This window comes from Lissotriton vulgaris, chromosome 12, assembly GCF_964263255.1.
Source record: "Lissotriton vulgaris chromosome 12, aLisVul1.2, whole genome shotgun sequence".
NCBI lineage: Eukaryota > Metazoa > Chordata > Amphibia > Caudata > Salamandridae > Lissotriton > Lissotriton vulgaris.
In genome coordinates, this window is record NC_141700.1 from 703,576,711 (window position 1) to 703,709,378 (window position 132,668).

A 132,668-nucleotide genomic window follows, 5' to 3' on the forward strand; every position below is an offset into this window, starting at 1 on the left:
CTTAATTGGAATAAAGTGGTAACACTTAATACATTTAATTTGAAAAGGAACAAAATGAGGGGTTTCATTTTGCCATAGAAATTTTATATATATATATATATATATATATATATATATATATATATATATATATATATATATATATATATATATATATATATATCAGAAACACAGTGCAGGAACCCTTTTGGAGAGAGACCACACACAAAATGGATTCAATGCCTTTTTATTTTCGTTAGCTTGCCAGCAGGTTTCCAGCATCAGTGTCAGCCAAACAAAATTTGCCAGACGCGTTTCGAGAGCGAAGCTCTCTTCCTCAATGGCACGGTTGCAGTCACACGGCCGTCCCGGTCGTGGAGAAAAGACCTGCTGCGTTTGCAGAACCAGCGCTGATACCTACCTAGGATCAACATGGACACGAACCGACCAGGGGCCCTGCAGGGGGGCCTCCGTGTCACCTTATCGTCAGCTGCAAAGCGGAGCAGGAATCTCGCATTTGTGTGTCCTCCTTTCCATTTGGATTTTATTGGGGTTTTATTGAACAGAGAATGCATCCACTGGGAAAATACCGGCACTACAGATCCCATAAAACGCTGCTGTGATGAAACACGCCCAGTGGGCGGGGACTGTTTAAAATTGTGCGTTATTCACAGCATTCTCGTGTGACTGCAACCGTGCCATTGAGGAAGAGAGCTTCGCTCTCGAAACGCGTCTGGCAAATTTTGTTTGGCTGACACTGATGCTGGAAACCTGCTGGCAAGCTAACGAAAATAAAAAGGCATTGAATCCATTTCGTGTGTGGTCTCTCTCCAAAGGGGTTCCTGCACTGTGTTTCTGATATATATATATATATATATATGAGACACAACTCGTCCCGGCACAAGCCTGCGCCACCAATTATTGTAATCAATCGGTCAAAAGAACGAAGAGCTGAACCCAACTTCAGTGCTAAACAACAGGGTGCTTTATTGATGTATGTTGCTGAGCCTGTCCGCCATATATATATTCACTGAAAAAACCATAGGTTTCACACCAGTTATAGTTAGGAATTAGCATTTAAAAAACCTATTAAATTCACTGAAAAAACCATAGGTTTCACACCAGTTATAGTTAGGTGGAAATTTTACTCGCATAAAACCATTGAAATTCCCACGTTATAGTTAGTTGGACTCACTATAACTTGTGCATGCAATGCACTGCTGATGACGTCACATATTACATCACTCATGACATGGTCAGTGACATCACATGACATCACTGATGACATCTCAAATGACATCACTGATGACATCATCCAGTGAATGTGTATCTTTCTGAAAAATAAATATTTTTATATATGTATATCTAAAAGTTGATGGAAGAATAAATGGGTAAATAAATGTCTAAATGGATGTTTTTTTAGTGTAAAATTGATTGGTTAACTGACTTATTAAATGTATCTTAGTGAATACATATATTAGCGAGTAATGTTTAAATATTTAAATATCTGTATCTGTGTCTCACTTTGTGTATAAGTGGCTGCATGGGTTGGTGAGTAGCTACATGAGTGTGTATATGGGTTATTAGTTGTTTTTTTGAGTATCAGTATCAGTGTCTGTATGGTTCGGTGGGGGATATTACTTAGAGCACAGATGCATGAATGAGTGACTCACTATTTGTATGTATTTTGAAGACAGCATGTGTGCAAGACTGTATGGGTGGATGATTGTGTGTATGGGTGGGTTAGTGAATATGTGTTTTTATAATTGATTGTTTAAGAGAGTGAATATGTTTCCGTTTCTGTAGAAGTATGTGTAGTGGTGTGCATATAGCAGTATAATCAAGTAAATGGTTTTTTGATAGTTTATTTGCATGTGTGAATTTGTGTGTGAGTAACTATATGGATGAGTATTAGTGTGTAACAGGATGTATAGGTGTATGAGTACATATGATGAGTAAGTACATGCATGAGTGACTATATAGAACTGTTGGTGAATGAGTGGATGTGTATGTAGATGTTGGAATTACCTAATAAGTTGTTGTAATTGGTATTGGTTTCTCCTTTTTTAAGAAAATGTTAGTTTCTATTTTTGAATGTGTGTGTCAAAGGTTATTTTATGCTGATAGGAGGTCTGCCACTTTGTCACAAGGATGTTGTCATCAGTGATGTCATTTGAGATGTCATCAGTGATGTCATGAGTGATGTCACTGATCATGTCATGAGTGATGTAATATGTGACGTCATCAGCAGTGCATTGCACGCGCAAGTTATAGTGAGTCCAACTAACTATAACGTGGGAATTTCAATGGTGTTATGTGAGTAAAATTTCCACCTAACTATAACTGGTGTGAAACCTATGGTTTTTTCAGGGTATATATATATATATATATATATATATATATATATATATATATATATATATATATATATATATATATATATATATATATATATATATATATATATATATATATATTTTTTTTTTTTTTTTTACACTGTGATTCCCCTATGCTGCCCACCTTTTACCATTTGCCTAAAATCCATAAAAATGCCAAAAGACCACCAGGGAGGCCGATTGTTTCGGCAATCGGCAGTCTCCTGGAAAATACATCACGCTTCATAGACATTTTTCTAGCACCTATTGTCAAGGACCTGCCCTCTTATGTAAGAGATACACAGGACTTTCTTTGCATCATGGACAATGTCTCCTGGGAGAAAGACATGCTATTAATAACTATGGATGTCGTTAATCTATATACATGCATAGATCACGAACAGGGACTGTGCGCTACAAAGTGGTTTTTGGAGAAAAAACAGCCGAAATACCGAGCACACAGTGAGATGATTCTATGCATGATGAGATTTTGTTTGTTTAACAACTACTTCCTGTTTGCAGGCCAACTGTACAGGCAGATCAGAGGGACCTCAATGGGTTCGTGTGAAGAACCAAATATTTACAATACTCCTTCTCAGGGGTCTTACCAATAAGTAGTCCATTCAAGAGTGGCAAAGAAATCAACACAGAATCTGAAATATGAAAAGACATCTTTATTATCATTAATTGTGAGGCTCCGTCGCCCAGCCACGCTTAAAGCAACTGGATGAGAGAGTCTGCCTGCATGGCCTTCGCACAGGCCTTTTATACAGAAAATTGTGCTCTAGGCACACACATTCCTTATTATTATTAGTCACTCCCAGGACGTGCACACAAAGCACCACTTTCAGGATAAGTCCATTGCTAAGAAAAGAATTGCACACATGCTTGGTTTCCTGTTCCATCAGGCCGGACAAACCCACCATAAAACCTTCAACCAGATCGATGAACATGTCTTAAAGGAAAGGCAGCAACAGATGGGACGGAGATATTTTTGGTGGGAATGGTGCCATAAAAGATCGGACATGTCCTGCTCTTTGAACTTTATTGCGCCAGCTGCTGAACAAGGAACTGGCTTGGGAGGTTAGCCTCGAGCAACAGGGTCAGCTGTCGTCAGGTCATGCAGAAGTCAGCACAAACCCATGCTAAGGTTATATCCTTTAAATGCTTGTTCTGCCATGGGGAAAGCCTACTGTAAGCCTACTGTAAGGGCAACGAATAACATGGCTGCTATTTACAAGATGAAACCCAAGTGTTCAATGCAAAACCTTCAAATGCACAGTGAATCCATTGGTGTAACATGACGAAAATACTCATGAATAACGCATTCGCCATTTGCGGTTCACTGATACCAAATTCATAACAGAATTATGATTTTTAAAACACAGGTTCAGAATGCCAAGAACCACAGAGCATCCTTTTGCCCTTACATAGGCAATAACCTATACATGGCTATATTCATCACTAGCTGGTGTTGATGTAAATACTGTACCAAAAGGAATTATCAGTAAACTCTGACCTAACCAGTTCATGTTCAGGTAAAATATGAAACTCATGTGAAGAAAAAGAAAGAGTATGTTGGGAAGTTGGTGCAGACGTCAATAGTGTAGGGGGAAACATACCAAAATATAGTAGCCAATAAAATACATTAAAGTATTAAAATAGATAGAGCTATACTGCACTTAAAGAACAATATTCTGTAATGTCTGTTTTTCATCTCCTGCTTTTTATCGTCATTCCTCAATACAATCTCCATTTTCTAATGTCGCTCACGCAATCTTGGTAGAGTACATCAGCTGTGATTATTAGCAGGTCATAGGGACACTGCAAGTCCTGCAGGCCTACTGCCACTACTCAGGTCACAAACTGAACCGTTTGTACTCCTACGTGACCCTGCAACTGGCAAATGGTAACCAATCAAAAATTTAACAAAATACCATAATACAATTCAGCAAGGGAAAAAGAACAACAAAAGGTCAAATGCGTAATACTTGCACAGTCCTAAGCAGACAGCAAATCCTAGAATTATCTAATAACGTTTTATATAGCTTCCTATGCATTTCAGTAATTCATTAGATGTTTAAGTGAAACAATGGTGTTCCTGATCAATGCTCTCAGATGAAAAAGGGATACTCTTCCACAGAGAGTGGACTTTATTCTGCTCTTACTAAACAGAAATACTTTAAAACAATTCCAGCAAAGCAGCAAAAATTATTTTCCAAACTTCAAGTCTATATAAGCTCACAAAAAATACCCAAAGTCCATCAGATCCGCTTCCAGTTTTTTCTTCGCGTTGGGCCTCTTCAAGTCAGGCCTTTCATGAGGAGACAATACTGTTTAGTTGGAGTGCCGTCCGGGGAAAACACTCACAGCTCACTCGAAAGTTTCAATGTTTCAAAACAATGCACCAGTGTCTCTTCTTGGTGGCAGGCACTACAAATGATGTGCTGTTCATTGATCAAGGGCACAAAGCATCTCGTGCAGATCCAAGCACTATTTAGCAAAATCAGCAGCACTTTCAGGCTCCAACACTCATCATTTAGTGTCAGAGGATGCTCAAGCTGCTCTCTCCTGGGCACCAGAATGTAGTGCCTTTTTCCAAACGTGGATCCTTGGGTGCACTGCCTTTCCACTGGTGCAAAGCAAAAGTGTGAAGGTGGCCAAAACTCGGGCCAATGGCTCAAGGGAATGTACACTGACAGAGGTTTACCAGCACATAACAGGTACAGAGCCCAAACAACAAATAAACGAATCAGCTCCTCCTTTCTTCTGCAACGCCTTTCGCAAATCAACTGCCTTGCTTTGGAGGTACCACTGATGTTGCGCTGATGATCGTTGTCCCGCTTCGCGACTTCCTTGTTTGCAAGAACTGTAGAGCCAGGACATCTGTTCATCTTAGAGCGGTCACTGATGGGGTGTGAGCTTAGTGTTGATCACAGGTCTGCAGGGAATCACTCTTCCTTTAACTCTGGAAGATCTTAGCAGGTCCCTAGTGATGCAGGATATGTAACACAATTGTTAGTTTCCTTCAAATCAAGCACAAAAAGCAGTTCATGTGTTTTAACAAAAGGACTGGCAAGCAGGTGACCTACAATCTGCATGGGAGTGACAATGTGCTATGAGCATAAAATACAAGAGCAAAGGCAAAAGGGCCAATCAGTATCTTTAGAATCTTCAGGTATGTTCTTTTCATTATTCTCTGTCATCTATAGCTACACAGGAATTCTATCAAAATGAATTTTCCTCACATAGTGGCATTGTCTAATGGGGTAAATACATGTGTTCCCTCAATGACTAAGCCTAGGTGTTCCTAAATTCCTTGTCTAGAACATCTCGAATAGAAAGATAACATCATTCACATTATCAAAGACATGAAGAAAAGTCCCTTTAAAAATGTGCATTAAATGCACTATGCAATATAAAAGGCTAATGATCAAATGTGAAGACAAAGAACAAACACTAGAAAGTCCTGGTATTTGCATGTTTAGAACACATCTAATCCCACCAAAAATTAAAGCAGCAAGAAAGCTGAAAAATTAAAAATAGACATTGGAACCAGCCTATCACTACCTTGACAGTCAGTCTGAAAAAAACATTTTACATAACATGGGGGGAAAAAAACATAACTACGGTCTAGAAGTGTACACATAAACAATACACCCATAATGATAAATGGGCTGACTGGTGAAAGGAATATGGAAAAAGGGGAAATGGAATTAGGACACAACTAAAATGCCTAATAACTAAGCATAATGCGACATTGGTCAGGGGCATTGGTCAGGGGCGGAACAACAAAAGAAAAATCTATAGGAAGAACAAGAGTGTGCTTGGGTGCCTCAGGCATGTAACACAGCACCAAGAGAATGGGGAATACACAAAAGACCAAAGTTACACAAATTCTAATTCTATGTTCCTGTTCTCTCTTCAGGGAGAGGAAAAAAATTAAACCTGGCTTCCTTTCAAGGGGACAAAGCCATATGCTATTTGGGAAACAAAACATAATCAAATAACGCAATATAAAAATTAGATCACCGTGAGTCACAGATCTATAATTCTATCCTTAGGTCCAATCAAGGATACATAACAATTTAGGGCTGCCTATTCCTTTAAGGGAATGTGCAGTACGTAACATCAGGTGATACACTTTGAACCTGTTATATTTGTTTAGTTATTTATTTTCAATACAGCCAAATGTATAGCCAAAGGTAGGCATGCACTGGTAAAAGTGCTGCCATCCTTCCTCACAGTATGCAAACCATATCTGTGAAATTTATCATTATACCAAATTCATCCAATACAGGAGAACTTGTGATGGTAACAACATGAACAAACATACAAAAATGCAGCACCATGGCATGTGTATTTTATGCACTTTAAACCTGCAGCCAAAAACCCAATATTTGGGCCTGTCTAAATTGTCAGGTCCAAACTCCATACAAACTCTACACCCAGCGTTTGACATTTGAGCACAACGCAGTTGTAGAACAATTGTCAAAATATAATATGTCATGACAGCTGTAAATACCTCAAACAGAAACATGTACATTTTTTTCTTGTTAAAGAAATGACGCAAAAACACATCTTTTGTCAATTAGCCAAACTCACGTGTCTTCCCTTCTTAAGAACAATCCATGAAAAATCTGTTGGCAAAAACAGAAAAATACACAACACAAAAACATTGTACCATACACAAAAAATAACTGTTTATTACTTAACTGTTAATGAGCAAATCTGTATTGAACGTAAGCCTGTAACCTATAACCTTCAAAATTGTGTGAAAAAGGCTGCATGTTATTTTTATCTAACACTGGATGCATCATTTCGTTTTCTGTAAAATAAAACACAGCTAGCAAACATTGTAGCAGTCCTGCCAAGCATTTAACACGATGTTTAAAGAAACCCCTTTTCATCTCCCCGTTTAAATCAAGGTCTTTCATGTTACCACGGTGAAACCAGAAACCAGAAACCTCACCCTTAGCAGCCCGTGCAGAGAGGTCATTCTGCATTCCTCGGAAACAAAGGCCTAATTAAAAGGCTGTAAATGGCAACACTTGAGGGGCCTTCTCCATAATTTATGGGGAAACACTTAAAAGAGAACATCTCAGCGAGCGCGCTGAGCCAGCTGTTGCAAATTCTCCCAGCCCCCAGCTTCTGCCACAGTGGAGCTGACAAAGCCAGTAGGCTGGGTCTAATCAACAATAATTCAAGCTATTTTAAAAAAATAATTTCTCTTTTTAGGCGCTAAAATGATCACTATTCCCATATTATTAGACTACATTCACTGTCAATTTGTCTCAAAAGCTAAAGACACACAGACCAGTTTTTTTAGAGTAATTACTTGTTGCAATCCTATGGCACACACTTCATCAGCGTTAAATAAGCAAACTGTCCGTAGGCCTAGCTTGAAAGTAGAACCTCCAATCCTGATATTAAAACAAGCCTGTGTACTGGCACATTAACCCACTGAATCACAAGAAAGCACAACCTTATATCAAAACCTAAATGCATGCATTTGCTTAAGACTGAGACACTTTAAGGAAAGCAAAAATGCAGTTTAAACAGTGAATTTACTCAAAATCGACTTTCTGATTTTGGGCATTACAAAATGAATTTTCTACAATTTTCTTGCAGAATATGAATTACTAGAAAGTCTATTACATAATCCAAGAGTCAGGTATCCGAAAATAATAATTTATATGTTATAAAAATGAGCTTGCTTGCGCCTATGGCAAGCGAATTTATACACATGGATTCTTGTCATTTAAGTGATGCAATATAGCGCAAATCACATTTTAATGCTAAGAGGTCATAGCATGAGTGTTACGCTTTATGAATATTAAAAAACGATTTTGGTAGCACTAATTTTTATGAATTATTTTTTCATAATTAATAATTTTTGTCTTCTAATAAAACCCAATTATTTCTGTTTGTGATTGTTTTTACATATAAGAGCCCGCTACATCCCTTGCCTCTTATTGAGATGCATTAACTCACAAACCTGAGCGCATATGCCTAATTTAAAAAGCGTCATATTCTGCGTCAAGTTTTGGGGCCTCTGTCATGTAAAAGGGCCGTCATGCAAAATCCCACCCGTGTTTAACTAAAAAAATGCTGGCTGAAAAAACATTCCTATCAAATATATTGCAGCTAAAAACGTTTTGCCTGTGAACATTTAATACAGTGCATTTAAGTGAAAAACGCTGTAAATGTATTTATTTCTGCAAAAACATGTAATTTCGTTCTTGGCTGGGGCCTTATCTAAATCCATTAAATGTGAACCACACACATTGAGCACATTTCAGACATAAACAGAAAGTGTTGAAAACATTTAGGACACACAATGCAGCGCTCTCCAACCATTTCTTGTAAATCGCGTCGTCGCAATGTACAACAAAACTCACAAACAAAATAGACATGTAAACACACATTTTAACCACGCATTCAAACATACATTAAACCCACAAATCAACACTCAGGACAAAAACAGGACAGTCCGGACTATACGTAGCTGTAAGACATATTTACAAGAAACACTGCTCAACAGTGTGAAAACCAAAAAGACACTCATTTCACTAGCTGCAGCTGGCAGAACACCAAAAATCGTTCTGCATATCCATTCAGAGTAAAGCATCCTTATTATGTATTATTACATATTTTAATTCCCTGCGAATACAAAATCACCAAGGAAGAAATATGTTTGTAAATCTAACCTATTTAGATAAACCGGCTAATTCAAGCGCATACAAAGTTGGCCAATACAAAGCTTCAAATTCGCTAAGATCAGGCATCTTATAGCTCACTAATCCAGCATCAAACTTCAAGGGTTACGGGATTTACCAAGTCCCTGCAAAGAACAAATACCCTCGGTTTTTGGCGTCTGCAGGCGTCAAATAACACAACAAAGAATCAAGTACTAAGAACCACAAATGCAATGGAACCATGCAACAACAAAAACGCTAGCAAAGTGTCACCGACAAAAACACTAGCAAAGCGTCAACAACAAAAACACTCGCAAAGGTGCATACGACAAAAGCACCAGCAAAGTGTCAACTACTAAGGACTCTGGGAGCGACCCACTTAAATACTTATCACAGCTGTACCAAAGAAATAGATGTCCAAATTCTAACTGCCAATTTCTAACTGCACTAACAGTCTCTTTAAAAAAAAACTTGCGCCAAAAAGGGTTGCTCAGTCAGGAGTGACATCTTTTGGAGAGTTTTAAATCAGAAAAATCAAAAATATGCCAGGCCGCAAAGACAGAGAATCCCCCAGAACCTCCGTGCACAGAGTACCTCTTTTAGTAGATTCCTGTCTTGCCTTCCCCAGCATAGTTCTTTTCTCTGAAAAACTCTCTCCTCCAGGTATTCACTTCCATGATGAGCCCCTGTTGGTTGCGCCAACTGAAGAACCAAATATTTACAATACTCCTTCTCAGGGGTCTTACCAATAAGTAGTCCATTCAAGAGTGGCAAAGAAATCAACACAGAATCTGAAATATGAAAAGACATCTTTATTATCATTAATTGTGAGGCTCCGTCGCCCAGCCACGCTTAAAGCAACTGGATGAGAGAGTCTGCCTGCATGGCCTTCGCACAGGCCTTTTATACAGAAAATTGTGCTCTAGGCACACACATTCCTTATTATTATTAGTCACTCCCAGGACGTGCACACAAAGCACCACTTTCAGGATAAGTCCATTGCTAAGAAAAGAATTGCACACATGCTTGGTTTCCTGTTCCATCAGGCCGGACAAACCCACCATAAAACCTTCAACCAGATCGATGAACATGTCTTAAAGGAAAGGCAGCAACAGATGGGACGGAGATATTTTTGGTGGGAATGGTGCCATAAAAGATCGGACATGTCCTGCTCTTTGAACTTTATTGCGCCAGCTGCTGAACAAGGAACTGGCTTGGGAGGTTAGCCTCGAGCAACAGGGTCAGCTGTCGTCAGGTCATGCAGAAGTCAGCACAAACCCATGCTAAGGTTATATCCTTTAAATGCTTGTTCTGCCATGGGGAAAGCCTACTGTAAGCCTACTGTAAGGGCAACGAATAACATGGCTGCTATTTACAAGATGAAACCCAAGTGTTCAATGCAAAACCTTCAAATGCACAGTGAATCCATTGGTGTAACATGACGAAAATACTCATGAATAACGCATTCGCCATTTGCGGTTCACTGATACCAAATTCATAACAGAATTATGATTTTTAAAACACAGGTTCAGAATGCCAAGAACCACACGTGCTTCTCCCCCAGCTACGCGAATCTCTTCGTGGGCTGGTGGGAGAAGCACGAGGCATGGGGAGGCAGGAATGAAAGATGGAGTGAAAGAATATTGATGTGGACCAGATACATCGATGATCTGTTTATTGTCCGGAGGGAGACAGAGCCTCGGCTGAGGAATACGTCTCAACTCTAAACAATAATGACCTGAATCTAAAGTTCACCAGCACCATAAGTGATAAAAGTGTATGTTACCTTGACCTAGAGGTTTTTGTGGAAAATGACCATCTCCACACCAGACTTTATAGAAGCCCAACGGCTGGCAATGCCGTATTGCATGCGGCCAGCCACCACCCTAGGAGTCTGGTAAGGAATGTACCTTATGGTGAATACCTTAGACTTAAAAGAAACTGCTCTGGAACTGAGGATTTTAAAAAAACTCAGGAAGAAGCTAGCGATAGGTTCCAAGCGAGGGGTTACTCCCGGAACATCTTAGAACAAGCTAATTCTAAAGCAGAAACTGTTGACAGAAGGGATCTTCTGTTAGTTAAAGAGTCAAGGAAAGACAATGGTCAGGTCAGAATGATTACGACATTTAACAACAAATCTGGAGAACTGGTCCAGTCTTTTAAGAGAAACTGGCACATACTACATACTGACAACATCCTGAAAAAATTGTTACCAGATAGACCTATGGTGACATATAGGAGATGCCAGTCTCTTTCGGACCATTTGGTCCACAGCTATTACCCCCCTGAAAAAGCCAACCAGACGTCCAACAAGATAGTTGGCTTTTTTCCTTGCTTACGCTGCAAGGCTTGTAAATTCAGTAAGAAGGTCAAGGAGCATCCATGCAGATCAGGTGAGGACAGACCCAGCAGAAAGATCACAAAACATCTGAACTGTAATTCAGAGTATACAGTCTATTGTCTGGTCTGCCCCTCTAACAAACGATACATAGGAAGTACCATAAAACCAGCAAAAATGAGAATCTTAGAGCATATGAGGGCTATCGTGAACAATGATAGAACTTATCCGATAGCCCGTCATTTTGCAGAACAACACCAAAGCAACAGAGATTTACTCACTTACTACTGTATTGATCAGGTTCCAAAAACAGATCGAGGGGGGAATAGAGAAAGAGCCCTCCGTATATTGGAATCGCGGTACATCCTGGACCTCAAAACGATGACACCATGGGGTCTTAACAACAATGCTGAAATGTGGGTACACCTATAATAATTTCCTGATCTGCTAAAAACACCCAATCTGTCAGAACATCAAGACATCACTCCTTGTCCAAATGTAAATAGAAACTGACTGTAGGCCTGTAAATACGTATTCCCTTCCTCTACGCCATGTTGATTAGACAGAAAATGACAATAGTGATACCAGGAAATCTTGTTGGCGAAACGTGGCAAATCATAAGCCCATACAGGGCTTAATGTCAACTAATCAGCCTAGCCTAAAAATGGGCCCTACCATATGTAAATACATAGTGTATATTTGTACATAGCGGGCATTGGGTTGAATAACTCACCATCTGTATATATATACGATCTGCACACAACAATGCCATGTACATATTAGGGGATACACCCCTACATAACATCAGAGACGTCTGTAAATGTGTAAAAAGCAATGCTTGGCATTGGGTTGAATAACTCACCATCTGTACATATATATGATTTGCACACAACAATGCCATGTACATATTAGGGGATACACCCCTACATAACATCAGAGACGTCTGTAAATGTGTAAAAAGCAATGCTTGGTATCACAAATGTAATTATTGTAAATATGTGCTAGTCATGCTAAACATTTGGTCAAATGTCAAACTTGGTTTTATATTTTTGCACTGAGCACTTTTATTTGTCGCTATCTTTGAACCGTAGTAGAAACCTTGTATGAACACACTACGAGATGGCCGCCACAAAATTGATTTTGTACGATCGTTTATGTCTATGATTCAAAAAGGGCGGACTGTTTAAAATGGCGAATTTTGTTTTTACACTGACGACACTGACGAAGCCTTGAGCGAAACGCGTCTGTCAGGGGTGCTGGGGGTTTGGAAATAAAATAATAATCAACAAGATCACGACACCGGAGTGCTGGCCGTTTTCTTTCCTGACATCAATTCTTGGGAACGTGTGACGATATATATATATATATATATATATATATATATACATATATATAGTATTCAAGCAGTGCATAGATATATTTACATGGTGTTGCATGGGGAATAGGTGAGCGTACATAGGGCCAAATAAGAATAATGGGCTTTGGCGTGCAGTCTAGTGGATGGGTGAGATAACTCAGGGGAAGCAAGGGGTGAGCCCCATTGTAGGCATGGGGGATAGTGGGTGTAGGACTTGGCCTTTTTGGATAAAGTTCCCTAAACTTTTTGCTTCCCCCCCGAGACCATTTTCCTGACATGGAGTTGCCAATTTAGATGCTTTGGGTACTTTGCCACTGCTGATCAGTATCAAAGTAGAAGCGTTCCCTATGTAAAGTGTAATGGTAATTGGTTGGCCATGATTGGTATGTTTGCCTTACTAGTAAATTCCCTAGTGATGGGCACTGTGTGTGCCAGGGCTTGCAATGCCAAGGCACGCGGAGAAGGGAACTCAGGCCTGCAGTGTAGGGCTTGTGCGCAGTTTGCTAAGTTAGCATGTTGTCCTGACAAGTGCAACCACTTGTCAGGCCTTACTTTCCCTTTTGCATACACATTGGACACCCCTGTGGTAGGTCCTGGGTAGCCCCTGGGCAGGGTGCAGTGTAAGTAAAAGGCTGGACATATACTAAGGTGTGTGTTATATCCGGACAGTGAAAAACACTCCATTTCGTTTTTCACTACTGAAAGGCCATCCTGCCCACAGGACAGAATGGGGGAGGTTAGGTATTGTGTTTTGGTAGCCTAGTGTGCTGTAAGTTTATAATGGAGAGGTGAAGTTTAGTATGTATGAACTCACAGTGTCATAACACATCTTTCTGTGAAAGTGGTTTTGTCACTGTGTGTTCAGAAACATCTCTTTTAGAAAGTGGCTGAGTTTTGTGCTTTAAGCATTTCTGTGTGTCTCTACTGAATGTGATTTAACTGTCTTTATCTGAGAGGTGATAGGAGCTGGGAGCGGACTTGACCTAGGGAGGGGTTGAGATGGAACCAGGCTGCCCTGCATCTGGAGAGTAGGGGGAGAAGCTCCGGAGGTGAAAAGGCCTGGGCTGGTGCTATAAACCAATTGACCCATCTCCTGCTGAGTGATCAAGGATCCAGACCCCCAGTATCAAAGGGAGAAATGTGACACTGGGTGGGAGACACCCAGAACTGATTTAGGGAGGGGCCAGGTACCCCTGTGCACAACAAACTTTAAAGATATTAAGGGGTATAACTATGAGAGCTGAAACCCCTGAACGTTGGAATTAAACAAAAATGGATTGAGACTGAAAACGCTTGGACCCATTTTGTGGTCAAGAGTAACTTCTGCTAAGGAAGTAGCAACTGAAGAGACTGCTGGGGAAAGACACATCCTTGCTTCGTGATCTGGGGCTGGTCTGCAGTTTGCTTTTCTAACCAAGGGAGAGGCTGTTGGGACTGTGCTTGGAGGCGCTGGGTCCCCCTGCTTGAAAACACAGGAACATAAAAGTTTCCGGACAAGTCCCAAGCAATGCGGTGTGCACATGCTGTTGCAGCTTGAGGCCCTCGGAAGTTTTGCCTTGTGATCGTGGGCACACAGGAAGTAAATGGAGTCTCGGACGTGCAGGGTGTGTATCGTGGTGCAAGCCAAGGTGTTGGTGAGGAGCACCTGGTCGTTGTGTGCACCGAGAAAAAGAGGAGGCTCGGACGCGCATGGTGCGTGTCGTGGTGCAAGCCAAGGCGTCAGAGAGGAACGCCTGGTCGTTGTGTGCACCGGGAGAAGGAAGAGGCCTGGACGCGCATGGTGCGTGTTGTGGTGCAACCCAGGCGTTGAGGAAGAGAGCCTGGTCGTGGTGTGCACCGAGTGAAGAAGTGAGACTCGGTCGCGCATGGTCCGTGTCGTGGTGCAAGCCAAGATGTTGGTGAGGAGCACCTGGTCGTGGTGTGTACCGAGCAAAGAAGTGAGTCTTGGATGCGCAGGGTGCGTGTCGAGGTGCAAACCGGGGCATTGGGGAAGAGCACCTGGTCATTGTGTGCACCAGAGAAGAGGCGACTCTTGGACATGCAGAGTGTGTGTTGAGGTGCAACCAGAGCGCTGGTGAGGAGTGCCTGGGTGGTGTGTGCACCGAAATCGAAGTACGTCTCCACAGTGCTACCGGGAGGAGGGCCAGGTCATCGTGCCCTCCGAGTTAAACAGTTGCGGCCCGGACCAGCAGCCCCGGAGGAGCTGAGCCGCCTGCCCGAGCTCGCCTTGCCTTGCCCATTGACGAGCACTTACATAACTCATTCTCACACAAATGAACAAGCCCTTACAAAACTCATTCACACACCAGATCGAGCACTTACATAACTCAATCATAACCAGAACGAGCACTTACATAACTCATTCGTACACCAGAATGAGCACTTACATAACCCATTCCTACACCAGAACGAGCACTTACATAACTCATTCTCACACAAATGAACAAGCTCTTACAGAACTCATTCATACACCACATACTACATAACCACTACCAACATGAGTTAATGTGTCGCCTAATATCTAAGCACGACACACACACAACACTAGTTGTGTAACAACCCCTAGTGAAACGATCACAAACACCAACAAAGCCCTCTAACAACCAAGTGACGACACCCAATGTGAAACAACCAGTACTCACACAGAAAACAAAATATGAAACTTTCCCTAGATCTCCACTCATTCACAGCAGTAAACTACACCCATCCTCAAGAACACCCTTAACATTGCACTGCACATTAAATTCAGCGACAACTGTCTCATGAAGGTGTCCGCAGCGGCATAATTCTCCATTGCAGGTACAGATTTCGTTGTCTTCTACAGTGGTAAACCTCAGGTTCTAACAAAGTTATTGTCTCTTGTTCGCACACTCGCAGTTTATCTCTTAAATGCAGACCCTTGAGTATTCTCCTCGTGTAAGGTACTTCCACTCTTCCAATTAAAAACAAACAGAAGTCTTGCACCCAGTTCATGTATATACTGCTTGTTGTTATTAAATCGTGCTCCTTCTTGTACATACAACTTGTTGCCACTAGATGGTGCTCCTTCACTGTAACACGATGTCTCCACCAAACTGCTCACTTCAGCGTTCGTTACCACACAACTCACCCGGTTTCGATAAAATAATGTGTCCAAATATCTCCCCCAGACGCACTGCTCCACCAGAAACGGGTTGCCCAGTAACCAACAACATAACAGAGTCTCAAGATGGCCACCACGTAACGTCATTACGTAATTTCCACATCTTGTAATGACGCTCGTTTCTTTGCTGACACTCGTTTCTTGACACTTCCTGCAGTGACGCCGCTTCTTCCTCTTGCCTCCCGGTTAGCAACAATGGCCCCATGACGAAGATTCCAACAGTGAGTAGGCTCGTGTTTCTGTGCTCGAGCCACAGATTGTCATACTTTCAAAGGATGCTTTTGGTTGATCTAACCGTTTTTACCACTTAAGCTACGTTTTAATTTAACTACCAAAAAGGCTTTTCCTCACCGTTTCAATCAGTTTCAGTCTATTCTCTGCTTGGAGCACAATTTCCATTAAACTTCCACAGCGCTAATTTCTTCAGCCTTGCTACAGTTTTATTTTAATTGCGTTTTAACAGTCACAGAGCACACTTTCCGTTTAGCAGTAACAGGGCTAATCTCTTCAGCATGCCACAGTTTTATTTAATTTTCTTTTTAGCAGTAGCAGCGCTAATCTCTTCAGCCTTGGCATAGTTTTATATTATTTTCCTTTTAACAGGGCCAGAGCACTTCACAATCACAGCGCTAGTTCTGCCTCTGTCTTGTCAAAGTTTTTTTTTTTTTTTTACTGTCCTAGCGCCAATCTCTTCTGCCTTGACAAAATTTTCTTTTAACATAAACAGTGTTAATTTCACAGCGCTAATCTCTTCGTTTTTTGACAGTTACAGCTGATCTCTTGTGCCTTGTCAAAGTTTTAATTTCTTTTCCAACAGTCACACAGGTAATGTCATTTGCCTTATCAAGATGACAAATACTGATCTTCAGGCAGACTACAGTGATACTCCACACTGTCGCTGGTAAATCAAACAAATCCAATCTGGCAAACCTTGATTTCAGGGCGACCGATGTCTGGGTCACTGATGGGGTTTGTTTGCCAGCCAGGATTATACACGCATTTTTTCATCCAAACATAAATTATCTTTTTTTTTACCTTTGATCTTCTTTCTTCCTCTTCACCAGTACCTTATCTCTTCTTTCCTTGGTCAGAATGAATTTTTCAAATAGTCTTTTTTCTTTGCACGCGTTGATTCTTTTCAGTAAAGTCCCCAAATGTCGCCAAAATGTTGTACTCAAAGAGATGCTGGAACTGTAGGTTCTTAAGTTACTTTATTAAGATATTAAGTTATAATGTTAACCCCATCAGGAGCAGCTGTCCTGCTGCTCAGCCCTCACTCAACTGACATTCATAACATACTAACATTCCACTCATCCAACATTCTACAACACATGCATTCTAGCTGAGCAGCAGGGAGACTCAAGATACAACACAGTCATTCTTGAAGCCTGACTGGAAAGTGTGAAATAAGTTGTGTTTTTCAATGTGGGTGTTGTGTTGAGTGAATACACATATTTTTATGGATTTGGAGAGGAGAGGGAGGTTAGTTATAGGTCTGCAGTTGTTCAGGTCATTTGAATGAGTGTCCATTTTTTAGATGACAGGGTTTACTTGGCTGAGTTGATGGGAGCCGGCATGTAGCCGCTCGATAGGGAGGAATTGATGATTTTGATCTATACAGGGGAGATGATGTGACTGATCTTTTTACAACAGTCGCCGGGAGCGAATCTGAGATGTAAGATGTTGACTTCAACTTCTCAAGTATTTCTGGACTTCTTCTTCACAGACAGGGTTGAATTCAGACCAGGTTGCATTGTTTTTTAGTTGCAGGGAATTGGGGTTGGAGAGCTGTATTGGAGCGGGGGCTATGTTGATGGGGGGCAGCTAGTCTTGGGCGGAGAGTCATTTTCACATGAGGCGTCATTGATGCAAGCTAGAGAGGTGAGAGGCTCTAGAAAGAGTTCAATACTAGTAACTTTTTCAGAGAAGAATGATGCAAATTCTTGTTATGTTATGTTATGTTAGGGTGAGTTTTATATAGCGCTCAGCTACTCCGAGGAGTGTCCCGGTGCTTCAAACCCAAAACGGAACAGAGGCAGGCGGCAGATGACAGGCACTACTGAACAAACAACCAGGACTTAAGATCCTCCCTGAAGGCTAACGGGTTGACATTCCTTCTCAGAGACACTGGCAAGGCATTCCACAATTGTGGCACCAGGCGTCTAAAAGAACGGCCACCAATGCGTGCTCGCCTAATAACAGGAACAGACGCCAAGGCCAGCGAAGCTGACCTAAGCAATCTGGATGGCTGGTAAAAAGCCAGCCGATTCCGGATGTATTTGGCGCCGGTGTCATGAAGGGCTTTGAAAGCAAGCGTGAGTGCCTTGAAAGGGATTTCCAATCGGAAGCCAGTGGAAGGCTTTCAAAAGATCTGAGGCCCTGGCTCTCTGATGAAGGCCAAAAATGGCTCACGCGGCCGAATTTTGGACTATTTGCAAGCGTGAAAGAAGATACTCCGGAAGTCCGAGATAAAGCACGTTCGCATAATCCAAACAAGAGCCTATGCGAGCCTGCACCGTAATTTTTCTGTGAGCCTGTGAGAGCAGAGGGAGAAATTTCCTGATCATTTTGAGAAGACCGAAGCATTTTCCAACCAGTCCAAGAATCTGGGGCTTCAGGGTGAGGCCATTGTCGATCTTCACTCCAAGATTCTTGGCCGTGGATGAAGCAGCTGAAGGAGGGAACATGGCCGAAGGCCACCAAGAGTGCCACCTAGGGTCAGACGGGCAGCCAAAAAAGAGCACCTCGGATTTATCAGAGTTGCACTTGAGGCTGTTAAGCTGGAACCATTCAAACACAGCCCCAAGGCAACTTCGGATACTCTCACCATTGAAGTCGGAACCCTTCTCGCAGGTGAAGAGGATCTGGGTGTCAGCAGCATACAAAACGATCTGGGCACCATACGACTCCGCCAGTGCCGCCAAGGCGGCCATGTAGATGTTAAATAGGGTAGGGCTCAAAATTGAGCCCTGAGGGACCCCTACCTCCAATGGCGGCACCACTGCTGAGAACGGAGGAGCCCAGATCGTTTGACGGCGGCCTGCTAGAAAGGACTCAAACCAGCTGAACACCGCCCCCCGCAGACCAATCTCACTGAGTCTTGAAAGGAGACCGCAGTGGGGGACGGTGTCAAAGGCCGCCGATAAATCCAGCATCACCAACATCGCTTTGCCACCCTGATCCAGGACCTCCTTAATTGCCTCTGTAACTTCTTCACATTTTTGTCGCATTGCAGTCCCCATTTGCCCCGCCCATGAGAAATATTTCCAATTTCAGTGGAAAGAGCTATGGTTCGGTTATCTGTTCCTCCCTTTCAGCCGTTCCTCAGCACCATGGGTTTTTAGCTGAAGCCAGTGTCCACTCGCCTTCGAGAGATGGGTGTCCGCATGATCATTTATCTCAATGACATGCTTCTCCTGGCACAAGAACTCACACAGTTGTGCACTCACAATGGAGGATCTCTCTGTTACATCAGTTGGGTTTTGTGATCCACACCAAGAAATCCATGACTACCTCGTCCTAAAATGTAAAATTTCTAGGTTTTCAAATCACCTCTGTGAATGCCCAGCTGCTTCTCCCGGCGCGGAAGATAAAATCCATAAAAAGGGAAATTCGAACGACTCTGTCAAAGCAGATGGTCTCTTTAAGGTCCCTGGTGAGGATTGTGGGTCTTCTGGCATCCTCGATTCAGACTATCTTCCCAGGACCTCTCCATTAAAGGGCGCTACAACGCCTCAAGATCCATTACCTTCAGAAAAGATTCTCTTACGATCATCTGATTACTCTGTCTCTAGACGCGCAAGAGGAACTGCAATGATGGCAACTCACATGGAAGCCTGAAATGGCATGGCCATTTTCGGAGCCACTCCAGATGTAATTTTCGAGTCAGATGCCAGTCGATAGGGCTGGGGCGCAAGATGCAGGGATTATGCCACTGGAGGTCGGTGGTCCCCAAAAGAGTTAAAATTAGACATCAGCTGTCTAGAGTTGTTAGCTGGATAGTTTGCCATCAGATCAATCTCCCCACTGAAGAGCAATTGTTGTATCCTCCTGCGGATAGACAATGTCTCGGCTGTAGGCTACATAAATCGCCTAGGAAGAACAAAATCTCATCCTTTTGGCCAATATCGCAAGGGAGTTTTAGCACTTCTGCCTGGCACAAAAGATCAGGATTGTGGCAGAATACATTCCCGGCAAGAGCAATCAGATGGCAGATTGGAACTCCAGGTTTCTGAGGGACTTCAGCGGCAGGAGACTCCACCCTTCAGTGTTTCTTGAGATCATGGGTATTCGAGGCTCATGCTTGATAGACCTTTTTGCTTCTTGTCTCAATACTCAGCTTCCCCGCTTCTACAGCTGGAGACCGGATCCGATGGCGCTGGGAACTGACGCATTCCTCCATCACTGGGGTTCCCAGAGGAATTATGCCTTTCCCCCTTCGCATTGATTACGAGAGTAGCAGCTCAGGTCCAGCGACAGGCAACATCATTAGTATTAGTTACAACGTTATGGAAGACACAATTGTGGTTTCCGACTCTATTGGAATTGTCAGTAGACCTGCCATTCCAACTGCCGGTATTCCCGATGCTGCTCCAGAACACAGAGGGCTCCCCACATCCTCTGGTCCTCCAGAATCCGTTAATCCTCATGGTTTGGAAGCTCTCAGCAGACATAAACGAATTGAGGGCCTTTCATCAGCGGCTGCCGAGTTTATACAACAGGCTTGCGCTCCATCCACCCGCAAGCGATATTTTGCATCCTGGAAGTGATGGATGGGTTGGTGCCTTCAACGACAGGTGGATCCAGTGTGATCTGATTTGAAGGAAATGCTATATTTTTTGCCCGAATCTGCTGAATCAGGTCTGTCTTATAGGTCTGTAAATAAGGTCAGGCCGGGCATAATCACATTGATGGAAAACCGGTGGGAATGCACCCGTTGATGTGTAAGTTGCTGAAAGGCATCAGAGTCGCCCATCCACCATGACCCAGATACACCACATTATGGGATGTTTCGAAAGTTCTTTCTTTGCTAGAATCATGGCCAGACTATAAAGACTTATCTTTAAAGCAATTATCTGCTAAACTCACTATGTTGTGTCTTATTTCCTGTCAAAGAGTATCTGAAGTTCAAGCTTTAGACTTGGCAGGAGGGTATTTTCTCCCCAAGGTGTTTCTTTCAACATCTCAAGGAGAACTAGGACAATGTCTCTTTCGGTTGAGTATCCCGGTTTCCCTCATAATGAGAAATTATGTGTTTTGAAATACTTAAAAATGTATGAAGAACATACTTTAGCTCACAGATCGGGCCCTCTGGGTGAATGAATTGTGAATTGATACTTGTATAGCGCACTACTCACCCGCAAGGGTCTCAAGGGTCAGTTACTCTTGGCAATCCAGAAATCTTTCCGCCCCGTCTCAGCGGCCACTCTGGCACGTTGGGTTAGGTGGGTGATGGCTGAATCTGGTATTGATATTTCTGTGTATTGTGCACACTCCATTAGAGGTGCTATGGCCTTGAAGGCTTTTGTTATGGGTTCTCGTTTAGAAGATTTTTTTAAAGCTGCAGATTGGTCTTCAGACTCAATGTTTAAAATATTTTACTACAAACCTATTGTTCATGTTTCTTCTGTTGTTGTTGGTCAGCTTTGAACGAGCACAATCTGAGCCTACGGTCCTGCCATAGAATACAAAGTTTTCCAGCTATCTCAACAAGAATTTTAGATTCTATTAAGGACACAGAGGCAAGGATTTTCCCGCCCTTTGGGACAGGTAAGATTTACAACTGTCATGTTGTTTATGACATTAAATGTTTGATGTTTTTTGCCCTACCCTGATATCATATTGATGGTTCCATGTTTTCAAACGTGTTTCTATTCTCAGGAACGGATTCCAAACAGAGTTGAATCTGCTTTTCCACGTGACAAGGATGCTGGCATCCCTGGTGGATAGTTGTCTCGTCCGAGACAAGTTTGAAGTTGCTCTTTGTTAAAGGTCAGAACTGTTGCTTATTTTGTTTACTGAACTTTTGAGACTGCTTATTGTAAAGAAAGAGGCAGTCAAGATGGTGCCTCGCTATGTTGTGTATTCAGGACACGTTTGATTGGTTGATTATGGAGGCGTGGTTCAAAGCCTCATGGGATATGTAGTGTTTTACATATTTACTGTGTTTTATTGGCTGCTGGTTCATAGCTGCCAATGTTTCAAATTGCTATGTGTGGTATTTTCATAATCTTACTGTATTTAGGAGTGACATTTCAAAGATTATGAGTGACACTTGCTCATGACCAAAATCGAAGGCGAGAGAATATCTGAAATTACACCCATTTGGGCAATAAGAAACTCGAAGATCTTAAAACTGCAGAAAGGTACCAGAAAGGGAAGGACACTAACCTGGTGCCCTTGTAACCTGATTGTACTGTTAAACACATGTGTAACTATGATAATAATCAAGTCTTTCAGAGGCAGTACTTTATTAAAGTTCTGTGCACATATGCAGACACGTACTAACTGGATGCAACAGATAGTTATCTGCCTTATAAAATAGACACTATGCTTTTAAAGTCCATATGTTTGGGGGAGAGGGTTGGGGACTGGTGGTAGCCACACATGCCTAAAAATCTCCCCAGACGCCTAAATGTCCCCAGATGCTTCTCTGCAACTATGAGAAATTACTAAACAGCTCACTGGCCTTAGTTTCCATAAGCCGCAAAAAAAATCACACTTTCTTCCGTGATTTTAGTGAGAAACTCATAAGTATAGAAGAAATTGTAAAATATATTTTTTCAATTTATTTCTACTTCACCCAGAGAAATAGTCTCTGTCTCCTACAATGTACAGATAGGGTGTCCACAGCAAGAAAGCTCAGAGGGTTGAGCACTTGCTGGAGTGGTGTGCATGCCATGAACTGGCCTTCTGGGCTACTTCCCACAGCCTGGCCTGCTAACGAAGACAGGTGTTGGTGGCTGCACTTAAGTAACGTGGCTTCAGAAGTAGCGTTATACTCTGGGGGTATGTGGCTTGTGTGTCATCAGTCACAGAACAGGACATTCAAACAAACAACACAGGCATTTAACACCTTAGCTGCGTGTAAACATTTCTCCCCAGTGCTGCGCTGTCCATTAGAACTAGTGCTGAATGGACGTTCAATGGTCGTGCGCAGCACTGGGGAGGTAGCGCTGCTGACGACCATTGGCCGTCAGCAGCACTTAAGGGGTTAAAATCCAAACTGAGTTAAGACACAAAAAAGCAATGCTTGTTCATTCTTCCAGAGCATCTTACTGATCTGCAGATTATCAAGCAACGGAATGAAAGGTAGCTGAATTGTAAACCAAAAATCTATAATTACTGCACACACGGGTCACATCCAGGGATACTGTTTTATAGCTACAAGTGTGACATAGGTTACATTTTTGGAGATTATTAATACACCCGAAGGAGTGGGGCTGAGGTGACATTTATCTTTTTGTGACCCTTTTACTGCACACATGGACCACCTGGTGGTGTAGGTTAGGTAAGTACTGTGTGTTTGACTGCACACAGGACACTTACAGGAGGAGAAGGGGTCTTGTCTGGTTTCTAACTCCGTTATCACACACATGGGTTAGAGTCTGTAAGTGCCTTGTGTGCTGGATGTTTTACAATTACGAAATAGTAAAATAAATAAATCTATTTTTTACGTCCAACGTAATTTAGTCAACTCTGCCAAATAATTTGAGCCTTCATTACCTTAGGGTTCCTGGCACTAGTGCAGCATGTGCATGGTGACCTTGTTTTTCTGTTTATATTGAGTCGATCAGAGAGGCACACTGCTTGCAATATTAAAACAAAAGCATCTGTTCTGTACCTATTATCTTTAAACGTGCGAAAACCTACACTTGTCATGATAGCTTGTGGGATGTCACGCTAGCTCCCCTTATTGGATGACCAGGAGAGGAACCCAGTAGTGCAGATGCCTGGAAGAACGAGCTAATCAACGAACCTCGAATAATTCTCACATCAGGGCTCTGCAGTGTGACGCCAATTTTAAAACATGAGGGTTGCTTTTAAATGAGTTTTTTGTGAGGTGCATTTGTAAACACCCGCTGATTATGAAATAAACACACGAGGAGGTTGACTGAATGCGTGTGACTGCAGATCTTCAGCTGTAACACACCACCCAGACAACTGAAGATAGATGACCGTGGCGCACGCGTATCGGAAGACCTATGATAATTGATAAAAACACATTGAAGCAGACTGAGATACCTCACTCTTGGCACGTCTGACACACTTACTTTTGAGGCGAGCAGCAATTCTGGGCCGTCTCGTGGCCGCAAAAATTTCCGCGGATCCGAACTGAATGCTGCAGCGGCCTTGATTATATTGGCCTACAGCAGAGTGCGCGGGCCATCACGTGCAAGCAAGCGCTGCCCCATAATTATTTGCAGCCGCTTTGGCGCCTTCCTGAAGAATAGACTCCCCAGTTTCGGAGCCAGCTGTATGTGACATACCACCATGGAGCCCTAGCTTGGGCAACGGACGTGACGTCAAGCAGGCTGATACAGAGCTGCGAGGCACCCCTGCGGCTGGTACTACATTGTAGCAGAGAGCCTGCGACTGGCAGGCGCTTAGCTGGGATGCCTCAAGAAGACCACGGAAGCAGCGTGCCGCCGCAGGCAGACCACAGGCACCACCACCACTTTCGCGCATCTACACACTTCCCACTAGGCCATCATACCCACATGCACCAACTGGCAGGGACAAAAGATCTCCGATAAAGAGCCCCATCATGTGCCCGTCAGACATTGCACCGCCAGTTTGACGAGGAGCAAAACCCAGATGATGAAGTATGACACCTAGCTTGCTGGGTGTGTGAGGGTTTTAGTCCCGAAAGGGAGGATCCCCCTCCCCCTTTCCCTTCTTATGTCTATACCTGGCCGCTGTAGCTTCACTCCTTGGGTACACTTTACTTAGGGAACTGTGTACCTCTCTTTGTTGCCATATTCCCGGGCCTGTACGCTGGACCCTTTACAAAATAGCCCTACCTGTCCCTCCAATTGTAATTTTAGACCACAGGCAGTGCCTGCAGCCCGCTGTAACATTCACGTTTGCAGCCATAAGTAAATCTACATGAGACTGCCACTATGCATTATGCGTGACAATGCATTTCAGTGAGGTAATGCGGAGCACCACACTGAAATGTAGTAATGTCACATCTGATGTGTGATACTTGGCAGGACTGCCGGTTGAGTAGTAAAGAAATTGAGAAGCATAATCCTCGCCCCGTGTCCTTAACCTTTTCGACGCGTCAGAAGGCCAGCGACCGTCCGACATCACGGTGGGCGTGTGTGGAGGACAGCCACTGGCCGTCCAAACTGCGCACAAGTCATTTTTTTATGCGGCGGAAGCAGTTAATAGAATCTAAAATTCTTGTTGTGATAGCTGGAAAATTTTGTAGTGTCTATAAAGTTGTTGAAGTATTAAAACAAGGCCTTTGAAGAAACTTAAAATCAACAAATAGCCAGTATTTTTCTCTGGTAAAGGCGGCAACTATACATGCGTTGTTGGTTCACTACAACACATTAACTTGCTCTCTGACCATCACCGGCAAACTAAAAATACCAGAGGAGCTGCTTTATTTCATCGCTTTCCTGTTTAAAAGGTCAAAACAAGTTATTCATTTGTCCCGATTTTTATCTAAATTTCTCTCTACTCGCTAGCATCACAAAAAGGTAGAAAATCGGCATTCTATAAACCAGCCTAAAGGAACAACTGAACGTCATCAAACAACGACTTCCTTTACCCACAATTCAATTCCTATACATCTTATTGGGAGCGACACGGCAGATTCGGTGGAGTGGGGTGATAGTCATCTTAGGGTCAGGCTAAACGCAACTTGTTTACAGACATCGCGACCTTTAGAAAGACCTAATTGAATGGTCTGCCTGATCTTAATGTGGATGTCGCTAGCTCACGGAGTTCGTAAGCTAAACGCCGCTGAACCCCTGTGACGCACATCGCTGACACTGCGCATGCTGGGCTTTCAGAGCGGCTCCGGTCCTCTGCGGGGAGAGGTGGCCATCTTGGAATGGAGACGTCTAGCGGGACAGTTAAGCAGGAAGAGCAGGGGGGAGGCCGGGTGGGCGTGAGGCCTCAGAGGACCCTTAGCGACTGGGAGAGGCAGGTTAGTGAAAGGGAGAGGGTGGTCACGGCAAATGAGAGGTTTGTTATCAATCGAGAGAAGGGGGTCAGCAAGACGGATATGAGAGTTACACTGAGGGAAGGATGGGTCTCCGAGATGGAGAGACTAGTCGGGGAGAGGGAGCGATGGGTCAACGCAGGAGGGCATGTTGGAGTCTGGGCACCACTGGGACCACTCTGTGGTGGCCCAGGTGTAGGACCCTTCGGGAGCCGGGGAGGACCAGGGGGTCCCTGGAGGGGAAACAATGACCGGGACAGGAGAGACGCAAGAGACGGTTGGGAGGTTAGTGAGAGAGAGAGGTGGCTCAGAGTGGGACCTAAGGAAGATAAAGGTGTCCCTGAGAAAGGCTGGGGTGTCGCTGAGAGGGAGAGGTGGCTCAGTGACATTGGAGTGGGAGTCTCCGGCGATGTGAGGTGGGAGAAGAGGAGCTGGGAAAAATGGGTGGGTGAAAGTGGGGGGTCAGACGTGACTCACAGGCGGGAAGATGGCCCCTCTGGCCAAGCGAACGAAGTCCCTGATGCAGAGAGTCTTTTTATGGAAAGAGAAAGAGTGATCAGTGACCGCGAGAGAGTAATTGGTGACAGGGAGCGAGTGGTCTCCGATAGGGAATGGCTGGCGAGAAACAGGGAAAAGACGGTCACTGACAGAGAGAAGCTAGTTTCTGCGAGAGAAAGGGTGCTTCCAGAGAAACGACGAGTTGTCAGTGGGAGGGAGAGGTCAGATGCCGAAAGGAAGCGGGGACTTGATGAAAGAAAAAAAGTGGCTGCCAAGAGAGAGCTTGTCATTGTTAACAGAAAGACAGCAGTCAGCAAGAGGGAACTGGTAGTCACTCAGAGGAGTAGGGTGGTCACTCTGAGAGAAAGGTTGGTCACTGACAGGGAAAGGCTAATTGACAAAGGAAGGATGGTATCTGGGACAGATGGAGTCGGTGTAGAGAGAGAACAGTGGTTGGGCGTACGAGAGAGCGCAGTTAGTGAGAGGGAATGGGCTGTCAACGAGAGAGAGAGGGAGGTCAGCGAGAAAGAACATTGGCTCAACGAGAGGGAGTGGTTTGTTTGTGGTGGAGAGTGCAGAGTCACTGACATAGAAATGAGAATAGCTGGCAGTATTGGGGGTCATTGACAGGGGTCAAAAGGGGGGCGGGAGGGTAAATGCCTTATGAATTGAACTTTTTGATTGTAGCTGCAGCTACGGACAAAGCATTCGGTTCATAGTGCAACTGTACAGTCTGGTTTTGCCTTATATGAGTAGCTATAAGCTGAGTCTTCAGCTCGTAAGCTCAGCTAAGAGATATATTGTTTATATCTTGTGATCACTGCTATAACTGCGCCTTTAGCTTGTACGTGCAGTTATGAGCTGGGCCATCAGCTTGTAAATAGGCAGCTCTGAAAAAAGCCTTTCACTTGTTAGATCAGCTCTGAGCAGAGCCTTCATACCTTGAGCTTTATAGTGTTGCTCAAAGCTGTGCTTTCTGGGTTGAGATGTAGCTACACCAAGTTTCTAGCTCGAAGATAATGCAGAGCTTCCCCCATGGAAGGTGCAGGTGAAAGCAAATCACTGGCCTAGGACTTGCAGGTAAGAGCCGCTCCTTCGTTTTGAAGGTGCAGCTCAGAGTTGAGCGTTCGGAATTTATATAGCCAACTACCGAACCTCACTGCTGCACTCACTCCTACTACAAATTGTCAGACGTTGATTTTCGTTAAATGTGTGCTCTTCAATTTCTGCATTCTATCTGTAATATATTTTACACAATCACTTGTCCTGCCACTCTATGTTCTTATGTGGCAATCAAATTGCTCCTCATCCTGTATTGTCACTGGCCTAGCACTGCCTCTGTTGCATACCCTTTGCTTTTTGCATGTTCACATTTTCCTCCCACACAACACATGTTGCTTTTTCACAATTAGTGTTTCTCTTGCTGTCCCTTCTACAGACTCCTTTCTCTTCCATTTACTCCTGACATCCCACAAAGTCACGAGTCCCTGCTACGTTCAGGCCCTTGTTAGACTCCCCGTTCGTATTGTTTTCCTAAAATTATCCTGCTGCTTGTGAGCTGATCGATGTGGTTTGTAGCCATGCTCCTTTCCAAGATGGCCGCCGTCCTCAGTAAGAAGTCTCAGCTGTTTCGCTGACTCGTTTCCGTCGCTAGTGAGCGTGCGCGGCGCACCTTTGGTTCCTGATGCGGAGGGTCCGTCCGCTTCACGCCTGCGCAGTCCATCTCGATCTCCAAGCGTTCCTGGATCCGGAAACACGAGCGGCCGCTGAACCATGGTAAGGGGGTACCGTATGTACTGCGCGTTGACGTCATCCTAAAACTCTGGGGGAGAGCTTGCCTATCGACATTTTTACCTGTGTCCTTTCTTGTTTCCACCAGTTGTCTTTACATTTCCTTCCCCAGGTGCGTTTACCCGTTTTCTTTCAGAGCTGCATACCCGTTCGCCCTCCAGGTGCGAAACTGCTGCCAGTGTTACCTTCCAGCTCCCGAGGCTGGGACACTTGTCCTCCCTATACGTAGTTCGACACAGCTGACATGGAAGTGTCCTGGAATTAAGATGATGATGTCCGTTTGCATCTTTCATGGGAATATATCTGCCTGTGAATGATTCGGATTATTACTTTGTAGATTAAGTTATGGGGACAGTAGTTGGTCCCTTTAAATGGGATCTTATTGTGAGCTATGCAAAACGTGTTTACCTGTTACTGTATCATGCCTGTTTTACTTAATGTCGCCTGTTTTTACCCCAGGTATGTTAACCCGGTCCCTTCGCATTTCCCTTAATGTCATTAACTGCCTCTGTCAGATATGGTTACTCATATTTTACCAGTGACGCCATCCAAATGTACTATCCTGTGCCCTTATGAAGTATTGACCTGTGTTGAACCCCAACTCCCAAGAATGGTGACCCATATTTCCTAGAACACTTGTGTGGTGATTTGCGGACAGCTGCCCTTGTTATCCGATTACCTACTCCCCTGCTGGTTTGGTGCGTGGCACTCCCACAGTGGCTCACTTTCCCAGCTCATTGCTTTCACCTCTTCCTAATGGTGACTTCTTGGTTCCCAGTACCCTCCCTAGTTTTCTGATATTTGGCTACCAACCTTTGGTAGCTGCCTGCACTTGTTATCCTAACCAACTTTGTCGTGTGCTCGATTGCAAACGTTTACTGGGAGCAGAGATACGGACAAAGGTACAGACAATGACAGGCGCACACTAGGCATTGGCAATCCTACGGTTTAGTGCAAAAAGGAGCATTTTAGCCACCGGGCTTGTCTGGCATACAGGTGTAATGAATTAGTGAGTGAAACTGTACCATAGATAACCCATTTCAGTTGAACATCAATATTTATTTAGGTTTTATATCCTAGTTTGACAGTGTATTTCACTTCTAATTTCTTTCACAGTGATTAAATCATGCCCATGAATTATTTATTTTCTAGAATGCAGGCCATACACTTTCTGGGAAAAACAGATTTAAACTAACCCTGGGCAAAGCCCTACACTATGTTTGCTCTACTTCGCAAACATTTTTTGCTTGCTCACAGTCCTCAACGTCAAGTTGGTGACTGCGAGCAAGCAAAATGACATCCCGGCGAGACTTTTTCCTCGTTCGTGATCAGCAACACCAAGTTGCCGATCGCGAGCGTGAAAAATATACCTCCCGTCGAGATTCCCAACGCGGGGAGGTCAGGTTTCTCATTGTGAGTGGTCGCGTATGCTCCAGACAGCTCGTGATGAGAAACTACCAGTCTGCGTTTAAACCAGTGCAAAGCCTAGAAAGTAGTGTGTAGTACTCCTTTCTTTACGAATAGTCTCATTTAAACTAGTAAAAAAAAAATCATTAAATACACATGTAACTTTATAGGGTTTTGGTGACACAATCCAGTCTTGTTTAGAGTTGACCAGAACCTTACATTGACGTTTTTAGGTCTCGCCTGTCGATGCGCATGCGCATCGAGCAAGGCGAGAGTATTGCGAGTTATCCACACTTTATCTGCACTGCAAGGAATCGTGGCGATTCCTTGCAGTGCCCGTGACTTTTAAGGTCAATGCGCATGCGCATTAAGCTTATGCGCATGCGCATTGACCTTAAAAGTCACGGGCGCGTGCATGTCCCCTCTCCGCCCCCTCCCCCGTTCCGCCCCCTCCCCTGTTCCGCCCCCTCCCCTTCCCGCCGTGTCGCATTTCTCCTCCCCCCTCCCCTCTCTTCCCTCCGGCTTGTTTGTTGATTTGACCCGCTCCGCCCCCTCCCCTTCCCGCCGTGTCGCATTTCTCCTCCCCCCTCCCCTCTCTTCCCTCCGGCTTGTTGGAGCTGTGTACACACTCATTTCCTTCTGTCCACGTTTGATTCCATTTCGAAACAGCACATACATTTACACATACAAAGCATCTTATTTAAGCAGTCCCCTGGCACACATTTCCATATCTTCTGCTTGTGAGCAACGTTCTTGTTTGTTTATTTTACCCTTTTCCCATCTCTACCCGGTCGGAATCTCTTCCTCCTCTTCTCTCCTTCTGGAAGGGCCTCTCTCCGATGCCTTTCTCTTCTCTCTGTCTCGCCTCTTACCTACCCCGCTCGTCTCTACCGTTCTCGCCTGTGTCTCACACTCTCTCTCTCACACACACACACACGCACACACACACAGACTCTCCCTCTCTCTCGCTGCCTGTTTGCATGAACAATCCTTATTCCCCGAGCATGCTCCGTCTATTTATAGCGGGCTCCTCCCCCGGTTCTATTTCAGTCTTGCTGGGCCTTGCAGGCTGGTTGTTTGGCAGTAGCAGGGAGAGCCCTGGATGCCGGCCTCTACGTGCTTGTCTGGCGGTGAAGCCCCTGTTCGGTGGGGGCCCTCGCAGTGCCGCCTAAGGATGGCTCTTTGATATCCCCCCCCCCCCTCCCGCCCCGCCATCATGCCACACACACATCCCAGGCCTTCGCCAGTGGGAGGGACGATGCCCATCTAGATCCACCCACGGTGTCGCAGGATCTTGCCGTGGCAGTGACTTAGTGTCTGTCTGCACACAGCTGGACTACGCACCAGGGCAGCGCAGTCATGTCCCACCTTGTCTCTATCTCTTACTCGTGCTTCATGTGTCTTCCCCTCTTTTCTGTGTCTCCTACCTTTTCCTTTCCATTGTCTTTCTCTGTTTGCCGCCTTCTTAGCCTCTTTCTCGTCATTGTTCTCTTTGTCCTTTATTCCTGTTCTCTGTGTCGTGGTGCGTGCAGACGTGATCCCCGAGTGGATAGGAAGGTAAGACGAAACACACCCCCTGACTGATACAACGTGCAGGCATTGCGTGAAATACACTGACATCCTGATGTTTCGTTCTAACTTTGTATTGTGGCCTGCAAGACGCGCTCGTGTGGGATCCTTTGCTGTGACTACACTGAAGCGCGTGTCCTTTTCATCTCTCATCCTCCTATGCTCACCTCACATGCCCCCCTCTGCTGCCCTCTGTGGTTCACTCTTGTGTCCTTCTCCCCATGCTTACTGTTCTGTCATGAGCTTTTCTCCCCTACACCGTGCTGCTATCACTCCTCACACTCTGCCTTCTTCCTTTCATCATGTGCTTCTCTTGCCGCCCCTGTGTTGCCCCCCACCCCTGTGTTAGTCTACCTTGTGCACTGATTTCATCACCAGCTCTCCCCTCTCGGCCCCCTCCCCTGCCCGCCGTGTCGCAATTCTCCTCCCCCTCCCCGCTGCTTGGGCCTCCACCTCGGTTGGGAGCTTGACATCCCCCACTCCCAGCACGTCGTGCTTGTACTTGCTCACAAACTGCTCCATTTGCTTCACCTCGCCGGGGGACAACTCGTGGCATTTCGAGGGGTCCTAGTCGTGAGCTGGCAGCTGCTTCGCCAACTGTTTCTTCCTGTACTGCACGCCACCCGAGCAGGCCACCGGCAAGAGGGTGAAGGTGGAAAGTGCTCACAAGCCAGCGATGTTAAATGAATTACGTCAATTGTATTACATTACTGCAGTATAGTGCTTTCCAATCCTTTGAACGGCCAAAGTGTGTAATAAGCCAGCAGACTGCAACAAAGTGTGTTCTAGTACAAAATAACAAACAGCCACTGAAATTCAAGAGGTCTACGACTTGAGCGTGTTTCTATTAACGGAAATACAGAAATGTCATTCCCACACTCCAAATGCAGAAAGAGTACAGCAGAGTGACCTAACCGCACCTCAACATTAAAAACACAAATTCATTCATTCTCGCTCTCTCTCTCTCTCATATATTCACTCTCATTCTCTCTCTCCCTCCCTCTCTCCTTAAAGCTCTAGCCCGACCTAATACTTCGGGGACAACACTGTTATCCTGGGCTATCAGTTTAACTCCAGAAGGTTAAATTTGCTCGGTAGACCTGCAAAAAAACTGTGTGCTTACAAACAGGACACATCTCAGTATTTAGAAGGCTGCTGATTTTATTTTAAGCCAGCATTTAAGGTGTATTCAGAGCATGGGGAAAAATTCAAAGCCAAATCCACGCAACGCCACTCACTCACCCACGCAACGCCACTCACCCACGCAACGCCACTCACCCACGCAACGCCACTCACCCACGCAACGCCACTCATCCACGCAACGCCACTCACCCACGCAACGCCACTCACCCACGCAACGCCACTCACCCACGCAACGCCACTCACCCACGCAACCCCACTCATCCACGCAACCCCACTCATCCACGCAACCCCACTCATCCACGCAACCCCACTCATCCACGCAACGCCACTCATCCACGCAACGCCACTCATCCACGCAACCCCACTCATCCACGCAACGCCACTCATCCACGCAACGCCACTCATCCACGCAAGCCGCCACTCACCCACGCAAGCCGCCACTCACCCACGCAAGCCGCCACTCACTCACCCACGCAAGCCGCCACTCACTCACCCACGCAAGCCGCCACTCACTCACCCACGCAAGCCGCCACTCACCCACGCAAGCCGCCACTCACCCACACTGTGCAGTGCACAATAGGTCTCAACACCTCACCATCACTAACACTCAACACCTCACCCTCACTAACTCTCAATACCACAATCACCCTTCCCCTCACTCACCCTCAATACCTCGCCCACACTAACACTAAAACACTCAATCGCCCTCACTCTTACTCTCACTCACACTCTACACCTCAGCCTCACGCTCAATAACGCACCCTCAACACCTCACCCTAACACCCTCAACACATCACCCCCTCAACATCACTCGCCATCACCCTTAAACACTCACCCTCAACACCTCACACCCTCACCCTCAAATCCTCACCCTCAACACCTCAACTTCACTCACTCAACACCTCACCCTCACTCACTCACCCTCAACACCTCACCCTCACTCACTCACACTCAATCACCCTCAACACCTCACCCTCAACACCTCACCCTCAACACCTCACCCTCAACACCTCACCCTCAACACCTCACCCTCAACACCTCACCCTCAACACCTCACCCTCAACACCTCACCCTCAACACCTCATCCACCCTCACCCTCAGTTACCCTAAACATCAATCACCCTCAACTCCTCACTCACCCTCAGCACCTCACTCACCCTCAACACCTGACTCACCCTCAACACCTGACTCACCCTCACTCACCCTCACTCACCCTCACTCACCCTCAACCCCTCACTCACACTCACTCATCCTCACTCATCCTCAACACCTCACCCTCATCCACCCTCAACACCTCACCCTAACTCACAATAACACTCTCTCACCCTCACTCTCACTCACTCTCACTCAAACTCACCCTCAACACCTCACTCACCCTCAACACCTCACTCACACTCAACTTCTCACTCACCCCCACCCTCACTCACCCTCAACACCTCACCCTCACACAGTGCAATAGGTCTCGCAGGATTTTTAGTTAAAGCTTTTACATTTGCTTTTTGCTTTTTTGATTTGTAAATCTTTTGCATTGCCTACAAAAAAATAAAATGCTAAAGATTTACAACAAAAAATATATAAACAATTCTAAAAGCACTAACTCTAATGCTGCGAGACCTATTGCATTTCTAATGCTTGTTGTACATAGTTGCACTTTATTAATCTGGTCTGTAAGAAAACACAGGTTCTTGTGTTGAATTCAAGTAAAATTACACTTTTCTTAAGGAATTTTAAATCAATTTTTGCTTATAACTTTTGAAATCATTAGCTAATGTTCACCGCATTTCAGGTATTGTCCCTCAAAATGTTTTCAAAAGTTTTGTATCACATTGATCAGTTGTTTTGGCACCATTCTTACTGTAGGCCCCCTTAAAGCCCACATTTCTCAACCCCTCCCTTTCGTCTCATTGGTACCGGTTTATTAACCAAATAGAGCAATAAGCTACTGAAAGATGACCAATCAACCTTTGCATAGGGCCATCCTCTGTGAGGGAATACTTCGCCATGTTTTTAGTAACTTTTGATGTGTTTGAGGTAAAATAGATCTTTTTGTTAAAATCTGCTGATTATACAGTTTATAATAGAATGTGTGGCAAATCCATAATTGTGTGGAAAACACAGCTCCAGCAGAATCACATAATTCCAATGGCCCTAGCTTTGTAAAGTTTTTGGCCAGACCGTGTGGCAAACACTGGAGGTGTCATTCCCTTGCAGTTTACCTGTGCCCATATTGTATGAGCATGTTAAGGGCGTCTTTGAGAACGCTTTTAATTTTATGTGCGTACATTTATATCTGTGCAGCTGCGAACAGGTTGGTTTTCTCTTGAAAAGCACTTTTCTAAGTAAAAGCCAAAGTTCCATGTTAAGACTCCTCCTTTTCTTTTTCCATTTCGTTAATTCAGGGATGGTTCTGCTGTGGTTTGTTTCTATTTAAACTGTTTACCCGATGTGTTCCAGTACATTTGAGACTGGTCTACTATTATGCCTCCGCACCAGACTGCTTTAGCTATCTGTAGAAGGAGTTGTCTCTGTGCAAACCTACCGTTTTGGTCGCCCCACCCCCATGATTGGATGGCTTTGTCACCTGACTCAGTTGTTCAATGACATTCCTCCCTAATTTTGTGTTTCTCATGTCCAGGAGCACTTCTGACTGTGTGAGTTGTAGCATGTCACTTCAAAATATGTTTTTTTTTTTATGTACAATTTACTACTCCATGGGAGTTGTTTCTTTGCTCTCCTCTAGTGCCGATGTTTGCTCCCCTGCCCTCCGCATACGTTGTTTTTGCTTTCGTGCTCTGATCCCTATTTTCGATTTTTCACTATTTATTATTCTACAATAGCTCACTAGCTGTAAAGGCCTGCCACAAAGTTTGTTTCCTTTTTTTGTGCTAAGGCACACTTTATCTTTCACTTGAAATTTTTTTAATCTACCATTCTAGCATGGCTGCCTGTGCATCAAGATTGCATTGGCGGCCAACTTGAAATGGGTATTATTTTTGGCCATAGAACCCTGTATGATTTACTCATGCTAACCAGTAATAAAGTGCTTACGGGGAGTGTTGAGCATGTTAAAAGTGGTACACAACTGATTGGGATACTTAACTTGACTAGAAGTCCCTAGCTTATGATATGGAATGAGCCCAGGGCCTGTATTTTGAATGTCGTTCGTGGGCTGCAGCAAACATTGTGCCGCCCTCTGCAGTGACACAGCAAACCGGTCTCCATGCCTGTCATTCTAGCCTGGCTGTACAGTTTTAAACTGCCAATCTGGCATGTCAAAATAAATCCACTTTGAAAGGTAAAAATCTTACTTTTAAATATTAAGTTGTCCGCATGGTAATTAATAGCAGAACAAGCTATTTTCACTGTGGCAAGGCTGGCTGCTCCATGGGAAATTACCGGGTTAGGTTATTATATCTAATAATGCTTATTTCAGCTTGGAAACAGCTTGAATAATGATTCAAGGACCTTTTTAATAGCGATTCAAAATCCAATTTATGGTAAAATCACATTTTGTATAATTATTAACAAAAGGGTACTTTTACGAACTTACCTTTTCCCTACCTGAAGTCACTGGAAGCTAAGCTGCATTTTTCTTTCCCACCTTTGCCAGCCAGTAATTGGCATTTGAATAGGTGTAAACTCACTCCCAGTAGATGGACAACAGGACTTGGGTTTGGGAAGGAAGATCAATCAATATCTTTTTTTGATCACTTTTAGAGCTGATTATAAAAGCCGCAAAAAACATATAAAAATCCATAAGTAAAAAAACTCTAACAAAATCCATGGAAGGAATTACAATAAAGGCTAAAAATAAGCATTAAACATTAGTGAATTATACAAAGAAAGTGAATTTTTCAGAAAAAAGCAATCAGGAGAACCTAGTTGCAACAAATATAACAGTGCCTCTCTATACTTGTTAAAAGTGTACTTCCTTAAAATAGGCAAAACCAAAGAGGATGATGGACATTGCAAGTACTCGCCCCAAGTCAACTGATCTGGGTATAATCCATCATCATTCTTTAGCTCACTCCGGCAGTCCAAGTTTAGACATGTCCATATACAAATCAGTCTGACCCTGTGCCTCATGAGAACAGTCCTGGCCGAACTGCACTGGGGTGAATGTATGACATTGTTCAGCATTCTGTCCATCAATTGTTGTTTTTGCATTTGTCCTTAAAATAGGCCGCAAATAACACTTAAAACAGTGATACTCAAAGTAAGGCCCGGGCGCCGCATGTGGTCCTCCTGACCTTTGCATGCGGCTGTCTGGCAGCATCAGCCCTGGGCAGCTGTTTACTCGACTCAGCACTAACGTGGAAAAAAAATGTTAAATATACAGCAAGCACTTATTTAAATGTTAATTGCAGTTATGGAAAGGAAGTAACTAGGCCCATAACTTTAGGAACACATTTATTTTAAAGAGAGCCACTAGCTATACATGCTTTGCTTCCCCTACATCCTCTTTACAACCCGCTGACATCAGTGTGGCCCTCCGTTACACCATAGACCAAACTGTGCGCCCCCGTGAAAATGTTTGTGAGTACCCATGACTTAAAGGAAGATAAAATCTACAAAAATGACAACTTGGAGAAAGATAAAATCCACAAAAAAATGACAATATGTAACAAGGTTTGTGGTGACATCTCATTACACGAGCATGTGCAAATATCAAAAGCAGCAAAGTTTCCTGGTGGGTAACAAAGTAGCCACCTAATTGAGCCTAGCCAACAGGACAACAGTGAAAGTTCCCAAGTACCCGAAACCATACGTAAGTAGGCTGGCTCCCCCAGCGTGGTTTGTATGAAACAATATTCCCTGACTGAGGGTTTGAATAATTCTCTACCCTCTCTCTGGGCCCTTCTGTTTGAGAGAAAACACTCCTTCACCCACCTACTGTCCTTTTTAGGTCTCGCCTGTCGATGCGCATGCGCATCGAGCTTGCGAGACTATGGGGGCTTAAACAGTCTTTAACCAACTTGCAAGGAATCGTGGCGATTCCTTGCAGTGCCTGTGAAACTTAAGCTCCATGCGCATTGAGCTTAAAAGCGCGTGCACATGCCCCCAGCCTTGCATGTATTTTCCCTCAGGCGCACTCCTCCCACACCCCCGCTCCGCCCCCTCCCCTGCCTGCCGTGTCGCATTTCTTAAGTTCCCTCAGCCGCACTCCAGGCCCCTGCTGCTTTCACACCCTCTCTCGCTCCGCCACCTCCCCTGCCCGCCGTGTCGTATTTCTCCTCCCCCCTCCCCTTCTCTCCGTCTTTTTTTTTTTTTACCCGCCTCCTCCCCTGCCCGCCGTGCCGCATTTCTCCTCCCCCCCTCCCCTTCTCTCTCTTCCCTTTTAAACTTGTTTGATGAAGTTGGCAGGTCTTCTTTTACACTTCTTGCACTTCTGCACGGTCAGCTCAGCTCTGCTCTTTTAGTAGCCACAGTCCACGACAGTTCATGCTCACCTCAAGTGGGCTGCTCCTCCTATCGGCTACCACCCGTCCACTTGCTCGCCTGCCTGCCTCCCGGCAACAGCTCTAGCGCCTCTGCTTTGACTCTGTTTTGGGATCAGGGATCACACCAAGAGCTAACGGATTGGGCTTCTTAGGCGCTTTCTTTGCCGTTCTCGGCGGTCCTCTTGATGAGGCACAGCGCGGATCAACTAATCTCAAGGAGCAGGTCGCTTGCCTATCCGTTGCTTCTACCTCCAATCCCAGCGTACTCGCAATATGTCACTTTTACAATTCGACAAGAATGTTTCTTGATTACATGAAAAACAAAGGAGGCACGATTGGAGACGGTTTTCAAAATAAAATGTACCCAAACAAAATGTGTACCTTGAAAAAAAGAAGTAAGAAAATTACAGGATGTTTTCTCGTAATTATTGCGAAAGGGTGCATTCACAATGCTTTTAATATGCTTCCCTTTAGGCCTAACACCATCTCCACTGATAGTATGACCTAGGTACTCAACTTCCTTCGCCTTGATGTTACATTTATCTAACCTGAGAGTGAGACCCTTTTTGGCTAACGCAGCAATAACACAGTATAAATTGCGATCATGATCCTCATCACATTTCCCATATACCAAGATGTCATCTTGGAAAGCGACAGCCCCATCCAAACCGTCTAAGGTATCCTTCATTACTCTCTGAAATACAGAGGCTGCACTCGCAAGACCAAAAGGCATGCAGCAATACCTGTAAAGACCCTCAGGAGTAATGGAAGCAGTCATATTTTTAGATTCTTCCGACAGTTCCACTTGGTGGTACGCACTAGTTAAGTCAATGCACGAAAAAACTTTCGCGTCCGCTAAAGTGGAAACCATCTCATGTAAATTAGGTAAAGGATGGGCATCCACTCAAATAGAGCGATTCACACTGCGTAAATCGACACACAATCTGAGCTCACCAGAAGGTTTGACCGAAATCACAATCAAGAGAAACCCACGGTGAGGATTCAATATGTTCTATTATTCCATCATTACATAGATTTTTCAACAAATCCTTTAATTTACCACGAAAAGAAATTGGGACATTTCTTACTCTGTCGTATGTGAACAGAATTCTCGTGTAGCTCGATAGTGTGCTCAAACCCAAGATACTTCCCCAATTTCCCACTAAATACTTCAGGAAATTCTCCTCTTAGCTTCTCAACCAAAACAACACTATTTTGCGTAGATGGTTCAACAGCAAATACAGGCAGATTTGCCCTAGGGTCAAGCTTAACTCCTGAATCAAATTGTTGTGGCCATCCAAGTAGTGACTTCTCACTTTTTTTCACATAAACTTTGCTTGATGCATGGTTTTTGCTAAACTCCAACTCAGCTGAGAAATATCCCACTAAATCAATGTTATGGCCCGTATACCCACCAGGAGATACATCCGGTGATATTAAACACCTCCGAGGCCAATTGTCCTCAAAGATCTTGCAGGAAATAATAGTCTTCGGGGTCCGGTCGTGAGGCTAAGCTAGGTGCTGATGCGGGTAGTGAACGCTGAGGGCGATGTGCCAGGGACGCTCCTACCCCCCTCCCGAGACCCATGGTGCATTTAGCGCCACATTTTAAAGTGCAGATACATCCTAAATCAGGATTTTTAGGGATGTGACAATTGTCCTCCCTTCCTTTTTGCACTTTTTCACAATTTTTTCTTTTTTCACTTTCACGTCCTCAGGTTAGGGTGGATGATTAGAGAATCCACACCGCCGGGGTTACACTAGTCCTGACGAATGCCGTGGTAAATTTAAACCATCTGAAGGCTGAAACATGTTGACTGACTGTAGTATTCAGAATTAAACCAATCCATTACCTTTGGCTTTAAATTCAGACACATAAGACCAATTTTAACTGTGCTATAGGGATCTACCAATAAAGTATTTTTTGAGATACCCTTTAGACACTTTTACTTTATCTTTTTCACTGCACGCCTTATCACACAACCTGCTCCGCAGTCTCCTGGCGTCGTAGCACACCGAGGAGGTACTCGGCCTCCGAGGTGGGGCTCTATGATGAAGCATGACACTGACTAGGTCTGTGTGTGAGGGCCTTCCTATCCTCCCAAATTGGGTTGGCTATTGTTTTCTTTACATGGCTCCGTCTCTGTGGCTTCTGAGACACACGTAACCTCTCTTCTATTGTTGTATAGGAAATAATAGAAAACCAAGCACAGGAATCAACAAAGAAGTCTAACTCGATACCATCTACTTTGACGATACAAGATGGGAATTTGGAAACACCATCAACACAACATACATTAATAACATTGTTGATGTCTTTCTCGTCATTACCCATACTGAAATCATCGTCACTTGAATTATGCATGTAATTAACTTTCTTCGGTGGTGATTTACAGAATTTAGTAAAATGCCCTTTTCTATTACATTTAGCACAAACGTTATCAATGCCAGGACAATTCTTGTAATTGGCTAAGTGTGAATTTCTACTGCATCTAAAACACAACAGTGTATGACTCCGTTTTTCACCATACTGATTCGTACTTTTATGATTAGTATAATTTTTGTTAGAGGTGTAACTCCTTTGACTGGAAGTCAATCTTGGCTTATTCTGTGCTTTCAGTTCCTTATTTACATTAAAACATCACTATTGTCCTTACCCCTAATCTCTTTAACAAACTTTTCTGAATGCTCAATTGACTTAGCAAGATCAATCGCGGCATTCAAGGATAAGTCAGGAGTAGACCATAGTTTCTCTTGAATTTATTTACTATTCGTACGCATCAAGATCTGGTCTCTTAACACCTGGTCATAAGAGATATGTTCAAATGCGCAAGAAGCTGCGAGTGATCTTAGAGAAGATACATAATCTTCAATAGATTCCTCATCACGCTGTTTGCGAGAATAGAAAATAAACCTTTCTATCACAACATTTTTCTTTTTTCCAAAACGAATGTTAAGTTGGGTAGATGCATACTGATACACATTAATTCTACCCGGGTTAATTAAAGCAGGAAGTTTTAAATTCTTTAAGTCCAAAACCACCCAAACAGTGTTTAAAAAATGAAAGCTTCCTCTCTGCTTCACAATCCTCGCCTTCCATGACTTCTACATATGCTAAAAACATGGGTTCCCAAACTTCCCAAGACATGGGAGGTTCACCTGAAACTGTCAAGAATGAAGGAGGTGGTAATATACCAGACATTTTACCAAGAAAGAAAAAAGAAAAAAAAATAGTAATATAAAAAAATAACTTAACTCATTGACTGTGTGTAAATTCGAATCACCAGTATTATAGTTGCAAATGTGGCAAAAAACAATGCTAAAACCCCTTTCATGTTACCATAGAACGAGCATAACAGTAACTTAACATGTAAACAATTGACGCGTTACCAAGGAAACCATGAACAAAAAAACAAAAAAACGACGTGCTGAACGTGATGATGTGGGACCACAATTCATCGCCTTCCCACAATCCTTAGCGTGTCAATCCAGGACACAGAGAAGACTCAGCTAAGCAACTACGTGAATGTTCGTAAAGAAGAATCTCAAAGAATCAGTTGATCCGTGTCTGCCATGCTCCAAAATGTAAGTTCAATTATACACAACAGCATTCAGAGGATGTTGTGAAGAAAAAAAAACCAAACAAACAAATCAATCCTTAGATTCACGAAATCAGCCGCAGGTGCTATCAAATGCACAACTATAAAGCGCAACTGTAGACTGCCACAGGAGCGATCAGAGCTCAAGTAAAATAAGTTGTAATCCCACTCCGGAAATAAAATACGATGTGCAGTAGAACAACATGGTTGAACTAAAGGAAAGCAATACGCCACCGCTCGATTTACGCGGTCGCATAAATTCCCAACAGTGTAGCACCACCGCTCGATAACTGCAGTCGAGAGTAAAATTGAATAAATAGTCTCACGTGAATATACTCCTTATGCAGGATTCCTACCCCTCGTCGCCAGTGTAGGGAAGTCAAGATCCGTAAATAACACAATAACAAGGAATGTGTTTGTAGGAGAGAAGGTTTAATGCAGCTTCTCAAATCGGAGCCAAACAGTTAATGACAACATTCTCCCTGTGATCCAACTCCCCCATGCAAAACATAACCATTCTTAAAGAGAACACTATCTTCCACGAGCACAGTGTGCACGTGGAAGATAGATGCATAACAGTATATATGCAACACCCGGGCCAAAGCATCTGCCGAATTTGGAATTCGCATCTTTTCCTGCCGTCAGGAAGGCTGCTAAGATGAAGCACGGCAGCTGAAGCAAAACAAAACAAGCAGTGACAGGCACAAAAGCAACAATTTAAAAATAAATTTTCCCAAACCACAACATAAAGGGGCTAGGCAAAGACGGTGTAAGGACAAGGAGGAGAGGAAAAGAAATAGCAGCCGCATCAAAGAGGACATCCACTAATTAAGGGAAATTAATATATAGTTCAGTAGTGTTCCTGAGCTCCAAATGGAAGTGATTTATCAGGAGCACGAACCAATTAGGAGGCAGCAAAGAATAGCTATGCTGGAGTAAGCAGCAGGAAGGATTACACTCAGTATCGTGAACGCAGCAGGTCTTGCAGACAGCGCATGCGTGCTGCCTAGGCTTGACCTAAACATGAATGTGTTTACAAAACTTGCTTAAGTGTTTCTGGAAATGTCAAATGATAAAATATAGAATCATGGCTGACCATGTGAAAGTCAGGAGAGAACCGAGGGTAGAATGTAGCAGACTTGCATGGTTCAGGATTTTTAAGGGACTTCAGATATCCTTTTCCATCACTATCTGTTCCTTCCAAAATTCATATTTTTTGATGCCCTCACAGAACATATCTAATATTTGGAACAACTCTTTCTCCATGTAGAGACAGCAGCACAATACACTTCCGGAAGTTATCTCTGCACCCACCAGTAACTGGGCAAGGAGATGTATCTTTGCGCATCTCGGTTCCGTACCAAATAGATTGATGTCAAATCGGTAAGCGTTGTCCCCAAAGGGCACCTTGAATGGGTGGGAACCCAGGCTCAGGAAATTTGGCTCATCTGGGCTGTCGGCCATCCAGCTGACAACATTGGCTAGTAAATAGTCCACGTTGGATGTGATCAGGAGAACCGGCAGCCAGCCTTGGATTAGCATCTTCGCTGGCAGAAGCTTCTCTATCACCTTCTCGTTAGTGTAAATCCTCCTCACATCCTCGAGCTCCAAAGTCACAGGTGGTTGGAAGAGTTGTCCCTCCTCCAGTTTTGTGATGAAATGATAGACAGTAAAGTATAATTTTAATAACCATTTCTCTAAGAACATTCCCTCCGTCTTTTTTTTTTTTTTACCCGCTCCGCCCCCTCCCCTGCCCGCTGTGTCGCATTTCTCCTCCCCTTCTCTCTCTTCCCTTTTAAACTTGTTTGATGAAGTTGGCAGGTCTTCTTTTACACTTCTTGCACTTCTGCACGGTCAGCTCAGCTCTGCTCTTTTAGTAGCCACAGTCCACGACAGTTCATGCTCACCACAAGTGGGCTCCTCCTCCTATCGGCTACCACCCGCCCACATGCTCGCCTGCCTGCCTCCTGGCAACAGCTCTAGCGCCTCTGCTTTGACTCTGTTTTGAGACCGGGGATCACACCAAGAGTTAACGGATTGGGCTTCTTAGGCGCTTTCTTTGCCGTTCTCGGCGGTCCTCTTGACGAGGCACAGCGCGGATCAACTAATCTCAAGGAGCAGGTCGCTTGCCTATCCGTTGCTTCTACCTCCAATCCCAGCGTACTCGCAATATGTCGCTTTTGGTGCCCAAAGTCCTTAGTAGGAACTAAGGACCTACCCTTAGGCAAGACGTACAGTAAAAACAGTTCGCTTTACGTACAGTGGTTCCAATATAAACACGTCTACATGTTTACAAAATGTAACCATTGTGACCATTTACAATTCGACAAGAATGTTTTTGATTACATGAAAAACAAAGGATGCACGATTGGAGACGGTTTTCAAAATAAAATGTACCCAAACAAAATGTGTAGCTTGAAAAAAAGAAGTAAGAAAATTACAGGATGTTTTCTCATCATTATTGCGCAATTCTTAAAGTATAATTTTAATAACCATTTCTCTAAGGCATTAGTTAATAAAAACATGTTCAATACATGCCATTAATAAAAAAAAAATGAAAACTAAAATTCAGTGTTAAACTAATATTGGTCACATGCAGATATAGATATGGGCAATATTCTTAAAGATATAAGTACGAAAAAGATGCCTTCCCACTAGACGGAAGCCTGTATATTACATCTGAATCCACTGTGTGTAAATGGAAATATCACACTCGACATTTAATGTTTTTTTTTAAATATGTTCCAATAATTTATACACAGATAGGTCAGAGCACACTAAGTTAAAGAACATTGCTTGACATATTTGCCATGAGTTGTGCAAAAAATGTGACCCTAAACAAAGTGCAAAGCTAATCCATCAGGTAAGCCCATGAGCCCTTAAGTTAGTAATAGTGCATGATAATTCACAGATGCAAGAATTCCAATCCTCACCGTCACACACCCCAAAAATCTCACACACCCTCAATCACCCTCACACAACATCACCCTCACACACCATCACCCTCACACACCATCACAACCTCATACCCCCTCACTCACACATCACACGCCCTCAGCCCCAAACACCCTCACTCACCCTCACACACACTCACAATCACCCTCACCCTCACACACCCTCGCTCCCCTCTCACACCCGTCACAACGCTCTCACACTCACTACACTCCACACCCTCACCCACACTCACCCCCCTCAACCTCACAATCTCTCACCATCAACAGCCCTCACCCTCAGACACCCTTAACCTCAAAGCCTCACCCTAACACACCTTCAGTCACCCTCACACCCTCACCCACCCTAAATCTCACCCTCACACACTCACACACCCACAAACTCCCTCAATCACACTCTCACACCCTCACACTCACACACCGTCTCACACACACACGCTCACACCCCCACACTCACACCCCCACACTCACACTCACTCACACTCACTCACCGTCACACACGCTCTGCCTAACAACCCCTCTATCATCCTCACTCACCCTCACACCCCCTCACCGTCACACACCCTATGCCTCACACCCCCTCACTCACCCTCAGCCTCACACACACACCCCCTCAACATCACAGCCCATCACCCTCGCACACCCTGGCTCCCCTCACACCCCTCACAACACTCTCACACTCACTACACCTCACACACTCTCAGCCGCACACCCCCTCACTCACCCTCACACACACCACACCCCCTCACCCTCACACCCCCTCACACTCACACACCCTCACTCCCCTCACACCCTCACAACACTCTAACACTCACTACAACTCATACCCTCACCCACACACACACTCAGTCACCCTCAGCCTCGCAACTTCTCACCATCAACACCCCTCACCCTCACACACCCTTACCCACACCCCCTAACTCTCAGACTCACCCACTCACACACCCTCACATTCCTTAACTCACCCTCACACATCCTCACCCTGACACCGTCACATACCCACACACCCTCACTCACCCTCACACACCCTCACCATCACACACCGTCACACACACTCAACATCACACCCCCTCACTCAACCTCACCATCACACACACCCCCTCACCCTCACACCCCTCACCTTCACACCCCTCACCCCCCTCACCCTCACACCCCTCACCCCCCTCACCCTCACCCCCCTCACCCTCACCCCCCTCACCCTCACCCCCCTCACCCTCACACCCCTCACCCTCACACCCCTCACCCTCACACCACTGAAGCCACAGATGGGTGTGCGATGGGAGGACGCTCAGCTTGCAGGGCTGTGCTTCTTGCACTCTCCTGCTCTCTAGAGATGTGGCATAACAACAAAAGCTGCCATCAAAGTCACATAAGTACAAATCATGTTGCATTCCAAATGCTATAGGTGTCACATTCACAAAAGTTAAAACTATTGGCGTTGTGAATGACAAAGCTATCAATTTAGCTATTTCACAAATAAACACAAATACAAAAAAAAAACATTAACAAGACCAATAGCTCCTACTTTTCGAATGCGAGACCTATTGCATTTCCAATGCTTGTTAGGTCTTGCGCCTAGCGTTGCAGTGCGCAGCATTGCTCGCGCAGCGAGAGTCTTCATGTAGGGGCTTTTGAAAGCGTGTGGTTTTGTTATCATTGCAGGCTATTGGGCATTGTGTGTGTCTTTCTAACAAAGATAGCCAGGTTCTGAGCTGGGATGGTGCAGTGAGCTAAATAACGGTGTTGGATTAATCCCTGATCTCTTGACTGGGTGAGAGTATTCTGCTTAATTCAGAAACTCTGTCCCACACCCCCTAACTCTCAGACTCCCCCACTCACACACCCTCACATTCCTTAACTCACCCTCACACATCCTCACCCTGACACCGTCACATACCCACACACCCTCACTCACCCTCACACACCCTCACCATCACACACCGTCACACACACTCAACATCACACCCCCTCACTCAACCTCACCATCACACACACCCCCTCACCCTCACACCCCCTCACCCTCACACCCCCTCACCCCCCTCACCTTCACCCCCCCTCACCTTCACCCCCCCTACCCTCACACCCCTCACCCTCACACCCCTCACCCTCACACCCCTCACCCTCACACCCCTCACCCTCACACCCGTCACCCTCACACCCCTCACCCTCACACCACTGAAGCCACAGATGGGTGTGCGATGGGAGGACGCTCAGCTTGCAGGGCTGTGCTTCTTGCACTCTCCTGCTCTCTAGAGATGTGGCATAACAACAAAAGCTGCCATCAAAGTCACATAAATACAAATCATGTTGCATTCCAAATGCTATAGGTGTCACATTCACAAAAGTTAAAACTATTGGCGTTGTGAATGACAAAGCTATCAATTTAGCTATTTCACAAATAAACCCAAATACAAAAAAAAAACATTAACAAGACCAATAGCTCCTACTTTTCTAATGCGAGACCTATTGCATTTCCAATGCTTGTTAGGTCTTGCGCCTAGCGTTGCAGTGCGCCTAGCGTTGCAGTGCGCAGCGAGAGTCTTCATGTAGGGGCTTTTGAAAGCGTGTGGTTTTGTTATCGTTCCAGGGTATTGGGCATTGTGTGTGTCTTTCTAACAAAGATAGCCAGGCTCTGAGCTGGGATGGTGCAGTGAGCTAAAAAACGGTGTTGGATTAATCCCTGATCTCTTGACTGGGTGAGAGTATTCTGCTTAATTCAGAAACTCTGTCCTTCACCACCCCCTGTTGTTGAATTTTTTTTTTCTTCTAACAAAGACAGCACACAATTGAGCAAATGCAGGCGCATGTCCCGCATTTGCCCTGCCCATGGCCTATTGGTTTCTGTTACCCGGACAGCCGGCATCTGTTTTTGTATTATCATGGCCGTTAATGCAAAACATATGTCTTGCTGTGGCACGCGCACACCACTTGTGTGCTTGTTAAGACTGGCGTCTGTTCTCTTTGGGAAATACTTGTGACTGTTGATGTGGGTAGGGAAATATTTCTCTGCGTCTGCCATCCCAGTTCAGTGTCCTCCTTGGGCACTCGGATAGAGTAAAACGTTACCTTGTCGGTGCATGTAACAAACAACTGTTCCCCATGCACAGGAGTAGTGTCTTTAAGTGTCCGTGGACTTCGCAAAGGCCCTTCCCCAGGCCAGCTGTTCATGGTATCCAGTTAGCGCGCACCCACCTTAGAGGGCAATGAAACTCCTGCCCTTTATTAAAACGCAGAGAAGAAAACAAGTAGCAGCAGGGAGCTGAAGGATGCGGAGCCATAGACACCGAGCACAGTGGGCGCAGAGTGTCTGGGCGACTGATCCCTGGGCTGAGTGCATAAGGGCGAGAGGCCCTACATACTGAGCTCCGGTACGCCCAGCCCTGAACGCAGAGCACATGAGGAGGTAGAACCCCAAATAGCAAGCTATGGGGGTGAGAACTCTAGTTTAAAGAACATAGGGGTCACAGAGCATCCCATACTGGGTGGGGGGGTGAGCACTAAACATCGTTGAGGACATTGGGTGACCAGAAAAAACTCCACATTAGAGAGTGGAGCCCCTGCCAGGCTCTGAGCGCCAAACATTGGCCACTGAGCAGGGGACCAGTGCATTGAGACAGTGAATGAAGTAATTTTATTGTCGGTTACTAAAAACCATTACATAAAACTAAAGATAAAAAAGTCACAACATTACAAAATGTAAAAACAAGAGAGTTTCAAACAGATCAAGTTATCTAGTTGCCCCGAGAGCACTGCAATGCCAAGGAAAAGGTTCGTGGGCCGGCAACGGGCTCTATGATCCGACCAGTGGAAGTCTTCAGCATTGTCCGTGCTTGAGAGATAAACTTCCCAAAGGCGGCCGTGTGCTTTACCGTGGACAGGGTATAGAGATGAAAGATCCCTTCCTTTTGCAGAGCGTAACCCTGAATGTCTTAATATTGGCCTAAGGTAAAGACTGCGGGGCAAACGCAGAGCCGGGCAACAGAAGAGAAGATGGGCCAATGACTCCCGTTTATAGCTGCACACCCTACATTCCTGCGCTCCTGGGCTTTCCTTGCCGCACTGGTGTAGTCTGTAAGCCAAGATCTTATGAAGGGCTGCACTACCTGCGTGAGATGCTGTTTAGGAGTGTGCTGGATGTGCGGGGAAACCAGGGTCTCGTGCAAGTCTTTTCTTCTCCTTAGGGACTCCAGATCCGGTTCCCATGATCGCACACGCACTTGTTTTTTAATTGCGTTTTTGAAGGCAGAATATGTAACGTATTCTGGGTTCCAGGAGTCCATGGCAAGGTTGAGATGAACCTTAGCCGCTTCGAGGGTGGCCGACCAGGGGTTCCCTGGCTCTCTGAAGATACATTTCAAGACTGCCTTCAGTGTGTTCTCTTGTGCCGCCGTTGTTAAAAAGTAATATTTACTTAAGGCGGCCAACTCCTTCAGGTTTTGCTGGTTGAGTGAGAACTCCAGGCGAACGAGGGTGTTTCTGGTGCAGCTTGGGAGGTGAAAAAAAATCTTGTATGCCCTGCAATGAATCTTTTTCTAATTCATTGCTCAGTTTGCCCGGGAATGCCTGGAGGGCATAGTTTAGTGCCGGCATAAGCTTAGCTTTAAGGCCTCTATTGATGGCCGTGGTAGACGGGCTGTATAAGGAGGCGTGCAGCTTGCAAATGGCATAGGTGATGGATTTACCTTTGACCTGGATTGACTTAAGATGGGCACTTGAGAGCCCCGATTCCTGAAAACAGATGCCCAAATAGATGTACCGCTGTGTACTTTCCAGCAAAAGGTTGCCTAGCCTCCATTTCAAAGATTTTTTCCTTGGGTAGTGCCCAAATATAATTACCTTTTGATTTAGTTCGATTAGCTACAAGCCTGTTTTTGTCGTTATATACGGCAAGTGCCGTCAGCACCTTTTGCAGTCCCATTCTCGTGTGGTCCAAGAGGACCAAGTCGTCAGCATATTGCATAAAATATATTTTGCGCCCGCCAATCTTTGGGGTCGCCAGGGCAGCCCCGGTCAAGGACCTCCATGTCTGCAGTGTATAAGTTGAATAATAATGGGGCTAGCACACAACCTTGTTTTAGGCCTCTATCTGTGCTGATCTTAGCAGAAGCATGGCCCCTTGAGAGTTTGTTGCGCACCCAAGTTTTTTGATACAGGGACTGTATCGCTCTTAGCAGCCCCGGATTGATGATCCATTGGACAAGCTTATGCCACAGAATTGCGCGGTCGACCCCATCAAACGCCGCCGAGTAGTCCATAAAGCAGGCGAAGAGGGGAAGACTTTTGCCTGTCCGTGCGCGGTGCGCCAGAAAAGAAAGAGCGATGATGTTATCGACTGTGGCTGACCCAGGTCTGAATCCGGTTTGACAGAATGGAAGGATGCCTGCTGCACTTGACCAGTCTGCTAGGTCCCTCAAGATGGCGCTAGCGTAGGCTTTTCCCTCAACATCCAACAAGGCAATCATGCGGTAATTGGCGGGTTCCGATTTTGGGCCTTTTTTATGAATAGGCTGTAAAAGCGAGCCTCTCCATGAGTCTGGAACATCCCCCTGGAGCCAGCATTCGGAGTACAGGTGGGTCAAATTTTTGGACCAAAAGTCAATGTTTGCCTTGAATAGGTGCCCGGGAAGCCCATTGGGGCCCGGTGCGGCATTTTGTCTGATGTTTTTTAAGATTTTGGAGACCAGCAATTTTCCAGGTGGGGGCGTCGTCTCGATGGGAGTATCAATGTAGTCTCCAGCAATAGGTGTTACATTTTGCGTATTTGCGGGACCATCATTAGTATATAGTGCTTTTACATGGGCGACCCAAGTAGAGGCTTCCAGGGCATTTTTCCTATGATTTGGGACTCGTCCCATGTTGCATATATAATTCCAAAATTCCTGGGATTTTCCCGGGCTCAGCAAGTCAAAAATAATTGAAACAGTGAACACAGAGTGGGTAGGCTTAGAGACCACCAGGGACACAGAGTCCCCTATACTGAGCACCAGACCTGAGCACAGTGCGGCATGTGCATGTCGGAAAACGTTGCGGGCTCCAGAAAAGGTTTGTTTTTCTTCGTTTAAAAAAAAAGTCCTTCAAGGAACGGGAACAGAGCAGATCTAGCTTGTGGCACCATCTAGTATTATTATTCATGTTAGCTGATTCGTAATTATTCTATGCAGTGTGTTCGCTTTAGAATATCTAAATAAATGTTGCAGCATGAGCAGCGGGGCTCAGCAAATTGCCCACTCTTCTGATGGGCGCGCGTGGGAGGAGCAGAACCCTAGAGTCCTGGATAGAGACTACAGGGGTTGCAGGTCCTAGTGCGGGGTCATGTAAAACGCTCCGTTACCTTCTGGTCGAGTTTGTGCTATATAAAACCGCAACAACAAAAACAAGCATTTGCAATGCATCTGTCTCGCATTTACGCAAGTTTGAGCAATTCACATTGCAAATGACAATGCCTTTTATTTATTTTTTTTGTTTTCAAAACCTAAATAAAAGGCATTGTCATTTATAATGCCAATAACTTAAACTTGCGTAAAAGCGAGACCTATTGCATTGCAAATGCTTGTTACAAATGTCTGAGGGTATCTAATTCATTAATGGGCAGCCTAAGGCCTGAGTTGTCTCCTGGATGTATTTAAGCCTGGGTATCCTATTCCCATAGTCGCATGAGAGGCAGTCCAGGAAAACTTCACCATTCAGGCAAGTCCGCCTTGTACCAAATGGAGTAACACAACAGGGGAGCAAGATTTATCGGGTCCTCTGAATACTCCAGATCCAGTTCCTGATGAATAATGAAGTGCAATGTGCTAAAGAGATTTCCAGAAGATGACGGCACACCCTATTTTCTTTAGATTGGGCCCTACTTACATGTCTATAACACCAAACCCCAATAGGTCAATATAGGCATACCTTTCCTCTTATGTTTTCAAGCAAGGGAAGGATGGGCTTCTAGCCAATGGAATAGGCAAGAACTAAAATTGAACCTATCGCATGCAAGATGCGTTTTTCCTATTGTTGATACACTGGGTCAAAGTACAGGTGCTGTCATACATTATACCAAGATATGGAAACTGGATCACTATCTCAAACCTTCGCTCAATGCTGATGCAGCAAGTTTTAACGTTTTATAGCAACAAACCGTAGTAGAATGTTTAGTTAAATAGTTTTCCGGCTCTAAATCCTTCATAAACAGCACAAATGGAGAAATCAAAACCTTAAGACTTGGCTGTCCTGGCTAGCAGCACCGCATCATCTGCGTATAGGAGCGCAGACACATGTTTTTTATTAACCATCAGAACCTCAGCCCCTGAATTTTGTTAAAGCTGCTTCCAATCTATTTATATAAAGGAAAAGCAGGATAGGTGCCATCATACAACCTTGACTTACCCCACGTTTGACTGCAAAAGAGTCACAGCACTCTCCTCCGTCCCCATTCCCCACAGAGGTAGCCGGGTTCATGTGGAGGCACTGCAAGAATGTCACCGAAACCCCTTCTCCAAGCCCAGAGTACTTAAAATGTCCCAAAGCTTGTACCTATTAACACAATCAAATGCTCTTGAAAGATCCATGAATGCTAGGTGAATAGGGCTAGATTTAGCAAATGTATACTTGGAAACTAAAAGATGTAGGTTTAAACCTTGTTCAATAGTTCCAAGGCTTTTTCTGAAGCTGTATTGGACCTGTATTGGACCTGAGAACGGATTTTCTTTTCCATGGACCAGAGGAGCACCCTGTCCAAAACTTTCTGATAATTTGAACTGTAGAATCCAATAGCGAGATTGGATGATAGCACTTTGGGTCTTGCACATAACCCTTTTTGAAAACAGGCACAATAATAAAAGCATGATAGGAAAATGGAAACCCTGCCTTACAGGAGAAATTGATGACATTGGTTAGGAAAGTAGCACACAGTACCGGGTTTTCCTTGTTTATAGGTAGCCCATCGGGGCCTGGAGCTTTTTTGTATGGACTGTTATTTATGGTGTCAAATACCTCTTCATGGGAAAAACTAGAGTAGGATCAATTAAGTGGTAAATCCTGCTAAAGTGACATATCCAGCCCTCCAGGCTTATATGGAATGTGACTTTATTGGAAGTGGAACCTGGGGAGAGAACGGCACGCACATCATTCCAGAAAGCCTGCGAATGTGTTGCTTGGCAGGCGTGTTGGCTTCCCATTTCTTGACTTTTGGGTCCGCTTTTCTCTTCCTAGGAGCTTGGGTATAGGACTTTCTGCAAACACTTACCGCTTCAGGTTCACTAGGGGTGCGTTTCAATTCCTTTCTCAATCTATTATTGGCTTCTCTACATACCTCATCGAACCACGATTTGCTGTAATTAATTTTATTTACAATGGGTTTCATTAACAACAGTGACCTGCTTCCTCATCTAAACAGAGGTTAATCGCCCCCCCCTACACTGCTCAACAGTTTTACCTGTGATCCATCCTCATATTTGCAGAGCGCCATACTAATCTACACCCTGCATCTTTTTTTAAAATAGGCTGCTTCCATTAACTTCTTCCCTTCTCTCTGTCCCAGGAATATTATTGAGAGCATTATTGAGTTATGACAGGCATCGAAAATCAGATTTTATTTACCAGACCTGCAGTTTGAGGAACTTCTTTAATCTACTCGACCTAACTGTAATGTACCTGACCCGTAACTGGTCTCGAATTGTGTGATCATTAGCAAATATTTTATAGTCACTTTTTCCTTGATTATCACATATTAGTGCACCTTCACACGCGAGTTCAGCATTTCTGCTGTACAAAACAAAACTCTTTTGTTTAATTAAATAGACTAAACATTTGCTTCATGTGTAATAAGAATATAGCCCACATATAGGGTACACATGATCCCTGTCTTGCCTCTCACTTTACTAATTGCATTGCCATCAGGGTATTGGTGTTACTTAGTTCATGTCTAATCACTCACTTTTAATGAATATATTACTAAAGCATGATGTGGTAGCTCACTGCCATTTACAGAGTTAATTTTCTAGGAATGGCCAAAAACCTCCCCACTACCGTGCAGCTTTACTAATAAAACAATACTGTTTTAACAATGGTATGTGAAAATTGGTTTTCAGAAAACATATTTATAATTTGCACATCACCACGTATTCTGATTTGTTTCTCAGCTGACACTGCCATCATAAATCTGGCCTTCCCTTCTACCTACACGGTGTTCACTTTGAACCGGGCAACTAGGGGAGGTGGTATAGCCATGGCGACTAAATCTTGCTTCCTGGCTGAGTGGAAGGTTCAGGATCTTCCTATGTGTGAAAGCGCCTCTTTTAAGGTAAAGGTTAGTCATCAATTTACCTTTAGTGGCATGCTTATCTACCGTCCACCTGGGAATGACACCACCTTCAAGGCAGCCCTAGTAGATGTGGTTAGCTCACTGATTTCTAGTTGTGCTAACTTTAACATCGTAGGTGACCTAAACATACATTTTGACCAGACGTCATCTTCATCCATCAGCACCTTGCTAGCGGACCTTGAAGCGCTGCAATTTAACCAACTAGTCACCTCTCCCACCCATATAGGAGGCCATATACTTGACCCTTTCTTCACCACCCTAGGCCGGGCTAGAACATCTGACCCGATGGCGGTGGGTTGGTCGGACCATATGTTGGTTGAAGTGTCATGTCCCTTAGATAACCCACAATTCAAACCTGTGGATAAACAGATCCTTAAGCGCAATTGGCGTAAACTCAAGCTGGAGGAGTTTGGTAAGATACTGGAGGCACAGCCTTTAGGCACATTACAGAATGTGGAACAGGGATACGATCAGTTTTGCAACTGGGTCCTCACTGCCCTCGATTCTCTTATACCCCTGCGTTGGTCTAAATGTCACGCTAAGACCCGCAGCCCTTGGTACAATGAGACTCTTGTCGAGCTTAAGAGAGCCTGCCGGCAAGCTGAGAGGGCCTGGAGGAAATCCTTTGATCCCATGCTAAAATCGCTGTACTTTGCCCAGCTCAAGACCTACCACAGAGCTATCTGTCAAACCCGGGCTGCTTATTATGCAGCTGAGTTCTCCAATAGCCCCAACCCCTCCAAGCTAATCTTCAAGGTACTTAAAGACCTGATGGGGAAACGGGCTACCTCGCGCGAAATCTGCACGGACTCGCACTGTGAAAGTTTGGCATCCTTTTTCGTCGAGAAGGTGCAGACAATTTACCGAGGATTTATACCATCTGCTTCCGGGGATGCTCCTAGTTCTGTGAAGGTCTCGGTATCTGAAACTCTATCCTCCTTGCCGGCCATGTCTAACGAGGTATTCAACACTCTTAGCCTCAAAATTAAATCTGGTTCCCCCTTAGACCCACTGAAGCCGGAGGTCTTTGCTCCTCCCGCCCTTTTGTCGTGAGCCCATCTTGGACCTGGTGAATCTCTCCCTCAGTGAGGGCATGGTCCCTCCCTCCTGGAAGCAAGCTGTGGTCAGCCCTATTTTGAAGAAACCCAATCTAGACCCCTTGCTCCCGGAGAATTACCGGCCTATCTCCCTCCTGCCTTGGACCGCTAAAGTCACTGAGGCACACGTGAATTCCATCCTGTCTGCCCATCTCTCGCGTAATAATATTCTTGACGAGAGTCAAAATGGGTTTCGCTCGCAGCACAGCACTGAAACGGCCCTGCTCTTTATGACCGAACATCTGCGGTCTGTGCTGGACGCTGGGCAGACTGCGGCGCTCCTTTTGTTAGACCTGAGCGCCGCGTTCGACACGGTGTCTCATGACATCTTGATGCGGCGCTTGGAGGAGGTAGGTATTGCTGGGAAGGCTCTTCAGTGGTTCCGCTCTTTCCTCTCGGACCGGTTTTTCAAGGTAGCTATTCCACCTGGCCAGTCCTCTTTCCATCCTTTGGGTCTGGGAGTCCCTCAGGGCTCTGCTTTAAGCCCCACACTGTTCAATCTTTATGTGAAACCGCTGGCCGCTGTCGTCAGGCAATGTGGCCTTACCATGACATCGTACGCCGACGACACGCAGCTGGCGGTGACACTCAGTGGGGACCCTGAGGTGAATGCGCCCAGATTCCGTGCAGGACTTATAGCTGTGGCTAATTGGATGCGTAACAACTGCCTACAGCTTAATGCGAAGAAAACCGAGGTCCTGATCTTAGGGAAACAGGCGGAACTTTGGGGAGACCAGTGGTGGCCTCCCGAATTGGGGGTGTCTCCCATTCCAGAGGTGGAAGTTAAAAATCTGGGGGTCTGGCTGGATTCCAACCTCTCTTTTACCAGCCATACAAAGAAGACAGCAGCTACCTGTTTTGGTATTCTGCGAGGACTGAGACCTGTCCTCAAATTCTTCGACCCCCCCCACGCGGCAACTGGTGGTTCAGGCCTCCATCCTTTCCCGATTGGACTACGGGAGCGCCCTGCTGCTTGGAGTCAATCAGGCTGAGGCTACTAGGCTTCAGAGGGTGCAGAACGCCGCTGCACGTGCCATTGTGGGCCTTCCGAGACGATGTTCCGTCTCCACTGTTATCACCTCCCTTCATTGGCTTCCGGTCAGACAGAGAATCAAATTTAAGGCTCTCTGTCTGACATTTAAGATCCTGAAGCTTTCCTCCCCCCCCCCCCCCCCCCCCCCCCCCCCTTGCGGGACTTATCTCTCCGTATGTCCCTGCGCGGTCCCTCAGGTCTGAATCTTACCATCTGGCGATTAAGCCAAGATTCAGACTGAGTAGGATGGGAGGACGCTCCTTTCGCATTCTGGCGGCTGATTTATGGAATTCCCTTCCTGTCCACATCCGTGCCCTAAACAGCCTAACTCTTTTCAGACGCGCCATCAAAACTCACCTGTTTGCCTCTGCTAACTGATTCCTTTTTTCAGCTCCTCCTGTTATGTTGTGGTACTTGATCAGGCGCCAGGACGCCCCTTCGCTGGGGCAGCTGTGCGCCAAATAAAAGTTATTAACATAACATAACATAACATAACATTAAAATATTTTTTTCCATCACATACGTACAAACAAGCATTTGCCATAGGTCTCGTCTTTTGGACCTTATAAGGATTTAGTAATGCAGCATATTAAGTGGCCCCAGAGCTTTCATGCTGCAGAGTCACTGATGAGCAAGATTCTCTCATGCGCAAAGCTGCTATTGTTCCTTGTTTGTTTATTTATTTAAAAAAAATATTTATTAAAGCTTACATATGTATCAACAGATTAGTAAACAAAATAAATTGTGGCAACAAAGTATCGAGTAACAACAGTTCACAACACATTTCATAAAGGCAAGAAAAAAAGAAGGGATTAAGGAGGGGTACATAGGGATTCCTAAAACATCAAAATAGCTGCACTAAAAAAATGTGTGATTATGCAACATAATAACCCGATAACCTAGATAGCAGAGGAGAAAGCTGAAAGCTGTACACAACCAATCTAGTCCCTAAGCCACTCCGCAACAGGAGCCCAGATCTTCTGACCCAACTTTCGCCTCCTTCTTCCCCACCTAAGAAAAACAGCTGACTCTAGGTTGTGGAGGGCCAGGAGCCTCGCTCTCCAGTTAACAAAAGTTGGGGCGCCTGGACTAATCCATTCTGAGGTAATGCAGAGCTGCACTAGGGACATAGCAACGAACAGGAGAGCTGAAGCAGGTCTTGATCGCTCAGACAAGCCATTACTCTCAAAACCCAATAAAACAACCTCTGGTGATAGAGCGACAGGAATATTAAGCCTTGGAAGTGATAAATAGCTCAACATCATGAAGAAATATCACAAGTTTGGGGCACCCAAAAAACATGTATATTGTTAGCAGCTGCGAGGCCGCATCTCAGACAGCAGTGACCACCTCTTTCCCCCCCCCCCCATTTAGGGATTTTGGCCGGGGTATAGTAAAGGTCAAATGGGCCATATAGCTCTGAGAGCGCAAACTGCCTGATACCAGAACACTGCTTGCTAATTCAAGAGCCTGGGAAATATCCAGCCTTGTCGTACCCAAATTAGACTCCCATTTAGTGTTTTGGAGAGAGATATCATCTGGAAGACCAAAGAGCAAGTGCTGGTATACTACCCCAATTCTTGACCTCCTCTAAATTCCTTTAGAAAATAACTGCTTGCTCCTTCATTGTATCTAGATAACTGCGTAGCTGTAAGTATTTAAAAAACTCATGCGTCTTAAGATGGAACTTATCCCTTAAGAAAGAGAAGGAGGCCATTTTCCCTTCAAACCCTAGATACCCCAGAGATCCCAACCCCTGTGACATTCAATTAAATGTGGTCCCGTCTTGAAAAATGGAAGGTAGGAGTCTGGCTGCCTAAAAGCTGTATAATAGTTAATATTAAAGATCGACCATTTGCGCCGGATCTTGCGGCATATTGAAAATAATGATGCGATGACCTGAACTTGTTTTTTTTAATAATAGCTGGGTTCCAGAACCCGAAGTAGAATCCACTTTGCATCCTCCCGTAGCCCTATTTCGAAAAATGAGGGACTACAGAACAGCTGTAACTCCGCCCTGCCTCCGAACAATGGTACAGCAAAGTTTTGCAAAAATGCTGACCAACAGTAAAGCACCAGGTTCGGCACGGCCCAGCCCCCCTGATCCCTCGGGAGGTACATCCACTTAACTGTCCTTCGAGGGTGATGATACCCCCAGAGGAATCTGTTGCAGCTCCTTTCAGCTCGAGCGAGGCTTGATTGCGTGAATTCTAGTGGAATGGTTCTGAATAGATATATGGACTTTGGTAAAACCAGCATTTTAAGGACGTTGCCCTACCATACAGAGAAAGGTGTAGATTGTCCAATCTGACTAGAGTAGAATTAACTGAATCTATAATCGGCAAGATGTTTAGATCTGGAATACTGTCAACTAGAGCGGTGATTTTGACTCCTAAGTATGTTGTAATTTGAACCACTGGTGCTCCAGAAGGGCCCATTGCGGCTGACTGGACAACCTGGGTTTTGGTGACATTGAGTTTAGATGAACTTCTTTTTAAATGTATTTATTATGAATTGGGTTTTTAATTTCAAAATGTGCTTTTATGATATCAAATATCGAAATAAAGCTTTGTTGACTTGAGTTTATAGCCGGAAAACTGGCCGAACTGCTCTGCTAGGTTCTTAATTGCTGAAAAGCCTGTCACTACATCACTAGTCAAAACTAAGATGTTGTTGGTGTACGCCATCACCTTATACCCTGAACCATTAACCCTCGCCGACAGAATATTTGGTGAACCCTCAATTTTACTTAAAAAGGGGTCAATATAGAGAGCAAATAGCTGGGGCCAGCAGGGACAGCCCTGCCTAGTGCCCCTGCTAATGCCAAAAGACCTTGATGCTAGACCAGAGACACTAAGGGTAGCCATTGGGGCAATGTAAAGTGATTGCATGGCCTGAATAAACTCAGAGCTAAACCCCTTCCACCGAAGGGCTGCCCATAAAAACCTCCAAGCGACACTGTCGAACGCCTTCTCTGTGTCCAACAGGATCGCTCCGAGGGGAGATTTAGTGACATGGGCCCAGTCCAGAAGAGCAATAACGCGGCAGACGTGGTCAGCTGTGTCCCTACCTGGAATAAATCCATGCTAACGTAATGAAACTAGTGGAGAAATCACCGCAGCCAATCTAGTAGATAGAATTTTGGAGTATATTTTGCTGTCTGTATTGATTAAAGATATTGGGCGATACGATGCGGGGTCTACCTCCGACTTATCTTTCTTTTTTAAAAGAATGATTGTAGTTTGGCGCCATGAATCTGGTATGCAACCAAGCTGTGCCCCTCTGAGAATTGCAAGAAACTCCACCCGAACCAGTGATCGAAACACACTGTAAAACTCTAGGGGAATGGCATCTGGGCCTGCAGCTTTGCCATTAGCTAGTGAGGTGATTGCTAACTCAACTTCTTCCCATTCTATAGGGGCAGAAAGAACTTCGTTCTGTTGAGCCGTGACATGAAGAGTATTGAAAAGCATGCCTTCTAGTGTCACAGAAGCTCCTTTACTTTTGGTACAGTCTTAGACATAGAACTAAGAAGGGCTTGTAGTTTTACTTTTTGAGCGCAATGCTCACCCTCATCAATTGATTACATGCCTTTACATTGCAGTTTTACTTTCCCTATTACCGTCCTTCATGTCACCATGATTAGACTGGCAAAGTTCAAGTTACCATCCTAGGAGAATCAAGAAGGAACTGCAGTCCCTATATTCTCGTGTGCCTGTTTAGCCTCTAGTGATTATCAATAAATAGACCACTGTCTTTCCAATACCTCAACTGGTATAACAGCCAGTATCAAATGGCAGTAACCGCCCAAATGATTCTTCCCAAGGATTTTGTAAGGCAAACAGATTGCAAAATGTGTTGTTCATAGGTACCATTAGTATTACATTTGGGAGTCAGTAGGGACAACGGAAAACAACATATTAAGAAAACCGAAGTACAAAAGAGTTCTTTGTGACAAATTTTGTATAAAAACTATCCGTTAATATCTTAAAACAGAATACATAATGCAAAAACAATGTCCGCAAAGCAAGGGTAATTATTATAAGCTCCAAGAGTCAATAGAACACGTCTGTCCGATGATCGTGTGTAACATTAAAATGGGTTATCGGAATCCTGCCCCACATGATAGAGGTTTACTGAAGGCTTTTAAAATGCATTGAAAGTCACTTTTTACAGCCTAGATATGCTACAAGTTAGCACACTACTCACTTCTTGCTGCCCTCTTTAGGGACTACAAAGTATCCTAACATAATTTTCAAAAACCCTTCAGTGAATCATAGAGTGAAACATATGTTCAAATTTGCTAGCCTCACACTTTTCATTGCCTCTATGGATTAGGTAGGGGTTTAAGATGGAATTCTTGAAATTAAAGACTGGCCAACTAAAAAAGTTATTCTATGTCCTTCTTGAAGCTATGCATTCATTTCCACAGGGGTCTCCTGATGGAACTCGAATGGCTTCCCTGGCCGGCTGGCACAGTGTTCGAATAAAGCTACAACATTTACAAAGCCATCACGACCAACACCACTTCTTATCTTGCTCACCACCTATGGTAGTTCTCAGCCAGAACATCATCAACTACAGACTAAAAAATGTAAAAAAAAAAAAAAAAAAAAAGGAAAAAAAATAAGACAGACCTTTTTCATCTCTGCACCGAAGATCTGGAACATCCCCTTATCCATCAGAAACGCCCCCAAACCTCCTTCAATTTAAGAAAGAGTTGAAGGCTCACCTGTTCAAAGAGCACTGCATCACATGTATTAACCTTCCACAATCCAGCTACATTTCCTGTTGCTCATAAACATTATGCTTGTGTTTAACCATCTACTGCGCTCTGCTGCCTTTTGACCAGGTTTGTGTTATAGAAATAACATATACATACATATATTGCCTTAAATGAGTCCTAGAAAATGTCCACTTGGCTTACTTCCATCCCTCTACCTAGTTGTATTTGATCTAATGTAGACCTCCTTCCTTTCGGATGTTTGTCTGTGGTTTCGTTCGATCTGCAGTAGAGGTTACTGGCTAAATATCCTCTCCCTTCTTGTCCTCTTGATGGGTATAAGACTGTAGAGGTCAGCAGACCATTATTCCCCACTTACATTTCTTAAATCCAGTGTATTTTTGCTGGATCTTTGACATCTAGAGATCTCTTTTCAGTTGACCACTTTTCTCAGTGACATCTACATGCATTAGTGTCGGACTCCTTATGGCTTCCCTTTCTCTTGACTAGATCTAGGAGGCTCTGTGTTTTCACTCCCTTCGCAGTCAGGTTGAGGGAGAAAAAAAGTTTTCAGTGTCTTTTGCCCGCATCCTTCCATATAGTGACAGGAGAGGTGTTGCTGTTTTGCTCCAAACCTGCCTGTTAAATAAATGGCTGTTTCCTTTTCATTTTAGACTGGCTGTAAAGTAGAGCGATTTTGAGGTTTTTTTTTTATTAAGTAAAACTCTGGAGAGGCCCCTCAATAAGAGACAATTACTGTTAATCGCCCTTTTTTGTACCCTGACCTTGTTAGAGAATGTTTAATATCGGCATGAGATGTTATCATTCTTAAGGTAACCTAGGTGTTCTCACCATGTGTTTCAGCTACACCTCCCACAATGGAATGAACAATAACGTTGCTTGGTTATAGGCTGCACAAGTGTATTCTTGAGGGGTCTGGAAAGCGCAACCTGATAAAACCCCAACATTGCTGTTCACACTGACCCATTCTGCTTAACATAGGCATCTTGAACTGCTGGTATTTAGTCATAAAGCTATCAGTGTGTGATATTAGAACGGTCTGCAGTACAAATAGTCTGGTCGTGTGCAAGGAGCTGCTAGAACTAGAATGGTGCTGTCTTTTCTAAGATGTCTGATCGTTTGTGCTCACATTCGCCATCAAGGCTGATTGTATGATTGTGAAAGAGCTGGTCCTACCTGCGAGGTTGCATAGACACAGATCTACTAGGGATAAGCAGGTGCGTTCTGATGATTTGGGAATAGGAGTCATTTCACTAGAGTATTTTGAAGAGACGGGCGAAAGTCTCTGTTTATAGGCTTCTGATACACAAGCAAGGCCCTTCTCTGATCTGACGTTCCGGGTACCTTACTTGTACACTTAAGTTGAAATTGTGCAGAAGTAGTTTGTGTATAACGGTGACCTAAATAGACCCCGAAATGCTTTCTTTGCCAAAGGAAGCAGTCCATAAATGCGCTTTATGCCAGCAATGCACCCATCTGCCTTCGTTCAGACATCTTTATGCTGGTGCTGGAACGTAGTCAAGTGCATAGCTAACCAATTCACCCTGCGAGTCCTGAGAGGAACTGTTTGGCCTGAAAGACCACGTCTTTCATTGGTATCATCTCTGCCCTTCTCCAAGCTGTTAATTGCCTCTTCATTTGAGCAGTACTTAACTTTCCTTAAGCATTTCCTGTAGTGATTGTTTAGCTTCGCTCAAAATAAGTTTAGGGTTTGCAAAGCAATGTAAAGATGTCCTTCAGAGAGTAGAACGCCCACTTTGCTCCTGACTTACTGGAGGTAGTTGGGCAATTCTCTGACGTCAAGTAACAGTTCATGCTGCCATTTCTGCATGTGACCAACTGGATAGGCTCTTGCATTTCCAAAAATTGCTATGTCACTGGGGTCTCCAACATTTTTTCAGGACAGTTTTGCGGGTCCAGTTTGGCATTCTTAGTAACAAGGATTGTCACTGTCCCAGGAAATACACAACCCAGATAATGCTGCAAACCCTCTGAAATCAGAAGAGCCTCGCTTTTAACTTTCAGATATAGGTGGGTTGAACCATCAAGGCTTGCGCTTGGATGTTGGTGTGGGCACAAAGTCTATTTCAGACAGCACAAGTGTCACCCGCGATAATTGTCCCTGCAGTGCTTTTCTTTATAGAAAAAAAAATTACTTTATATTACCTAAACGTACGTAGTGACCAAGATATTTTATGACGTTTAAATACTTGAGGATTGACAGTCTATGCAATTCTGCCAACTTCTAAGCTAACTGGGAAGGGTCTTACATGGTTTAAGGGTTACAGTGATAAGAATGTAAAAATGGTTTTACCACATACAGTCTGTATTGAGAATTCAGGTACCCGTGGGGCACTCTGGGTCTCTGCAGTGTTCGGAGTGACTCTTTTGGTAGAGGTGGGAAACCTGCATTGGGGGTACGCAATCTTGAAGTGATGTTGTCAAAGTCGATGCAGCATGGGGTTGCTATGGTGGTGTGAACGCACGCACACTTGTGCAGGTCGGGTGGACCCAAACAGTTGGGTTCCCAGACAACTTTGCATAGGAAGTCATGCAGAGGGTGGTGGTATGCATTTTTGCAGCTTGCGGTCGTCGCTCTTGGTGATTCTGGCTCTATGATACGACTTTGGTTTGGTTTGTGAAGTGGTCTCTCTCACCGGGTCAAACAGCAGCCTCACACCTGCTTGGTTTCTGCTCACAACTATGGCTGACCAGCTCATGAGGTGCTTCTCGGCATGTCACATGTTGGCATGATGATGTGGAGCTAAACATCTCACAGTGGTAAGGGACTACCATAAAGGATTCCTCTTGCAGGGTACCGTGCCTTCCTCAGGAAAGCAGTACTTTGAAGGGAGGGCTGCTTGGTGTTCACATCTCATTGGCCTGGGCCATCACATGTCGACTCCAGCCTGTCGAATATAGCTGCATCAAGCTATTCATAGTAGCATGGGCTAAGAAAATCTTAAGCTGTAGCGGTGCGAAGCAGCTTTTAAGCAAACAAGACAATCTCCTCCATCAGCAAAGTGCAGCAGAGTAGTTCTACACTGTTCTACTGATTTGGGCCTAACACCTTTGTGAAAACAGCTGTAGGTTCCGTCTCTGGTCCGGTCCTCTCTACGCAGGTGTTCAGAGCATCAAGGAGGCAAAAGTTTACTGGTGGATAAGCGAGAAGGGCTCGTGTTTATCTAGTCTTGGAGACTGTTAGCAACTCCAAATATCCAATCAAAATCATGGTACCCCCAAACGTTTATGGGGAACCTGTCGTACAGTTTCTGCTCAGCACAACGCCCAGGATGTGAGGTATGTTATTAGGCCTGTCTTGTCGGTTAGGTGGTTGCCAAAGTTATGCCATTACTCTCTCTCAGGTCACACCTTGTCGTGGTGGAATAGTTTGAAGTTTCTACCAGAGCACTAAAGGACCATCCACAAAGTGCTTGGAAACAAGACCATGCACTTTGTTTTACAGTGTGTTGTAAAAGCTATGGGGCTGTTGGTCTTAGGCAGAGGATTTCAGACTGGGGAGGGGGGCAAGACTTGATGTCGGGGGGCGCTGTTCTCTAGGGAACACAGACAAAATAGCAGGCTGAAACAATGCAGTCAGTCACTGTAGCGGGACAAGTTTGGCCATGAGCTACTCTGTAACATGCAGTCAATACCGCCTTTGGTGAGTTACGTCTGAGATGGGAGTAGGGATCTAAGGCGTGCTTCATAATGACCCGCAAAGTTTCCCTGCCTCTTTTTGATGAGCGATCACACTTTAGACTCTTTTAGGGCTATTGGTCTGCCAGTAGCATGTTGGTGATCAGGGATGGAACTGAGCGGGGGGGGGGCGGATTTATGCAATCCTGTTAGGGTCATTGGAAGAGCCAGGTCTTGAGGTCTTTCCTTAATTGGTGCAGTGTTGGGCTTCGCCGGAGGTGAAGAGTGAGGTTGTTCCAGGTCTTGGCTGCGAGGTATGAGCAGGACATTGCTCCTGCTCTGTCCCTGTAGAAGTGTGGGACAGTGGCTGGAGCGAGGTTGGATGAGCGGAGGTTTCTTTTCGGGGTATGGAAGGAGAGGCGGTTGTTGAGGTGTTTTGGTCTGATGTTGTGGATGGCCTTGTAGGAGTGTGAGCAGCTTGAAAGTTATTCTTCTTTCGACGTGGAGCCAGTGGAGGTGTTTGGTGATGTGGTTGCGTCGTGGGATATCGAGGAATAGTCTGGCTTCGGTGTTCTGGAGTTTGCAGAGGAGTTTTTTTGTTGATTCCGGCATAGAGAGAGTTGCCGTAGTCAAGTCTGCTGGTCATGAGTACACTAGTGGCCGTTTTCCTGGAGTCGTGGGTATCCATATGAATGTTTTGCATAGAATGCGAAGGGTGTTAAAGCATATAAGTTTACTAATCAAGGGTGCGCCCTCAAATCAAAAAAATAAAACGTGCTTGCAGTATTTATTTTATAGGGTCACAATGCTAGTATTTTACATGGGTGCTGCATGATAAGTATGAAGACAGCGATGTAAGGGAACAGCACTGAGGAAGATGCGGGAGAAGGGAGCTGGCGAGATCTGCCTACTGTTAACCCTAAGAAGCACCTTACGGTTCCATGCATCGCATCATCTGTATCCTGGCTTCCTCTTATTCACCTACTTTGATGCTGAGGCCGCATTTACTGAGAGGAGCGAGGGGACTACAGATTGACCCACTAACCTTATTTACTAAGGGAGCAAGCAGTGAAGTTCAAGCCAGCATCTCCTTACTATACTGAGCCTTGGCCTGGGAGCAGTATTCACCCACTTGTAGCGGTCCCTAAAAACGTCTAACACCCTGCATCGAGCAGCATTTCGTAATGACATAAGTGTGGGGTCATGTCGTGTGCCAAGGGCCTCTTCACCAGAAACCTACCGGGTCTGCCAGAGCGGTTACACTGGCTGTCACGAGGAGACACAGGTCCCTGCCAGCGCGACCCCGCGGCCTGAACCTGTAACGTGCATGGCAGCTTTCACCATGCTCACGCCAGGACTGGTGGGAGGTTGGGGGTTTTCTTAGAAAGCTTTGCCTGAACTGCTCCCACCCCCAAGCTTCCCATTAGTTTCCTTCTTTTGTACACTTTAACATCACTTGGTTATAAAAAGAGTTGTACGTTACAGTTGTAGCAAGCACAGTGGCTAATTTTACTTTTCTCTGCCCATTCCATGTCACACCCTTTATTTCTCTACTCACGGAGTCAAAGCGGGGAGGGCGTTAAGAGGTGAAGACGTGAGGTATACATACAGAGCGCCTAAAGGGGCAATGACGGGTGTTTTTCTTCTATTTACCTCATCACGTTGTTTTAGTACATTTTTGTGGTGTTGGCCACCAGGTGGTGCTAGTCTCTCACATAACGAATGCATCGTGATAAAAGGTGAAGGATTTGTCAAGTTACTGGAGTAGATGCATAACTTTAATCTAGCCCACGTTTTTTCCTCCCACGTACTCTAATATCTGCTATTCTCCCTTCCGCGGCCCTGTGATTTCATGCAGTCTGTGCCCACTACTGAGAGTGCTAGTTTGTCGGTGACCCGGAACTGTTCTCCTGTCCCTTTGCGCCGAACTGTTTGCCCTCTGCAGTGACCCCGGTCTCAGTCTGTGTTCCCATCGTCCCCTCTAGATGCGCTTCATGCTGCTGTTCAGCCGCCAAGGCAAGCTGCGGCTGCAGAAGTGGTACGTGGCCATCTCGGACCGGGAGAAGAAGAAGCTGGTGCGGGAGCTCATGCAGGTGGTGCTGGCGCGCAAGCCCAAGATGTGCAGCTTCCTGGAGTGGCGGGACCTGAAGATCGTGTACAAGAGGTGAGCGCCGCCTGCTGACACTGCAGAGGGGTTTGGGTGCTCCTAGTGCACGTCTGTGTACCCGCCCCTGGCGGCACGCCTGTGTGGCCCTGGGCCATTCCGGTCAAGTACACAGTGCTGCCTTCTCCACACTGGAGGCGGAGCTGTCCTTTCTCATATTGAGCTACTGTGCATGTATGTACTCGCATTGACTGACTAGAAAGCACAGGGAGGACGAGACTTCCCTTTGTTTATAAAACGCTCTCTGGCATTGAACATTTCTAGGAAAGTACACGGACAATGTGGCTTTTTAAAAAAAATCTCTCACTGTGTATTCGGAACCGAGAGATGCCTGTTTGTTTGTCATGGGCAGGTTTGCAGGAAGTCTGCCTTGATTGAGCAGCACATTTGTATTTGTTCTGCAATTGGTGTCTGTGTAATTGACTCTAACGTTTCCTTTGGTGTCCTGGGAGCGTGCCGTGTTCATAAACTGTCCACCTATTCAGCATGGACAGATGATGTGACTGTGTTTTTTTCAGAAACTGCTGTCTGTCCTCCACATTATTACAGCACAAAACAAGATGAGGACCAGATTCAATGCACATTCCGTGGTCATTGACCACGAAGCACTGGGGCATCTTTTAATAATATCGTATGCTGTAGAGTTGGCTTATTTTGTTTAGAGGTGCAGACAACTAGACAACAGAGGAGACAAGGTGGAAGTCCAGCCTTTTAGAGAACCCCTAATGAGGATGGCGCCATAGAATATTAGAGCTATGAGATGCACGCTGTGCTGCGTATGGAGGCACCAGCAGGGACGATTGGAGCTTTAGCTTAGAAGATTCATGAATTAGATGGGACATCCCCAGCCTAGTGAGACCCCTAAAGGCTGCCTGTATCTGTTGAGAGCCCAGAATAAGGTGTAAGAGGGAGAAAACTACCTTAGTACTCAAGTTACAAACGTGCATCCAATATGAATGGCCTCTTTTAGTAGTGTAGGAATCCTAATGGCCGCAGTGTGGTGAGCCCAGGGCCAAAGAAACTAAGGAGCATCCAGTAAACAATTGCCTTTAAGTGTAGAGGGGACAGACTGTAAGGTTTGTTACCCAATGTATTCCTCTGTTGATCCTCACTCAGTGTCCATTAGTATTCTGACAGAAGTCTTCACCACCTGAATGAGATGGCAGTTCCAAGCACTTCTTATTCACCTTTTCAAGTAGAAGGCACAGGCACAAGGCCGTTCTGCATGCACTGGGGTGAAAGGCTACCAGCCATGGAGAACCCTACAACCTTCGACATAAATGGAGGATGCTGGCCTTGGGCAACTCTGCATTTTTCTGCGGTGAATATAGGGCCCCACCTATCCATACTACTCTCTTTATCCTCAAAGGTTGAAGAATGTAGTGCCCTAGATGTTTGCGCTGACTCTGGGGAGGTTGTAGCAGGAGGCAGGCTAGCGCAATACTCAATCTCTTACAGCGAAGGGGAGCTGTACATTTTAAGGGTTGTTTTAACTGGGCTGGCACCATACGTCTCCAGGCACCTTTTAATGCCCGTTACAGCTACCTCTGTTCAGTGCCTCTTCGTATTCCCCCACCCTCTTAACAGATTTCTTTATTAAATGTATTGCTGCCACGGAATCTTTAATTTGCACTCATTGTCGCTCTTTTACTATTCTCTTATGTCTTTTCCTGCAGGTACGCCAGTTTATATTTCTGCTGTGCAGTTGAGGGCCAGGATAATGAGCTTATCACTTTGGAACTCATTCATCGATACGTGGAGCTACTTGACAAGTATTTTGGAAGTGTGAGTATGTGTTTAGTGGTGGGAGCACTGACCCCACCCTTCATTTTAGTTCATGTTTGTCCTTGGGACTCCATGCCTAAAATACCAACCCTGACCTCTTCTAATCGAGCATCGATTAATTAATTCAGAGTGCCTTGATCTTATGAATGTATTAATACCTAGTATTTTGGAAAGCAGCATGGTCAACCAACCTGATCTGTCTGAAATGAAGTGGCACGCCCACCCCGTCACCATAATGCCTGAAAAGTGTGCACATGTATTGCTGTCAGTGGCTTAGGTGCCATTCCTAGTGTGATTAGTGCAGGACTTTCCTAGCCCTAGGGTGGTTAGAGCTCTTTCACTGTTCACTTGGGAGAATGAGACAGCTGTTTCCAGCTGCAAACAACCAGCGAGTCTCCTATGAGGTAGTTTAGGCCAGTGTCTCCGGGGAGTTAGATGCTGTCCTTGTCCATTGGGAAATACGGCAACGTTAGCAAAGGCCCATGGACTGCATCTTGCAACAGTAAAAGCCTTGTCGACGTGGAGCTAGTGTCCTCTCTGTAAGAGTCAATCTGTAGTTAATAATTATTATTAGTTACCATAGAGGTGGGCAGTATCCGGTTAGAGAAAGATAGTCGTATGTGAACATTCTCAAAAGTGTAACATCTTGGCTGGTTCAGGATTCGGCCAGATAATGGTTCGGATTGGGAGGTTAGAGCCATCACTCCAAAAATGTAGGCCAACAAAGAGCAGCTCGTTGGAGAGACCTGTGGCCCTCCATTCCTCCTCTGCTCACTTTTTCTGAGGTGTATCTTTACCAAACGTGCCCAAATTAACACTTTAAAAAAAAATGTTTATTTTCTTGTAATCGCTTGAACTACCAGTATTTTTTTTTTCTTTCTCTGTTGTTGAAGTTTTACTTGTCCTAATATATTTTGCGATCTATGGATGACGTTTCGGTTTTCCATTCTGTTCCTATACTTAGATCACTCTTATTTATTTGTGCTTGCCATTGGCTTACAACGTTGATCACTTTAAATTTCCCGGTCCAGATTTATTGGCCTGAACTGAAGACCATGAATGGCACATGTGAATGAAAAACAGCAATTTCAGAGGAAAATTCATGTTGTTCTACACTGAAACACATTCGGAATATTTTCTGCGGGAGTTGGAAGAACGCACATCTTTCAGGTGCATCTGTTATTTAGAGCAATTAGAAGTGTCAGATGTATGATATGCACTACTGCATGAAAACAAATCTGTTTGGCATATTAAGAACCTTTTAGTTATTGATGGTTGGCTGTTTTCGTTGCGTTGGGACGTTTCGTCGAAGGGTGCACATGTTTATAGCTAGTACCCTAAAAAAAGACCTTCTTCGAAAGGCTTAGCAGAAGGAGCCGAGATGAAGTCATTACCAGTTCTTAGAAATAATTTCATTAGCCTAGTACTTCTATTAGCTTGGCCCTTCTCCCCTTTGCTTTTATCTGAATTGGTACCCTATACTTTGGAGATTGGTGCGCAGAAATAGCCTTGATTGTTTTGATAAGTTTGTGAACTTTCAGTTGGAATAGTAACTAGAGACCAATTTCTTTTGAAGTTGTGAGCATGAAAACACACCAGACATATTGTAGCATCTGTCATTGGCATAAACGTCGGCGCTCTGGAATTTCCTGAAGTGCCCAACTCTAAGTCCCATTGCTACTTGCTGTCTGTGGCTTTAGACACACTGATAAGAGGTAGCTGTACCTTATGCTGCTGTAAGCTGGGATATGCCTGCTGAGCCGTTTTTTTTTTAATCGGTATACCATCTCTTCAAGGATTCGTCCCTCCCACTCAACTCACCAGTTCTGCAGTCTTTGAATTGTTGTTTATTTTTTGAAGGATTAAAACTAGTAGTACCGTTACTAAACGCATATCCTGCTTGAAGTCGATCGTGACCTTCCTAATGCAACCTCTGGGTGAATCTATCCATATATAGGTCCTCACACTTATTGGCCCAAAGTGAATTCATTAGCTGTCCTTCATTACAAATAGTGAATGAAAACCAGGCACCTGCAGCCCCACCAACATGCATTGAGACGGGATGGATTTATGTACTTATCCAGCAGAGGTGTTGCTTTTTCATATTAATCATATAGTTGCATTACCATTCTTTCTTGAACCTCAATCAGCAACAGTACACTTTGCAGATTTTGAAGGGCACTTCTGTTTCATTGATTTGCCTAAACCCTGACACGAATCACACCAACTCTCTCATGCTGTATAGATGTTGAAACCTGTTGCAGACTGAAACGTTCCACAAGGACTTCTGCAGTCCATTCAGTTAGGCTCTTCTTTGGGCTATCAGAGAGGTATTCTGTATGCCTAGAGTGAATTCTTCAAGGAACAAAACAACTTAAATTGCTTTTCTTGGAAATATTTCCTTGTCAGACGCATGCAGAGTTGCAAATTTATGGTTTGCCCGCATGTTAATTGAACATTAGAGCGTAGATGTTTAATGAAGTCACGGTGGGGAAGGTAATACTAAAATGAATTTGTTTCTTCAAGCCCATCACCACAAGGGGTATAGTTTTACAGTCGATGCACAGCATGTGAACAGGGAATAGATGCACTGTACCTGAAAGCATGGCCTCTGCTTAAAACTATCTCAGATTTTCATCCGGTTCCCTCCCCCTCTCCCGGGAGGCGCGTTGGCACATGGTTCTTTTTCTTGAACTTGACTACACTTTTCTGTGGGAAAACAATACATCTGAAAACTGGCAGATGAATGGTTGGCTTTTTCTATGTTCTCATGAGTGTGAATGACTACGCATTGTTTCTCAGAAATCTTTATTTTTTTGGACAACTGAGTGTTGTTATCAAGACAAACACTAGTTGGCGGAATAATGCACACTGAATCTAGAGTAGTCTGAAGTTGAAAGTATTGCTAGAGATACCAATTTCTTGATTTTTAAGACTGAGGAAGCCACGTTACACAACTGAGCCCTGGCTGTCAAATGGATAGTGAGGGTTACGGTAGAGAGTAGGTTGTGACTTTTATTTGCATTTATGTTATGCTTTTGTGTTGATATGGGTTCATGATGGACCATGTGTTCAAGTGCTGACAGATTTTGGTCTGACTAATTTGTCTCTTTACATGCATTAAGGATTCTGTTAGGAAGACCTTACTGGGTTCAAAATTGAGAGGCTGGTTTATGGTTTGCAGATGGAGCACACGTCTCTCAGAGTGGGGAAGGACATTACTTCTGCCACCCTGATGACCACCATTTGCCAAATTTAGAGATGACTGCCAGCCCAGCATTCATCTCTTTACATTGAAAGGAACCACAGTCACTGTGTTTACTTTCACTGTACAAAACATCTGTTGGGCAGCTGTAGTCTGTCTTAACTGCCATCCATTAACCTTTTTCAGGTTCTTTGTTTTTCAGAAAGCAATTCCCAAAGCAGGAGTTTGTTACTATAAAAAAAAGTGTTCTTCATTTTTATTTCTGTACCTCACCAGGTTTTTTACCCGGCGTTCACAGGCAAAAGACTTTACCCCATCCATGCTAAATTGCGGCCGCCAAGAGCCAGTTCAGGTTGCATTGACGGAATGCTTTTGGTCCACCTATCTCTAAAGGAGGCAGAAGGACCTAAAGTTTGGTGTGCAGGGTACTCCATCACTTTTGCTCTAAATCAGGCTCTGTTTTGTTGCGGCAGGGCCTAGAGCAAGCATTTAAAGGTTATTTGTAGGATGGAATCTATGCTAAATTTACATTTTGTTCATTATTCTGCAGTTTAGTGTATGGGCTGAAAACATGCTTTTATAAATATAATTTTACTTTGGATGTCGACCATAGGAGGACCTTATGTGCTATAAATAAAGTTTTCTATAATCCCACATGTCACTGCTATGGTTCAACACTGAATACATCTTGAAATCCATCTTTGCAAATTTACCAAGGTTGTGTGGCCCTTGCTTTGATCCAGAGTGTTAGTGGTCAGGCTCAGTGTTTACTGTGTGTTATGTTATGTTATTGGGTTTTTATAACACGCGCAGCTACTCCTGGGAGTGTCCCGGCGCGAGCCAATGAGGTGCCAGTTAAGAAGAAATTAAAACGGAAAAGTTTAAGCTGTTTCTTAAATTGCCCCATCTTCTGGATACAGCGCAAGAAAAAGGACAAGGAATTCCAAGCAGTGGCTGCCCTCCCGGCAAGGGATCTGCCCCCTATTCTTTGAAGGCACACACAAGGAACCTGTGCAAGCAGCTGAGATGATGATCTCAAATGTCTGGCAGGCGTGTAGAAAGCAAAGTGCTTCCTGAGGTATATGGGTCCTCCAGCATACAAAGCACGATGTGCTAGGACCAGGGCCTTGAACTTAACACGCTTCATAACTGATAGCCGGTGCAGCATACGCAGATGATGCTTGACGGTAGGAGGCTTTATTGTGTCAGTATCTCACAATGGGCGAATGCATTTCGGCATAATAGCCTTCGTCAGCGCCGTGAGGAAACCAGGGGAAGGGAAACAGAGCGCACCTTTAAATGTCCTGCCGCTGCTGGATAGGTCGCGGCTGCTCCACCCCCAAAGGGCTCTGCCTGTTGTAGTCTTCCTGTAGGCACTTGGCTACTGGACCCAGAATACAGCAGTCCGTTTCCTGGTCCCGCGGCAATGGTGAAAAACTGGATGAGCCACATCACAGGACAGTGTGCCCCATAGTCCCAAATGCTGCTCTCCACCTAAACTTGGGAACTATCCAGAGTTCTCTGCTCTTTTTTTGTATATATGTGTTTGTATTTATATATGTGTATGTGTGTGTATATAATATATATATCCAGTTACCACTCCAGTGAGTAGATCCACCATAAAGAGAAACACTGACTCTGTAGTAACTTTCTCCCACTGCTGGAAACAGTGACTTTTTTATTTGTTTAGCAAAGAGCGCAAATACATCGAAAAGGATGACGCGTTTCGGTCAACTGCGTGGCCTTGTTCACATACTTGCGTTGCTCAAAAATTTGTTTTAAATACACATGTGCAAGAAATCACGAACATTCAAACTACCAATCCTACTGAAAGTGAAGAAATACTGGCGGGTGAAAAAACTACAAATTCTACTGTTTTCAATAAACAACATCACTTAAAATTTGTATGGCATCAAACATTTTTCGTTGGTACATTTTTGTAATTTAAAACTAAATGTGTTTGCAGGATATTAGTAACTGTTGAAATACAGATATTCAGTTTCCATTTGGTCACGTTTGGTTTCTCCAATTGGTTAATGGAGTTTGCCTCTTATAACGGCTATTCAAAATTATTTGAAGTAGACAAACTAATTCAAAACAAATCTTAAAACCAAAGGTAATATGTGTACATATAAATAGCTGGTTTGCAGAATATAGTTGGACCAAAGCTAGTACATTATTGATGGTTGATTTTATTTAAGCACAAATGCAGATTCTTACCCAACTATGCCCTTTAATTATGGACTTAGAACAGTTGGTATATTAATACCATCAGTAGTATCAAAGGCATCGCCCCAGATTGCACTAGCTGCTCACATTATATAATGGTTTGGTTTAAACTTGTTTGGTGCCTAATACTGTATACAAAAACCCCTACAGTATTAAAAAAAAGTGCTGGTGATATTTTTAGTGCAAAGTGTTACTGAGATTGTGTGTAAAGTACACATTGTGTTTCTAATCGAGAAAGAAGAAACAGCTTTTGATAAATACCTAAACATTGTATTGTAATATTTAAAAGAAAATCATGGTCGGTAAAGCAAAGAGTCTATCATCTAAGGATAGAGATTGCAAACAGTTAAAGACACGATCAGTAATAGACAATATCGGCAAAGAAATTTTCACACAGTATTGACGGATCATAGACTTAATGTATCTATATTGACTGGCCACTGATTGACACTCTAAAGGTAATAATGTATATCTTTACACACATTTAATCCCTTAGGGGCCTTGGTGTCTAATTCGATTATATACTTGGTCTCCAGTTGTCTAAGATTCTTCGCGCAATTGCCTCCTCGTTTATTAAGGGGGACGCTGTCAATGACATAATACTTAAGCACGTCGAGATTGCTTGCATGTTGTTCATGTTCGAGGCATGTGGGCTGCTGAATTCATATCTGTGCATAGATCGCCGCCTAGTGTTGGGTCCGGATGATTGCACATTGTTGTTCTGGAAGAGTCTTCGAAGTATCACGAGATAGGTGGCTCCTCCCCTGGACTACAGTGCGCATGGGCATCGACTCCATCCTCAGATTGTTTTTTTCCGCCATTGGGTTCGGATGTCTTTAATTCCCTCTTGTCGGAATCTATATAAAAACTTTCTTGAGACCAAAAGGTCTTTAGTCTGTACGTCGGTATTGTCTTGCGTTCGGCTTTACTTCTTCTAGTTCGGCTCTGAGCCGGATTCTCTACTCCTGCGTGCTCTCGGCGCGGAAGGCCCAGTCGACGCTCCTGACCTATCGACCGTCCATCATGGACCGAAGTCCATTCAAGAGATGTCCGGACTGTTACTCGAAGTACCCCCACATAGACGTCCACCCGGTGTGCAACAAGTGTCTGTCGCCGGACCACGATGAGGACAAGTGTATGGCTTGTTCCCGCTTCAGGTCCAAGAAGACGCTTAAGCTTCGACGAGCTGCGCGCCTGGAGGCCCAGGAATCTGCTCCGGCGCCTGTGGACCTCTTCGATGCAGGGGATGTCGAGGACAAATCTATCCAGGACGTTTCCGAATCAAACCCCGCGTCGGACGTCGAGGATGACTACGACGCGGATGCTGAGGTTTTCGAGGGTGAAGAAGTCGTCGACGAGGTAGGAGACGACGACGGGGCCCTCGGGGCCATGGAGGATAGCTCGGATGAGGAGCTTCCTCAAACTGACTCTGGGGCGTGCCGATTTTATAAGGCCCAGGTCGAGGAATCGCCTTTGGGCCTTACCCAAGATCTCGCTATGGCTTCCACGGCCCGCCTTCGGGCCCGGCCACGACATTGTTGCCGAGCCACTCCCTGGCAAATCGAAACCAAAAGTGAAACCTACGGTCTCGACGCCAGATACTGCGCAGGTGCCGGCATCGAAACCGAAAGTGTGCATCGCTTTGGTCGGCTCCAAGGCCTCGGAGGCTTCAGCGCCGAAGAAGCCAAAGGTGGCTGTCGAGCCGAAAACCCAAGTCAAGGGCGCGAGACGAAGTCTGCCGCGCCGAAGGCTAAAGTGAAGGTGGTCGAGACGGGCGCGTCGGCGCCGAAGACGATCGACACCGGCAAAAGCCTTGTCGACCCGAAAAAGGCTGTCGGCGAGCCGAAGAAGACACTCGGTTACCCGAAAAAGCGACTCGATGACCCGAAGGTCCTCACGACCCCGCGTCCGATCGACAAGGCCAAGGGCGCTGCGCCCCGAGAGTCGACTCTGAAAGTGGCCGTGAGGGATTCCGTTGAACCGGCGCGCCCATCCGCCGCGTTCACCAAGAAGGTGACGGACTCCCTGCAGCGCATCCATGAGGGCACCGCGTCGGTCGATCCGAGAGATCCTCCACCTGCAAAACCGTTGGAGAAACCACTTGAGGCGTCCACGCTGATCCACTTCACGTTGCCGCCTAAGACGGCGCCGAAGGCTTTCGCTCCTAAGGCAGTGGTCGGCGTGCCCAAAAAGGTCTCCTCGGCGCCGAAGGCGTCCTCGGTGGTTCACGGCCCGCGACCTCTACGACCTTCGGGGGATGAGCGTCAGGAACACTTCATCGACGCCGAAACGGGCAGGCTTTTCCTCCTGAAGCGGAAAATCACCCCAGAACCCCAACTGGAGCCTTACAAGATCCCTCTCAAGAAGAAGAAGGATTCTGCTTGCTCTCCCGTCTTGGTGGAACCCCTTTCCCCACAGACTCATGATGTGTCGCCCACTTACTCAGATGTGGACGCTGGTGAGGGAGATGATGAGGATGAATACAGTTATCCAGTCTATACACACCCTGAGGATACCAATGAACCCTGGGCAGCTGGTGGTGACCCTGGTGACCCTCAATCTGGACAAGACCCTCAACTTTTTCTGCTAAAACGTCACCTACAGAAGACTCTACTGCTTTCAATGCCCTCATTGAACGGGCAGCTAACAATCACAACGTCCAGCTACATGCTGACCCTGTGGATGTGGATTTCCTCTTTGACACCTTTTCAGTATCAGAAAAAACTGTTAAAACTCTGCCTATGCTAAAAGGTGTTTTAAAGCATGCTGCTGAGATCTGTAAAGAACCTACCAGGGCAAGGGTGATCAACCCTAGGATTGACAAGAAATACAAGTCAGCGCCTACTGATCCTACCTACATTAAAGGACTGTTGCCTCTGGACTCCCTTGTCGTCTCGAATGCCCGGAAGAGGGCTAATTCTCAGACTACGGGTGATGCTCCTCCCCCGGACAAAGAATCCAAGGTCTTTGAGGCTTCGGGGAAGAGGGTGGCAGCACAGGCAGCCAACATCTGGCGCATTTCTAACACACAGGCGCTTCTGGCGCGCTATGACAGGGCACACTACGATACACTGGAGACCCTGTTGCAACACCTGCCTGATCAATACAAGGAAGGGGCTGAGATGCTGATTCAGGAAGGGAAGCTAATCTCTAACGCTTCCATTATGTGCGCTCTGGACGCAGCCGATACCGCTGCCAGGGCTATAAACACTAGTGTTATGCTTCGGCGACATGCCTGGCTGAGAATCTCTGGATTTAAGCCAGAAATCCAAACCACCATCCTGAACCAAACGGTTAACCCAGATCACCTGTTTGGCCCAGAGGTTGACACCACCCTAGAAAAAATAAAAAAGGACACAGACTGCAAAATCCATGGGTGCCTTACAGTCCCAGCAGCTTCGGGGTGGGTCCTTTCGTCGCTCCAGCACTAGAGGCGTCTCCAGGGGCCAGCTCTCCCAGTCCACGCAATACTACAATGGCAACACACAGACTACTTACACCAACAAGAGTCGAGGTGGATATCGTGGCAACAGCGCCAAGGGCAGAGGACGTGGAAACAACAGCTCCAGATCCTCTGCCGCCAGCAAACAGTGACGCCTTGTCACTGCCCCCCGACCACACAACACCGGTCGGGGGGAGACTCCAGCAGTTCCTGCCCGTCTGGAAATCCATCACCACGGACAGGTGGGTCAGAAAACGTATCCAACACAGTTATTGTCTGGAGTTAACATCCACTCCACCCAACATGCCCCCAAGACACCGTCCTATGTCGGACGAGCACTTGCACTTATTGCAGCAGGAGGTCACCGTCATGCTGCAAAAAGGAGCAATAGAGCTCGTGCCAGTGCAGGAAAGAGGCACAGAGGTCTACTCTCTGTACTTCTTTATACCAAAAAAGGACGGGTCCCTCAGGCCCATCCTGGACCTCAGGCCACTCAGCTACTACATCCTGTCGGAGCACTTTCATATGCTGACCCTGCAGCAAGTGCTCCCGTTGCTCAGGCAGGGGGATTTTCTCGCAACTTTAGACCTAAAGGATGCGTACTTTCACATTCCACTGCACCCTTCACACAGGAAATACCTCATTTTCATCATACAAAACCAGCACTACCAGTTCAAGATTCTGCCTTTCGGTGTCACCACAGCACCCAGGGTGTTCACAAAGTGCCTGGCGACAGTGGCGGCGCATCTCAGACGACGGAACATCCACGTCTACCCTTATCTGGACGACTGGTTCATCCAAGCAAAGTCAGCCCAGCAGTGTGCCGCCCACATGTCCCACACCATTCACCTCCTGCACGATCTGGGATTCTCACTGAATTTCCCAAAATCCCACCTCCAGCCCGCCCACTTACGGCAGTATCTGGGCGCGACCATAAATACTCTGGCGGCCACAGCACAGCCGAATTCAGTGAGGGTCAGCAGCATTCAATCGCTGATACAAAAATTCAGACCTCAACACTCGCTTCCAGCAAGAGTGTTCATGCAGTTGATAGGCATGATGGTCTCCTGCATTGCCATAGTCCCGCACGCGAGGCTACATATGCGTCCGCTTCAGGAGTGCTTAGCACGTCAGTGGACTCAGGCTCACGGGCAGTTGAAAGACCTAGTGTTGGTGAGCGGTCGGGCATACAACTCTCTGCATTGGTGGAATCCACGAAACCTTTGCAAGGGCCGACCGTTTCAAGAGCCTGTGCCACAGATCATCCTGACGACGGACGCCTCTCTCCAGGGATGGGGAGCTCATGTCATCCACTACACGGTGCAGGGACTATGGACGCAACAGCAACGGCAGATGCACATCAATGTTCTCGAACTGATGGCAATCATCATGGCACTCATAGCCTTCAAAGTACATCTGTGCAACAAGATCGTGTTGATCCGGATTGGCAACATGACAGCCATGTACTACATCCAAAAGCAGGGAGGAACACACTCTCCGCAGCTGTCTCACCTGGCTCAGAGCATGTGGAAGTGGGCCATTCAGAGGAACATCTTCCTCATGGCGGAACACCTCCCGGGCAAGGACAATCAGATGGCGGACCTGCTCAGCAGGCACAGCCCAACCGTACTTCCAAAGGTGGGGTCATCCAGAGATAGACCTGTTCGCCACAAGGGAGAACGCAAAATGCCAAAGCTTCGCCGCCAGGTTCCCACACCCACAATCGCAGGGCAATGCGATATGGATGAACTGGTCAGGCAAATTTGCGTACGCTTTTCCCCCAGCACCTCTGATTCCGCTGGTGGCACGCAAGCTCAGGCAGCACTCGATGACTCTCATCCTGACTGCGCCAACGTTGGCTCGCCAACCATGGTACACCACGTTTCTGGAACTGTCCGTGGTACCGCATCAGAGGCTACGTCTCTCACCCAGCCTTCTGACGCAGAGCCATGGCGACATTCAGCATCCAGATCCGCGACAGCTCAACCTGGCGATCTGGCTCCTGAAGTCTTAGAGTTTGGCTATCTGCACTTGCCTTCCGACTGTATGGACATCATTCGGGAGGCAAGGAAGCCCACCACCAGAGCATGCTATGCGGCAAAATGGAAGCGGTTTGTCATTTATTGTGCAGACCACAACATTAACCCGCTAGATGCGTCTATTCAGAATATCGTTTGTTACCTTTTCCATCTGTACAAATGTAATCTGGCCTATGCTTCCATTCGCATACATCTGTCCGCAATGGCCGCTTATCTCCAGAACAGGCAGCACCTCTCCCTTTTCAGGGTGCCTGCCATTAAAGCCTTTCTGGAGGGACTCAAACGAGTCATTCCTCCGCGGACTCCACCAGCTCCGGAGTGGAACCTCAATGTGGTCCTCACCCGGCTGATGGGTCCTCCCTTTGAACCACTGCATTCCTGCGAGATTCAATTCTTGACATGGAAAGTGGCTTTCCTCATAGCGATTACATCACTGCGACGAGTTAGTGAGCTCCAAGCACTAACTATCCAAGAGCCATTTATTCAAATTCATTCGAACAGGGTGGTGCTTCGCACTAACCCTAAATTCCTTCCTAAGGTAGTGTCTCAATTCCATATTAACCAAACTATTGAATTACCTGTTTTCTTCTAAAATCCTGAGTCATTGGCGGAGGGGATGCTCCATACCCTTGACGTCAAGAGGGCCCTGATGTATTACATCGATAGGACCAAAGATTTTAGGAAGACTAAACAACTCTTTGTCGCCTTTGCACCACACCACAAAGGTAACCCCATTTCCAAGGCTGGTATTGCTAGGTGGATCGTTAAATGTATCCAGATCTGCTATCTGAAAGCCAAACGTACTCTCACCATTCCACCAAGGGCCCACTCCACCAGAAAGTTGGGGGCCTCTATGGCATTCCTTTGGAAGACATATGTAGAGCAGCCACATGGTCTACCACACACACATTTACAAAGCATTATTGTGTTGATGTGCACTCCAAACAGCAGGCAGCTGTAGGGCAGGCTGTTCTCAAAACACTTTTCCAAACTGCGGCAGCTGGCACGGGCGGCCGCCGTTAATGGAGTGACTGCTATGTATTCTATGCACAGATATGAATTCAGCAGCCCACATGCCTCGAACCGAATATGCTACTTACCAGTATGCATCTGTTCTTGGCATGTAGGGCTGCTGACATTCATATCGCCCGCCCTCCTCCCCGGCGCCCGTAGCAGCTGCAAAAATTCACACATACTTCTTGCATGGTCATCATTTACTTAGTTTCACTCCATCTTGGCCACAATGGCTAAAAACAATCTGAGGATGGAGTCGATGCCCATGCGCACTGTAGTCCAGGGGAGGAGCCACCTATCTCGTGATACTTCGAAGACTCTTCCAGGACAACAATGTGCAATCATCCGGACCCAACACTAGGTGGCGATCTATGCACAGATATGAATGTCAGCAGCCCTACATACCAAGAACAGATGCATACTGGTAAGTAGCATATTCGTTACGTGCCGAGCCATGGATAGGTGGGATCCGAATTTACAGTCGCTCGCAGGTGCTGTAATATTCTTTGATGGACTGGCAACTTTGTGCTACCTACATAGCGTAATCCGCATGTACACTGAAGGACATACACCGCATAATCAGTGCGGCAGGTATAATATCCTTTCAAATTGATCGGGGCATCTGAGAAACCAGTAGTATATGTTTTGACATTCATGCCGAATTTACAGGCTCGGCATGAGCTGCATTTATGAAAGCCTTTACTAGCTGTTCACCACCCCTTCTGGAGATCTAGTTCTGGACTCGTTCTTACTAAGTCATTTCGCATAGAGCGAGCTTTTCTATAATTGAAATTTGGATTAATGGGGAGTATTTGTGACAGTGTTGTATCTGTTAATACAATTGGCCATTGAGTGTTAATTATGCTTTTTATAGCATTGGCCTGCCTGCTGTATGTAGAAATAAATCTACATGGTAGAAAAGTACTAAGTCTAACTGTTTGGTTTTGACTAGTAGCATGCTGTTCATCCGTCACCATCATTTCCTCTGCCGACTTTGTTTTCAACAGATCTGCCCTGTCTCTAGAATTGGCTCTAACTAGTGCAGTGTCAAGTAATTTGGCTTTATAGCCTCTCTGTAGGAGTCTATTTCTCACTGCTTGCTGAGCTGTCTTCATTGCTTCCAGTGTGCTACATGCCCTCTTAATCCTTAGAAATTCACCATAAGGTAAGCTGTTGATCGTGTGCTGCGGATGAAAGCCGGTAGCATGCAGCAAGGTGTTTCCTGCTGTAGGCTTTCGAATCAATTGTGTTTCGACTCTATTGTCCTCAATATATACTGTGATATCTAAAAAATGTACTGTCTGCCGATCAATATGTGCTGTGAACTGCAAGTTGAGAAGATTATTGTTGATGGTATTAACAAAATCTGAGGCTTCCAATTCGGTCCCCCTCCAGACGATAAATATATCATCTATATACCTCCATATATGAACCAAGTGCCCATCTACAACAGATTTATGCTGTTCCATGAGCACATGCTTCTCCCACCAGCCTACGTGCAAGCACGCACAGCAGGGGGAGAAGCATGCCCCCATAGCCACGCCATTCTGTTGCCTGAACACCTTGCCATCGGACATAAATAGGTTATTAAACAGACACCACCGCATTATACATAACAACATCTTGTTGTGATTATGTAAAGACAAACATCTGTCAAGAAGGAAAGATTCTGTAGCGGCAAGGCTGTCTTCGTGTTTTATACTTGTATAAAGGGAAGCAATGTCTAGCGTCATAGGTAGATAATCATTAGATCATTTGATGGAATTAAGTTTACTCAGGAAGTCTTTAGTGTCTCTGAGATATGTCGGCAAAGCAATAACATGTTCTTGTAGATAGTGGTCGACATATCTCAAAGTATTTTCATAGTCACTATCTCTCGCCGAGATTATCGGACGTCCTGGTACTGGGGCGACTTGCTTATGCACTTTAGGATTAAGATAGAACATCGGTAAGGTCGGAAATTCTTTATGCAGGAAACAAAATTCGTCCTTTGTAATCAGACCATCCCTTTTCCATTGCATGAGTTGTGCCTTCTATTCTTTGTTTATTTTGTTGATTGCTGCCCCATTGGTCAAATCATAACATTCAATGTAGTTCAGATGTCTATATGCTTCTTCCTTATACTCCGTTTTATCCCACAGTACTAAATTTCCTCCTTTGTCAGAGTTCTTGATTACTACAGAATTGTTGTTTTTCAATTTGTTCATTAATTGAAAATATTGTTGCGATGTGGTGTTTTTCGGTCTCTGTTTGGTACTGATGGTCTTCCTGTGCAGGATTTTTAGTTCTTCCGTGATACGTTCGTGAAAGATGTCGAGGGCATCACGTGGCATTACTGGGACAAAAGTGGAGGGGGCCTTGAATGGACTACTTCCAGTTGCCGAGACTGTTATACCCTCGGCCTCCGCTATTTGTTATGTGTCAGGTAATTGTTGCTGACTGTTCGCGTTGTCCTGGCCTAAAGAAAACAAAGTTTTCATGAGAGGTATTTGTCTGACTGCAATTCCAGTTTGTCCAGAGATATTTGGTGGATTGGCCATTTGTTTGTTCTGGTTCTTAATGTTAAAGAATTTGGCTAATTTGAGTTTACGTATAAATTTATACACGTCCACCCTGGTCTCCACAAAATTAAAATTACTTTCCAGACAAAAACTAAGCCCCAAACTCAACATTTGCAATTCAGCCGCACTAAGTTGGATATTAGTTAAATTTATGATCGTATTTTCCGTACTGTTATCTAGTTTTGCCAGGTTTTCTTCTTGTGGAATTGCCCTCTGCCTCTGCTGTTTTGCGCATTTGCGCCTTTGGCGCCTTTTACAATTCCTGCGTTTGCGGGTTGCAGATTTACATTCCTTGAGCGAAGGGACATTTTTCTCTGTTGCGTATATAATCCATTTCTTCCGCATAGGTGAGGGGACCTAATGCGGAATTATCACCAGCTTCTGAGCCACTCCCCTCTGTTTCTATATCGCTCACTGTCACGCTAGTGTCTGATGAGGAAGCAACAGTATTAGTAGGCACAGCTGTTCTTGTGCTTGTTTTTGTAGAGCCCCTACTCCTCTTTGTTTTTTAACAGAATCGTATTTACGTGCAAACGTAAAAACCTGGCCCTGCTCGTGGTCATTTTTATCTTGAGCGAATTTGAATGCCTTTCTAGCCTTGATGGTTTCTTCTTGCTTTTGAATTCGTCCCGCCATGTCTAGGAGAGTTTTGTCGATGAAGTCCTTGTTAGCTGGAGTTGTAATGGCAAGCAATTCTTGTTTGATGCGAGTAATTTCTGCCACATTCACTTCTCGATCAATGGTTGCATATTTGATCAAGAGACAGACTAAACGCATTGATGCCTCCATATTGCTATCAGCCCAGTCTTTTAGTAACAAAGGGTTGGGATTATCGAAGCTCGGGCGAGCATGATTCTTAAGTCACTGGGCACTCGCCCAACTTCATGATATTTTTGTAAGGACTTTATCTCCCACCACTTTGTTAGCTCGCTGCGCGTGTTCTTCTCCAGCGATTTTAACAGTGATTTGACATCCGAACTTTGTTCAGCCTCTTGAACCTGTTTGTTGCTAGGCTTTGGGATTTTTGGTAAGTTTGTAAACAGTTCATCCGCCGCCTTTTCTCTCTCTAATAACGCCTCGTCCGACATTTGCGCGTATTATTATATATGTTATCGCGTTTTTCTTTGGTCAGCAAGCAGCATTATGGGACAGGTAGTCCTAACAGGACACAAGCACGAGCTGGGAAGCGGATACAATTGTCGAGTAGCACACTTTGTGCTCAGTTGGGCCCTGGGGAAGCAGCTGTGATTTATCCTGTCCTTTTACTTCTAGAGAAATGTACTAAAATCGCGGTTTTCAAAGACTGGGCTAGAGGGAATATTGTTTCCGTAACAGGGGTCAGAGGCCAAATGCTAATCAATTCACCATCTGTGTTGATGAAAATATCGAGTCAGAGGTTGTGGGCATGCAATTATGAGGCAGATAAGTAGCAGCATGGTTCTTTTAGTATATGCAATATATTTTGCTTTATTTTACACACAGGCAATGCGCAATGAGAGCTTGGCGGCACTTTGCAATTATTTGTTCCGAACCAAAGCAGATGGCATATACATTTTAAATCCGTACGAGCATTCAACTACGACAAAGATATGTTTTGGTGGTTAACCACACTATGTAATTTAAAAACATAATTGTATGTTTTTACCTGTTATCTATGCACAGCAACCTTGAATACTCATCGCAGGGCTACACTGGTTTCATGCTTCAGAGTATGTTGTCTATGTTCATTAATGCATTTAGTGGGAGGGACTATATAAACCATTGATGCAATCGCGCCAAGTAGATTGATAAAGGCTTCTAGTAAGCCGAAACGCGTCTCTCTGCTATCTTGAGATTGAGGATGACCTGATCTAATAAAACTGATGCTGTATCCCGACTGCCTCGAGTCCGTGCCTTCTTCCGTGGATGCCTCTGTGGGAGCTGGTTGTTGTGATTCTCATATATATTATATACACATATACACACGCATCCTGCAAGGCTTGTCTGCTCCTCAACTTCTCCAAAAAGACTTGAAATGAGACGAGGTAGACCCAGTTTGGTGCTTCTTTTAATTTATTTCAAATTGTGCGACCATACCATCACTATGCATTTCGGCAGATCCCTGCCTTGATCACATGACAACAGTGTCGTGAGACACACCTCCTTTTTAAATTGACAGTGCTTCCATAGACATAGAAGAAATATTTAACTATTGTTTGTATTTCTTTTCCATTATTGTTTCAAAACATTTCAGTTTTAAGAAAATACATGTGAAATACATAAAATTTAATTTCATATTTCCAATGATTGCTTCCAATTCATTTGTGAATGGGTCTAGCTGTAAATGTAAAATACATTATTCTATTAGTGAATACCGGCTACCATATAGCTCATTCGGGACTTTATACCCGTATCCTGACCCCGAAGTAAATCAATTTCAAACATTGTTCTCCTAAATGTCTAATAAACATGATACTGCTGTGCATCCCAGAACCCTAAACAAATAATACCTCACTGTGTTAAAAAAATAATAAATTCTTAACCTAAACTTATATACCTTGTGCCCTTAGTGAATACTTAATTTTTCGACATATGTCTGAAACATTTATGCAACCAATAACAAAATGTACACAACAAACTGTTTTACATAGAGACAGTATTCTGATAGGCTTAAGTAGATGGAGGCTTTGTTCAACATCTATAGAATGATTCCCACAATTGATAAAATCAGTATCTTGTTAAAATACTAATCAATTCATTAATTTAGTTATTAAAATTCGATAAATAGTTATTATTAAAAGCCCATATTATATACAAAAATATATATAATACATCTCTATGAATAAAAATTCCTGTAATATGTACAAAGCTATTTAAAATATTACATATACACATTTCATGATTATTTAATCATTTGCTTCGGACAGGGGAAACATTATTTCGGAACATATTAGTGCATTTCAATGGTTGTGTTTTACCGAGTATATGTTTGCATACATATACATTTGACATATCAAAGTATGTACGCTTGTACATGCATCCACACACGACCACATTATCTTACAGTTTGCTGTGTGTGACCCCCACTGAATCGAATAGCTTTTACTGAAGGTTGTTATTCCAAATATGTATACAGATCCTCACTCATATTCAAACCTTTAGGCTGTTTAGTATCTAGTGTTAATATGTAGTGGGTCTCTAGCCGGCGTAACATTCCCTCTCTGTCCCCACCTCTTCTCTGTATTGGGACAGTGTCAATTAGATAATATCTTAAATCCTTAGGTTTGCCTCCATGTGTTTCTTGAAAGTGCCTGGCTACGGGATAGTTATGATCATTGTTGTTAATCCCCCTGATGTGCTGCAAGACCCTCTTGTGGCCTGGAAGCTTTGTGCTACCTACGTATTTTAGATTGCAACTGCATTCTAGTACGTAGACCACATACTTGCTCACTTTTGCATGTTAAGTGATATTTTATAGTCTGGGGTTTTAAGCTAAAGGCTGTCATATACGATGTTTTGTTGACGCCATATGAACATGCCTTACAACTAGGGCATTTGTAGAATCCCTTGCGAGCCAATGACCATCCTGTATTCTCCCTGTATTCAGGGCTACTTTTTACCAGGATGTCTGCCATGGAGGTCGCCTTTCTGTAGGTTATTGCAGGATAATCTGGAAGACATTCACCAATAACAGGGTCATCTTTAACTATGTGCCAATTGCGCTGTACTATTTTGCGCAATTCCCTATGTTGTCGACTGTAAGTCATAATAAGTCTGGGTGAATCCTCCGGTGTTTGTACCCTTCCCTTGTTCTCATCTAAGGTAGTATCTATTGTCCCCGGAAGGTCTTCCCTAGACTTCAACCTCGACTTGGTAATCGCTGTATCTATTGTTTTTGCACTATAGCCTCTATCCAGAAATCAGATCTTACTCTCCTGTTGATGTTTCTGTAATTCTCCCTCATCGCTGCATATTCTATGCAACCTCAGCATCTCCCCATAGGGGATGCTGTGGATAAGGTGTGTGGGGTGTGCACTAGTTGTTATGTTATGTTAAAAGTGTTTAATACCGCGCACATACACCAATTGGTTTCTTGGCGCTCGAGGACCATGGAAGAGGACACAGGGAGTGTAGGCAGCTAACCGTGAGCAAGACAGAACAAATGAGTTTTCAGAGATTTGCGGAAAGTGGGGTAATCAGCAGTGAGCCGAATTGGGAGGGGAAGGGAGTTCCAAGTGGATGGGGCAAGGTAAGAGAAGCCAGCACCACCATGCTTCTTGCGTCTGAACCTGGGAATGACCAGCAAATTGTGGGCAGAGGATCTAAGGTGTCGGGAGGGAACATAAGGGTGTAGGCAGAGAGAAATAAAAGCAGGGACAGAAACAAAAAGAGATTTAAAGATAGTGCAGCCAAGTTTAAAGATGCAACGTTGCGCAACCGGGAGCCAGTGGAGGGTTTTTAACAACGGGGTGACATGTTGGTGTTTGGGTTGCTGGAAGATTAATCTGGCTGCCTGGTTTTGCACCAGTTGGAGCCGTTGAAGATGGTATGCTGGGATCCCCACGTATAGACATTTGGCATAGTCTAAACGTGAGGTAACCAGGGCTAAGATGACAAGAATAAGAGCCTCTGGAGATAGGAACCTTTGGATCTTCCCGATCCTGCGAAGGTGGAAGAAGCAGGCCGAGGTAACAGCATTAATATGCGGCCGCATCGAGAGGTCACTGGAGATGGTAACACCTAGGCTCTTCACGGAGTCAACTGGGCAGGGAGGGGGGCCGAGGGCAGGGGGCCAGAAGTTGGGAGTCCAAGGGTGAGGGGGCCCACCAATCAGGACCAGCTCTGTCTTGCTAGGGTTGAGCTTCAGCTGGCTGAAGTTCATCCACTCATAGATGGAGAGCATAGTGGTTTGGAAATTAGAGCAGGAGAGAGGGGAGGAGTCGATAGGAAAGATAAGTTGCAGATCATCTGCATAATTAAAAGTGGTAACAGAAGAGTGGCGGAGAGAGACCAGGAGAGGCTGCATATAAAGATTAAACAGAAGAGGAGATAAAGCAGAACCCTGGGGGACACTGCAGGAAAGTGAAGTGCAGGGGGCAGAAAAGGAAGATAAGTGTACAGATTGGGTCCGGAGTTGGAGGAAGGACACAATCCAAGACAGGGCCAGGCCCGAGATCCCAGCATTTCTGGCACGGTCGACCAGAATGTCATGGTCGACCATGTCAAAAGCGGCCGAGAGATCAAGTAGCACTAGGGCCTGGGCCAAGTTCTTATCAGCCCCCTGTCTCATCGTGTCCATGACCGCTATCACCACTGCCTCCGTGGAATGGGAGGGTCTAAATCCGGCCTGTTGATCATCGAGGAAATGAGTTTCCTCGATGAAGGTGCTCAGGCAACGAGTGACGTAGGTTTCCAAGACCTTCCCCAGGTATGGGAGAAGGGAAATAGGTCGATAGTTGCCCAGGACCGCAGGGTCGGAACCGTTTTTTTTTAGGATAGGTACTACCACAGCGCTTTTAAAAGCATTGGGGACAGAGCCTGTGGAAAGTGAACGATTTAGGAGGTCAAGAGGAGGGCCGGGACAGGCCATAAAGGCGTCTCTAAGGATTTGGGGAGGGCAACAGTCCTTGGGGGAGCCTGAGCCCACAGCCGAGAGTAATGAAGGAAAAGTGTCTAAAGAGATAGGGGGAAATACATTCAGGGAGTGAGGATTCGAAGGAGGAAGGGCGCTGATCTGAGACATAGTGGTGGGGGGTATATTGTTTTTAATCGTGGAGATTTTGTCAATAAAAAGAGAATTAAGGGAGTCGCACAAAGCTTGTGAAGGCTGAGGCTGAGGTGTTACACGGTCGGGTAAGGAAAGTTCAGCTACAATTGAGAAAATGTCTTTAGTCTTGGATGCAGAGTTGATTACTTTCTGGGAGAAATAAGCAGATTTGGCCAAAATAATGGATTTTTTGTAAGATTTTAGTAAAGGCAGACTTCAATAAAGGGTCATAGTTACGCCTCCAACGGCGCTCAGCCTGACGAAGGAGGAGTTTGCTGGCCTTCAGTTGGTCAGTGAACCAGCGCTGAGCGTCGTGGGGTCGCTTGGATTTAATGGTTTTGACTGGGGCGACTACATCACTGGCTTGAGACAGCCATTGATCTACTGCGGCTGCTTGAGAGTTCAAATCAGGGTGGCTAGGGGGGAGGGTGGAAGCAAGGGTCGAGTGGAAGAGAGAAGTATCGGCGTGCTTCCAATTACGTGCCGAAAAGTTGGAGGCTGGTGGGGAGCGGGTGGGTACGGAGATTTTTAGGACAAAAGAAATGAAAAAGTGGTCAGACCAGGTGCAGGGATACACCAGAGGAGAGGTAATATCCAGATTGGTGGTCCATACCTGGTCCAAGGTATGGCCCTTGATGTGAGTAGCAACAGAGATATGTTGTAAGAAATTTAGGCCAGATAGCAAACCAGAAAATTCAAATGAAAGGGAAGATTTAAGGGGGTCAGATGGCCAATAATTAAAATCACCGATGATCAAGATCCTAGCAGAATTGATGGTCAGTTGCGAAATGAAATCACTGAACAAGGATGGAAAGGAGGGCATATTAACAGGGGGCGGTACACTAAAACACAGATGAAAGAATGTTTGGGAGAGGAGAATTTCAACATAAGAATGTCAGAGTTCAATATAGGGGTGGTTGTTAAAGAGGTAAATTGAAGGTTGGAGCGAATGATGGCAGCAACTCCACCACCCGGTCTGCCAGAGATCCTGTTAGAATGAAGGATATAGTGGCCCGAGGGTATTGCGGCCAAGATGTCAGGATAGGAGTCCGCATGCAGCCAAGTTTCAACGAGGAGCAAGATGTCAATATTGCCATCCTCGAGAAGTTGGAACACCTCAAGCTGGTGTTTCGGGAGGGAGCGGGTGTTAAGATACACTACAGAGATGGAGCTCATGCCAGGGGAACTAGGCCGGGAAGATATGGGGGTGGCAGAGTTGGAGGGAAGGGTAGTAGAAGGAGGAGCCAAGGGGATACTAGATGAGAAAGGGGAGAAAATGCCATGATTCCGAGCGATAGCAATCGTGTGAGGGGCAGGAGGGGCACAGGGAAAAAAGGAACGAAGTTCCTGTGAGGTATATGTAATGCGCTGAGCAGCATGCATGGCCCCTAGCCCCGGTCGGCCGCGGACGGGCGCAGATGGGCTTGACTTATGCGCGACTTCGGCGCGAAGTCGACGCTCCCGCTGCCCTCGTCCGCTGCGCTTCCTCCAGGTTGCCATTTATGCTAATCGACGTTAACCACTAGACCGCTCACCTGCACGGTGAAGAGGCAGGGCGGAAGTGGTGCGAAGCCGGAAGTGGCGCTCGTGCAGGGACCCCCCGCGCAAACGGCACGCTGCCGGGGCGGACCGGGGTCGAGAGCGAGGTGAGCAGTTTACAGCAGGTAAGAAAGGGCAAATGCGGGCGCGATGCAACAAAGAAAAAAATCAGGTTTAAAATCCACAACCAGCTCGTAGTCAGCTGGAATGCAGCTTAAAAGTAATCACCGGCAGCGTTGGTACACGCCTGCGGCCAGTAGCCACGATTGTCAACCTGCGGGGCCAAGTGCAAAGCAAGTTATAGAGACGAGCTCTGCAACCACTAGACCGCTCACCTGCACGGTGGAGAGGCAGGGCGGAAGTGGTGCAAAGCCGGAAGTGGCGCTCGTGCAGGGACCCTCCGCGCAAACGGCACGCTGCCGGGGCGGACCGGGGTCGAGAGCGAGGTGAGCAGTTTACAGCAGGTAAGAAATGGCAAATGCGGGCGCGATGCAACAAAGAAAAAAATCAGGTTTAAAATCCACAACCAGCTCGTAGTCAGCTGGAATGCAGCTTAAAAGTAATCACCGGCAGCGCTGGTACACGCCCGCGGCCAGTAGCCATGCAGCAGAGTATTCCCTGCTGTTTCTTTTCTGAATAATGTGGTGTTGATTTGATTATTCTCTATATTGACTTGCACATCCAAGAAGGAGACCTGACATTTACTAATCTGAGATGTGAATTTTAGGTTCACTTGATTGTTATTGATACATTCAATGAACACCTCTGCTTCCTCTAGGGTGCCCTTCCAAACAATTATCAACTCATCAATGTACCTTAACCAGGATACAATCTTGTCCTTGCATATGGCTTGAGATTGAGGATGACCTTATCTAATAAAACTGATGCTGTATCCCGACTGCCTCGAGTCCGTGCCTTCTTCCGTGGATGCCTCTGTGGGAGCTGGTTGTTGTGATTCATATATATATATATATATATATATATATATATATATATATATATATATATATATATATATATATATATATATATATATATATATTGTTTTGAGATTATGGTGATGATCTCGGGAGAACATGGACTTCTGCAGTCAATACCGTATGATGTGTCTATGTATATATAATGATGCTGCAATAATGCACATCATGTACATTGTTAGTCACCCCAAGCTGCAATGCTATTGTTCTGGTGATTGATTTGTTTCTGTTATCTGTGTGGGTCCAGAAGTTCCGAAATAAGGTGACACCCTACATTAACTAGAGACTGGAAGGCAGCCTGTATAATTGTAGAGTGGTTTGATGGTGGGTGGGGGGGGGGCGGGGGGTGTGACTCAGGAGGATATACAACGCCACTAGCAGGAGGGAAATGCACACTGTGTTCCTTAGGTGAAATGGAAGCGTGGGATTTCTGTTATGCAGAGATTGAAAAGTGCATGTGAAGGTGGAATATCCTCAGAGTGAGAACTAGCGCAACTGAAGTGAACCTTCATTTACACAGCAGGAACAAAATCCGTTCCCTAGCATTGTTCTGTATCTAATATGCCTCCGGCGAGGAGAGCAGTTCTAAACTGAGAGATCTAATTAGGTTTACAAGGGATCAGGCTTCCAGCTCCTAATCTGCTTAGTCTGTAGGGCTCCTCCCAGATTTCCATCACACTGAGCCACTGAGTTCTACAAGGAAACGTACTCTGGTATTTCAGCTCCAGAAAATAAAGAGAATCGCAGCAATGGGGGAGGAAGAGCTAGAAAGAGGAACAGGTGTCCTAGTCAAAGAGTGCAAGGAATTCGTCCATCTGAAATAAGCATAGCACCAGCATGAAACAGCCCAACTGACAGACAAGACTTCAGGTTTTCCAGCTCACTGACCCTAGCCTCCCAGGCACTGTGGCAGAGTTCCATATTTCAAGAAAATAAACTGGCTTCTCTCACCTCACACACGTAAAACAACGAGCTGCCCACTCCTACCTCCCTAGTAAACCCAACAGAGATAACAATGTCTGCAAACTCGCCAACAATATGGCCTTTATTTCTTTTTTCTCCCTCCTCTAGAATCCTTCTGGACTGTGAATCCTTAGTTTTAATTGAACATCGACGTGGCATCTTTTCCTGCACTTGCCCATTATGACAAGTTCCAATCGCTTTGTCTTGTCATAGCATTATTTGTGGTGCTAACCTTCCCCGAAATCTCACATCACCTTCAGAAAATCTGTCTGACTTACTCCTCTCTCGGCTGCCCCTTCTTGAATTAATTTAAAGCCAACCACTCTGTACCTGTGATCATTTCCAAGAAACTTTTACTTTATTGAAAATACATTTAGAGCAGTTTGCCCAAAGTTCATAATTCCTTACCCACTGCTAATCCAAACTGCTGTCACAAGCCAAGCGGATGTTGTTCAAGCTGCCAAATAAGCAAGTCCTCCTAGGTATGTGCAAAGCAGTGAGATGGTGCTTTGTGGCTTGCACATTAAGGAACTTTGGTGTAAGCTACACAACGAGCTGCACAACATTATCATTGAATATTTAGTTACTCTTATTTATAGCACTATATCACTCTCTTTCTACTGACCTTAAAATCAAACCCTAATTCACCTTTCTGGAATGCTTTCTTTCTTCAAGCTCCCCCCTCCGCTTTTTCAATTCCATGTCTCGCCCAAGGATTCCTAGAACAAGTTTGATTTTCATAGCCGATGTCCACATCATGCGCACTTTATAGCTTGTGGCACATGTACAGCAAACTGTACACCATCTCTGTTAGTATTAGGCCCACCCTCACTGAGCCATGCGCTAACGGCTTTCAGTATAGCCATGCAAGGTTAAGTTGATTATTTTGTTTTTAAAACCAACTGGTGCTATATTACGCTTCCTCCTTGTTACTCCTGACAGCTCATTTCTAATTTAAGTAAATTCTTGTGCTTTCCTTGCTCTGTAAGGGTCGCCCATTGATGGTGACATTGCAGAGATCATGCTTACTGTCTTCTTCCCACTTCTTTCTGTTTGCTTTTTCTCACACCACAACTGCTACTCTACTCTATCCCTTCTCCCTTTCAAAAAAGGGTACATCTCCCTTACAAGTTGGCCGTCATGCAGTTTTTGTCACCAGTGAAGACATGAAGACTCCCAAGTGAAGCATATGTGAAGTGAGGAAAACACAAATGTAAATGTACAGGAATTTATATAGCGCAAATCACCGAGCGGTTTCTAAGCGCTTGCTTAGGGAACCTGTCCTGGTATTCCCCTGTGAGATAACCCCAGAAGGGTATCCGCAAGGTGAAAGCCAGGCATCCCACCGCGAGGGGCCGTTGTAGAGATTAAGCAAGCTATTGCCCAGAGTCGCAGAGTGTGAACCCGTGAATCGAGTAGGCACCGGAGCGAGAATTGTCGAGTCCATGGACATTTTAGGACTCAAGACCCCGCCGAGCCGGGAATTGAGCCCTGGTCCCGGGCTGACCTCTGCTTCCAGGTCTGCCTCCTCTAACCAGTGAGCCACACTTCTCCACAATCACAGCTAAGTACAGCTTTGCACAAACTATCTCACTGGCAACTGTCTTCCATTAACAACAGCATTCTCGACCCAGAGAATATTACATCACATACATTGACACGATCCCCACCTGTTTTGAAAAGAGCAGTGTCTCTGAGAAACCGTGTTGAGTACTGCGAGAGGAGCATGTAAAAGTTGTATGGAATCCTGGCAAAAAGCTCATGGATGAGGCTAGGCTGAGATCCTCCATTTTGAGAAGAAGGCAAGTTATTAGATGAGTCAATGCTGGTTCGACTTGACGCACTATCTGCTGGCTAAACTGTCTATCATCGTGTTTGACAATTAATAGGGTTTTAATTTATAAAGGGAACCCCCTTGAATGTGTATAGCCCCCATTTGTTTGTAGCCTGTGTCGAGTCCCATTTTTGTGCACCAAGAATTTGTGAAGAGCCTGTCTACAGATTGTGTGGATATAGTGGAGTCTCCTTTTGAGTTTGGTTGTGGACTCTGGGCTTTGTAATCTTCATTTATGTTTGTTTGTAGTGTAGACGGGATCCAACACAGTATTGGTGGTTGTAGGATGGTGTTACTTAATTTAATGCATAGAGTCTGTATTTGATAGTTCTTTGTGGTGTGTAGTGAAAAAAATTACTCTCACTTCTTTCTTATAAGCCTGACCTTGTAATCCTTCTGTCTCCCAGTCTGATGAATTATTCCACCGTTGGGTTGCCCTGTATAATGCTTGAGCCATGCTTCCTCGAAGTGTGAATATCATAATGTATCTCTACTCTTGATTCCTCTGTGTACTAACTCAGATTTGGTCTTCTCTCCTGCAGGTTTGCGAACTAGATATCATCTTCAATTTTGAGAAAGCTTATTTCATCCTGGACGAGTTCTTAATGGGAGGAGAAATCCAAGATACGTCAAAGAAGAGTGTGCTCAAGGCCATTGAGCATGCAGACATGTTGCAGGAAGTATGTCATCACTTTCTTTTTTATGTCCTACTTCACATTCTTCCTTAATGCACACACACTCCTGAGATGTTCATGTATGGTGGCTCTGTTACAGCTGAGCATGGAGGATGCACATTGACATACCGATGTATTCTTTTAGTCCCACACAGGGTGTTCTCGAAGCTGATTTGTGTGTTTTACTCCATACTGGCAATTGCCCATTTCACTCCTTTGAACAGCTGAGAAAGTCAGCTAATTCAGCCCACTGTCTGCTCATAAGCTGTAGTTTTAATACTAATTATTAGGTCTCCCTCCACTCTAATGGGTCAAGGAAATAAGAGACTGAAGTTGGAACCTTAATGCAGTGCTGAAGCAGTGACTGTCTGCCACCAGCAACATTCCTTTCACTCCCATTATTGAGCAAAAACCTTAACTAACTTGATATCCTATATGTCCCTTCGAAAAATAATGGACGCATCCGCATTTTTTTTCCAAAAGGAGGGGTGAGGAAGAAATTCCAGCAACAAAAAAGAAACCTGGGTGTGGGGGCTCAAAACACCAGCTTGCAAACAATTAGTCACAGAAAGAAATGCAGACAGTAATTCAGCGACATAAATGCGAGGATGGGAGAAGATGGACATAAGCAGTGTGGAAGAATGAGGAGCAAGAGACTGAGCGGGTATAAACTCTAGACATCAGGAAGATGACAGACAACAAGTTTTGTATTAGACTGATGCATAATGTAGAAAGAAGGTATCAGATTAGGCCGTCTAACAGATGGTTTGATAGCCTTTCTGTAATGGGGCGAGTTTGTGGGACCTCTGGTGCCAGTTTTGAGGGTTGATTTGATACAGAGGCATCACGGGTGGAGGTTCTGGCTATGGGGAGTGTAATGATGAGTAGAATAGGTGGACTGGTACTGGGAGTGTTAAGGTAGGTGGGCTGGTGCTGTAAATGTCACGGCACGGAGTGTGGTGGTGGGAACTGTGGCACATGTAATGTTGTAGCAGGAGCTCCAGTATAGGGAGTGCTGCGGCCGGAGCACTGGTACATGGACAATTGTAGAAGTAGTTCTGATTCCATGTATGATTTCACAGGAAGTCTGATCCTGGGGCGAAAACGGGGAGTGGTGTGCTTCTCCGCCCTAACTACATTTGTGGTTGCTCTCTAGGGCTAACTCTTCTATCAAGCTCTGACAGAGGGTGTTCTGAGCTTCTCCATTGGATGCTCTCTCGGGCTTTGATAGATAATCTTGTTGAGCTCCATTAAAGGAAGCCCTGTGGGATTGTGAGCTGGCTGGATCCTTGTCCAGCATGACTGCTTTGTCTTGTTTGCTCGACTCTCCTCTGGTGCAGGGATGAGTCATTGCGCCCTCGCTGCCTCCTCATTAAGAGCGCGCATCTCCAGCAGTGCCAGGGTTGGCCTGCTATTCTGCTGCATGGATGAAGAGCTACAGGAGCCCTCGTTCTCTTAGCAACACTAAAAGGAGGAAAGGGAAGGGAAGGCTCTGTGAACTTTCTTCGTATCTCTAAACCAATCTCCAGATCCTAGAAACGTATATGCAGAATGTGTACCTGTAGGAATACATTGTCCGAATATGCATGCTGTGCATGTAAGTACATGAAGCTACTAAGAATGGAAATTTTCCTAGCAATCATGAATACGAATTTCCAAATCTATTAAGGTCATGGAGGTGAGGATTATGCACTCTCCCTAGTGCTTTATTGCAGCAGCAGCTGTAATACAGTTCAAGAACCATCAACAGAAATTCCTGCCATGTCCAAAATGCTCGGAGCACAAAACTGCAGCTCCAAAATAGAATGAAATCAGTAGCTAGTCAGCGTCCATTTAGCCGTATAAATGTTGAGTGCCTTGTGATGGCCTGTTCCTGCTGTGAGGCTTTAAACCGGTCGTACTCAAGTTGTTAAAGCTTTGTTTGCATTTAAACATAACATGTACTAAATGACCATTCCAAGATAGGTGTGATACAGTGTCAGAGGGGGCTGGTTATAAATCACTTTATTTCCAAGTTATTGAACATCAGCTCATAGCAATCAATGGCAATTAATGCTACAGAAAATGATAGTGTGAGTTAATCTTCACCTCTTTGTCCTCAACAGAATTGAACATTCCTATTCACGATTGCTTTAAAACTGTTGCTTTCTGTGACGGAACTATGAGTTTTTTATGCAAATTCACAGCTTCTTATCAACAGGAGAAAAAGAATAACTGACTTATAATAAAACAGTTTGAATAGTGTATCTGAAGTCCAGTCAGCTGAACATATTATGTCTTTAAGCCTTGATCCTAACTTGTAAGACTTTGATGGCATGGGAGCTCCAAACTAATGAGCCCAGAAAATTGAAATATCAGTGGCCACCTCCAGCATGAACTACCTAACCACCAAAGGTGCAAGAGGAAACCGGAAAGAAGGGTGCACAAAGAAACCTAAGAGTTGACAATTAAGAGAGGTTCTGAGCATGCCCAGGCGTAACTTTAATTACGCTGGAGTAATTGGAGTGATTTTGGTAATTATGAGTTACTCTTTAAAGCATAATTTGGGGGAGGGGTGAACTCGTACTGCGAGAGCACATTTAGCTAGCTAGCGAACGAGCAACCTTTGAATCCTCTGTCCCTGAAGAGTGTGAGAATTCTGCTTTTTTTTTTATAAGTCTGCTTCTTTTTATTAGTTAGTGCAACCCCCTTGCTAGTGTGACCTTCCTCTGAAGGGAGCTTCAGATTTCGTAAGGCCAGGGACGCACATGTTCCTCTGCCCAACTTTGCAAAAGGCTTTGGTTGAGTACTTACCAAAGCACAGCATGTGCCTTATCCAGAGAGGAGAATGTATTGATGGATTTGCCTATCTTTTTGACAAAGTGATCACTAAGAGGAGGCCTCTTGCTGATGGACCCGTCTTGTTAGTGGTAAATTTGTGCAATATTGGTTCAGTGTGCAAAAGAATAGATCTGCATCTGTCTGCTGATATGGTGCAGTTGGAGTTTCCCGAAATAAATATAGCCCTCTGAGTCTAGCCTGCCACGATTTGTCAGTAAAAAAATCTAGGAATTTAGCTTGGAAAGCTTTCCAAGATCTGTTGATTCTGTGTTTGGATCCTTGATAAATTACCCCAAAATGATAATTAAAGTAGGTCAATATCAGGAGTATTGGCACATTGGCATTCAAGAGAAAGTCTGGGGCATTCCTTCCTTGGACAATCTCTAACCTCTATTGGGAAAGGCTTGCATAAACTGTACTGACCATATACTGCCATTGTGGCAGATCATTTCCAGTCTGAAGACCAAGGGTGGCAAATCTCTTAAGGATCAAACATCTCTTAAAAGAGCCAAGGGGGAAACCGACTGAGTCAATAGTCCCTTCTCTTGAGCCAGATCTTTTCTTTATTTTTTCTCACTTAAAACGAGTTCACCAGGGTCCGTGCATGTGTTTATCAGAGGCATTAGAATCAGAATTGGTGCCAGCAGCTCACTGGCAGATTTCTCAGCACCAGTGGTTCAGTTGTTTTATCCAAATTCTTATCTACTCACACTTGCCCAGAAAGTTTGTTGGTTCATGCCTCTTTGGCAAAACTGAACCCTGTACTCTTCATTCGACACCCTCCGACGGGGAGTCCAAAAGGCTTATTCCATGGAGCCCAAAGATTTTGATTCTGTCGGTGTAGCTCTGTGCCCTGCAAACCTCACAGGTCTGCTTATGTGTTACATCCACGCTTTGTGGGAAATGGCATAGCCTTACAAATCACATGGCCATTCTCCGAATTATTGAAGGGTGGCCTAGATGATGCTAAATAGATTAGATTCTGAAATGTATCCTATGCTCTGCTGACTGAGACCAAAGCAGTGCCACTCAATTCCCTCTTGATTAACCCCTCAACCCCCACCCCAGATCCCCGGTTCAGCTTCTGGTCAGAAGAATGTCAAATTTTTTGGACCGGTTGTGCAGTTTACCCAGATGGTTTGCTTGGGTCCTCTAGTTAATTTACATCGATTATGCAGTATCTTTCTTTACTCCTGTGGATCACCTGAACTTTGTCGGGTAGTGTCCTCTAGCCCCTGTGTTCTTGCCTTGCTGCAAAACAGAGGCCTTAAAAGTGGAGCCCTTTGAAAAGGGGGACACACAATTCTACTCCTTGTACTTCTTGAGCCCCAGAAGATGGGGAGTCGGGGTAGTTCAGACTCTTTCTGGATCTGAGGCTCCGGAATTTCTGTTCATCAGAACAAATTCATAGTGCTGACCCTGTGTCTGGTGGCCAGGCCCTGAATGCTCAAAATTGGATGGGGTCTTTGGAGCTCCAGGACATGTGCCAAAATACACTTTTGTAGTGACATGTGGTTTGATTGTATCTTATGTCACTTTGTTTTTTTACCTGAGTACACCTTTCATGTAAAACTCTCACAAGTTGCTAGCAGAGGCTGGTTCGAGAAGAAAATGTCTCTTGGCAAGATATTTGTGTGCGAATCAGTCATGCACTGGTATCATGCAAGGATTTTTTTTAATGTATTTTTCTTTTCATAAGTTGTGTACCCAGGGAACAAATAGTAAAATCATGTAATGCAAAATTTCACGTAGTTCACGTGAAACATAGAAATTACGGTAAAAACCTATCTTCACGTCTGTGGTATTTATATAGACTTCTCTGCGCACTTCCTGCCTACCTCAGACCTGTGCAGTCTTTCGTCTTCCACTTGGCCGTACTTGTTTCTTTTCTTCACGGGCACCTGGCATCCTGCTTCCTCCTTCTAGGGCTTTTGAAGGGCAGTCTCGTGTTTCCTCGATGCCCTATGGAGCACTAACAACCCTTGTGCTTCTCAGATGCTATAATTTAGCAAGGATCTGTATCCTGATGGTGGAGAATGGTTAAAACTTGTGGATTGATGTACCTACAGGTGAGTAACATTTTCTTCTTGCCTCCTCTAAGGCTTATGGGTTTACTTTTATCTGTTGTCATTTGTCACACACATCATGTTTGGTCTTTATTTTCACATTGTTAATTCAAATCTAATCTGTTTTCTCTGTGCTGGCTCATTTGCACTTGTTACTTGGAAATCGGCAACGTCTTCAACCATGTAGTCCTAGTCTCACTTAATCTGTTATTTATTCTGGTTGTTTTTCTCATTCTCTTCTCCAGCCCTAACGCTCCATGGCCCTTTGACTTCTCTCTCTGTTTGTTAGCATCTCATTTTTATCGCACAACATCCTTCTGTTTCATGGGTTACAGTTATTTCCAGTGTTTGGTCCATGACACCTTTGTTACTTTGGGTCTAGCACTTTCCTTGTCACTTGTGGCCCAGCTTCTCTCCTTTACTTATGTTGCCACATGAAAATTGGGGTTTAGTTCCTCCTCTCTCGTGCATTTTGCCTCATTTTGCTTTTTTGTTGCTTTTTAACTTCCATGTCCACTGAGGAAAGGGACTGGCTTATAGTCTCCCACTTTGTCCCAGATTCCTTTCTTCACTGGATCAGTTGGCAATATCCTGTCCGTGATGATAAAGGTCGTTTTATGTTAATCATCTCTGCCAGTTCTTTGAAATGACATGTATGGCTGTGCTCCCAAACCTGAGGCTGCTCCCTTCTTTCCCGACTGTTACACACTGTGTCCGTTGTAGTGAAGCAGAGCTAAAAGTACTGTCAATTCTTCCCACCAGGAGCTCTCTAACTGCTTCACTGCTGCATACTAGGCCATGGCGTTCTTTTTTAGATGATTGTATTCCAGAAGTTTCTCATAGCTTTAGGAGGTGGAAGCGCAGGAAGGCATGTCTAATCTGCGAGTTGTTTGCGAATGTGTTTGTGTATATGTATATGGTGGGGGTGCTGCAGATCCTGTGTTAATGTCCCTCAAATCCCTCCTTTGCCTTATCTTTCTGCTGCAGGAGGATGAGTCACCCCGCAGTGTGTTGGAGGAAATGGGACTTGCATAGCAACTGTTTCCAGCAGGCCGCCTTCATCACCACGTCAGCAATCTCGGTCTCTCTCCCTCTACTCAGCACCTTTCCCTCCACTCGTTGGGACCAGCAAGTGTGCCTCTTCGCTGTCCAGCCGTCACTGCTTGAGTTTTGTCGCTTTCCGGACCACAATAGACCTGGCTGTGTACACCAACAGTGACGATGCATGTGACTTGGAAATAATTCTGTTTGGGAAAGCCATTTCCTGACTAAGAAACAAATGTGTGCTCGAGTCAAGGGATTGGGGAGGTCATTGAGCAAGGATACAGTAATAATTTAGGGAGAGCTTGGAAAGACTATAAGGACCAATATTTTCCACAATACTGAATGGTAGGGCGAGAGTCTAGCTTATGCATATTATTCTGGGAGCAAAAGGGAATTGTGAACTTTATAAGTGAGTATCAGGGATTTGAGCAGCAGCAGCAGCAGCAGTAGTAGATACATGACATGGGAACATGCCAGGAGCAGAGATGGTAGGGGGCTTAGATCGAGGGATTTCTCACTTCTGATTGGGCTCAGCAAGTCACAAGTGATGAACACTAAGCAGTTGCCCACACCATCACAGGGAGCCTGAGGAGCGGGACTTGAACTGCATAAAGAACCCTAAGGACCAAGTTACATGATCTCCACCAGCCCGCAGTGCGACCCTTCTTGGAGAGTCCAAGGGCCAAGCCACATTATCTCAACCTGCTCCCGCTAGGAGGTTGGTCTCCCAACAGCCCACATGGTTCTCAAAAATGACATCCCCTTCCGTTTCTGCTATGGGAACCTTCTTAGGAGGCTGTGAATGTATGGAAATGATCTGCACACCCCTCCAGTAGCTGCCTGAAGAAGTGAGTTGTAGAATGTCCTCTAATTCTTCATGTGTGCACTTGTAATAGAGTATATAAGGAAGATCCTAAGATGTTTATCTAGCCACTGTGTGCCCCTTCACACTGAGCATAAGTAAAGAGGCAAAGAATCTGAACCCTGTCTGCATTTTTACTTGCCGTCTGAAGTGAAAGACCCCCACCTCCCCCTGTAGCAACCCCGCCCCACAACATTCCTTTCTACATACTTTGATTTGGGCAAATCATCTGATGCCATTCGGGATCAGATTAAACATTGACGTAAAGCCTGAAGCACCACTTAGAGGTTCTCAACCCTGAGCTGGTTATGTGTTCTTTATACGGACCCATTCCCCACACACGTAAATCTGAGAGCAGGGAAAAGGATCTTCGTTCCCTCGGAGTGTGCATCCACCGCCGCATTCTGTAGCTTCACAGGGTATCTTGGAGCAGGTCACAAAATTAACTTTCATCCTAAGCAGGTTTAGAAGTTGAATGGGATGCATCATATCCCCCTCATCGCCCAATGCCCCTGCAGCGTTGCTTCCCTTCAGAGGAGGCCTCAGAGAGGTCACAGGATCTGCTTCCGTATGCGTACCGTTATATGGTCCCTTTGACCAGGTACTCTGATCATTTATAGCTAAGTCAATGCTTAGACATTGCTTAAGAGCATGTAACATGAAACTCTCCTTCCTCTTTCTCCGCATACACACGTTCACCTGGGGCTTGAGGAGTGTGTCCAGTTTATTTCTAGAAGCCTCTTGGGTTTTGTCTGTACGAAGTCAAGCTGACCAGTACAGTTGGATGATATCCCATCCTGTTTGTCGCTCTTCCCTTACATTTATCAAACAGTGCTGCCCCTTTTTGTTTTGTCCTAGCACCCTTTCTGTTGCAGTGATTAGAATGGTTAAATACCTGCAGCTGAGTGCAGGAGTGAGAATCTTTGTGCTGGAAAACTATGAAGGGCTTGGCTTACTTCATTTGTTCCTTCACCCTTTTCTTCAAAGGGTTGATCTGCTCTTGATGCAATTGAAAATGGTTTGTAAAGACAGGTAGATTTTTATATGTAGTGTGTGTTCTGTATTTTGACGAAAACTTTGCTGTGTTGGGAAATTGGGGATCCTCTTTACTCATTAATAAAATGTATTTGGAAATGTTGTCCCTTTCTTACATACTGTTTCATGGGCCTGTGATTCCACATTGGGCATAAAATGTCCTGAAAGGCAATCTTCATTGGGTACATGATATTGCTAAATGCGTATTATCACGGGCAGTGGGAATGTTTTTGTGAAACTGTGAGGTTGCTAAAGAGCAAATCTCATGGGACAGTGTGATTGTTGACAACAAGATCTCATATGGCTATGCTAATGTATAGTTGGCTGCTTGTCTTGAGCAATACTGAAACTCGGTGAGGTGCTCCTGGGGCAGTTGTGTTCATCGCGAGGGGTCCTCGTCTGCCAGTCTTGGTGCTGAACATGCAAGGTAGTATTGCTCAAGAGAAATCCCAAGTGCATTGGCATTGCTGAAGAATAGCCATCACGGGTCAGTGAGTTTTCAGAAGATGGATCGTTATGGGGCACTGGGGTTGCTTAAGAAGAATTTTCACGAGGAAGTGGGACTCCCGAACTGCTGTCCTCATTCGTGAATGAGATTGCTATTAAGTGTTCCATTGGGGCAGTGATGGGAGTCGATCGATTCCTCGTACCCTTGTGATGCTGAATATGTAGCCTGGAATTGCTGTATTTTATCATCACTGTGGCATTCTGGAATCTGGGATTGCTAAACAAGATTCATTATAATGCAGTGGGGTTTCTAATATTTGATTCTAATCTAGTCTGGCAGTAGTGTAGCTCCGTGTTCTCACTGTTTGTCTCTGAAGGCGTTTTGTGTGCTCGATTGCTTGCTCCAACTCATTTCTTACATTGTTTTATTGCCACATCTTTTCAGGCTGCAGTGTGCTGTCCAATCATAAGCCTCTGCTTGTTAGATGCCTGTGCATCTAATCTGATCTGTTAAACTACAAATAGGACATGCTCATGCAAATGTTTTTCTTGTACGTTATCACTATTACATTGTTGTGGATGGACATACATAAGACACACTTATGGGGTAGCTGTCTGAGCTTGTTAAATATCAATTTGCTCTTCTACCTTCCTCAGAGCAACATGGCCGCCGTTAACACATCCCAAAAATTAAGTGGGAGCATTTGTAGGTTTTATTTCCTAAAACCTTGAAAACAGGCTTCAGATAGCACTGGGGCTTAAGCCACCTACTTGACCGGTTTGTGCAGCCGTTTTCTTCTGGGAATACCACCTTGTTGGTTACATGTAAGCTATCGAGGGTATGCAGTTTCTTGCTCTGCAAACCTAAGCGCACATACTTCATCACTATTTTTGTCATCATCTAAGGATGTGAATCAAGGTAGTGGCTCCTGCTGTAGAAACACATGATCTAACCAGTGTAATTATATCTAAGTTTGACTTTTGAAAAGTTTTTCTGAGGAGGACTACTCAGACCTTTCATCCTGTCCCCCAAATAGTAGAAGTTACTGACAAGGTAGTCATTAGTTTATTTTGCTCTAGCCTCTAAATAAGTATGCCTACAACAGAATTCATGTTCCCTTTACACTTCCCCATCGAGTCAGAATTGAGCTGTCAATAGGCCGTGTGAGCCGGACCGGGGAGACGAAGGTCTACCAGCACACGAGTTTCTACTGGTAATAAATGATAGTTAATTATCTGCCATCCCCTTTACTGCAGAGTTGTGAGACACAAGTGCCTACCTCTCCCCAGAAGATGTTTAGTCATGTCATACTGGTTTCTCACGACCCAGCCCCTGGATCTCTCCTAGGAGATGGGCTTCTTTCCGTGAAGAAAGTGCTGATTGCGCGGATGAGTCTGCCTCAACAAAGGAGCGGTGATGAGTCTGCTTGAGTAAAAGAACAAAAATGGACCGCCCTCCCTTCCCAGTAGCAAAAATACACCCTTGTTAGTCGAATTCAGAGGGACTGAAGATTGAGCAAAAGTCCCGCCAACTGTTAAATAAAAGAAAAGACACTTAAGCATTAAAAACAGAACTTGGCCCGGTGATGGTAAATGTGCTGCAGCATGTTTGGGGAAGGATACCAAATTACACTCGGCAATAGTTTGCAACTGAAGCTTTATGCTCTTCTACTGTCAGCTTTTATAGACCGGTGCGCCCCTCATCCCACTTTCACAAGAAAAAAATAATCATCCAGTCTGCGTATGAGACTCGTTAGGGGCAATCCACTTGGTGACCTCCTTCAAGCATAGGTGAAAACCACTTTAGGCAAGACCAGTACAGGTCTATGAAGGGCAAAGTACAGACGTGAGTGCAGTTCAGGGAGGTCCTGGATATGACCCTGGCCGGTCTTCACTAGGGTTTTTAGGCTAATAGAGTGGGAAGATTAAGGCCTGAGAAGACACTTCAGGATAACCTCATGGTAGGTTCCCAAAAGTCCCCCTGCAAAGTCCTGAAAAAAGGAAAAGGTTTATGGGCAGTGCAGTGTCCCTTTAAGGATTGACTCTGTGAAAGGCTGCTGAGGGCACCTTTCATTTCCCTGGCTGAGGCTTGTGTGAGGTGTCCAGGTCAAGTGTGTACTCTTTTCGGAATTCTGTTTTTTATTCCAGTATTTCTTTGTTATTGCAAAAATGTGTTGTACAGGCCTGGTACCCTGGACATCTAAAGATCGAGGAAGAAGAAAACAAGAATTTGTTGAGCCTCACATTGTAACTCAAGAATAGCATCCATTTATTTAGGGTTTCGTATTTCATCGTTTTCTGGTTGCTTAGTCCTTGTTTTCATTCGTTTGGACCAAAGCTGAATGGAATTTTCTCTGCTCACTGTCCTCCGACTGTTATAAACAGTGGTTGGCTAGTCGCCACGGCTACTTGACCAAATAGCGAAACTTCCATCTAACCTCTGCCATCTTATTAGACCAACGTTCTGTAGTAGTAGCAAGGTAACATTTTCGCTCAACAATACAGCTAAATATATGTAGGACTATTTTAGGCATAATGGTTTGTGTAGCATATGTTAATACTTTCTTTGTTATGTCTGGCTTGACAGTGCAGTTGTTTGGATGCCTACTGTTAACAATTCTTTAAAATGTACGTGGAGTTATCTTTGACTCCTCACAGAGGAGTATTTTCTTCTCACCGTATGCTTTTGGCTACATGATGTACCTTTCTGCCTCAATTGAGTGCTTGCATTGCTATTTATGAGGCACTATTTTACATCACAATTGTACACTGTATCTTTACACATTAAACTATTTCATACATGGCTTGTATATCGACACCAATCCTCCGAGTCTGGTTGAGAGGCAGCTTTCGGTCAATCTGCTTCATCTGTTTGTCTTTAAGTGTCATAAATGTTTTTCGTACACCCTTACAGCATTGGCAATGGATTAACCCATGTCATCTATTAGCTCTGTTTACTACACATGCTAGCATTTTGCTCGTGCACAAGTGCATGTGTGCCTAAAAGTTACTCCCATCTCAGTACCAGGACTGGTAGCAGATGTCTGCTTTCATGTTTTTTTTAGGTCTCGCCTAGGCAGCTCCTGCGCTGTCTCTTCGAGACATGCTGAATTCAAGATATGTGCATAAAAGCTCTGCCCACTTTCCGCCCATCTTTTTAATTGGCTCCTGTCCCTGACCATGATAAATGATGGCTTTTCATTGGTCAATAGACTTAATACCCCCTTTTACATGTGTTGTTACTCCATAGGTTTTAATTACAGCCTCAATGCACTAGTTTCTTGAAAGGCTTCAGGCGAAACACACAATTGGTCCTAACTTAGCCTGGCAGTGGTTACTTCGCTCACTAGAACATCACATTTATGAGACCATCTATAAATTTCCATTCATCTGCTCCACACAGAGTACAACCTAATCCGAAATTATTGTATTCATTCTTTTGTCACATTTCAAAGCTACTAATTGTATATATGGGCATAGCTATTTGACTGTACTCGTAGTAGTCTTGCATGTAATGCATTATGGGTAGAGTGGATTTGCCATATCTTCTGCAGGGTGCAGTACCATATGTCTGCAGTGCTGGTACCTTGCTCACTAGGGACCTCTAGGAGCCATTTGCGGTACTGTTCCTAGACATGCAGTGCTGGTGCCTTGCTCACTAGGGACCTCTTGGAGCAGCTTGCGGTACTACACTGATAAATACAATGCTGGTTCCTTACACACTGCGCAAGCATTTGCAATGCACCAGGTCTCGCATTACTGAAAGTATGAGCTATTGGCGTTGCATTATTATTTGCAATGCCAATACCTCAAACTATCAGTAATGCGAGACCCATTGCCTTACAAATACTGATTTTTTTTTTTTACGGTTGGTGATTTAAACATATCCAAGCCATCTTTAGCTGGCACTTTTTTTTTTACTTTACATTTGATTACTTTGTACATTTAATGCTTATTACATGTATTAGCTTAAAAAGTAAAAAAAAAAACCTAATCAGAGGCTTAGCCAGGACTAATCAGTTGGTTTTGGCAGTACCTGTTTAGTTTTTTCACTGCAGCATGTTTTTTTTTAACATTTTTAAATACTGTAATCCATACTCGTGTGCATGTTTTCCTTGTGTGTCTCCTCATTGTTCTTTCTCCTCTATCTTTCATATTGTTTATTTGCGATTGATTTTTCTTTGTATGAATTTTTCATTTGCTTTCTCCAGCTCTCTTTTATCCAGTGTTCTTCCTCCTCTTTTTTTCGCCCCAAAAATATTTTATGCCAAAGACGGTAGTCTGGCTTTATTGAGCTTAACGTGCAAATGCTTCAAAGTTCTGTCATGTTAAAGCCTGACCTATTGGCTTTTTCAGTATGTGTTTTCTACTTTATTTGGCTAATTTCTATCTCACAACAAATGATTCAAGTGGCCATATGTTTACTGATTCAAGCACTATCGCAATACAAATACTTCATTCAAACAAGCCAGGCGGTGACGGACCCAAAGAAGGGGGTGAGTTTTTAAAATCCTATTTGAGTATAGTATTTAGTTGTCTGGCAGAGCCCACCACAAGATGCTGATATCGGGACCTCCCACTGTCTGTCGTGGAAGTGGGCCACTCCGTTCCTCAAGAGACGAGTGCACTTGACGCCCACAAGGTGGGTAATCACAAAGGTGGTTAAAAATAAAATAGGTTGGACAACATGCTGAATACAGGATAAAACCTTCCATGCTTTGAAAGGCAATCAGTCATTTATGCTGCTGTCTGTTCTCACTGGCAGGTCCTCTGTCATTATAGTATCCTTTTGCTAATTTCATTGACATCTGCTAGGTTTTCACTCATTTAGATTGTCTTTCATTGTATGCATCACTTTGGTTTGTACATCCGTTTAGTTGGGTTGGTTTTTGCTCCTTACGTAATCTCTCCTTTTTATTTTCATTTTATTTTCCTCGCCTTCCACCCCTATCATTTGCTTCCACCTACTTTTTTTTCATCCCACTGGCATTTTACTGGTATTTCCAACTACTCACAATTTCCCTACTATGCACTTATTACCAGGGGCGGATTCTCCATTAGGGCTCTTGGGCTGCACCTCTCTGAAATTATTTCCTTCACGTTATTGTACGAATATTGAATAGATCGGTTTATTTAGAGAGATGATCGTATCTCTAACTAAATTTATGTATTTAAGTCTGGGCTGTCTGTCCCAGGCTTCCTGCCCTGCCTCGCTCTGAAACAGAAAACGGAAGCCAGGCAGTTATCAACATTGTGACTGTGACGCACAACGCAGGGCTTACTGTTCTAAAGCTCTTCATAATGAATCATTGCCACTGTAGTCTTGCAGTATCCACTATAGGCCAGTGATGTTGTCATTGTCCTGGTTTGGGGAGCTGGAGTCTCCGTCCCAGCGTGAGAGCAGCCGTTCCATCTTTCACAAACCTAGATCCCACCCTTTCAGGTTTGTCACAAGTAGGAGTAGCTACATGCACGTGTTTTGGTGCCTTGTCCTCAGTAATGGTAAGTGTTGGAACACTAATCTTCTGATATGTATATTGTTCTGAGACCCCTCTCCCACTGTAACATCCCGGGCCCTGGCTGCATGTCGCTGGCCCCGTTCGAAGTGGAGCTGCTGCATTTGCTCCCTCGCGTAATGGATCCAAAAGACGAGCAAGCTAGGGTTCTTGTTACCTTGTGAAGTTGATCCACATAAGAGTCAAGCGCAAAGCGGGATATATGTGCTACAGTAGACAGTTCTCTGCTGTATGCCATTAAAACTGGCCCAACCTTGCCCAAAACATGGATTGATTTACGAGCAATGAGTGTTAAAAAGGTTGAAGCAATGCATGTCAGCAATGGTGTGCTCGGCCCGGAGTGTGTAGTATGACAATGGAACACACTCTCTCTGGCCAATCACTGGACATAAGTTTCGCGACTAGAATCTGCCTATTAGTAGGATGCCCCCTGCAGCTGGCTGCTCAGAGGTGTGCCTTAAAGTAATTTCTGCCAGAGGAAGAAGACGGGGATACTGGTTTATCAGCAACAAGCACCTCGGCTGGTTGGACTGACTCAATGAACAGTCTGGGCATGGGTTAAGCACAAGAATATCCCCTCTGTGGGATGCTCCTACAATATACAGGTAAGAGTCTGTGCACTAGAGCCTGTCCTGCCAGTAGGGTAGACTCTAAAAGAGCATACAAGTTAGATCTGTAGCTAGAGCGCAGACTCCTCCATGGGACGGGCTCTGACAGTAGGCTGTGTATAGTTCATGTCCGAGAGTATTCATCAGTCAGTGGGACAAACATGGGCCAGATCCTTGGCAATAGTTGTCACATGTCGGGTGTGCTCTAGAGACCGACACAGGTGTGTGTCCACACTAAACTTACCTACGTCACTGGGAGAAATTCACAGAAGAGCAGGTCCTGCTTAGAGTATGGCATTGTCAATATGAATAATTGCAACAGGATGTCCGGCACAGATACTGCACTAGGGACACAATAATCTGCTGTACAAAAGAAACAAGAATGCTGAAAAAGGTCCAGTGCAAAGATGCTAAAGTGCTTTGCTGGCCTCTGTATTTCAACTCTATATTTTTTTTTGCTACACATGCTTTAAGTGTAATATGGGCTGTGCCATGCCTCATATTAAAATAGAAAAACCACAAATGGGCTTCTATGGTTTAAGTTCCGTTGTGATTAATCGGGATTTTTCAATTGATAAGGTGATCGAAGAATAACTGATGTTAAGAAAGCACAGAACTCGAAACCTATCTTGAAATTTTCGATGCACAGGATTCATGTATTGCTCTGAAAGAAAGCTCTTCCGCTTTATGGGTGAGTAGCTCATCCAGTGCAGGTGTTTTCTTTGCATTTTAGGAATGGAAGTTCTCTTCATCCCTTATTAGGGAAGCCAGGTCTGGTGGCTCAGTGGACTAATGCATCTACTATAAGGGCATGTGTTTGATCTGCTGGTGAGGTTTACATCCCGGCGGGTCTACTCAGCTTTTCATCCTTCTGAGGTTGATAAATTGAGTACCATTGAGTTGAGTAATAATAAACATTTGTGCCAAGATACCCTTCTGGGTGAGTGTGCGCTTAACAAATACACGTTATGTTATTAATTCAGGTCTACTAGTACAAGAATAACAAACCTCTGCTACACATTTCAATGAGAAAAATTTCAGATAAAGATGGAAAAGTAAAAAACTAAATAAATTAACGATAGGTTAAAGTAAAATATGAGGTCATGATAGACCACTGCTTGCCGTGAATAGACCGGCACTATTGGCATTTTGTTCCTAGCACAGACCTGTAGGCTAAGCGCCTTCGTCCAGTCCTGCAGTGATCCGCTCTGGTAATACATATAAAAATAGAACCTGCTCGTCAGGAATAAAATACAGAAGTGATTAGGCAACAGGGCCACTGTAAATACCTGAGCTGGAGGCAAGAGCGGTATAACTAGTTGGAGATATCTGGGTCGGCGCTAAAAATTAATAAATGCACAATTTTCCAATCTTTTTTGCAATTTATTTTTCTGGAGGACGATCCAGCTTGGACCCCACGTTTGTCCATTAAGCTTGCCCACGTCCCTCACTACATAAGTCATACCATACTTTTGCGGCTCACCACTTTCAAATGTCACAATCCGCTACTGCTTGCTACACTGCCCCTGGTCTGTTTATATTTTGATCCCTCCCCTGCTTTTTATTTTTTAGGTTGAAGCCTACCAGTCTGGTTTGTTAAAGACATAATGGGGGCATTCAGAAAATTTCCCTGGGAATGCATTCTGCATATTGCTTACCATTGGCTTTGCGGTTTGCAAATCACATTTTCTGGCTTTCTGTTTGCTGGTTATATTTGTCTTAGGTTGTCCATGGTGAGTTTGTCCTTCCCAAGGCGCAAAGCCTTTTCACACCACCTCCCCTTGTATTCGTCCACGAGTGTTCCTTTCTGTATACAGGCTGTGAATCTTGTATCTTAACGTGACACATTTTCAGTGCATTCAAACACGAGGATCAATCAGTGCACTAGGTGAGGCCATTTCCACACATTATCATTTGTGCCTTGTATAATTTTAATAGTACAATTGTACATCTATGCAAATGTAATGGTCATTTCAATTGAAAATGTGTTGCATGGTGTGTTAGCACACTCCCATTACAAACATCTTCTACTCAATACCACTCCACTCTACACCACTTCACTCTACTTTGCACCACTGCACTCTGCACCATGCCACTTCACTCCAAGCCTTCTACTCTACACTACTCGACTCTATTCCAATGCACTCTACACCTCTGTACTAGACACCACTGAACTCTTCACCTCTGTGCCATACACCACTCCAGTCTGGGCCTCTCTAATGTACTCTGCAGAACTCCACTATATGCCACTCCTCAACAGTGCACTCTGTGCCACTGCACTCTATCCCAATACACTTTTCGCCAATGCATTTTACTGATTAACACTCAACTCTTAGCCCCTGCACTCTACGTCTATCCACTGTATTCCACTCTAATCTACTCTACACCACTGAACTCTGTGCCACTTTGCTCCTCTTGAATAATCTACACTGTGCCACTACACTCCACTCTGCGCCATTGTACTCTATGCCACTGCACTCTACAGCCATCTACACCACTGCACTCTGCTCTGCACTCTATGCCAGTGCACTCTACACAACTGCACTCTGCATCACTCAATGCCACTGTACTCTGCATCACATTCTGCCACTGAACTATACGCCACTCTACTGTGCACTACTGCACTCTGTGCCACTACACGCTACACTACTCCCCGCCACTGAACTATATGCCACTTTACCCTGCCCCACTCTACTTGCGCTCCCATGTATGCCACTTCTCTCCATGCAAATCTACACTGCTGCACCTCTGTGCCACTGCACTCGATGCTACCCTACCCCACTGCACTTGGCGTTAACCTACCCCACTGGAGTCTACACTATCCTACCCCACTGCACTCGACGCTGCCCTACCCCACTGCACCCGGCGCTGCCCAACCCCACTGCACCCGGTGCTGCCCTACCCCGCTGCACCCGGTGCTGCCCTACCCCGCTGCACCCAGCGCTGCCCTACCCCGCTGCACCCGGCGCTGCCCTACCCCGCTGCACCCGGCGCTGCCCTACCCCGCTGCACCCGGCGCTGCCCTACCCCGCTGCACCCGGCGCTGCCCTACCCCGCTGCACCCGGCGCTGCCCTGCCCCGCTGCACCCGGCGCTGCCCTGCCCCGCTGCACCCGGCGCTGCCCTACCCCGCTGCACCCGGCGCTGCCCTACCCCGCATGCACTCGGCGCTGCCCTACCCCGCATGCACTCGGCGCTGCCCTACCCCGCTGCACCCGTCGCTGCCCTACCCCGCTGCACCCGTCGCTGCCCTACCCCGCTGCCCCAGGCGCTGCCCTGTCCCGTTGCACCAGACTCGACCCTACCCCGCTGCACCGGGCGCTACCCTACCCCGCTGCATGGGCGCTACCCTACCCCGCTGCCCCGGGGCGCTACATCAGCTTCAACTGCCTCCGCATCCTCAGAAAGACCTTCAAATGGATCCCTCCCAAGCACAGAAAAACAGTCACCCGCGCACTCACAACCAGCAGACTGGACTACGGAAACGCCCTCTACGCTGGTATCAAGAAAACTCTTCTACACAAGCTCCAAACTATCCAGAATGCCGCGGCCAGACTCGTTCTCGGGACCCCTTGGCACGAACACATGATTCACACCTTTGTGACCTACACTGGCTCCCTGTCGAGAAGAGAATAACCTTCAAGCTTCTCGCCCACACCTACAAATCCCTCCACATTACCAGACCCAAATACCTCAATGAGAGTCTGTTTCCACGCACCCAAAAGAAACCTCCCATCAGCCGACCTCGCTCTAGCAGAGACCCCCCGCATCCATAGAAGCAGAGCAGGAGGAAGGGCCTTCTCCTACATCGTAGCCAAGACCTGGAACGAGCTCCCAGTCCTCATCAGACGCTCCCCCAACCTGCACGTTTTCAGGGAGGACCTCAAGACCTTTCTCTTCGACTGAGCTGCCTAAACACCCCCTGCGCCTTGAGACCCTCGCGGATGAGTAGTGCACTCTATAAACCCCTGATTGATTGATTGATTGATTGTGCCACTGCACTCGACGCTACTCTACACCACTGCTCTCTATGGCACTCTACTCTGCACAGCATTCTACTCTGCACTCTGTGCCACTGCACTCTGTATCACTCCACTCTGTATCACTCTACGCTACTTCACTCTACGCTACTTCACTCTGCGCAACTGCACTCTGCGCAACTGCACTCTGAATCACTCCACTGCACTCTCTGCCAGTCTACTTTTACCCTTGCGCGCAGGTAGGCGTCGTCTGCAGCAGCACGTCCGTCGAAGGCGTCGTTGGCGCCGGGATGACGTCGCCTGAGTACTTAGAAGCCACCTTCGCGCGCTGACAGTTCTCTTCTTTTTTTTTTTTTCCGCGCCAGCAAGCGCCGATCCGGAAAAAGTTGTACCCTAGTCAATTTTTGACTAACTTTTGCGTTCCTTTTTGATCATCTTTCGAAGTCTCATCGACTCAGATGGTGCCGGTAGGGATGCCCGGGTTCAAACCCTGCGTCGACTGCAACCGACTGATGTGCAGTCTTCTCAGGACTGGGCAGGTGAGCTTGGGGAGGCCAGTGGTCTGGACACTTCGCCCGCCACTGGTCTTGTCTCCCCTCCTACCGTGGCTACGGAGGAGGGGGTTGCCTATAGTGCGGTGCTGATGTGGGCTGCCAAGGCCCTGGGCCTTGAGCTCCCCGTCGCGGCCGTGAGCACTAACCTCCTCACTGAGGTCCTTAAACCACAGGCAAGCTCGGCTGAGCCTCTGCTGCCGTTTAATGAGGCCTTGTCAGACGTTCTTCTGGGCACTTGGTCCAAGCCCACTACAGGTCCGCCTGTGGATAGGAACGTGGCCAGGCGCCACCTCCCGCCTCTGGGCGACCCTTGCTTCCTGTCCACCCACCCCACCCCCCGAGAGCCTGGTCATCCAGGCCTCTAACTCCCAGACCGCTTTCCCGACGGCTCCCCCCGATCGGGAATCCAAGAGGTATGAGCAATACGGGGAAAAAGGTATTCTCTTCCCTGAGTTTGGGTTGCGGTCAGTCAACACCGCGTGCCTCTTGGGCCGTTACACGCACTCTCTGTGGGACACGGTCGCGGACGTGCTGCCACAATGTCCGGAGGGGGTCCGGACTAAACTCGCCCAAGCTCTTGCGGAGGGTTGAGATGCGGCACGGTATTCCATCCGGTGTGGGCTGGATACCACGGACTCACTGAGCAGAGCGATGGCAACGCCGGTGGGGATTTGTCGCCACGCCTGGTTGAGGTCCGCCAACTTTTCGGCTGATGTCCAAAACACCCTTATGAACATGTTGTTTGATGGCCGTCGCCTCTTTGGCGACAAGGCAGACCATGCGCTAGAGCGCTTTAAGGACTCCAGGGCTACTGCCAAGTCCTTGGGCCTCTCGTCCCACGCCAGCAAACTACTGCCTTTCGCTCCTTTCGTAGCCAAGGAAGAGGCGCCCCCACACGTCCTGCCAGCCACGGGCCGCAGACTACCATCCAGCGAGGTGGCGGACGTGGAAACCGCTGTAGCGGTGGTCAGGGACGACAGTGAGGCCAGTCCACACCTACCCCTGCAGCATCCGCCTCAAAGCCCTCCTAGTCTGAGCTTTCAGGCCCATGTGACACCAGTGGGGGGTAGGGTTCGCCATTAGCTCCTCCACTGGCGTCACATCGGACAGATGGGTGCTGCAAATCGTCCGAAGGGGCTACTCCCTCCCCTCCGAGGCGACCCCTCCAGCCATGCCACCGCAGTACCACTGCGTGTCGGGGATCACTTTAAACTTCTACAATAGGAAGTTACGGCCCTCTTGGCCAAAGGGGCCATCAAGCACGTTCCTGGGCCAGAAATAGGGTGTGGTTGTTACTCCCACTACTTTCTGGTACCCAAGAAGGGCAAAGGGGGTCTACGCCCTATCTTGGACCTGCGAAACGTCAACTGCTTCCTTCGGAAGGAGTTCAAGATGCTGACACTGGCTCATGTCTTAGCTGCCCTGGTCCCGGGAGACTGGATGGTAGCGTTGGACTTGCAGGATGCTTATTTTCATATCCCTGTCCTGCCGGCCCACCGGCGTTACCTGCGGTTCACGGTAGGCCACGAGCACTTTCAGTTTACCGTGCTCCCCTTCGGCCTTACCAGCACCCCATGGGTGTTCGCGAAAGTGATGGCGGTGGTCGCAGCTCATCTGCGCAGGTTAGGGGTTTCAGTCTTCCCCTACCTTGACGACTGGTTGTTCAAGGCGGGCTCGCCCCAGATAGTCGTCAGCCCCCTCCAGACTGCGGCCGACCTCCTGCACCTGCTGGGGTTCTCCATCAATGTGCCGAAGTCACACATGTGTCCCTCTCAGAAGCTCCTCTTCATCGGAGTGGTTCTAGACTCTACGCAGTTTCGGGTTTATCCTCCCGAACAGCGGGTTCGGCATATTCAGGCTCTGATTCCGATCTTTCAGCCGTTATCCCGAGTCTCGGTCAGGTTGACGCTGCGGCTTCTGGGGCTGATGGCCTCCTGCATCCTTCTGGTGCATCACGCCAGGTGGCGGATGCAGGCTCTGCAGTGGGACCTGAAGTTTCAATGGGCCCAGCATCAGGGCAACTTGTCCGACCATGTCTTGATCTCGGAGGGCACTGCAAGACAGTTGCAGTGGTGGCTCACGGACCGCGATTGGGTCAGCGGCAGATCCCTCTCCTAACCCAACCGGAGCACGTAGTTGTGATGGACGCGTCCCTCCAGGGCTGGGGGGGCCACATGGGAGAGGCGGAGATCAGAGGCCTCTGGTCTCCGGCGAAGTCCCGGCTCCACATCAACCTTCTGGAGCTGCGGGCGATCTGGCTTGCACTGAAGGCATTCCTCCCCTCTGTCCAGGGGAGTGTAGTGCAGGTGTTCACGAACAACACCACCGTCATGTGGTACTGCAACAAACGGGGCGGGTGGGATCGTGGACCCTATGCCAGGAGGCTCTGCGCCTCTGGCAGTGGCTGGAACATCAGGGCGTGACCCTGGTGGTTCAACACCTGGCAGGTTCCCTGAACGCCAGGGCGGATGAACTCAGCCGTCGGTGCATGATGGATCACGAATGGCGTCTGAACTCTGATGTGGCGCAAGGCCTTTCAGCAGTGGGGAGAGCCTTGGTTAGATCTATTCGCCACAGAAGAGAACGTGCAATGTCATCAGTTCTGCGCGTTGGAATTTCCAAGACGGCACTCGCTCGGAGACGCTTTTCATCGAGAGTGGAGCTGCGGTCTGTTGTACGCCTTTCCGCCTATACCACTTCTGCCCAGAGTGATGAAGAAGATCAGGCGCGACCGGGCCCAAGTCATCCTTGTGGCTCTGGACTGGGCACGAAGATACTGGTATCCCGAGCTACTCAGCATGCCTGTCGATTTCCCCCGATTCGTCTGTCTCTTCAGGAGGACCTTCTGTCGCAGCAGCAGGGGACCGGTCCTCCACCCGAACCTGTCCAGTCTCCACCTCCATGCTTGGAGATTGAGCGGCAATAGTTAAAGCCATTTGACTTGCCTCCTGAAGTTTGTAATGTGATTCTGGCAGCCAGGCGTCCCTCCACAAAGTCGGTATACGCCTGCAGGTGCAACAGATTTGTGGCATGGTGCACAGCAAAGGCTGTGGATCCACTCTCTGCCCCTCTTTCGGAGGTTCTCCTCTTCTTTCTTTCTCTTGCCCAGCAGGGCTCTGCTCTGGGCACTATCAAGGGCTACCTTTCTGCCCTTTCCGCCTTCTTAAGGCTACCTGATCAGCCTTCTTTGTTCAAGTACCCGATTCTTGAAGGGCATCACTCATATGTTCCCCCCTGTTCCTTTCGTGATGCCCCAGTGGGACTTGAACCTGGTTTTGACTTACCTGATGTGCGCTCCTTTTGAGCCGCTTCATTACTGTCCTCTCAGTCTTCTTACTCTTAAGACTGCTTTCCTGGTTGCCATCACCTCTGCCAGGAGAGTGAGTGAGTTCCAGGCTCTTTCCTCCAAGCCTCCTTTACTTTCTGTCCATCTGGACAAGGTTGTGTTGCGGACAAGACCTTCTTTCATGCCCAAGGTAGTCACAGCCTTCCACATCAGGCAGTCCATCACTTTGCCCACCTTCTTTCCACCTCCGCATCCCTCTAAAGAGGAAGAGCAGCTCCACCGTCTGGACCCGAAACATGCGCGCTCATTCTATCTGGATCGCACACGCCAGTTCCGGGTGGATGACCAACTCTTTGTTGGTTACGTGGTCGCTAAGAAGGGACGGGTGGTGCACAAACGGACCATCTCTCGGTCGTGTTGTGTATCAAGGCATGCTACTCTTTGGCTAAGAAGGAGCCTCCTGTTGGGCTGAGGGCCCATTCCACTCGGGCCCGGTGGCTACTACTGCCCTGGGCCGGGGAGTCCCCTTGCAGGACATCTGTCAGGCAGCTACTTGGGCCTCGCTGCACACGTTTGCAAGACACTACTGCCTGGACAGCCAAGTCCAGAGGGATGGCTTCTTTGGCTGTTCCGTCCTCCAGGACTTTCTGGTGTGATTATTGGTTCGCAGACCCACCACCGAGGTTGGTATTGCTGGGGTATCTATTCTAAGGTAAGGAATCTAATACGAACCTGTTTCTTTCAGATGCACAAGTTACTTAACCTTGGATAACGATATATCTGTAAGAAACAGTAGTTGGTATTGGATTCCTTACTGCCCCACCCATCCTCCCCGTTCTGTGAACCGATATCTAGGGTTATGGTCATGCCCTTTCAGGGCCCTAGTTTCATGGCACCATTGTTGGTTTTTATCATGGCTCTGCGTTTCTGGCGCAGAAAAGCTGTGTATAAGAACTGACGTCGGCACGCGAGGGCGGCGTTTAAGTACTCCGGCGACGTCATCCCGGTGCCAATGATGCCGACTATGGACGCGGAGCCGCAGACTACGCCTACTGATGCGCAAGGGTACTGCTACGCAAAAGTTTCCAGATCCAGTCTGACGCCTGGGGATATTCGAAGGTAAGGAATCTAATACTAACTACTGTTTCATACAGATATATCGTTACCGAAGGAAAGTAACTTGTGCGTTAATGCATTTTACGCCATTCTACTCTGCAACACTGCACTCAACACCACTGCATTCTGCATCACTCCACTCTACTGCACTCTTCTATGCACCACTCTAATCTACGCCATTTCAATCTACGATGCTGCATTATATGCTGACTGAATTCTGTGCCGCTGCACTCTGTCACTATACTTTACACCAGTACTCTCTACTCCGGGCCACTCTAGTCCGGTCCACTGTACTCCCCCTCAGTGCATTTTATGACACTCTACTCTGCAACACTGCACTCTAAGCCACTGAACTCTATTCCATGGTGCTCTGTACCACTGCACTCTGTCATTGCACTATGTGCCACTGCGCGCTGCAGCACTCCACGCCACTGAAGTGCTCTGCTGTATTCTACTCTGCACCACTCTACGCCACTACACTCTGCTGATCTACTCTGTACCACTGTACGCTAGTGTTCTATGTTCCACTCTGCAGCACTGCACTCTATGCCACGGCATTCTACGATGCTGCTTGAATACCGCTGAATTCTATGCTCCTGCACTGTATGCCACTATATTCTGCAAGACTCTATGCCAAGGCACTCTACACCAGTGCACTCTATTCTACGCCACTCCAGTGTAGGTCGCTCCACACGACTCCACAGTGCCACTCCAATACACAACACACTACTCCACTCTTTGCTATGCCACTAACTCTCAGCCATGCTGAACAGCAGCCACACTGGTATACAACATGGCTAAAACCCATTGGCTAAGCCAATAGCTCTTGCATAGGCGAGGCTTTTTGACTTTGCTAATGCTTGCTGTATAGTTGTGTGCCACTCTCCACTTACCGCTCAGTGTATTCCTAGGTATTTTTCCTCATTCATCCTCACTTCCAGCAGTCTCTGTGTGCTCCCTAGGTAACACCCCTCTCCTACGTCTCGTCGACATTTGCAATACATAGGATCTCCTGTTTTTGCCTGAAAGAAAAGGTTTTAAAATGTTTGTTTACCCATCTAAATTTTTTTTTTTTTACAGGACATTTTTTGTTCCACTAATTCAGTTTAGTTGTCATTGGTGCTATTGTGCCTGTCATTTGTGCCTGATATTTAAAGCCGTAATTGTCAAGCCACTCAATACTTGTCACAATCTGAAGGTAGGGACCGGCCCGTCTCTGGCGTCCCTGTGTGACAATGGCATCTTCTATGTGACATCATCCCCCTCAGTACCCACGTGCCTCGCCTTAATGTGTGTGGTAAACTGTATGTGTGTGAGATGCTAAAACTGAGGACCAGCCCCCCCCCCCACACCTCCCTCTCCTCTAGTGCTTCTCTTTCAGGTTGGTGATGCGACCAGGCCATGGCTTACTTGAGGAGGTGGTATGTGGTTAGACACAGAACTCAGTAACTCTCAAATCGATTGTCCAGACATGGGTACTCGCAAACTTTCTCTCGGGGACCAAATTTACAGTGTGGTTTAAGTCCGAGGGCCGCACCGGTGGGGGCAGGATCAGAGGGGGAGGGAGCAGGGCTAGAGCAACAAAAAAACGGTGACCATGAGGTTGAACACATCCCTCTCTCCCTATTTTTCCCCTCTCTCCCTATTTTTCCCTCTCTCCCTATTTTTCCCTCTCTCCCTGTTTTTCCCCTCTCTCCCTGTTTTTCCCCTCTCTCCCTGTTTTCCCCTCTCTCCCTGTTTTTCCCTCTCTCCCTATTTTTCCCTCTCTCCCTATTTTTCCCTCTCTCCCTATTTTCCCCTCTCTCCCTATTTTCCCCTCTCTCCCTATTTTCCCCTCTCTCCCTATTTTCCCCTCTCTCCCTATTTTCCCCTCTCTCCCTATTTTCCCCTCTCTCCCTATTTTCCCCTCTCTCCCTATTTTCCCCTCTCTCCCTATTTTCCCCTCTCTCCCTATTTTCCCCTCTCTCCCTATTTTCCCCTCTCTCCCTATTTTCCCCTCCCTATTTTCCCCCTCTCTCCCTATTTTCCCCCTCTCTCCCTATTGTTCCCCTCTCTCCCTATTTTTCCCCCCTCGCCCTATTTTTCCCCTCTCCCTATTTTTCCCCTCTCCCTCTCCCTATTTCTCCCTCTCTCCCTATTTCTCCCTCTCACTCCCTATTTCTCCCTCTCGCTCCCTATTTCTCCCTCTCGCTCCCTATTTCTCCCTCTCGCTCCCTATTTCTCCCTCTCGCTCCCTATTTCTCCCTCTCGCTCCCTATTTCTCCCTCTCTCCCTATTTCTCCCTATTTCTCCCTCTCTCCCTATTTCTCCCTCTCCCTCTCTCTGTCTCTCTCTCTCTCTCTGTATCCCTCTCTCTCTGTCTCCCTCTCTCTCTGTCTCCCTCTCTCTCTGTCTCCCTCTCTCTCTGTCTCCCTCTCTCTCTGTCTCCCTCTCTCTCTGTCTCCCGCTCTCTCTGTCTCCCGCTCTCTCTGTCTCCCGCTCTCTCTGTCTCCCGCTCTCTCTGTCTCCCGCTCTCTCTGTCTCCCGCTCTCTCTGTCTCCCGCTCTCTCTGTCTCCCGCTCTCTCTGTCTCCCGCTCTCTCTGTCTCCCGCTCTCTCTGTCTCCCGCTCTCTCTGTCTCCCGCTCTCTCTGTCTCCCGCTCTCTCTGTCTCCCGCTCTCTCTGTCTCCCGCTCTCTCTGTCTCCCGCTCTCTCTGTCTCCCGCTCTCTCTGTCTCCCGCTCTCTCTGTCTCCCGCTCTCTCTGTCTCCCGCTCTCTCTGTCTCCCGCTCTCTCTGTCTCCCGCTCTCTCCTTCCCTCTCTCTCCTTCCCTCTCTCTCCTTCCCTCTCTCTCCTTCCCTCTCTCTCCTTCCCTCTACTTCTCTGTTTCCATCACTCTGTATCCCTCCTTACTCTGTTGCCCTCCCCCTCCCTCCTCTGTCTGTCACCCTCTGTCTCTCTCCCTCCCTCTCCCTTTCTCTGTCTCCCTCCCTCTCCCTCTTTGTCTCCCTCCCTCTCCCTCTGCCTTCCTTTCCCTCCCTCTCCCTGTCTGCCTTCATTCCCTCCCTCGCTCTCCCTCTGCCTGCCTCCCTTTCCCTTCCTTTCTCTGTTTCCCTCCCACTCCCTCTTTGTCTCCCTCTGCCTTCCTTTCCCTCCCTCGCTCTCCCTATCTGCCTTTCATTCCATCCCTCGCTTTCCCAGTCTGCATCCCTTTCCCTCCCTCCCTCACTCTCCCTCTGTCTGCCTCCCTTTCCCTCCCTCGCTCTCACTCCCTTTCCCTCCCTCGATCTCCCTCCCCCTCCCTGTCTCCCTCTCTCTCTGCCTCCCTTTCCCTTCCTCCTTTCCCTCCCTCCCTCTTTCCCTCCCTCCCTCTTTCCCTCCCTCCCTCTTTCCCTCTCTCCCTCTTTCCCTCTCTCCCTCTTTCCCTCCCTCCCTCTCTTTCCCTCCCTCCCTCTCTTTCCCTCCCTCCCTCTCTTTCCCTCCCTCCCTCTGAGGTAATTAGAATTTTTATGGTCAATTATGTCCCCTAACGTAGACCCCAACGGCTCCATGTACGCACTTCGAGTACATGTAATTTCCCTCCACGACCGAATCTGAAGACGCAAATACATTTGCGTCCAACGTTAACATGTCCTCTATCAGATCCACCATAAATGGATCGATTATTCCGTTCCTAAGTATGCCGTGCCACCGTCTTTATATGGTGCACTTTCACGTTTTCCTGGCTCTGCCGAGCTAGGCCCTGATTTCTGTCTTCAAGCCACTTCTGCCTCTGTCTCTGAAAGCTGCAGCATGGAGATGCATCCCTGACCTCTGCCTTACTTCCTGCCAACCGAGCGGTGCCCGGCTCGGCCTGGTCTGCCTGCCAAAAACAGTATTTTGCCTTCGAGTTATCAGCATAGCCAGCTCAGCTCCTCGAAAACACATTCCTGTCTAGTGATTTAGGTAAACATATCCCCGGCTGCAGAGCAAAGAGCAAGTCTCCCTGTCTCCGTGCAAGTAATATACAGTTCCCGTTACCATAGTAGGCCCCTGGCTTCGAGCATCCGCATGTAGACACGCAGACACCTATGCACGCACTATCATTCAGTATAGAGTAGCCTCTGCCCAAGAGACCTTTTCCTCTAGATTAAACATCCTCCAAATACTAGATATCAGATATGTTTAGGGACAGGTCGATCTGACATGCCAGACTTCTGTCTCTTCTACCAGTGTTAAAAGTCAGACTCTTAGCTTCCTCCCGTTGCACGTCAATCACACGTCCTATTAGCTGCGCGTGCATCTAGGCCATAGGTTTCAGCTGACTCTGCAAGAATTCTCCAAGCATCCACCCACTTATGACACTTTTCTGTGACGTTTCTAGTTCATGCCTCTGTGCACACCCATGTTCACGCCTTTTTGCTACGTACATGTGTTCTTATCATATACATTTCATTTGTCACGCCTACTGTATTCAATGCTATTGTGTCATTTTACTATATATGTCATGTACTGTGAATAAATCGTTGACATCTTTTCCTGCCATCATTGCATACCCGAACCCTTGTATTGATGGACTAGATCTCCATTGACTCGAGTCATTTAGTCATCCTTTATGATTAAAGCCCTTATGACTCAGACACCACGGACTCTGCCTCTCATTTGATTGAGCTATTTTCTTTAATTTTCTGAAATTATCTGACAAACTCGTATACGGTAAAATATTTACCACATAATTTGGCGCCCGAATAGGAACCCCTCCCCCACCCCACGCGCCGGCGATGCGTGGCAGGCTTTGCCCCCGACTACAGCTGTGACGGACCCCATGCGCATCTGCAGGATTTCCTGTGTCTCCCTCAGGCCTACGGAGGTGACGGAGACTGCGGCCGACATCCAGACGAGGCGGTGAGGAGTGCGGAGGATCCCGACCAGAGCCCAGCCGAGAGAGCAGTGTCCGAGGTATCGAGAGGCCCACCAGTAGTGTCGAGGCGCATGCGTAGTGCGCAGCAGAAGCAGTGACGTCAGTCCAGTCCAGTCGAGTTTCCGAGGCCTTCCGTTCCGTGCTTCCCGGTGAGTACCGTTGCTGGGGACGCATCTAGACGGGTGCATTAATTTGTGTCCGGTCAAGACGGGTTTGGGTACACAGATCCGGTCTGCACTGTTTTAGCAGTGTATCTGTACTGTTTAGCAGTGCATCTAGTTTTGAATTATACAGTTATTGTTGTTCGTTTCATAATGTTTCAATGTGTTTTAATGTCGTGGTATGAGTGATTGTTCGCATTTTTCTTTTCTGTGTACATTGTGTATAGTGTCTAGACCGAGGTAGCGATGCCTCTCTTCTCAAAATTGCGACAGGTAGGAACTAGGAAAGGGATACTTGAGGAAGCTGTTCCCATCCCACCCAGGGACACTCCTGGTTATTTTATGGACCACAAGCACGGCTTAGATGCCATATTATTTCTCGACTTGTGGGTGGAATACACGAAAGACTTGGCAGAGAATCAGAGATGGCCCGTTACAGGGACATGGGATGCCGAGTGCATCATGAGAGTAGAGGAAGCGTTGTGGAAAAAGAAAGCTAGACAGTCACAGAAAGATGCCATTGAATTATGGCGTAAAGAATCACATAGACGGACAGAGAAAGCACTCAGAAAAGCAGAGAAAAGTAGAGAGGATTCTGAAAAAGCCAAAGAAAAAGAACTACTAGAAGAAGGAGAACGAGTTAGAATGGAACAACACAACAGACAGAGTAATGCCATTATGACGGGACTGTATCCAGTCCTGGCCGAGGGCCTGCCCAAGGCGACCCCGGAAACACCGAAAAATCTGCCCCCTCCATTGGTTCCGACTAAATTACGTCACAGGACCGCAGCAGATATTTTTCTTTCCTCCTATTTAGACGATGTAGCTCCCGCATATACCAATGTACCTGCCCATGTACCACCTGCTGACATTAACCTACCCCATGATCATCTGCCCCCGGGTCCGCAACAGCATACCCCTCCTGCACCGCTTCCTGCACCCGTATCTGTTGGTCCCCCTATTCACCCGCTTAATCCTTTTGGGTCTGGCACGGTTCAGGTTCCAACCCTGTTACAGCAAATACCGACCCTACAGCCAGGCTATGCTCAAGCCTCCGCATCAGGAGGTGCTACAGGAGGTTATCGCACCCCGCCACAGTTACGAGTGACAATGAGAGAATTCGCAATGTCGCGAACACCTAAAGGTGCCCCAGCCGAAAAGCTCAGAGAACAGCTTACAGATTGCAGATATGACACAGTGCCTGGTAAAACAGGACCCATGTTGTTAGCATCCCTACGTTTAAGACGTGTTACAGATTATTTGCAATTGCTACCAGAAATGCCAGATCATCTAGACAATTTGTATCATTTTATTAGAACAGGAGAAAGACCGGAGTGTGTTGGTTAAGCCATGTCACGTCAGAAAGTTGAGAACAAAGGTTTAATTATGCGATTTTTGGTTAATTGTTTGATAAGGGAACAAGATCAGATAGGCTTTCCACAAGATGAGATGGATAGATTGAACAGATGGAGCCAGAATATTTCTGAGGGTAAACATGATAAAGAGAAATGTGTACATGCTATGGTTAGAAAGATTCGTAAAGAAATAATAGCAATACATGCCCGTCGAGAATCTGACAGACAGTCTGGGTCAGAGGATAAGGACTCCTCAGAGGAGGAGGAAGAACCAGAGAATCCAGCAGAAACCTCGCAATTACCAAATAGAGACATGGTGGCATATGTAGGTAGAGAGAAACTCCCTAGACCGTACCCTCTTGATAGGCCCTTCGACAGACCCATTCGGTTAGAAAACAAGAAACGTTACCTTTGCCCGATACCAGAGCGATGTACCCTTGAACATGTATTCCAAATCACTGACAAAGTACTGAAAGAGAGGGTAGGTTATCACGAACTCAATACCTTACGTGATCAGGAACTGGCCCGGTCCGCAGTACAGTGGGCCGGAGATGACAGCATATATAAAGACGATTCAGTAGTGCAAACATTTTTAAGTCTTACTCCAGAAGAACAGCGACTAGCTGGTATATACATGACCCAACACCTCATTATACAGTATGAAAACCAAGCATCTGATCCAGGTCCGTTATATAGTTTATTGCAGGACTTACTCCTGAGAAGATGGAGAGGTCTAGGTACCGATCTAATTGAAACAATTTTAGAACAACGTCACAAATATAGAACCTTCTTGACTCCACATCTTGTTTCCGTTCCACCCCCAGTTAGGCAACCATATCACTTTGACAAACAGAATCCTTTACGAGAAGTACATCCAATCCGGAACCCTGATGATACCTTTGCACGTGTGTATGTATACACGCCCATAACTAAAATGGAATTACTGGAAATGAAGAAAATAGTGCCCAGTCATGATAAAGACCCTGCAGGTTTTCACCGTGAAATAAAAGACATGTTACTCATGGGAGATTACACTTATCCCGACATTATGAAAATATTGAAAGTGTTATTGCCTGCCGGTATTTACGAGAAACTCAAAGAAAAAGAATGGGAGGTGGGAGACAAAAAGATTGATTGGGCTGCATTAGAAGCTGAAGAGACTGGTCGAACCCCAGGTGTAGGTCTTGGGGAGAAAACTAAAGCATTACCAGGATTGTTAGTACAGGTTTTGCCAAGATTGTTAGCAACTAAAAAGGAGGACTGGGATGCAATCTCAGCCTGCAAACAGAAACCCGACGAAGACACTAGTGATTTTTATTCCCGATTTGAGAAATGTTTTATTATTAATAGTGGCCTGAAAACAAGTAGCGAGTCATATCCACACCTTTTTGTATCCAAATTAGTCGAGAATTCACTGCCCCAGGTTAAGAACCGTGTCCTGAAAGTCGAGAGCACATGGCAAGCTAATTCGCCTTCCCAAATGTTACAAATGTTACAGTATCACCAGAACAGAATTAGAGAAGAACATGATCACGAACAGAGACGTATGAAAGACACGAAAATGAAAGTACTAGTTGCTCAGTCAGTTCCAGCTGACGGTCATAAAAGGGGTACGACACAATCCAATAATTAAAATCCAGCAGCTCCTGTTAAAGGGGTATGCAACTATTGTAAACAGCCAGGTCACTATGTAAATGATTGTGCAGTTCTGAAACACAACATAGCTTCAGGTAAAACTAAAGAGAGACCGCGTCCTCCTAGACAGGACCAGGTCCAACAACACGTTCCACAGAATGTCCAGCCTATGCAGGTTCCACAACAGACCGTAGCAGTACCGCAGCCACAACCCATTGCCGCAACACAGCATGTCACACAGCAGATGTACCAGTATGCGCAATCTGATTACCCCGACTACCAGCAATACACATGAAACAGCCTAGAGAGGGAGGTTGGCTTGCCCCTTATCGAGGTTCCTGTAGATCAAGAAGGCCCCTATGTACACAGTCAGGTGTTAGGGAAGGATAGAAAATTTTTAATTGACACAGGGGCAAGCAGGACAACAATCAGTCACGACGAGGTTCCAGGGGCACCCCTCTCAGGCTCACAGAATGTTTCCCTTGGATTTTCAGGAAAGCCTATTGTTAATGAAGTATCGAAACCTGTTCCCCTTGCAGTTGGTCCATTGTCCCGCACTACAGATTTACTGCTCACGAAATCATGCCCAGAAAACTTGCTTGGTATAAAGACCCTGAAAGCTCTAGGAGCTGTAATTTGTTGTTCTCCGGAAGGAGTAAGGTTGTTCCTTCGTGATTTTAAGGGACATTATGTATTGAGAGATTTTGACGCCAGGTTACAGAATGTTCCTGCACATTTATGGGCACAAGGCCCCACTGATGTAGGTTGTATGCACATTACTCCATATCGTGTCACACTCAAGCCAGGAGTAGTACTACCACGCATTCGACAATACAAGTTACCACCAGATGCTGTAGTGGCTTTACTGAAAATCATTGACGAGCTCATTGCACAAGGAGTGGTTGTAGAAACCGACTCAAATGTTTGTAATTCCCCTATCATTCCAATTCTTAAACGTACCGATCCAAATGCACCTCCAGTTTATCGACTAGTCATCGATTTACGAGAATTGAATAAATGCATTGTACCACAATATCCTGTGGTCCCAGACATTTCGTCCCTATTGACATCTATTGATTCCGAAGCGACGTTCTTTACTGTAATTGATCTCAAGAACGCCTTCTTTAGTGTTCCCATTGATCCGGAAAGCCAATATCTTTTCGGATTCTGTTTAAATGGCCGAAGCTTCAAATTTGCACGCGCACCTCAAGGATTCACAGAAAGCCCCAGCATCTACAGCCAAGCATTAAAACGACAACTTGACAGTATTCACATGCCTGCCAACACTGCCCTACTTCAGTACGTCGATGATCTATTGATCACCGCCCGTAGTGAACCAGAATGTGAACAAGCATCACTGACAGTTTCCCTTTTCCTGGCGGACAAGGGACACAAGGTGTCTCCTTCGAAGCTACAATTCTGTGCCCAGCAAGTGGTGTACCTTGGGCACTTGCTGACCAAGTGGGGTAGGCAGCTGACACCAGAACGAATTCAGTTAATTGCACATCTTCCGCAACCCAAGACACAGAAAGAAGTACGAGCCTTTATTGGACTCACTTCCTATTGCAGACAATGGATTCCACAATATGCATTTCTAGCTAAACCACTCATACAGTTGACAACACAGGAGGCAGCGTCTTCGTCTGTCCTCCCATGGACTCAGGAACATACACAAGCTTTTGACGAATTAAAGAAAGCCTTATGTCAAGCACCTGTTTTAGCGACACCATGTTACACCAAACCTTTTACACTTTTTGTCACAGAACGCGATGGCACAGCGTTGTCGGTTCTCACTCAGTTACAAGCTGACAAACAGACCGTGTGCTTATTTTTCGAGCACATTGGATCCAGTGTAGGCATGGGCGGAAAATCCGTTCCGCTCGCGGATTTTGCGGATTTTCGGGAAATCCGCAATCCGCGAGATTTGCGAATTTCCTGCAAAATCCGCAAATCCGCGAGCAGCGGATTTTGCTCGCACTGCTCGCACTGTTCGCGTGAGTTCGCGCCCCGCGAATAAGTGCGAAATTGCAGAAATATGATCTAAGCAAAACTGAAAGTAACTACTTACCAGGTTCAAAAGTTCAGGCACATCATTAGTAGCCATTTCCTGTAGTGCTTCCTGAGGGGCCCCTCCAGAGTTCAGTTGCCAGTTGAAACTATTATGTGACCCTGCTCTGAACCTCAGAATAGTTACACATATGCCACAAAGGTCATGAATTACAGCTAAGGGAGACAAGCAGGAGCCAGGCTGGAAGTTAAAATCCATTAATCAGCCCCTAATTCATTATTGTCAGTTGGGGCAGGGCAGGTGTTGTAACTAATTTTGCAACAATGAAAGCACTTAGCAAGTGCAAAAGATCACTAATCAGGGCGCACTAAGGAAGCAGGTGCCAGCTAAAAAAATATTCTGTGACACATTAATCAGCCCCAAATTAATTCAGGTCACTTGAGGCAGGGAAGGTGTGCTTTGCTTTGCCGAAAATAATGTACACTGGACAACCAGAGGGTGTGGTGATGAAACAGAGGGTGGCATGGGTGGGCCAGAGGGTGGCATGAGTAGTCAGAGAGTGGCAGTGGTGACAGAGAGTGGCAGTGATGAAGAAGAGTGTCCCAAACAGGTTGGACACGTAGAAACAACAAGTTCGCAAAACTTGCGACCCGACAGGTAAGTTCGCAAATTGCGAAATTGTAAAAACCCTCGCGAACTGGCAGAAACACGGGCGAACACAAAAAAAAAAAAAAAATCCGCAAATTCGCGGGAATTCGCGGATTTTGCGGATTGCGAGTTCGCAAATCCGCAAATTCGCGGATTGCCAATCCGCAAAATCCGCTCATGCTTAATCCAGTGGCCCAGGCCTTGCCTGCGTGCTTAAAGTCAGTTGCAGCTACAGCTCTAGCAATCAGACAAAGTGACTCCATTGTATTAGGACATCAATTGACAGTACAAGTTCCACATTCTGTAGAGGTTCTTTTAAACAGAACACAGACTCAACACTTGACTATAGCACGACTGACAGGTTATGAATTGACGTTATTCCAGCCACACATAGAAATCAGACGCTGTAATACACTGAATCCTGCTACTCTTTTACCATCAAGCACAACAGATCCCACTCCACATGACTGCGTGGAGGTAGTTGACACAGTTACGAAACCCAGACAAGACTTGACAGATGTTGCCCGATCCAGACCTGACACTTTATGTGGATGGTTCATGCTTAAGAACAAGTACAGGAGAGTTAGTGGCCGCGTATGCAGTGACCACTGAAACTGATGTCATAGAAACACATCGCATTGACACCCTGTCAGCCCAAGCAGCAGAGCTCATTGCTCTGACCCAAGCCTGTATACGAGCCAAGAACCAGAAAGTAAATATATACACAGATTCACGTTATGCATTCGGAGTCGTTCACGACTTCGGTGTACTCTGGCAAGAAAGAGGTTTCTTGACCTCTCACGGAGCCAAGATACAGCATGGCCCCCTCATTCAAGCTCTATTAGAAGCAATACATCTGCCTACAGCTATAGCTATCATGAAGTGTAAGGCACATACGAAAGTCACAGACAAGATTTCTCAGGATAACGACTTTGCAGATCGAATAGCGAAACATACTGCACTGACTCATACTCAAACGATGGACATGACCAAGACAGATGTAACATCACAGACACATTGCATGACAGTCAGGGACCCCACACAAGATGTCATCGACATACAGACACATGCCACTCCAGATGAAATAAAGAAATGGGCTGAACAAGGAGGGGTCCAGACAGATCAAGGATGGATGACGAGGGGAAAGACCACATGGTTCCTCCCCGACTCTATGGTTCAAGTTATCATTAACACAGCACATAGTCCAGCACATTTAGGAGAAAAAGCCATGTTAGATAGTGTACAGAATCTTTGGTTCAACAAGCATTTACGAGCAGCAGCGAAACAGAAAGTGCGTACCTGCATGATCTGTTGTCAGCTCAATCCAGGAAAAGGGATTCCCGTAGAGCAAGGTGGATTCCATCCTCCCGACTATCCTTTTGAAGTCCTCCAGATGAATTATATCCAGATGGACAGATGCCGAGGATTTAAGTATGTCCTTGTAGTTGTCTGTGCCCTATCCCGATGGACAGAAGCATATCCCGTCCCAGATTACACTGCACCGACCACTGCCAGGCAGTTGGTTCGTGAATTTTTCCCTCGATACGGTTTGCCCCGTGTCGTGTATTCAGATAACGGTCAGCCATTCTCATCCGAACTCATGAAGCAGGTCTCTCTTCTATTGGGATACCAGTGGAAGTTTCACTGTGTCCGGCATCCAGAGGCAGCAGGTCTCGTGGAGCGGCACAATCAGACTCTGAAAACTCGCCTTGCAAAAGTGTGTAAAGAGAAGGGAGTAGATTGGATAGTAGCATTGCCAGTTGCACTTTTTTATATGAGAATGGTAGCCCATTCTAGGACAGGGCTATCCCCGTATGAGGTGGTCTTCGGTAGACCTCCTAATATGTGGGGGACGCCTCTGCCGCGAAAGATTACTGATGTTGATAGTACTATGCTGACAGATTACCTTGCTTCCTTGATGTCTGCACTACAATCATGTCGTTCACAGGTCGCAGCAGCCTTCCCAGACAACACCGAGGTGAAGCCACATGAATTGGTTCCAGGCGATGTAATCGTCGTGCGCAACTTTGACAGATCAAGCCCGTTGGAGCCCCGCTGGAAGGAGCCGAAGATTGTTTTGTTAACAACAAGGACTGCAGTGAAAATCGAGGGGCGGAAGGGGTGGGTGCACTCCAGTCACGTAAAACGCTTTCATGGACTTCCGCCAAAATCTGAATCCCAGAACTCCCACGTCCCAGTGACTGATACCAAACTCCCCCTTCAAGAGAAAACTCCCCAAGAGGAGTATCGCCAGAAACTGAGGTCTAGTAAGTCAGACAGTTTAATTGTTTAAGTCCCCCTTGGGTGAAGCAGTTAGGCAGTTCTGACAATGTACAAGTTAGACCCAAATAGAGAGAGAGATAGACAGGAGACCAAGAAACGAAAATATTGTAAAAGTCTCCGGAGCAGATGTATCTGCACATTACTTATTATGTTTTTTCTGAGTCTTACGATTATTGCTTTAAGTTGGATGCTTTATATGTATTTTCCTCTTGCACATTTTTCTAATAACACTGCAGAACACACGTTTAGTGCTCTACCCCCACACGAATTGTCTTATCGACTTGCGCTGCGCAACAATACATTCATTCGTATGTTACACCATTCTCACCAGATCAACAATGCTACTGATTGTTGGATATGTGGCCGACTCCCTCCCTACCAGAACTACAAGGGAGCTTGCCTCTCTTTCCTTACCCGTTTACACATAATGGTTCCTGTGGTGCCTGGTTTAGTTTAATTTCTTCTATAGACACTGACTCTAAGGTTTCCCAAGGCAATTGGATATGGGGAAATCTGAACACAGTCATGAACAAAGCATGTTTCCCGAACGAAGAAGGTCTTCCACAAATGACAGGGACAGATCTAGAAAACGAAGTGTATGGATTAGGCAATTTTACACTTAACCTCATGATTCTAAATGTTCAGTCAGAAACCAGTCCAGACTTGCCATCCATATCAGTTCTACCAGCGAAAGGTGTATTATGTGTCAGAAAGAATGGTTCAGTACATCTAGGTCACAGTGTCTGTACTACTGTGATCGAATTTAGTGATCAAGGCAAGTCTACTTTCAAAGCTTCCCGACATTCCTATTTTATATGTGGTCAGACAGCTTATGTCCGTTTGCCTCCAGATTGGGATGGTACCTGTTTCATTGCATTCCTATTACCACCAGTATTTCTAGCCCCATCTGATTATCACAGGAATTCCCGCCTTAACATTGTTAGACACAAAAGAGACCTCCCAATAGTTGATCAGACTGAAACTACATGGGAACAATATACAGATTTCAATAAAGGATTCTTTCCCTATCTAGGAACTGTCTCCAATAGTAAACTGATACGCAAATTAACCAGAATACTTGAAGCGGTAGTGAATGAGACTACTTCAGCTTTGGGCAACTTAACAGAGGAGCAGTCTGCTATGAGACTTGTTGTTCTTCAGAACCGCCTTGTCCTTGACTTCATCCTGGCCGATAGGGGCGGGGCTTGTAGAGTCATCGGATCCAGTTGCTGCGTATTTATTCCAAATAATGCGCCATCAGTCTATAAAGCCATTACCCGACTTCACGAGATTGCTCATCTGATACACCAGAATCCAGGCTCCTGGACTTGGTCCGGTTGGCTCTGGAGTGTAGTAACAGCCTGGGGATGGAAACTACTGTCATTCCTAGGAATCATATTGGCCATAGTCTTCAGTTGTTGTCTATGTTTACAATGTGGGCCAGCGATTTGCGGCTTGTGCGCCACAGCTTGTGTTCCCCATTCAAGTGCACGTTCCCATTCCAGAAGAAAGAAAGAAGAGCAAATGATGTTATATGAACAGATTGATGGTCTCATGAAAATAGACATATCATGAAGGGTCCATAGGGGACAAGGAGGGAATGAGGTAATTGGAATTTTTATGGTCAATTACGTCCCCTAACGTAGACCCCAACGGCTCCATGTACGCACTTCAAGTACATGTAATTTCCCTCCACGACCGAATTTGAAGACGCAAATACATTTGCGTCCAACGTTAACATGTCCTCTATCAGATCCACCATAAATGGATCGATTATTCCGTTCCTAAGTATGCCGTGCCACCGTCTTTATATGGTGCACTTTCACGTTTTCCTGGCTCTGCCGAGCTAGGCCCTGATTTCTGTCTTCAAGCCACTTCTGCCTCTGTCTCTGAAAGCTGCAGCATGGA

At 45.7% G+C, this 132,668-nt stretch overlaps 2 protein-coding genes across 3 annotated transcripts; one reads left to right on the forward strand and one right to left on the reverse strand.

Moving 5' to 3' along the window:
* Positions 1-25,818: 25,818 nt before the first annotated feature.
* On the forward strand, positions 25,819-102,386 carry AP1S1 (adaptor related protein complex 1 subunit sigma 1). 2 transcript variants are annotated; one of them, XM_086945940.1, is made up of 5 exons: positions 25,819-26,051; positions 66,274-66,452; positions 68,129-68,237; positions 94,329-94,466; positions 100,334-102,386. In XM_086945940.1, the coding sequence occupies exons 1-5, from the start codon at positions 25,956-25,958 to the stop codon at positions 100,379-100,381; spliced, it is 570 nt and encodes a 189-aa protein (XP_086802066.1). In that variant the 5' UTR covers positions 25,819-25,955; the 3' UTR covers positions 100,382-102,386. The 2 variants fall into 2 exon arrangements, with proteins under 2 accessions (XP_086802066.1, XP_086802067.1); XM_086945941.1 differs by lacking the exon at positions 25,819-26,051 and adding an exon at positions 27,214-28,340.
* On the reverse strand, positions 42,177-43,221 carry LOC147678045 (histidine N-acetyltransferase-like). The gene has a single exon (XM_086946533.1). The coding sequence runs from the start codon at positions 43,219-43,221 to the stop codon at positions 42,682-42,684; it is 540 nt and encodes a 179-aa protein (XP_086802659.1). The 3' UTR covers positions 42,177-42,681.
* Positions 102,387-132,668: the final 30,282 nt, after the last annotated feature.

What these genes read in the sequence shown, in the direction of transcription:
- AP1S1 (XM_086945940.1), top strand. Translation starts at nt 25,956, where the DNA reads ATGGAGACGTCTAGCGGGACAGTTAAGCAGGAAGAGCAGGGGGGAGGC. An exon ending in CTGAAGATCGTGTACAAGAG is followed by an intron (nt 66,453 to 68,128) that starts GTGAGCGCCGCC and finishes CTTTTCCTGCAG; the next exon opens with GTACGCCAGTTTATATTTCT. An exon ending in TTGACAAGTATTTTGGAAGT is followed by an intron (nt 68,238 to 94,328) that starts GTGAGTATGTGT and finishes TCTCTCCTGCAG; the next exon opens with GTTTGCGAACTAGATATCAT.
- LOC147678045 (XM_086946533.1), bottom strand. Translation starts at nt 43,221, where the DNA reads ATGTTCTTAGAGAAATGGTTATTAAAATTATACTTTACTGTCTATCAT.